The 141,919-nt window shown below is 52.8% G+C and overlaps 3 protein-coding genes across 3 annotated transcripts; 2 read left to right on the top strand and 1 right to left on the bottom strand.

The window, feature by feature from the left end:
- Positions 1–36,990: 36,990 nt before the first annotated feature.
- Positions 36,991–108,814, top strand: LOC147090571 (retinal guanylyl cyclase 2-like). Its single transcript, XM_085977313.1, has 17 exons — positions 36,991–37,855; positions 39,237–39,538; positions 48,588–48,942; positions 54,388–54,472; positions 57,893–57,989; positions 60,129–60,269; positions 65,427–65,507; positions 73,607–73,783; positions 77,462–77,618; positions 81,676–81,825; positions 86,660–86,808; positions 96,609–96,772; positions 101,011–101,203; positions 103,321–103,495; positions 103,617–103,715; positions 106,696–106,790; positions 108,344–108,814. The coding sequence occupies exons 1-17, from the start codon at positions 37,114–37,116 to the stop codon at positions 108,464–108,466; spliced, it is 3,285 nt and encodes a 1,094-aa protein (XP_085833439.1). The 5' UTR covers positions 36,991–37,113; the 3' UTR covers positions 108,467–108,814.
- A 7,238-nt stretch (positions 108,815–116,052) lies between these two features.
- Positions 116,053–118,897, bottom strand: LOC147090570 (zona pellucida sperm-binding protein 3-like). Its single transcript, XM_085977073.1, has 8 exons — positions 118,782–118,897; positions 118,591–118,694; positions 118,323–118,500; positions 118,117–118,243; positions 116,651–116,739; positions 116,444–116,565; positions 116,250–116,372; positions 116,053–116,171 (listed from the first exon to the last, which is right to left on the bottom strand). The coding sequence occupies exons 1-8, from the start codon at positions 118,895–118,897 to the stop codon at positions 116,053–116,055; spliced, it is 978 nt and encodes a 325-aa protein (XP_085833199.1).
- A 20,402-nt stretch (positions 118,898–139,299) lies between these two features.
- LOC147090569 (zona pellucida sperm-binding protein 3-like) lies at positions 139,300–140,120 on the top strand. Its single transcript, XM_085977133.1, has 4 exons — positions 139,300–139,473; positions 139,558–139,679; positions 139,751–139,885; positions 139,964–140,120. The coding sequence occupies exons 1-4, from the start codon at positions 139,436–139,438 to the stop codon at positions 140,086–140,088; spliced, it is 420 nt and encodes a 139-aa protein (XP_085833259.1). The 5' UTR covers positions 139,300–139,435; the 3' UTR covers positions 140,089–140,120.
- The last annotated feature ends 1,799 nt before the right edge of the window (positions 140,121–141,919 follow it).

The following is a 141,919-nucleotide window of genomic DNA, read 5'->3' as shown; positions in this document are numbered from 1 at the left end:
GCACCAGTGGGAATCCTGGTCTGAGAGTGCACTGGCACCAGTGGGAATCCTGGTCTGGGAGTCACTGGCACCAGTGGGAATCCTGGTCTGGGAGTGCACTGGCACCAGTGGGAATCCTGGTCTGGGAGTGCACTGGCTCCAGTGGGAATCCTGGTCTGGGAGTGCACTGGCACCAGTGGGAATCCTGGTCTGGGAGTGCACTGGCACCAGTGGGAATCCTGGTCTGGGAGTCCCTGGCACCAGTGGGAATACTGGTCTGGGAGAGCACTGGCACCAGTGGGAATCCTGGTCTGGGAGAGCACTGGCACCAGTGGGAATCCTGGTCTGAGAGTGCACTGGCACCAGTGGGAATCTTTGTATGGGAGAGCACTGGCACCAGTGGGAATCCTGGACTGGGAGTGCACTGGCACCAGTGGGAATCCTGGTCTGGGGGTGCACTGGCACCAGTGGGAATCCTGGTCTGGGAGTCACTGGCACCAGTGGGAATCCTGGTCTGGGAGTGCACTGGCACCAGTGGGAATCCTGGTTTGGGAGTGCACTGGCACCAGTGGGAATCCTGGTCTGATAGAGCACTGGCACCAGTGGGAATCCTGGTCTGGGAGTGCACTGGCACCAGTGGGAATCCTGGCCTGAGAGAGCACTGGCACCAGTGGGAATCCTGGTCTGGGAGTGCACTGGCACCAGTGGGAATCCTGGTCTGGGAGAGCACTGGCACCAGTGGGAATCCTGGTCTGGGAGTGCACTGGCACCAGTGGGAATCCTGGTCTGGGAGTCACTGGCACCAGTGGGAATCCTGGTCTGGGAGTCACTGGCACCAGTGGAAATCCTTGTCTGAGAGTGCACTGGCACCAGTGGGAATCCTGGTCTGGGGGTACACTGGCACCAGTGGGAATCCTGGTCTGGGAGAGCACTGGCACCAGTGGGAATCCTGGTCTGGGAGAGCACTGGCACCAGTGGGAATCCTAGTCTGGGAGTGCACTGGCACCAGTGGGAATCCTGGTCTGGGAGTGCACTGGCACCAGTGGGAATCCTGGTCTGGGAGTGCACTGGCACCAGTGGGAATCCTGGTCTGGGAGTGCACTTGCACCAGTGGGAACCCTGGTCTGGGAGAGCACTGGCACCAGTGGGAATCCTGGTCTGGGAGTGCACTGGCACCAGTGGGAATCCTGGTCTGGGAGAGCACTGGCACATGTGGGAATCCTGGTCTGGGAGTGCACAGGCACCAGTGGGAATCCTGGTCTGAGAGAGCACTGGCACCAGTGGGAATGCTGGTCTGGGAGTCACTGCCACCAGTGGGAATCCTGGTCTGGGAGTCACTGGCACCAGTGGGAATCCTGGTCTGGGAGTCACTGGCACCAGTGGGAATCCTGGTCTGGGAGTGCACTGGCACCAGTGGGAATCCTGGTCTGGGAGTCAATGGCACCAGTGGGAATCCTGGTCTGGGAGTGCACTGGAACCAGTGGGAATCCTGGTCTGAGAGTGCACTGGCACCAGTGGGAATACTGGTCTGAGAGTCACTGGCACCTGTGGGAATCCTGGTCTGGGAGTGCACTGGCACCAGTGGGAATCCTGGTCTGGGAGTCTCTGGCACCAGTGGGAATCCTTGTCTGGGAGAGCACTGGCACCAGTGGGAATCCTGGTCTGGGAGTGCACTGGCACCAGTGGGAATCCTGGTCTGGGAGTCACTGGCACCAGTGGGAATCCTGGTCTGGGAAAGCACTGGCACCAGTGGGAATCCTGGTCTGGGAGTCACTGGCACCAGTGGGAATCCTGGTCTGGGAGTCACTGGCACCAGTGGGATTCCTGGTCTGGGAGTCACTGGCACCAGTGGGAATCCTAGTCTGGGAGTGCACTGGCACCAGTGGGAATCCTGGTCTGGGAGTGCACTGGCACCAGTGAGAATCCTGGTCTGGGAGTGCACTGGCACCAGTGGGAATCCTGGTCTGGGAGTGCACTGGCACCAGTGGGAACCCTGGTCTGGGAGTGCACTGGTACCAGTGGGAATCCTGGTCTGAGAGTGCACTGGCACCAGTGGGAATCATGGTCTGGGTGTCACTGGCACCAGTGGGAATCCTGGTCTGGGAGTGCAGTGGCACCAGTGGGAATCCTGGTCTGAGAGTGCACTGGCACCAGTGGGAATCCTGGTCTGGGAGTGCACTGGCACCAGTGGGAATCCTGGTCTGGGAGAGCACTGGCACCAGTGGGAATCCTGGTCTGGGAGTGCACTGGCACCAGTGGGAATCCTGGTCTGGGAGTCCCTGGCACCAGTGGGAATACTGGTCTGGGAGAGCACTGGCACCAGTGGGAATCCTGGTCTGGGAGAGCACTGGCACCAGTGGGAATCCTGGTCTGAGAGTGCACTGGCACCAGTGGGAATCTTTGTATGGGAGAGCACTGGCACCAGTGGGAATCCTGGACTGGGAGTGCACTGGCACCAGTGGGAATCCTGGTCTGGGGGTGCACTGGCACCAGTGGGAATCCTGGTCTGGGAGTCACTGGCACCAGTGGGAATCCTGGTCTGGGAGTGCACTGGCACCAGTGGGAATCCTCGTTTGGGAGTGCACTGGCACCAGTGGGAATCCTGGTCTGATAGAGCACTGGCACCAGTGGGAATCCTGGTCTGGGAGTGCACTGGCACCAGTGGGAATCCTGGTCTGAGAGAGCACTGGCACCAGTGGGAATCCTGGTCTGGGAGTGCACTGGCACCAGTGGGAATCCTGGTCTGGGAGAGCACTGGCACCAGTGGGAATCCTGGTCTGGGAGTGCACTGGCACCAGTGGGAATCCTGGTTTGGGAGTCACTGGCACCAGTGGGAATCCTGGTCTGGGAGTCACTGGCACCAGTGGAAATCCTTGTCTGAGAGTGCACTGGCACCAGTGGGAAACCTGGTCTGGGGGTGCACTGGCACCAGTGGGAATCCTGGTCTGGGAGAGCACTGGCACCAGTGGGAATCCTGGTCTGGGAGAGCACTGGCACCAGTGGGAATCCTAGTCTGGGAGTGCACTGGCACCAGTGGGAATCCTGGTCTGGGAGTGCACTGGCACCAGTGGGAATCCTGGTCTGGGAGTGCACTGGCACCAGTGGGAATCCTGGTCTGGGAGTGCACTTGTACCAGTGGGAACCCTGGTCTGGGAGAGCACTGGCACCAGTGGGAATCCTGGTCTGGGAGTGCACTGGCACCAGTGGGAATCCTGGTCTGGGAGAGCACTGGCACATGTGGGAATCCTGGTCTGGGAGTGCACAGGCACCAGTGGGAATCCTAGTCTGAGAGATCACTGGCACCAGTGGGAATGCTGGTCTGGGAGTCACTGCCACCAGTGGGAATCCTGGTCTGGGAGTCACTGGCACCAGTGGGAATCCTGGACTGGGAGTCACTGGCACCAGTGGGAATCCTGGTCTGGGAGTGCACTGGCACCAGTGGGAATCCTGGTCTGGGAGTCAATGGCACCAGTGGGAATCCTGGTCTGGGAGTGCACTGGAACCAGTGGGAATCCTGGTCTGAGAGTGCACTGGCACCAGTGGGAATACTGGTCTGAGAGTCACTGGCACCAGTGGGAATCCTGGTCTGGGAGTGCACTGGCACCAGTGGGAATCCTGGTCTGGGAGTCTCTGGCACCAGTGGGAATCCTTGTCTGGGAGAGCACTGGCACCAGTGGGAATCCTGGTCTGGGAGTGCACTGGCACCAGTGGGAATCCTGGTCTGGGAGTCACTGGCACCAGTGGGAATCCTGGTCTGGGAAAGCACTGGCACCAGTGGGAATCCTGGTCTGGGAGTCACTGGCACCAGTGGGATTCCTGGTCTGGGAGTCACTGGCACCAGTGGGAATCCTAGTCTGGGAGTGCACTGGCACCAGTGGGAATCCTGGTCTGGGTGTCACTGGCACCAGTGGGAATCCTGGTCTGGGAGTGCAGTGGCACCAGTGGGAATACTGTTCTGAGAGTGCACTGGCACCAGTGGGAATCCTGGTCTGGGAGTCACTGGCACCAGTGGGAATCATGGTCTGGGAGTGCAGGGCACCAGTGGGAATCCTGGTCTGAGAGTGCACTGGCACCAGTGGGAATCCTGGTCTGGGAGTGCACTGGTACCAGTGGGAATCCTGGTCTGAGAGTGCACTGGCACCAGTGGGAATCCTGGTTTGGGATTGCAGGGCACCAGTGGGAATCCTGGTCTGGGAGAGCACTGGCACCAGTGGGAATCCGGGTCTGGGAGTGCACTGGCACCAGTGGGAACCCCGGTCTGGGAGTGCTCTGGCACCAGGGGGAATCCTGGTCTGAGAGTGAACTGGCACCAGTGGGAATCCTGGTCTGAGAGTGCACTGGCACCAGTGGGAATCCTGGTCTGGCAGTGCACTGGCACCAGTGGGAATCCCGGTCTGGAAGTGCAGGGTACCAGTGGGAATCCTGGTCTGGGAGTGCACTGGCGCCAGTGGCAATCCTGGTCTGGGAGTGCACTGGCACCAGTGGGAATCCTGTTCTGGGAGTCACTGGCACCAGTGGGAATTCTGGTCCGGGAGTGCAGGGTACCAGTGAGAATCCTGGTCTGGGAGTGCACTGGCACCAGTGGGAATCCTGGTCTGGGAGTCACTGGCACCAGTGGGAATCCTGGTCTGGGAGTGCAGGGTACCAGTGGGAATCCTGGTCTGGGATTGCACTGGCGCCAGTGGGAATCCTGGTCTGGGAGTGCACTGGCACCAGTGAGAATTCTGGTCTGGGAGTCACTGGCACCAGTGGGAATCCTGGTCTGGGAGTGCAGGGAACCAGTGAGAATCCTGGTCTGGGAGTGCACTGGCACCAGTGGGAATCCTGGTCTGGGAGTGCACTGGCACCAGTGGGAATCCTGGTCTGGGGGTGCACTGGCACCAGTGGGAATCCTGGTCTGGGAGTGCACTGGCACCAGTGGGAATCCTGGTCTGAGAGTGCACTGGCACCAGTGGGAATCCTGGTCTGGGATTCACTGGCAGCAGTGGGAATCCTGGTCTGGGAGAGCACTGGAACCAGTGGGAATCCTGGTCTGGGAGAGCACTGGCACCAGTGGGAATCCTGGTCTGGGAGTCACTGGCACCAGTGGGAATCCTAGTCTGGGAGTGCACTGGCATCAGTGGGAATCCTGGTCTGGGAGTGCACTGGCACCAGTGGGAATCCTGGTCTGAGAGTGCACTGGCACCAGTGGGAATCCTGGTTTGGGAGTGCACTGGCACAAGTCTGCGAGTGCACTGGCACCAGGGGGAATCCTGGTCTGGGAGTGCACTGGCACCAGTGGGAATCCTGGTCTGGGAGTGCACTGGCACCAGGGGGAATTCTGGTCAGGGAGTGCACTGGCACCAGTGGGAATCCTGGTCTGGGAGAGCACTGGCACCAGTGGGAATCCTGGTCTGGGAGTGCACTGGCACCAGTGGGAATCCTGGTCTGGGAGGGCACTGGAACCAGTGGGAATCCTGGTCTGGGAGTCACTGGCACCAGTGGGAATCCTGGTCTGGGAGTGCACTGGCACCAGTGGGTGTCCTGGTCTGGGAGAGCACTGGCACCAGTGGGAATCCTGGTCTGTGAGTCACTGGCACCAGTGGGAATCCTGGTCTGGGAGTCACTGGAACCAGTGGGAATCCTGGTCGGAGAGTGCACTGGCACCAGTGGGAATCCTGGTCTGAGAGTGCACTGGCACCAGTGGGAATCCTGGCCTGGGAGTGCACTGGCACCAGTGGGAATCCTGGTTTGGGAGTGCACTGGCACCAGTGGGAATCCTGGTCTGGGAGTCACTGGCACCAGTGGGAATCCTGGTCTGAGAGTCACTGGCACCAGTGGGAATCCTGGTCTGGGAGTGCACTGGCACCAGTGGAAATCCTGGTCTGGGAGAGCACTGGCACCAGTGGGAATCCTGGTCTGGGAGTGCACTGGCACCAGTGGGAATCCTGGTCTGGGAAAGCACTGGCACCAGTGGGAATCCTGGTCTGGGAGAGTACTGGCACCAGTGGGAATCCTGGTCTGGGAGAGCACTGGCACCAGTGGGAATCCTGGTCTGGGAAAGCACTGGCACCAGTGGGAATCCTGGTCTGAGAGTGCACTGGCAACAGTGGGAATCTTTGTATGGGAGAGCACTGGTACCAGTGGGAATCCTGGTCTGGGAGTGCACTGGCACCAGTGGGAATCCTGGTCTGGGGGTGCACTGGCACCAGTGGGAATCCTGGTCAGGGAGTCCCTGGCACCAGTGGGAATCCTGGTCTAGGAGTGCACTGGCACCAGTGGGAATCCTGGTCTGGGAGTCACTGGCACCAGTGGGAATCCTGGTCTGGGAGTGCACTGGCACCAGTGGGAATCCTGGTCTGGGAGTCAATGGCACCAGTGGGAATCCTGGTCTGGGAGTGCACTGGCACCAGTGGGAATCCTGGTCTGAGAGTGCACTGGCACCAGTGGGAATACTGGTCTGAGAGTCACTGGCACCAGTGGGAATCCTGGTCTGGGAGTGCACTGGCACCAGTGGGAATCCTGGTCTGGGAGTCTCTGGCACCAGTGGGAATCCTTGTCTGGGAGAGCACTGGCACCAGTGGGAATCCTGGTCTGGGAGTGCACTGGCACCAGTGGGAATCCTGGTCTGGGAGTCACTGGCACCAGTGGGAATCCTGGTCTGGGAAAGCACTGGCACCAGTGGGAATCCTGGTCTGGGAGTCACTGGCACCAGTGGGAATCCTGGTCTGGGAGTCACTGGCACCAGTGGGATTCCTGGTCTGGGAGTCACTGGCACCAGTGGGAATCCTAGTCTGGGAGTGCACTGGCACCAGTGGGAATCCTGGTCTGGGAGTGCACTGGCACCAGTGGGAATCCTGGTCTGGGAGTGCACTGGCACCAGTGGGAATCCTGGTCTGGGAGTGCACTGGCACCAGTGGGAACCCTGGTCTGGGAGTGCACTGGTACCAGTGGGAATCCTGGTCTGAGAGTGCACTGGCACCAGTGGGAATCATGGTCTGGGTGTGACTGGCACCAGTGGGAATCCTGGTCTGGGAATGCAGTGGCACCAGTGGGAATCCTGGTCTGAGTGTGCACTGGCACCAGTGGGAATCCTGGTCTGGGAGTCACTGGCACCAGTGGGAATCATGGTCTGGGAGTGCAGGGCACCAGTGGGAATCCTGGTCTGAGTGTGCACTGGCACCAGTGGGAATCCTGGTCTGGGAGTGCACTGGTACCAGTGGGAATCCTGGTCTGGGAGTGCACTGGCACCAGTGGGAATCCTGGTCTGGGAGTGCAGGGCACCAGTGGGAATCCTGGTCTGGGAGAGCACTGGCACCAGTGGGAATCCCGGTCTGGGAGTGCACTGGCACCAGTGGGAACCCTGGTCTGTGAGTGCACTGGCACCAGGGGGAATCCTGGTCTGAGAGTGCACTGGCACCAGTGGAAATCCTGGTCTGAGAGTGCACTGGCACCAGTGGGAATCCTGGTATGGCAGTGCACTGGCACCAGTGGGAATCCCGGTCTGGGAGTGCAGGGTACCAGTGGGAATCCTGGTCTGGGAGTGCACTGGTGCCAGTGGCAATCCTGGTCTGGGAGTGCACTGGCACCAGTGGGAATCCTGTTCTGGGAGTCACTGGCACCAGTGGGAATCCTGGTCCGGGAGTGCAGGGTACCAGTGGGATGCCTGGTCTGGGAGTGCACTGGCACCAGTGGGAATCCTGGTCTGGGAGTGCACTGGCACCAGTGAGAATCCTGGTCTGGGAGTCACTGGCACCAGTGGGAATCCTGGTCTGGGAGTGCAGGAAACCAGTGAGAATCCTGGTCTGGGAGTGCACTGGCACCAGTGGGAATCCTGGTCTGGGAGTGCAGGGTACCAGCGGGAATCCTGGTCTGGGAGTGCACTGGCACCAGTGGGAATCCTGGTCTGAGAGAGCACTGGCACCAGTGGGAATCCTGGTCTGGGGGTGCACTGGCACCAGTGGGAATCCTGGTCTGGCAGTGCACTGGCACCAGTGGGAATCCTGGTCTGAGACAGCACTGGCACCAGTGGAAATCCTGGTCTGGGAGTGCACTGGCACCAGTGGGAATCCTGGTCTGAGAGTGCACTGGCACCAGTCGGAATCCTGGTCTGAGAGTGCACTGGCACCAGTGGGAATCCTGGTCTGGGATTCACTGGCACCAGAGGGAATCCTGGTCTGGGAGAGCACTGGCACCAGTGGGAATCCTGGTCTGGGAGAGCACTGGCACCAGTGGGAATCCTGGTCTGGGAGTCACTGGCACCAGTGGGAATCCTAGTCTGGGAGTGCACTGGCATCAGTGGGAATCCTGGTCTGAGAGCGCACTGGGACCAGTGGGAATCCTGGTCTGAGAGTGCACTGGCACCAGTGGGAATCCTGGTCTGGGAGTGCACTGGCACCAGTCTGCGAGTGCACTGGAACCAGTGGGAATCCTGGTCTGGGAGTCACTGGCACCAGTGGGAATCCTGGTCTGAGAGTCACTGGCACCAGTGGGAATCCTGGTCTGGGAGAGCATTGGCACCAGTGGGAATCCTGGTCTGAGAGTCACTGGCACCAGTTGGAATCATGGTAAGGGAGAGCTCTGGCACCAGTGGGAATCCTGGTCCGGGAGTGCACTGGCACCAGTGGGTATGCTGGTCTGGGAGAGCACTGGCACCAGTGGGAATCCTGGTCTGAGAGTCACTGGCACCAGTGGGAATCCTGGTCTGGGAGTCACTGGAACCAATGGGAATCCTGGTCTGAGAGTGCACTGGCACCAGTGGGAATCCTGGTCTGAGAGTGCACTGGCACCAGTGGGAATCCTGGCCTGGGAGTGCACTGGTACCAGTGGGAATCCTGGTCTGGGAGAGCACTGGCACCAGTGGGAATCCTGGTCTGAGAGTGCACTGGCACCAGTGGGAATCTTTGTATGGGAGAGCACTGGCACCAGTGGGAATCCTGGTCTGGGAGTGCACTGGCACCAGTGGGAATCATGGTCTGGGGGTGCACTGGCACCAGTGGGAATCCTGGTCTGGGAGTCACTGGCACCAGTGTGAATCCTGGTCTGGGAGTGCACTGGCAACAGTGGGAATCTTGGTCTGGGAGTCACTGGCACCAGTGGGAATCCTCGTCTGGGAGAGCACTGGCACCAGTGGGAATCCTGGTCTGGGAGTCACTGACACCAGTGGGAATCCTGGTCTGAGAGTCACTGGCACCAATGGGAATCCTGGTCTGGGAGAGCATTGGCACCAGTGGGAATCCTGGTCTGGGAGAGCATTGGCACCAGTGGGAATCCTGGCCTGAGAGTCACTGGCACCAGTTGGAATCCTGGGAAGGGAGAGCTCTGGAACCAGTGGGAATCCTGGTCTGTGAGTGCACTGGCACCAGTGGGTATCCTGGTCTGGGAGAGCACTGGCACCAGTGGGAATCCTGGTCTGAGAGTCACTGGCACCAGTGGGAATCCTGGTCTGGGAGTCACTGGAACCAGTGGGAATCCTGGTCTGAGAGTGCACTGGCACCAGTGGGAATCCTGGTCTGAGAGTGCACTGGCACCAGTGGGAATCCTGGCCTGGGAGTGCACTGGCACCAGTGGGAATCCTGGTTTAGGAGTGCACTGGCACCAGTGGGAATCCTGGTCTGGGAGTCACTGGCACCAGTGGGAATCCTGGTCTGAGAGTCACTGGCACCAGTGGGAATCCTGGTCTCGGAGTGCACTGGCACCAGTGGGAATCCTGGTCTGGGAGTGCACTGGCACCAGTGGAAATCCTGGTCTGGGAGAGCACTGGCACCAGTGGAAATCCTGGTCTGGGAGTGCACTGGCACCAGTGGGAATCCTGGTCTGGGAGAGCACTGGCACCAGTGGGAATCCTGGTCTGGGAGTCACTGGCACCAGTGGGAATCCTGGTCTGGGAGTCACTGGCACCAGTGGGAATCCTGGTCTGGGATTGCACTGGCACCAGTGGGAATCCTGGTCTGGGAGAGCACTGGCACCAGTGGGAATCCTGGTCTGGGAGTCACTGGCACCAGTGGGAATCCTGGTCTGGGAGTGCACTGGCACCAGTGGAAATCCTGGTCTGGGAGAGCACTGGCACCAGTGGGAATCCTGGTCTGGGAGTGCACTGGCACCAGTGGGAATTCTGGTCTGGGAGAGCACTGGCACCAGTGGGAATCCTGGTCTGGGAGTGCACTGGCACCAGTGGGAATCCTAGTCTGGGAGTCACTGGCACCTGTGGGAATCCTGGTCTGGGAGTCACTGGCACCAGTTGGAATCCTAGTCTGGGAGTGCACTGGCACCAGTGGGAATCCTGGTCTGAGAGTGCACTGGCACCAGTGGGAATCCTGGTCTGAGAGTGCACTGGCACCGTTGGGAATCCTGGTCTGAGAGTGCACTGGCACCAGTGGGAATCCTGGTCTGGGAGTGCACTGGCACCAGTGGGAATCCTGGTCTGAGAGAGCACTGGCACCAGTGGGAATCCTGGTCTGGGAGTGCACTGGCACCAGTGGGAATCCTGCTCTGAGAGTGCACTGGCACCAGTGGGAATCCTGGTCTGGGAGTGCACTGGCACCAGTGGGAATCCTGGTCTGGGAGTGCACTGGCACCAGTCTGCGAGTGCACTGGCACCAGGGGGAATCCTGGTCTGGGAGTGCACTGGCACCAGTGGGAATCCTGCTCTGAGAGTGCACTGGCACCAGTGGGAATCCTGGTCTGAGAGTGCACTGGCACCAGTGGGAATCCTGGTCTGGGAGTCACTGGCACCAGTGGGAATCCTGGTCTGGGAGTGCACTGGCACCAGTGGGAATCCTGGTCTGGGAGTGCACTGGCACCAGTGGGAATCCTGGTCTGGGAGTGCACTGGCACCAGTGGGAATCCTGGTCTGGGCGTGCACTGGCACCAGTGGGAGTACTGGTCTGGGAGTCACTGGCACCAGTGGGAATCCTGGTCTGGGAGAGCACTGGCACCAGTGGGAATCCTGGTCTGGGAGAGCACTGGCACCAGTGGGAATCCTGGTCTGAGTGTGCACTGGCACCAGTGGGAATCTTTGTATGGGAGAGCACTGGCACCAGTGGGAATCCTGGTCTGGGATTGCACTGGCACCAGTGGGAATCCTGGTCTGGGGGTGCACTGGCACCAGTGGGAATCCTGGTCTGGGAGTCACTGGCACCAGTGGGAATCCTGGTCTGGGAGGGCACTGGCACCAGTGGGAATCCTGGTCTGAGAGAGCACTGGCACCAGTGGGATTCCTGGTCTGGGAGTGCACTGGCACCAGTGGGAATCCTGGTCTAGGAGAGCACTGGCACCAGTGGGAATCCTGGTCTTGGAGTGCACTGGCACCAGTGGGAATCCTGGTCTGGGAGTCACTGGCACCAGTGGGAATCCTGGTCTGGGAGTCACTGGCACCAGTGGGAATCCTGGTCTGGGAGTGCACTGGCACCAGTGGGAATCCTGGTCTGGGAGTGCACTGGCACCAGTGGGAATCCTGGTCTGGGAGTGCTCTGGCACCAGTTGGAATCCTGGTCTGGGAGTCACTGGCACCAGTGGGAATCCTGGTCTGGGAGTGCACTGGCACCAGTGGGAATCCTGGTCTGGGAGTCACTGGCACCAGTGGGTATCCTGGTCTGGGAGAGCACTGGCACCAGTGGGAATCCTGGTCTGGGAGTCACTGGCACCAGTGGGAATCCTGGTCTGGGAATGCACTGGCACCAGTGAGAATCCTGGTTTGGGAATGCACTGGCACCAGTGGGAGTCTTGGTCTGGGAGTCACTGGCACCAGTGGGAATCCTGGTCTGGGAGAGCACTGGCACCAGTGGGAATCCTGGTCTGGGAGTGCACTGGCACCAGTGGGAATCCTAGTCTGGGAGTCACTGGCACCTGTGGGAATCCTGGTCTGGGAGTGCAGGGTACCAGTGAGAATCCTGGTCTGGGAGTGCACTGGCACCAGTGGGAATCCTAGTGTGGGAGTGCACTGGCACCAGTGGGAATCCTGGTCTGGGAGTGCAGGGTACCAGCGGGAATCCTGGTCTGGGAGTGCACTGGCGCCAGTGGGAATCCTGGTCTGAGAGAGCACTGGCACCAGTGGGAATCCTGGTCTGGGGTGCACTGGCACCAGTGGGAATCCTGGTCTGGGAGTGCACTGGCACCAGTGGGAATCCTGGTCTGAGAGCACTGGCACCAGTGGGAATCCTGGTCTGGGAGTGCACTGGCACCAGTGGGAATCCTGGTCTGGGAGTGCACTGGCACCAGTGGGAATCCTGGTCTGAGAGAGCACTGGCACCAGTGGGAATCCTGGTCTGGGAGTGCACTGGCACCAGTGTGAATCCTGCTCTGAGAGTGCACTGGCACCAGTGGGCATCCTGGTCTGAGAGTGCACTGGCACCAGTGGGAATCCTGGTCTGGGAGTCACTGGCACCAGTGGGAATGCTGGTCGGGGAGAGCACTGGCACCAGTGGGAATCCTGGTCTGGGAGTGCACTGGCACCAGTGGGAATCCTGGTCTGGGAGTGCACTGGCACCAGTGGGAATCCTGGTCTGGGCGTGCACTGGCACCAGTGGGAGTCCTGGTCTGGGAGTCACTGGCACCAGTGGGAATCCTGGTCTGGGAGTGCACTGGCACCAGTGGGAATCCTGGTCTGGGAGAGCACTGGCACCAGTGGGAATCCTGGTCTGAGTGTGCACTGGCACCAGTGGGAATCTTTGTATGGGAGAGCACTGGCACCAGTGGGAATCCTGGTCTGGGATTGCACTGGCACCAGTGGGAATCCTGGTCTGGGGGTGCACTGGCACCAGTGGGAATCCTGGTCTGGGAGTCACTGGCACCAGTGGGAATCCTGGTCTGGGAGGGCACTGGCACCAGTGGGAATCCTGGTCTGAGAGAGCACTGGCACCAGTGGGATTCCTGGTCTGGGAGTGCACTGGCACCAGTGGGAATCATGGTCTGGGAGAGCACTGGCACCAGTGGGAATCCTGGTCTTGGAGTGCACTGGCACCAGTGGGAATCCTGGTCTGGGAGTCACTGGCACCAGTGGGAATCCTGGTCTGGGAGTCACTGGCACCAGTGGGAATCCTGGTCTGAGAGTGCACTGGCACCAGTGGGTATCCTGGTCTGGGAGTGCACTGGCACCAGTGGGAATCCTGGTCTGGGAGTGCACTGGCACCAGTTGGAATCCTGGTCTGGGAGTCACTGGCACCAGTGGGAATCCTGGTCAGGGAGTGCACTGGCACCAGTGGGAATCCTGGTCTGGGAGTCACTGGCACCAGTGGGTATCCTGGTCTGGGAGAGCACTGGCACCAGTGGGAATCCTGGTCTGGGAGAGCACTTGCACCAGTGGTAATCCTGGTCTGGGAGTCAATGGCACCAGTGGGAATCCTGGTCTGAGAGTCACTGGCACCAGTGGGAATCCTGGTCTGGGAGAGCATTGGCACCAGTGGGAATCCTGGTCTGAGAGTCACTGGCACCAGTGGGAATCCTGGTCTGGGAGTCACTGGAACCAGTGGGAATCCTGATCTGAGAGTGCACTGGCGCCAGTGGGAATCCTGGTCTGAGAGTGCACTGGCACCAGTGGGAATCCTGGTCTGAGAGTGCACTGGCACCAGTGGGAATCCTGGCCTGGGAGTGCACTGGCACCAGTGGGAATCCTGGTCAGGGAGTCACTGGCACCAGTGGGAATCCTGGTCTGGGAGTCACTGGCACCAGTGGGAATCCTGGTCTGAGAGTGCACTGGCACCAGTGGGAATCCTGGTCTGGGAGTGCACTGGCACCAGTGGGAATCCTGGTCTGGGAGTGCACTGGCACCAGTTGGAATCCTGGTCTGGGAGTCACTGGCACCAGTGGGAATCCTGGTCTGGGAGTGCACTGGCACCAGTGGGAAACCTGGTCTGGGAGTCACTGGCACCAGTGGGTATCCTGGTCTGGGAGAGCACTGGCACCAGTGGGAATCCTGGTCTGGGAGTCACTGGCACCAGTGGGAATCCTGGTCTGGGAATGCACTGGCACCAGTGGGAATCCTGGTTTGGGAATGCACTGGCACCAGTGGGAGTCTTGGTCTGGGAGTCACTGGCACCAGTGGGAATCCTGGTCTGGGAGAGCACTGGCACCAGTGGGAATCCTGGTCTGGGAGTGCACTGGCACCAGTGGGAATCCTAGTCTGGGAGTCACTGGCACCTGTGGGAATCCTGGTCTGGGAGTGCAGGGTACCAGTGAGAATCCTGGTCTGGGAGTGCACTGGCACCAGTGGGAATCCTAGTGTGGGAGTGCACTGGCACCAGTGGGAATCCTGGTCTGGGAGTGCAGGGTACCAGCGGGAATCCTGGTCTGGGAGTGCACTGGAACCAGTGGGAATCCTGGTCTGAGAGAGCACTGGCACCAGTGGGAATCCTGGTCTGGGGGTGCACTGGCACCAGTGGGAATCCTGGTCTGGGAGTGCACTGGCACCAGTGGGAATCCTGGTCTGAGAGAGCACTGGCACCAGTGGGAATCCTGGTCTGGGAGTGCACTGGCACCAGTGGGAATCCTGGTCTGAGAGTGCACTGGCACCAGTGGGAATCCTGGTCTGAGAGTGCACTGGCACCAGTGGGAATCCTGGTCTGGGATTCACTGGCGCCAGTGGGAATCCTGGTCTGGGAGAGCACTGGCACCAGTGGGAATCCTGGTCTGGGAGAGCACTGGCACCAGTGGGAATCCTGGTCTGGGAGAGCACTGGCACCAGTGGGAATCCTGGTCTGGGAGCCACTGGCACCAGTGGGAATCCTAGTCTGGGAGCGCACTGGCACCAGTGGGAATCCTGGTCTGGGAGTGCACTGGCACCAGTGGGAATCCTGGTCTGAGAGTGCACTGGCACCAGTGGGAATCCTGGTCTGGGAGTGCACTGGCACCAGTCTGCGAGTGCACTGGCACCAGGGGGAATCCTGGTCTGGGAGTGCACTGGCACCAGTGGGAATCCTGGTCTGGGAGTGCACTGGCACCAGGGGGAATCCTGGTCATGGAGTGCACTGGCACCAGTGGGAATCCTGGTCTGGGAGAGCACTGGCACCAGTGGGAATCCTGGTCTGCGAGTGCACTGGCACCAGTGGGAATCCTGGTCTGGGAGAGCACTTGCACCAGTGGTAATCCTGGTCTGGGAGTCACTGGCACCAGTGGGAATCCTGGTCTGAGAGTCACTGGCACCAGTGGGAATCCTGGTCTGGGAGAGCATTGGCACCAGTGGGAATCCTGGTCTGAGAGTCACTGGCACCAGTGGGAATCCTGGTAAGGGAGAGCTCTGGCACCAGTGGGAATCCTGGTCTGGGAGTGCACTGGCATCAGTGGGTATCTAGGTCTGGGAGAGCACTGGCACCAGTGGGAATCCTGGTCTGAGAGTCACTGGCACCAGTGGGAATCCTGGTCTGGGAGTCACTGGAACCAGTGGGAATCCTGGTCTGAGAGTGCACTGGCACCAGTGGGAATCCTGGCCTGGGAGTGCACTGGCACCAGTGGGAATCCTGGTCTGGGAGTCACTGGCACCAGTGGGAATCCTGGTCTGGGAGTGCACTGGCACCAGTGGGAATCATGGTCTGGGAGAGCCCTGGCACCAGTGGGAATCCTGGTCTGGGAGTCACTGGCACCAGTGGGAATCCTGGTCTGGGAGTGCACTGGCACCAGTGGAAATCCTGGTCTGGGAGAGCACTGGCACCAGTGGGAATCCTGGTCTGGGAGTGCACTGGCACCAGTGGGAATTCTGGTCTGGGTGAGCACTGGCACCAGTGGGAATCCTGGTCTGGGAGTGCACTGGCACCAGTGGGAATCCTAGTCTGGGAGTCACTGGCACCTGTGGGAATCCTGGTCTGGGAGTCACTGGCACCGGTTGGAATCCTAGTCTGGGAGTGCACTGGCACCAGTGGGAATCCTGGTCTGAGAGTGCACTGGCACCAGTGGGAATCCTGGTCTGAGAGTGCACTGGCACCGTTGGGAATCCTGGTCTGAGAATGCACTGGCACCAGTGGGAATCCTGGTCTGGGAGTGCACTGGCACCAGTGGGAATCCTGGTCTGAGGGAGCACTGGCACCAGTAGGAATCCTGGTCTGGGAGTGCTCTGGCACCAGTGGGAATCCTGCTCTGAGAGTGCACTGGCACCAGTGGGAATCCTGGTCTGAGAGTGCACTGGCACCAGTGGGAATCCTGGTCTGGGAGTCACTGGCACCAGTGGGAATCCTGGTCTGGGAGTGCACTGGCACCAGTGGGAATCCTGGTCTGGGAGTGCACTGGCACCAGTGGGAATCCTGGTCTGGGAGTGCACTGGCACCAGTGGGATTCCTGGTCTGGGAGAGCATTGGCACCAGTGGGAATCCTGGTCTGAGAGTCACTGGCACCAGTGGGAATCCTGGAAAGGGAGAGCTCTGGCACCAGTGGGAATCCTGGTCTGGGAGTGCACTGGCACCAGTGGGTATCCTGGTCTGGGAGAGCACTGGCACCAGTGGGAATCCTGGTCTGAGAGTCACTGGCACCAGTGGGAATCCTGGTCTGGGTCTCACTGGAACCAGTGGGAATCCTGGTCTGAGAGTGCACTGGCACCAGTGGGAAATTGGCCTGAGAATGCACTGGCACCAGTTGGAATCCTGGCCTGGGAGTTCACTGGCACCAGTGGGTGTCCTGGTTTGGGAGTGCACTGGCACCAGTGGGAATCCTGGTCTGGGTGTCACTGGCACCAGTGGGAATCCTGGTCTGAGAGTCACTGGCACCAGTGGGTATCCTGGTCTGGGAGTGCACTGGCACCAGTGGGAATCCTGGCCTGGGAGAGCACTGGCACCAGTGGGAATCCTGGTCTGGGAGTGCACTGGCACCAGTGGGAATCCTGGTCTGGGAGAGCACTGGCACCAGTGGGAATTCTGGTCTGGGAGAGCACTGGCACCAGTGGGATCCTGGTCTGAGAGTGCACTGGCACCAGTGGGAATCTTTGTATGGGAGAGCACTGGCACCAGTGGGAATCCTGGTCTGGGAGTGCACTGGCACCAGTGGGAATCCTGGTCTGGGGGTGCACTGGCACCAGTGGGAATCCAGGTCTGGGAGTCACTGGCACCAGTGGGAATCCTGGTCTGGGAGTGCACTGGCACCAGTGGGAATCCTGGTCTGGGAGAGCACTGGCACCAGTGGGAATCCTGGTCTGGGAGTGCACTGGCACCAGTGGGAATCCTGGTCTGATAGAGCACTGGCACCAGTGGGAATCCTGGTCTGGGAGTGCACTGGCAGCAGTGGGAATCCTGGTCTGAGAGAGCACTGGCACCAGTGGGAATCCTGGTCTGGGAGTGCACTGGCACCAGTGGGAATCCTGGTCTGGGAGAGCACTGGCACCAGTGGGAATCCTGGTCTGGGAGTGCACTGGCACCAGTGGGAATCCTGCTCTGGGAGTCACTGGCACCAGTGGGAATCCTGGTCTGGGAGTCACTGGCACCAGTGGAAATCCTGGTCTGAGAGTGCACTGGCACCAGTGGGAATCCTGGTCTGGGAGTGCACTGGCACCAGTGGGAATCCTGGTCTGAGAGTGCACTGGCACCAGTGGGAATCCTGGTCTGGGAGTGCACTGGCACCAGTGGGAATCCTGGTCTGGGAGTCACTGGCACCAGTGGGAATCCTGGTCTGGGAGTGCACTGGCACCAGTGGGAATCCTGGTCTGGGAGTCACTGGCACCAGTGGGTATCATGGTCTGGGAGAGCACTGGCACCAGTGGGATTCCTGGTCTGGGAGTCACTGGCACCAGTGGGAATCCTGGTCTGGGATTGCACTGGCACCAGTGGGAATCCTGGTTTGGGAGTGCACTGGCACCAGTGTGAATCTTGGTCTGGGAGTCACTGGCACCAGTTGGAATCCTGGTCTGGGAGAGCACTGGCACCAGTGGGAATCCTGGTCTGGGAGCCACTGGCAACAGTGGGAATCCTGGTCTGGGAGTGCACTCGCACCAGTGGGAATCCTGGTCTGGGAGAGCACTGGCACCAGTGGGAATCCTGGTCTGGGAGTCACTGGCACCAGTGGGAATCCTGGTCTGGGAGTGCACTGGCACCAGTGGAAATCCTGGTCTGGGAGAGCACTGGCACCAGTGGGAATCCTGGTCTGGGAGTGCACTGGCATCAGTGGGAATTCTGGTCTGGGAGAGCACTGGCACCAGTGGGAATCCTGGTCTGGGAGTGCACTGGCACCAGTGGGAATCCTAGTCTGGGAGTCACTGGCACCTGTGGGAATCCTGGTCTGGGAGTCACTGGCAGCAGTTGGAATCCTAGTCTGGGAGAGCACTGGCACCAGTGGGAATCCTGGTCTGAGAGTGCACTGGCACCAGTGGGAATCCTGGTCTGAGAGTGCACTGGCACCGTCGGGAATCCTGGTCTGAGAGTGCACTGGCACCAGTGGGAATCCTGGTCTGGGAGTGCACTGGCACCAGTGGGAATCCTGGTCTGAGAGAGCACTGGCACCAGTGGGAATCCTGGTCTGGGAGTGCACTGGCACCAGTGGGAATCCTGCTCTGAGAGTGCACTGGCACCAGTGGGAATCCTGGTCTGAGAGTGCACTGGCACCAGTGGGAATCCTGGTCTGGGAGTCACTGGCACCAGTGGGAATGCTGGTCTGGGAGTCACTGGCACCAGTGGGAATCCTGGTCTGGGAGAACACTGGCACCAGTGGGAATCCTGGTCTGGGAGAGCACTGGCACCAGTGGGAATCCTGGTCTGAGTGTGCACTGGCACCAGTGGGAATCTTTGTATGGGAGAGCACTGGCACCAGTGGGAATCCTGGTCTGGGATTGCACTGGCACCAGTGGGAATCCTGGTCTGGGGGTGCACTGGCACCAGTGGGAATCCTGGTCTGGGAGTCACTGGCACCAGTAGGAATCCTGGTCTGGGAGGGCACTGGCACCAGTGGGAATCCTGGTCTGAGAGAGCACTGGCACCAGTGGGATTCCTGGTCTGGGAGTGCACTGGCACCAGTGGGAATCCTGGTCTAGGAGAGCACTGGCACCAGTGGGAATCCTGGTCTTGGAGTGCACTGGCACCAGCGGGAATCCTGGTCTGGGAGTCACTGGCACCAGTGGGAATCCTGGTCTGGGAGTCACTGGCACCAGTGGGAATCCTGGTCTGGGAGTGCACTGGCACCAGTGGGAATCCTGGTCTGGGAGTGCACTGGCACCAGTGGGAATCCTGGTCTGGGAGTGCACTGGCACCAGTTGGAATCCTGGTCTGGGAGTCACTGGCACCAGTGGGAATCCTGGTCTGGGAGTGCACTGGCACCAGTGGGAATCCTGGTCTGGGAGTCACTGGCACCAGTGGGTATCCTGGTCTGGGAGAGCACTGGCACCAGTGGGAATCCTGGTCTGGGAGTCACTGGCACCAGTGGGAATCCTGGTCTGGGAATGCACTGGCACCAGTGGGAATCCTGGTTTGGGAATGCACTGGCACCAGTGGGAGTCTTGGTCTGGGAGTCACTGGCACCAGTGGGAATCCTGGTCTGGGAGAGCACTGGCACCAGTGGGAATCCTGGTCTGGGAGTGCACTGGCACAAGTGGGAATCCTAGTCTGGGAGTCACTGGCACCTGTGGGAATCCTGGTCTGGGAGTGCAGGGTACCAGTGAGAATCCTGGTCTGGGAGTGCACTGGCACCAGTGGGAATCCTAGTGTGGGAGTGCACTGGCACCAGTGGGAATCCTGGTCTGGGAGTGCAGGGTACCAGCGGGAATCCTGGTCTGGGAGTGCACTGGCGCCAGTGGGAATCCTGGTCTGAGAGAGCACTGGCACCAGTGGGAATCCTGGTCTGGGGGTGCACTGGCACCAGTGGGAATCCTGGTCTGGGAGTGCACTGGCACCAGTGGGAATCCTGGTCTGAGAGCACTGGCACCAGTGGGAATCCTGGTCTGGGAGTGCACTGGCACCAGTGGGAATCCTGGTCTGGGAGTGCACTGGCACCAGTGGGAATCCTGGTCTGAGAGAGCACTGGCACCAGTGGGAATCCTGGTCTGGGAGTGCACTGGCACCAGTGGGAATCCTGCTCTGAGAGTGCACTGGCACCAGTGGGAATGCTTGTCTGAGAGTGCACTGGCACCAGTGGGAATCCTGGTCTGGGAGTCACTGGCACCAGTGGGAATGCTGGTCTGGGAGTGCACTGGCACCAGTGGGAATCCTGGTCTGGGAGTGCACTGGCACCAGTGGGAATCCTGGTCTGGGAGTGCACTGGCACCAGTGGGAATCCTGGTCTGGGCGTGCACTGGCACCAGTGGGAGTCCTGGTCTGGGAGTCACTGGCACCAGTGGGAATCCTGGTCTGGGAGAGCACTGGCACCAGTGGGAATCCTGGTCTGGGAGAGCACTGGCACCAGTGGGAATCCTGGTCTGAGTGTGCACTGGCACCAGTGGGAATCTTTGTATGGGAGAGCACTGGCACCAGTGGGAATCCTGGTCTGGGAATTCACTGGCACCAGTGGGAAGCCTGGTCTGGGGGTGCACTGGCACCAGTGGGAATCCTGGTCTGGGAGTCACTGGCACCAGTGGGAATCCTGGTCTGGGGGTGCACTGGCACCAGTGGGAATCCTGGTCTGAGAGAGCACTGGCACCAGTGGGATTCCTGGTCTGGGAGTGCACTGGCACCAGTGGGAATCCTGGTCTGGGAGAGCACTGGCACCAGTGGGAATCCTGGTCTTGGAGTGCACTGGCACCAGTGGGAATCCTGGTCTGGGAGTCACTGGCACCAGTGGGAATCCTGGTCTGGGAGTCACTGGCACCAGTGGGAATCCTGGTCTGAGAGTGCACTGGCACCAGTGGGTATCCTGGTCTGGGAGTGCACTGGCACCAGTGGGAATCCTGGTCTGGGAGTGCACTGGCACCAGTTGGAATCCTGGTCTGGGAGTCACTGGCACCAGTGGGAATCCTGGTCTGGGAGTGCACTGGCACCAGTGGGAATCCTGGTCTGGGAGTCACTGGCACCAGTGGGTATCCTGGTCTGGGAGAGCACTGGCACCAGTGGGAATCCTGGTCTGGGAGAGCACTTGCACCAGTGGTAATCCTGGTCTGGGAGTCACTGGCACCAGTGGGAATCCTGGTCTGAGAGTCACTGGCACCAGTGGGAATCCTGGTCTGGGAGAGCATTGGCACCAGTGGGAATCCTGGTCTGAGAGTCACTGGCACCAATGGGAATCCTGGTAAGGGAGAGCTCTGGCACCAGTGGGAATCCTGGTCTGGGAGTGCACTGGCATCAGTGGGAATCTAGGTCTGGGAGAGCACTGGCACCAGTGGGAATCCTGGTCTGAGAGTCACTGGCACCAGTGGGAATCCTGGTCTGGGAGTCACTGGAACCAGTGGGAATCCTGATCTGAGAGTGCACTGGCGCCAGTGGGAATCCTGGTCTGAGAGTGCACTGGCACCAGTGGGAATCCTGGCCTGGGAGTGCACTGGCACCAGTGGGAATCCTGGTCTGGGAGTCACTGGCACCAGTGGGAATCCTGGTCTGGGAGTCACTGGCACCAGTGGGAATCCTGGTCTGAAAGTGCACTGGCACCAGTGGGAATCCTGGTCTGGGAGTGCACTGGCACCAGTGGGAATCCTGGTCTGGGAGTGCACTGGCTCCAGTTGGAATCCTGGTCTGGGAGTCACTGGCACCAGTGGGAATCCTGGTCAGGGAGTGCACTGGCACCAGTGGGAAACCTGGTCTGGGAGTCACTGGCACCAGTGGGTATCCTGGTCTGGGAGAGCACTGGCACCAGTGGGAATCCTGGTCTGGGAGTCACTGGCACCAGTGGGAATCCTGGTCTGGGAGAGCACTGGCACCAGTGGGAATCCTGGTCTGGGAGTGCACTGGCACAAGTGGGAATCCTAGTCTGGGAGTCACTGGCACCTGTGGGAATCCTGGTCTGGGAGTGCAGGGTACCAGTGAGAATCCTGGTCTGGGAGTGCACTGGCACCAGTGGGAATCCTAGTGTGGGAGTGCACTGGCACCAGTGGGAATCCTGGTCTGGGAGTGCAGGGTACCAGCGGGAATCCTGGTCTGGGAGTGCACTGGCGCCAGTGGGAATCCTGGTCTGACAGAGCACTGGCACCAGTGGGAATCCTGGTCTGGGGGTGCACTGGCACCAGTGGGAATCCTGGTCTGGGAGTGCACTGGCACCAGTGGGAATCCTGGTCTGAGAGCACTGGCACCAGTGGGAATCCTGGTCTGGGAGTGCACTGGCACCAGTGGGAATCCTGGTCTGGGAGTGCACTGGCACCAGTGGGAATCCTGGTCTGAGAGAGCACTGGCACCAGTGGGAATCCTGGTCTGGGAGTGCACTGGCACCAGTGGGAATCCTGCTCTGAGAGTGCACTGGCACCAGTGGGAATGCTTGTCTGAGAGTGCACTGGCACCAGTGGGAATCCTGGTCTGGGAGTCACTGGCACCAGTGGGAATGCTGGTCTGGGAGTGCACTGGCACCAGTGGGAATCCTGGTCTGGGAGTGCACTGGCACCAGTGGGAATCCTGGTCTGGGAGTGCACTGGCACCAGTGGGAATCCTGGTCTGGGCGTGCACTGGCACCAGTGGGAGTCCTGGTCTGGGAGTCACTGGCACCAGTGGGAATCCTGGTCTGGGAGAGCACTGGCACCAGTGGGAATCCTGGTCTGGGAGAGCACTGGCACCAGTGGGAATCCTGGTCTGAGTGTGCACTGGCACCAGTGGGGATCTTTGTATGGGAGAGCACTGGCACCAGTGGGAATCCTGGTCTGGGATTGCACTGGCACCAGTGGGAATCCTGGTCTGGGGGTGCACTGGCACCAGTGGGAATCCTGGTCTGGGAGTCACTGGCACCAGTGGGAATCCTGGTCTGGGGGTGCACTGGCACCAGTGGGAATCCTGGTCTGAGAGAGCACTGGCACCAGTGGGATTCCTGGTCTGGGAGTGCACTGGCACCAGTGGGAATCCTGGTCTGGGAGAGCACTGCACCAGTGGGAATCCTGGTCTTGGAGTGCACTGGCACCAGTGGGAATCCTGGTCTGGGAGTCACTGGCACCAGTGGGAATCCTGGTCTGGGAGTCACTGGCACCAGTGGGAATCCTGGTCTGAGAGTGCACTGGCACCAGTGGGTATCCTGGTCTGGGAGTGCACTGGCACCAGTGGGAATCCTGGTCTGGGAGTGCACTGGCACCAGTTGGAATCCTGGTCTGGGAGTCACTGGCACCAGTGGGAATCCTGGTCTGGGAGTGCACTGGCACCAGTGGGAATCCTGGTCTGGGAGTCACTGGCACCAGTGGGTATCCTGGTCTGGGAGAGCACTGGCACCAGTGGGAATCCTGGTCTGGGAGAGCACTTGCACCAGTGGTAATCCTGGTCTGGGAGTCACTGGCACCAGTGGGAATCCTGGTCTGAGAGTCACTGGCACCAGTGGGAATCCTGGTCTGGGAGAGCATTGGCACCAGTGGGAATCCTGGTCTGAGAGTCACTGGCACCAATGGGAATCCTGGTAAGGGAGAGCTCTGGCACCAGTGGGAATCCTGGTCTGGGAGTGCACTGGCATCAGTGGGAATCTAGGTCTGGGAGAGCACTGGCACCAGTGGGAATCCTGGTCTGAGAGTCACTGGCACCAGTGGGAATCCTGGTCTGGGAGTCACTGGAACCAGTGGGAATCCTGATCTGAGAGTGCACTGGCGCCAGTGGGAATCCTGGTCTGAGAGTGCACTGGCACCAGTGGGAATCCTGGCCTGGGAGTGCACTGGCACCAGTGGGAATCCTGGTCTGGGAGTCACTGGCACCAGTGGGAATCCTGGTCTGGGAGTCACTGGCACCAGTGGGAATCCTGGTCTGAGAGTGCACTGGCACCAGTGGGAATCCTGGTCTGGGAGAGCACTGGCACCAGTGGGAATCCTGGTCTGGGAGTGCACTGGCTCCAGTTGGAATCCTGGTCTGGGAGTCACTGGCACCAGTGGGAATCCTGGTCAGGGAGTGCACTGGCACCAGTGGGAAACCTGGTCTGGGAGTCACTGGCACCAGTGGGTATCCTGGTCTGGGAGAGCACTGGCACCAGTGGGAATCCTGGTCTGGGAGTCACTGGCACCAGTGGGAATCCTGGTCTGGGAATGCACTGGCACCAGTGGGAATCCTGGTTTGGGAATGCACTGGCACCAGTGGGAGTCTTGGTCTGGGAGTCACTGGCACCAGTGGGAATCCTGGTCTGGGAGAGCACTGGCACCAGTGGGAATCCTGGTCTGGGAGTGCACTGGCACCAGTGGGAATCCTAGTCTGGGAGTCACTGGCACCTGTGGGAATCCTGGTCTGGGAGTGCAGGGTACCAGTGAGAATCCTGGTCTGGGAGTGCACTGGCACCAGTGGGAATCCTAGTGTGGGAGTGCACTGGCACCAGTGGGAATCCTGGTCTGGGAGTGCAGGGTACCAGCGGGAATCCTGGTCTGGGAGTGCACTGGCACCAGTGGGAATCCTGGTCTGAGAGTGCACTGGCACCAGTGGGAATCCTGGTCTGAGAGTGCACTGGCACCAGTGGGAATCCTGGTCTGGGATTCACTGGCGCCAGTGGGAATCCTGGTCTGGGAGAGCACTGGCACCAGTGGGAATCCTGGTCTGGGAGAGCACTGGCACCAGTGGGAATCCTGGTCTGGGAGAGCACTGGCACCAGTGGGAATCCTGGTCTGGGAGCCACTGGCACCAGTGGGAATCCTAGTCTGGGAGTGCACTGGCACCAGTGGGAATCCTGGTCTGGGAGTGCACTGGCACCAGTGGGAATCCTGGTCTGAGAGTGCACTGGCACCAGTGGGAATCCTGGTCTGGGAGTGCACTGGCACCAGTCTGCGAGTGCACTGGCACCAGGGGGAATCCTGGTCTGGGAGTGCACTGGCACCAGTGGGAATCCTGGTCTGGGAGTGCACTGGCACCAGGGGGAATCCTGGTCATGGAGTGCACTGGCACCAGTGGGAATCCTGGTCTGGGAGAGCACTGGCACCAGTGGGAATCCTGGTCTGCGAGTGCACTGGCACCAGTGGGAATCCTGGTCTGGGAGAGCACTTGCAACAGTGGTAATTCTGGTCTGGGAGTCACTGGCACCAGTGGGAATTCTGGTCTGAGAGTCACTGGCACCAGTGGGAATCCTGGTCTGGGAGAGCATTGGCACCAGTGGGAATCCTGGTCTGAGAGTCACTGGCACCAGTGGGAATCCTGGTAAGGGAGAGCTCTGGCACCAGTGGGAATCCTGGTCTGGGAGTGCACTGGCATCAGTGGGTATCTAGGTCTGGGAGAGCACTGGCACCATTGGGAATCCTGGTCTGAGAGTCACTGGCACCAGTGGGAATCCTGGTCTGGGAGTCACTGGAACCAGTGGGAATCCTGGTCTGAGAGTGCACTGGCACCAGTGGGAATCCTGGCCTGGGAGTGCACTGGCACCAGTGGGAATCCTGGTCTGGGAGTCACTGGCACCAGTGGGAATCCTGGTCTGGGACTGCACTGGCACCAGTGGGAATCATGGTCTGGGAGAGCACTGGCACCAGTGGGAATCCTGGTCTGGGAGTCACTGGCACCAGTGGGAATCCTGGTCTGGGAGTGCACTGGCACCAGTGGAAATCCTGGTCTGGGAGAGCACTGGCACCAGTGGGAATCCTGGTCTGGGAGTGCACTGGCACCAGTGGGAATTCTGGTCTGGGTGAGCACTGGCACCAGTGGGAATCCTGGTCTGGGAGTGCACTGGCACCAGTGGGAATCCTAGTCTGGGAGTCACTGGCACCTGTGGGAAACCTGGTCTGGGAGTCACTGGCACCGGTTGGAATCCTAGTCTGGGAGTGCACTGGCACCGGTGGGAATGCTGGTCTGAGAGTGCAGTGGCACCAGTGGGAATCCTGGTCTGAGAGTGCACTGGCACCGTTGGGAATCCTGGTCTGAGAATGCACTGGCACCAGTGGGAATCCTGGTCTGGGAGTGCACTGGCACCAGTGGGAATCCTGGTCTGAGGGAGCACTGGCACCAGTGGGAATCCTGGTCTGGGAGTGCTCTGGCACCAGTGGGAATCCTGCTCTGAGAGTGCACTGGCACCAGTGGGAATCCTGGTCTGAGAGTGCACTGGCACCAGTGGGAATCCTGGTCTGGGAGTCACTGGCACCAGTGGGAATCCTGGTCTGGGAGTGCACTGGCACCAGTGGGAATCCTGGTCTGGGAATGCACTGGCACCAGTGGGAATCCTGGTCTGGGAGTGCACTGGCACCAGTGGGAATCCTGGTCTGGGAGAGCATTGGCACCAGTGGGAATCCTGGTCTGAGAGTCACTGGCACCAGTGGGAATCCTGGAAAGGGAGAGCTCTGGCACCAGTGGGAATCCTGGTCTGGGAGTGCACTGGCACCAGTGGGTATCCTGGTCTGGGAGAGCACTGGCACCAGTGGGAATCCTGGTCTGAGAGTCACTGGCACCAGTGGGAATCCTGGTCTGGGAGTCACTGGAACCAGTGGGAATCCTGGTCTGAGAGTGCACTGGCACCAGTGGGAATCCTGGCCTGAGAATGCACTGGCACCAGTTGGAATCCTGGCCTGGGAGTTCACTGGCACCAGTAGGAGTCCTGGTTTGGGAGTGCACTGGCACCAGTGGGAATCCTGGTCTGGGTGTCACTGGCACCAGTGGGAATCCTGGTCTGAGAGTCACTGGCACCAGTGGGAATCCTGGTCTGGGAGTGCACTGGCACCAGTGGGAATCCTGGCCTGGGAGAGCACTGGCACCAGTGGGAATCCTGGTCTGGGAGTGCACTGGCACCAGTGGGAATCCTGGTCTGGGAGAGCACTGGCACCAGTGGGAATTCTGGTCTGGGAGAGCACTGGCACCAGTGGGATCCTGGTCTGAGAGTGCACTGGCACCAGTGGGAATCTTTGTATGGGAGAGCACTGGCACCAGTGGGAACCCTGGTCTGGGAGTGCACTGGCACCAGTGGGAATCCTGGTCTGGGGGTGGACTGGCACCAGTGGGAATCCAGGTCTGGGAGTTACTGGCACCAGTGGGAATCCTGGTCTGGGAGTGCACTGGCACCAGTGGGAATCCTGGTCTGGGAGTGCACTGGCACCAGTGGGAATCCTGGTCTGATAGAGCACTGGCACCAGTGGGAATCCTGGTCTGGGAGTGCACTGGCAGCAGTGGGAATCCTGGTCTGAGAGAGCACTGGCACCAGTGGGAATCCTGGTCTGGGAGTGCACTGGCACCAGTGGGAATCCTGGTCTGGGAGAGCACTGGCACCAGTGGGAATCCTGGTCTGGGAGTGCACTGGCACCAGTGGGAATCCTGCTCTGGGAGTCACTGGCACCAGTGGGAATCCTGGTCTGGGAGTCACTGGCACCAGTGGAAATCCTGGTCTGAGAGTGCACTGGCACCAGTGGGAATCCTGGTCTGGGAGTGCACTGGCACCAGTGGGAATCCTGGTCTGAGAGTGCACTGGCACCAGTGGGAATCCTGGTCTGGGAGTGCACTGGCACCAGTGGGAATCCTGGTCTGGGAGTCACTGGCACCAGTGGGAATCCTGGTCTGGGAGTGCACTGGCACCAGTGGGAATCCTGGTCTGGGAGTCACTGGCACCAGTGGGTATCATGGTCTGGGAGAGCACTGGCACCAGTGGGAATCCTGGTCTGGGAGTCACTGGCACCAGTGGGAATCCTGGTCTGGGAGTCACTGGCACCAGTGGGAATCCTGGTTTGGGAGTGCACTGGCACCAGTGTGAATCTTGGTCTGGGAGTCACTGGCACCAGTTGGAATCCTGGTCTGGGAGAGCACTGGCACCAGTGGGAATCCTGGTCTGGGAGCCACTGGCAACAGTGGGAATCCTGTTCTGGGAGTGCACTCGCACCAGTGGGAATCCTGGTCTGGGAGAGCACTGGCACCAGTGGGAATCCTGGTCTGGGAGTCACTGGCACCAGTGGGAATCCTGGTCTGGGAGTGCACTGGCACCAGTGGAAATCCTGGTCTGGGAGAGCACTGGCACCAGTGGGAATCCTGGTCTGGGAGTGCACTGGCACCAGTGGGAATTCTGGTCTGGGAGAGCACTGGCACCAGTGGGAATCCTGGTCTGGGAGTGCATTGGCACCAGTGGGAATCCTAGTCTGGGAGTCACTGGCACCTGTGGGAATCCTGGTCTGGGAGTCACTGGCAGCAGTTGGAATCCTAGTCTGGGAGAGCACTGGCACCAGTGGGAATCCTGGTCTGAGAGTGCACTGGCACCAGTGGGAATCCTGGTCTGAGAGTGCACTGGCACCGTTGGGAATCCTGGTCTGAGAGTGCACTGGCACCAGTGGGAATCCTGGTCTGGGAGTGCACTGGCACCAGTGGGAATCCTGGTCTGAGAGAGCACTGGCACCAGTGGGAATCCTGATCTGGGAGTGCACTGGCACCAGTGGGAATCCTGCTCTGAGAGTGCACTGGCACCAGTGGGAATCCTGGTCTGAGAGTGCACTGGCACCAGTGGGAATCCTGGTCTGGGAGTCACTGGCACCAGTGGGAATCCTGGTCTGAGAGTGCACTGGCACCAGTGGGAATCCTGGTCTGGGAGTGCACTGGCACCAGTGGGAACCCTGGTCTGGGAGTGCACTGGCACCAGTGGGAATCCTGGTCTGGGAGTGCACTGGCACCAGTGGGAATCCTGGTCTGGGAGTCACTGGCACCAGTTGGAATCCTGGTCTGGGAGAGCACTGGCACCAGTGGGAATCCTGTTCTGGGAGAGCACTGGCACCAGTGGGAATCCTGGTTTGAGAGTGCACTGGCACCAGTGGGAATCTTTGTATGGGAGAGCACTGGCACCAGTGGGAATCCTGGTCTGGGAGTGCACTGGCACCAGTGGGAATCCTGGTCTGGGAGTGCACTGGCACCAGTGGGAATCCTGGTCTGGGAGTCACTGGCACCAGTGGGAATCCTGGTCTGGGAGTGCACTGGCACCAGTGGGAATCCTGGTCTGGGAGAGCACTGGCACCAGTGGGAATCCTGGTCTGGGAGTGCACTGGCACCAGTGGAATCCTGGTCTGATAGAGCACTGGCACCAGTGGGAATACTGGTCTGGGAGTGCACTGGCACCAGTGGGTATCCTGGTCTGAGAGAGCACTGGCACCAGTGGGAATCCTGGTCTGGGAGTGCACTGGCACCAGTGGGAATCCTGGTCTGGGAGTCACTGGCACCAGTGGGAATCCTGGTCTGGGAGTCACTGGCACCAGTGGAAATCCTGGTCTGAGAGTGCACTGGCACCAGTGGGAATCCTGGTCTGGGAGTGCACTGGCACCAGTGGGAATCCTGGTCTGAGAGTGCACTGGCACCAGTGGGAATCCTGGTCTGGGAGTGCACTGGCACCAGTGGAAATCCTGGTCTGGGAGTCACTGGCACCAGTGGGAATCCTGGTCTGGGAGTGCACTGGCACCAGTGGAAGTCCTGGTCTGGGAGAGCACTGGCACCAGTGGGAATCCTGTTCTGGGAGTGCACTGGCACCAGTGGGAATTCTGGTCTGGGAGAGCACTGGCACCAGTGGAAATCCTGGTCTGGGAGTGCACTGGCACCAGTGGGAATCCTAGTCTGGGAGTCACTGGCACCTGTGGGAATCCTGGTCTGGGAGTCACTGGCACCAGTTGGAATCCTAGCCTGGGAGAGCACTGGCACCAGTGGGAATCCTGCTCTGAGAGTGCACTGGCACCAGTGTGAATCCTGGTCTGAGAGTGCACTGGCAACAGTGGGAATCCTGGTCTGGGAGTCACTGGCACCAGTGGGAATCCTGGTCTGGGAGTGCACTGGCACCAGTGGGAATCCTGGTCTGGAAGTGCACTGGCACCAGTGGGAATCCTGGTCTGGGAGTGCACTGGCACCAGTGGGAATCCTGGTCTGGGAGTGCACTGGCACCAGTGGGAATCCTGGCCTGGGAGTCACTGGCACCAGTGGGAATCCTGGTCTGGGAGAGCACTGGCACCAGTGGGAATCCTGGTCTGGGAGAGCACTGGCACCAGTGGGAATCCAGGTTTGAGAGTGCACTGGCACCAGTGGGAATCTTTGTATGGGAGAGCACTGGCACCAGTGGGAATCCTGGTCTGGGAGTGCACTGGCACCAGTGGGAATCCTGGTCTGGGGGTGCACTGGCACCAGTGGGAATCCTGGTCTGGGAGTCACTGGCACCAGTGGGAATCCTGGTCTGGGAGTGCACTGGCACCAGTGGGAATCCTGGTCTGGGAGAGCACTGGCACCAGTGGGAATCCTGGTCTGGGAGTGCACTGGCACCAGTGGAATCCTGGTCTGATAGAGCACTGGCACCAGTGGGAATCCTGGTCTGGGAGTGCACTGGCACCAGTGGGAATCCTGGTCTGAGAGAGCACTGGCACCAGTGGGAATCCTGGTCTGGGAGTGCACTGGCACCAGTGGGAATCCTGGTCTGGGAGAGCACTGGCACCAGTGGGAATCCTGGTCTGAGAGTGCACTGGCACCAGTTGGAATCCTGGTCTGGGAGTCACTGGCACCAGTGGGAATCCTGGTCTGGGAGTCACTGGCACCAGTGGAAATCCTGGTCTGAGAGTGCACTGGCACCAGTGGGAATCCTGGTCTGGGAGTGCACTGGCACCAGTGGGAATCCTGGTCTGAGAGTGCACTGGCACCAGTGGGAATCCTGGTCTGGGAGTGCACTGGCACCAGTGGGAATCCTGGTCTGGGAGTCACTGGCACCAGTGGGAATCCTGGTCTGGGAGTGCACTGGCACCAGTGGGAATCCTGGTCTGGGAGTCACTGGCACCAGTGGGTATCCTGGTCTGGGAGAGCACTGGCACCAGTGGGAATCCTGGTCTGGGAGTCACTGGCACCAGTGGGAATCCTGGTCTGGGAGTCACTGGCACCAGTGGAAATCCTGGTCTGGGGGTCACTGGCACCAGTGGGAATCCTGGTCTGGGAGTCACTGGCACCAGTGGAAATCCTGGTCTGAGAGTGCACTGGCACCAGTGGGAATCCTGGTCTGGGAGTGCACTGGCACCAGTGGAAATCCTGGTCTGGGAGTCACTGGCACCAGTGGGAATCCTGGTCTGGGAGTGCACTGGCACCAGTGGAAATCCTGGTCTGGGAGAGCACTGGCACCAGTGGGAATCCTGGTGTGGGAGTGCACTGGCACCAGTGGGAATTCTGGTCTGGGAGAGCCCTGGCACCAGTGGAAATCCTGGTCTGGGAGTGCACTGGCACCAGTGGGAATCCTAGTCTGGGATTCACTGGCACCTGTGGGAATCCTGGTCTGGGAGTCACTGGCACCAGTTGGAATCCTAGTCTGGGAGAGCACTGGCACCAGTGGGAATCCTGCTCTGAGAGTGCACTGCCACCAGTGGGAATCCTGGTCTGAGAGTGCACTGGCACCAGTGGGAATCCTGGTCTGGGAGTCACTGGCACCAGTGGGAATCCTGGTCTGGGAGTGCACTGGCACCAGTGGGAATCCTGGTATGGGAGTGCACTGGCACCAGTGGGAATCCTGGTCTGGGAGTGCACTGGCACCAGTGGGAATCCTGGTCTGGGAGTGCACTGGCACCAGTGGGAATCCTGGTCTGGGAGTCACTGGCACCAGTGGGAATCCTGGTCTGGGAGAGCACTGGCACCAGTGGGAATCCTGGTCTGGGAGAGCACTGGCACCAGTGGGAATCCTGGTTTGAGAGTGCACTGGCACCAGTGGGAATCTTTGTATGGGAGAGCACTGGCACCAGTGGGAATCCTGGTCTGGGAGTGCACTGGCACCAGTGGGAATCCTGGTCTGGGGGTGCACTGGCACCAGTGGGAATCCTGGTCTGGGAGTCACTGGCACCAGTGGGAATCCTGGTCTGGGAGTGCACTGGCACCAGTGGGAATCCTGGTCTGGGAGAGCACTGGCACCAGTGGGAATGCTGGTCTGGGAGTGCACTGGCACCAGTGGAATCCTGGTCTGATAGAGCAGTGGCACCAGTGGGAATCCTGGTCTGGGAGTGCACTGGCACCAGTGGGAATCCTGGTCTGAGAGAGCACTGGCACCAGTGGGAATCCTGGTCTGGGAGTGCACTGGCACCAGTGGGAATCCTGGTCTGGGAGAGCACTGGCACCAGTGGGAATCCTGGTCTGGGAGTGCACTGGCACCAGTTGGAATCCTGGTCTGGGAGTCACTGGCACCAGTGGGAATCCTGGTCTGGGAGTCACTGGCACCAGTGGAAATCCTGGTCTGAGAGTGCACTGGCACCAGTGGGAATCCTGGTCTGGGAGTGCACTGGCACCAGTGGGAATCCTGGTCTGAGAGTGCACTGGCACCAGTGGGAAGCCTGGTCTGGGAGTGCACTGGCACCAGTGGGAATCCTGGTCTGGGAGTCACTGGCACCAGTGGGAATCCTGGTCTGGGAGTGCACTGGCACCAGTGGGAATCCTGGTCTGGGATTCACTGGCACCAGTGGGTATCCTGGTCTGGGAGAGCACTGGCACCAGTGGGAATCCTGGTCTGGGAGTCACTGGCACCAGTGGGAATCCTGGTCTGGGAGTGCACTGGCACCAGTGGGAATCCTGGTTTGGGAGTGCACTGGCACCAGTGGGAATCTTGGCCTGGGAGTCACTGGCACCAGTGGGAATCCTGGTCTGGGAGAGCACTGGCACCAGTGGGAATCCTGGTCTGGGAGTCACTGGCACCAGTGGGAATCCTGGTCTGAGAGTCACTGGCACCAGTGGGAATCCTGGTCTGGGAGAGCATTGGCACCAGTGGGAATCCTGGTCTGAGCGTCACTGGCACCAGTGGGAATCCTGGTAAGGGAGAGCTCTGGCACCAGTGGGAATCCTGGTCTGGGAGTGCACTGGCACCAGTGGGTATCCTGGTCTGGGAGAGCACTGGCACCAGTGGGAATCCTGGTCTGAGAGTCACTGGCACAAGTGGGAATCCTGGTCTGGGAGTGCACTGGCACCAGTGGGAACCCTGGTCTGGGAGAGCACTGGCACCAGTGGGAATCCTGGTCTGGGAGTGCACTGGCACCAGTGGGAATCCTGGTCTGGGAGAGCACTGGCACCAGTGGGAATCCTGGTCTGGGAGTGCACTGGCACCAGTGGGAATCCTGGTCTGAGAGATCACTGGCACCAGTGGGAATCCTGGTCTGGGAGTCACTGGCACCAGTGGGAATCCTGGTCTGGGAGTCACTGGCACCAGTGGGAATGCTGGTCTGGGAGTCACTGGCACCAGTGGGAATCCTGGTCTGGGAGTGCACTGGCACCAGTGGGAATCCTGGTCTGGGAGTCACTGGCACCAGTGGGAATCCTGGTCTGGGAGTGCAGGGCACCAGTGGGAATCCTCGTCTGGGAGTCCCTGGCACCTGTGGGAATCCTGGTCTGGGAGTCACTGGCACCAGTTGGAATCCTAGTCTGGGAGTGCACTGGCACCAGTGGGAATCCTGGTCTGAGAGTGCACTGGCACCAGTGGGAATCCTGGTCTGAGAGTGCACTGGCACCGTTGGGAATCCTGGTCTGAGAGTGCACTGGCACCAGTGGGAATCCTGGTCTGGGGGTGCAGTGGCACCAGTGGGAATCCTGGTCTGAGTGTGCACTGGCACCAGTGGGAATCCTGGTCTGAGAGTGCACTGGCACCAGTGGGAATCCTGGTCTGGGAGTCACTGGCACCAGTGGGAATCCTGGTCTGGGAGTGCACTGGCACCAGTGGGAATCCTGGTCTGGGAGTGCACTGGCACCAGTGGGAATCCTGGTCTGGGAGTGCACTGGCACCAGTGGGAATCCTGGTCTGGGAGTGCACTGGCACCAGTGGGAATCCTGTTCTGGGAGTCACTGGCACCAGTGGGAATCCTGGTCTGGGAGAGCACTGGCACCAGTGGGAATCCTGGTCTGGGAGAGCACTGGCACCTGTTTGAATCCTGGTCTGAGAGTGCACTGGCACCAGTGGGAATCTTTGTATGGGAGGGCACTGGCACCAGTGGGAATCCTGGTCTGGGAGTGCACTGGCACCAGTGGGAATCCTGGTCTGGGAGTGCACTGGCACCAGTGGGAATCCTGGTCTGGGAGAGCACTGGCACCAGTGGGAATCCTGGTCTGGGAGTGCACTGGCACCAGTGGGAATCCTGGTCTGATAGAGCACTGGCACCAGTGGGAATCCTGGTCTGGGAGTGCACTGGCACCAGTGGGAATCCTGGTCTGAGAGAGCACTGGCACCAGTGGGAATCCTGGTCTGGGAGAGCACTGGCACCAGTGGGAATCCTGGTCTGGGAGTGCACTGGCACCAGTGGGAATCCTGGTCTGGGAGTCACTGGCACCAGTGTGAATCCTGGTCTGGGAGTCACTGGCACCAGTGGAAATCCTGGTCTGAGAGTGCACTGGCACCAGTGGGAATCCTGGTCTGGGAGTGCACAGGCACCAGTGGGAATCTTGGTCTGAGAGTGCTCTGGCACCAGTGGGAATCCTGGTCTGGGAGTGCACTGGCGCCAGTGGGAATCCTGGTCTGGGAGTCACTGGCACCAGTGGGAATCCTGGTCTGGGAGTGCACTGGCACCAGTGGGAATCCTCGTCTGGGAGTCACTGGCACCAGTGGGTATCCTGGTCTGGGAGAGCACTGGCACCAGTGGGAATCCTGGTCTGGGAGTCACTGGCACCAGTGGGAGTCCTGGTCTGGGAGTGCACTGGCACCAGTGGGAATCCTGGTTTGGGAGTGCACTGGCACCAGTGGGAATCTTGGTCTGGGAGTCACTGGCACCAGTGGGAATCCTTGTCTGGGAGAGCACTGGCACCAGTGGGAATCCTGGTTTGGGAGTGCACTGGCACCAATGGGATTCCTGGTCTGGGAGAGCACTGGCACCAGTGGGAATGCTGGTTTGGGAGTGCAGGGCATCAGTGGGAATCAGTACTCTGGGAGCGCCCGCAGTAAGAGGAATCTCTGGGATTTTTTCATGGTCCCTCGATCTGTCTATATCAGTATTTAGTCACCTGTTTGCTAGCTTTCTCTGTGTTTCCAGTATTGCCTCCTCGAATCTTTGTTCCTCTGTCCCTCTCTCCATAAAAAGCAGTGGCTCTGCTAATCCATTGATCCTGTTTGCATACGGTTGGATTAGTCGAGTCAAAGGTCAGGCTCTGCCATTTCTAATACTGTAGCAGTCTAAAGCCATGGGAGTCTTAGAGTGGATTGAATGTCAAGGGTTTCAATCAAAGTAAGTGGGGAGTGCAAACTCGGATATTTCACTTCTAATACATACCAGCAAACATAAGAACTAGGAGCAGGAGCTGGCCATTCGGTCCCTCAAGCCTGCTCCGCCATTCAGTAAGATCATGGTTGATCTTCAACCTCAACTCTACTTTCCCGCCCGACCCCCGTATCCTTTGATTCCCCTAGAGTCCAAAAATCTATCGATCTCTGTCTTGAATATACTCAACAACTCAGCATTCACAACCCTCTGGGTGAAGAAATTTCTCCTCATCTCAGTCTTAAATGGCCGACCCCTTATCCTGAGACTGTGCCCCCTCGTTCTAGATTCTCCAGCCAGGGGAAACAACCTCTCAGCATCTACCCTGTCAATCCCCCCTCAGAATCTTGTATGTTTCAGTGAGATCACCTCTCATTCTTCTAAACTCCAGAGAGTAGAGGCCATTCTACACAATCTCTCATCCCAGGAATCAATCTAGTGAACCTTTGTTGCACCGCCTCCAAGGCAAGTATATCCTTCCTTAGATAAGGAGACCAAAACTGTGCCCAGTACTCCAGGTGTGGTCTCACCAAGGCCCTGTACAATTGTAGCAAGACTTCCTCACTCTTATACTCCAACCCCCTTGCAATAAAGGCCAACATGCCATTTGCCTTCCTAAGAAGCTTAGGATCCTACAGTGTGATGTGCCAAATAACTGCCCGAATCCGTGAAGTTAAAGCTTAAGACTGAAGCCTTTTATTAAATAAGAATCATGGCAGAGTTAACAGAGTTCATCATCGGCCGAGCCCTTGGTAGAACATACCAGAAGAGGGGCGGGGCCAGGGAGGAGCATTAGTGGTTCCCCCCGGTGGAACATTCCAGACATTACAAGTACAAGTACAAATATCAGAACACAGTTATTTCATCACACAGTGAAAGAAAGACTTGCATTTCTCCAGCGCCTTTCAATACCTCAGCATATCCCAAAGCACTTAACAGCCAATGAATAACTTTTTGAAGTGTAGTCACTGTTGTAATGTAGGAAACGCAGCAGCCAATTTGCGCACAGCAAGCTCCCACAAACAGTAATGTGATAATGACCAGATCATCTGTTTTAGTGATGTTGCTTGAGGGATGAAGTTTGGCCCGGACACTGGGGAGAACTCCCCTGCTCTTCTCCGAAATAGTGGCCATGGGATCTTTTACATCCACCTGAGAGAGCAGGCGGGGCCTCGGTTTAATGTCTCATCCGAAAGACTGCACCTCTGACAGTGCGGTGCTCCCTTAGTACTGCCCCTCTGACAGTGCAGCATTCCCTCAGTACTGCCACTCCGACAGTGCGGCGCTCCCTCAGTATTGCCCCTCCGACAGTGCGGCGCTCCCAGAGTACTGCCCCTCCGACAGTGTGGCGCTCCCACAGTACTGCCCCTCCGACAGTGCGGCACATCCCTCAGTACTGCCCCTCCGACAGTGCGGCGCTTCCTCAGTACTGTCCCTCCGACAGTGCGGCGCTCACTCAGTACTGCCCCTCCGACAGTGCGGCACATCCCTCAGTACTGCCCCTCCGACAGTGCGGCGCTTCCTCAGTACTGCCCCTCCGACAGTGCGGCGCTCACTCAGTACTGCCCCTCCGACAGTGCGGCGCTTCCTCAGTACTGCCCCTCCGACAATGCGACGCTTCCTCAGTACTGCCCCTCCGACAGTGCGGCGCTCCCTCAGTACTGCCCCTCCGACAGTGCGGCGCTCCCTCAGTACTGCATTGGAGCGGCAGGCTGGATTTTGGTGCTCAAGTCTCTGGAGTGGGACTTTGAACCCACAACCTTCTGACTCAGAAGCGAGGGTGCTACCCACTGAACCACAGCTGAAACTGGGTGACGGGAGGACTGAGGGAAGCAAAGTGGTCCACAGTTTTGAGGTCCTCCATTTTGAGTTCCCGTGCAGGGCATTTGCAATTGATTTAATCCTCACCAATTTTGTCTTTCAAGGTTCAACTGAAGGGCACCCCGGTGTTTTATGAAACTGCCGGCTCTTCGTCAGTATGTGAAGGAGCCGCCTGGCACTGGATGGAAGGCTTTTGAATAGAGAATCTGCAGACCGCGGCAATCTCCCGAGTGTGGACGATGCCAACCTTGCGCTTTGGCCTCTGGAGTTTTCTTCCCGGGTTGTCCAACCACCCCAGGTGGATCGGCGGAAGAGCCTGTACAACGGGCAGCCACTGGGATTACAAGGAGCTGCGGCTTGTGCTTTTGATTGGCCTCTGCCTGCCCCTCTGTGTCCAACCGGCAACCTTCAAAATAGGTCTTGTGGGTCCGTGGAGCTGTGACCCGTTCTTCGCCAAGGCGCTACCAGATGTTGCTGCGAGGTTAGCGACTGACAGGATAAATAAGGATCCGTCTTTGAGTCGAGGGTATTGGTACGATTATGTCCTGTTAAATGAGGACTGCCAGACTTCCAGAGGCCTGGCTGGCTTCGTCACGCTGGAGAAGTGCGCTTCTGGGTTCGTTGGCCCCCTCAACCCCGGCTACTGCACGGCCGCTGCTCTCCTTGGGAAGAATTGGAACAAGCCGGTCTTCTCCTGGGCTTGCCTCGACCCGGAGCTGGACGGAGGCCAGGGCTTCCCGACCTTTGCCCGGCCCGCCCCGCCGGCCGCCGCCGTCTTGTCCAGCGTCTTGAGGCACTTCCGCTGGGCGCGGGCGGCCGTCGTCACCTCGGGCCAGGATCTGTGGGCGGAGACGGGGCGGGAGCTGGCCAACGCGCTGCGGCACTACGGGCTGCCCGTGGCGCTGGTGGTCGCCATGGAGACAGACGCCGAGGGAGCGGCGCAGGCCCTGAGGCGCGTCAAGCAAGCAGACAAAGTAAGAGGTAGGAAAGAGTGTGTTTGGGTCCGGGAAGGTTCGGTGGCATCAAATAAAAACAATGAACAATGCCTCGGCAACAACTTGGCCCAGAAATTCGGGTCCCAACGCGTGAGTACGCACGGGGTACTCACGTGTAGGCCCAACGAAAGTGCCGGTTTCGTGTATACACTGCGCATGCGCGAGAAACCGGCACTTCCGTTCCCCTGAAAGAAGGGGTTCAGTGGTCGAACGCGTGCGCCGGCGAGGCAGCACGTGCGCATCGAACTTACCTTTTTTTTCCAGGTTTTCCCGGGAGGGTAAGTCTCCAGCAGTTAGACATGTAAAAAGCAGTCGCAAGGCCTGCTTTTAACAAGGTAAGTGGTGAATTAATTAAAATTAAAACATTTTTTCCACAGCTTTATTATTTTTAAATACTTTAAAGAAAGGTAAGTTTATTTTTAGCCCCGTTAGAAAATGTAATTAATTTTTTCAAAAATTTAAATTATTGTTTAAAATAGTTATTTCATGTAATTTATAGTTATTTTAAAAATGTGATGGTTTTTTAAAAATGTATTTGAAGATTTAGTGATGTTTTGGGGCTTATAGTATTTATAGGTTTGACAGCTCTTCCTGTCAAACTTATGAATAAAGCATTCTCTGCTACCATTGGCTCTCCATGGCCCACGTGATGCCAGGGGACGCTTCGAACTAACTACGCCCCTGGGATACGCAAGCACTGCGCGCCGGCAGTTGGAGGAGGCCCAGGATCGGAATCCCACACAGGCCCACAGCTCAACGGCCGGCGCGTTAGGTAAGTGCAGGTCAGGGGCTTGTACCCGCGGGAAGCCTCCGACCCGAATTTCTGGGCCCTTGTATTTATGGCAGTGCCTTTAACATAGTAAAATGTTCCAGGGCACTTCACAGGAGCGATTATCAGACAGAACGTGACACCGAACCACAGAAGGAGATAGTGGGACAGGTGACCAAAAGCTTGGTCAAAGAGGGAGGTTTTAAGGGGCGTCTTAAAGGAGGAGAGAGAGGCGGAGAGGTTTAGGGAGGGAATTCCAGAGCTTAGGGCCCAGGCGGCTGAAGGCACGGCCGCCAATGGTGGAGCGATGAAAATCGGGGGGATGCTCAAGAGGCCAGAATTGGAGGAGCGCAGAGATCTCGGAGGGTGTTACAGAGATAGGGAAGGGGTAGGGGGGGCGAGGCCGCAGGGGGGATTTGAACACAAGGATGAGAATTTTATTATCGCGGCGTTGCCGCATTGGGAGCATTGCGACAGCGACCACCCTTCGAGAGCACTTCGTGGCTGTAAAGCATTCCGTGACGCCCTGAGGCTGTGAAAGGCGCTATAGAAATGCAAGTTCCTTCTTTACAACCGTGCCCTTTATCGTTTGTTTCAGTGGTGGTGATGTGCATGCACTCGGTCCTCATTGGTGGGGAAGATCAGCAGATCCTCCTGGAGAAGGCGGATGAGATGGAGATGACAGGTGGGAGCTATGTGTTCATTCCTTACGACACCATCCACTACAGCCTCCCGTACAAGAACTCTGCCTACCCGGCGCTGGCCGGCAGCGGCGGGCTGCGGCGCGCCTACGATGCAGTGCTGACCATCACCATGGGCTCCAAGGAGAAGGACTTCTTTGAGGCCCTCGGCGAAGCGGTGAAAAGCGACGAGGTCCGCTCGCCCCTGCCGCCGACGCAGGTTGGTAACTGGGGTAAATTGGGGAAACACTGCGCCGGCTCCTGTGGCTAGTTCGATTCCGGACTCGTAAGCCGCGCTGTCTCGCGGGACCGCTGGTAGCGAAGTCGCGGTCGTGGTTCCTTGTCAGTTGTGATTTCCTGCACAGGTCGTTAAAGAAAAGGGTCCAGATCTCCGAGCGTGCTTCTGGCGGAACACCGCTGCTGATTGATTGATTGCGGATTGCGACCAGGCCTCCGAACGGGCGGCAGCTTGCTGGTTGTTTTTGTTGTCCTGTTCATCCATTGCTCCAACCTCAACAGCAACTTGTATTTGTATAGCGCCTCGAACATAGTAAAACGTCCCAAACACAGCAAGTGATCGGGAAGGCAAATGAAATGTTGGCCTTTGTTGCAAGGGGGTTGGAGTGTGGAAGTAGGGAAGTCCTGCTACAACTGTACAGGGTGTTGGCGAGACCACACCTGGAGTACTGCGTACAGTTTTGGTCACCTTATTTAAGGAGAGATATACTTGCATTGGAGGCTGTTCAGAGACGATTCACTAGGTTGGTTCCTGAGTTGAAGGGGCTGACTTATGAGGAAAGGTTGAGCAGGTTGGGCCTATACTCATTGGAGTTTAGAAGAATGAGAGGTGATCTTATTGAAACATATAAGATTCTGAGGGGGCTTGACAGGGTAGATGCTGAGGATGTTTCCCCTCATGGGGAAATCTAGAACTAGGGGGCACAGTTTCAGGATAAGGGGTCGCCCATTTGGGACTGAGATGAGGAGGAATTTCTTCTCTCGGAGGGTTGTAAATCTGGAATTCTCTGCCTCAGAGAGCTGTGGAGGCGGAGTCAGTGAATATATTTAAGGTGGAGATAGACAGATTTTTGAACAATAAGGGAGTGAAGGGTTATAGGGAGTGTAATGATATCAGCAAATAGAGATGGTATTTGCCTGTTCGATTATCATGCCTTAACAGCATGTTTGTATGTATTGATTGCTTGTGCCTGACCAGCAGAGGTCATGTGACCGAGACAAGCAAGGCAGTTTAGTTTAGTTTCAGTTTCGTTCTAGATGCATCACAAGCTTGATGTCTCCTGTAAAAGCTGTATAAAAGAGTTGAACAGACTTTAGATTAAAAGACATTCTCTTTCATAAATGTCTCATCATTGAACCCACAAAGAAATCAATACATGGTGTCAGAAGTGACTGAAAGAGATGAAGAGAAAAAATCCGAAGTTAAATCAGCTCTCCACAAATTAGCAAGCCAAAAGAGAACATCGTTGCTTACCATTGGAGAATAGCTAACGAAGTGAAAAAATGGAAGGTTTACACCCACCGGCGACGCTTCAGTTGACAGGTAATGTGGCTGAAAATTGGAGGAGATTCAAACAACGTGTGGGGTTGTATTTAGCGGCAATCGGAGCTGACGAGAAAAGTAATAAAAAGAAATCGTCACTGTTCTTGCATGTCGTGGGTGATGAAGCGCTGGATGTGTATAATAACTTCACATTCGCTGCTAATGGAGACAAAATGAAGCTAGATAAAATAATGGAACAGTTTGAGGCCTACTGCATACCTAAACGTAACGTGACGTTTGAGAGGCACAGATTTTTCACACGTGTTCAGAAAACGGGTGAGACTATTAATCAGTATGTGACTGAACTGAGAAACAGAAGCAAATCATGTGAATTTGGGGGACTGACAGACTCGCTGATAAAAGACAGACTGGTGTGTGGTATTCCAGATAATGGTCTAAGGGAAAGACTGCTAAGAGAGCAAGATCTAGACCTGGGAAAAGCCATAGCACTGTGTAGGGCTACAGAGACTGTGAAGTTGCAGGCAAAGGAGCTGTTCAGTGACAGTAGCTGCAACGTGGATGCAGTGAGTAAGAACGGACACAAACCGTTTAACAAAAAGAGCGCCAATGTGAAAAAAGAGGCGTGGCCAGCGAACAAAAATGAAAGGGACAATCGAAAGTCATGTAGTCGATGCGGTACACAGCATACACCAAGAAAGTGTCCAGCATATGGTAAAACATGCAATAGATGCAACAAAAACAACCATTATGCCCGTTGCTGCAAGAACCAAGCGCAACAAAGCAAGGTCCATGCAGTAGATGAAAGCGACATAGAGGAGTTCAATGTAGATGTTGTGTCTGAAAACAAAAAAGAAGAAAGAGACTGGATGTTAACACTAAAAGTGAATGACATACACATTCCATTTAAATTGGATACTGGAGCACAAGTTAATGTGATATCAGAGACTGATTTTAAGAAAATTAGACCCAAACCAAAGATACATGGAATAAAAGTGAAAGTGACAGGATACTCAGGTACTGATACACCAGTGAAAGGAAGATGCATTGTCAAAGTAACACACAAGGACAGAGAGCACACGCTAGCATTAATCGTGGTGCCAAAGAATGTGCAAGCCATACTAGGTTTAAAAGCCTGTGAGAGACTGAACCTGGTAAAGAGAGTTCTCGTTGTGGAAAGCGAAGGAGAGACAGACTATGATGAACTGAATGTTGCGTACACACCGGGTAAGCTGATGTATACAGCAGACACGTTGTCCAGAGCTGTTGACCCAGGAGAGCCCGCAAACACAGTGAAAAGACTGATGTACAAGGCAAAAGACAGTGGAACTGACTTCTACCAGAGCATGCTTATATACCGCACAATGCTGCTCGAGTGTGGTATGTCACCAGCCCAACTCCTTATGGGACGTCGGCTAAGGTCAAACCTACCCATCCCGGAGAACCTCCTGAAAACAAAAGAGGGGGAGAAAGTGAGGAAGTTCAAAGAGCAACAGAAAGAAAAGCAAAAGTACTACTATGACAGAGGAACACAAAACCTACCCGAACTCCACACTGGTGACCAAGTGAGGTTCAAAGACAAAACAAACACATGGACTCAGAAGGGAACTGTCCTGAGTGAAGTTCAACCAAGATCATACACCATTCAGACAGATGAGGGTGCTGTTCTGAGAAGAAATCGTCGAGATCTTCTCATGGGACCAGCCACAGCAGGTCAAGAGACTGATACTGTTGAACAACCTGATCACACAGCTGAGAACCAATCATCTGAGGCAACAACTCAGATTCAAGGACAATCAATCAGAAAATCCTCAAGACACGTGAAGCCTCCTGAGAGACTCATTGAGCAAATTTAAGGACTATTGTTATAGAAGGAAGTAATGTTATCTTATTCTTTCTTCAAGTTCTAGTGTATTTACATATTTCATGTGAACACACAAAGCAAGGTTAAAAAACCTTGATCATGATAATGATAATGTAAGTTCATTAAGTGTTACAGTTAAAATGCAGATTAATACAAAGAAAACATGTTGTTAGTTAAAAGTAAAATACTTTTGTTTTAAGAAAAGGAGATGTAATGATATCAGCAAATAGAGATGGTATTTGCCTGTTCGATTATCATGCCTTAACAGCATGTTTGTATGTATTGATTGCTTGTGTCTGACCAGCAGAGGTCATGTGACCGAGACAAGCAAGGCAGTTTAGTTTAGTTTCATTCTAGATGCATCACAAGCTTGATGTCTCCTGTAAAAGCTGTATAAAAGAGTTGAACAGACTTTAGATTAAAAGACATTCTCTTTCATAAATGTCTCATCATTGAACCCACAAAGAAATCAATACAGGGAGTGGGCGGGGAAATGGAGCTGAGCCCAAGATCAGATCAGCCATGATCTGTTTAAATGGTGGAGCAGGCTCGAGGGGCCAAATGGCCTACTCCTGGCTCCTATTTCTTATGTTCTTAAGGCGCTTCACAGGAGTATTTTAAGACAAAGAATTTGACACCGAGCCACATAAGGATACACTAGGGCAGGTGACCAAAAGCTTGGTCAAAGAGTTAGGTTTTAAGGAGCGTCTTAAAGGAGGAGAGAGAGGTAGCGAAGCGGAGAGGTTTAGGCAGGGAATTCCAGAGCTTAGGGCCCAGGCAACAGAAGGCATGGCCACCAAAGATTGATCGATAACAATCTGGGATGCTCAAGAGGGCAGAATTAGAGGTGTGCAGATATCTCGGGGGGGTTGTGGGGCTGAAGGAGATTACAGAGATAGGGAGATGGTGAGGGCCATGGAGGGATTTGAAAATGAGGATGAGAATTTTAAAATCGAGGCGCTGCTTAACCGGGAGCCAATGTAGGCCAGCGAGTACAGGGGTGATGGGCGAACGGGACTTAGAGTCCTAGTCATAGAGTCATACGGCACAGGAGGAGGCCATTTGGCCCATCGAAGTCTGTGCCGGCTCTCTGTAGAGCAATCCAGTCAGTCCCATTCCCCTGCTCTATCCCCGTAGCCCTGCAAGTTTATTTCCCTCAAGTGCCTATCCAGTCTCCCCTTGAAAACATTGATAGTCTCCGCTTCCACCACTTCCGTCGGCAGCGAGTTCCAGGTCCTCACCACTCGCTGCGTGAAAAAGTTTTTCCTCGCTTCCCTCCCACCCTGTATCTCTTGCCCAAAACCTTAAATCTGTGTCCCCTAGTCCTTGTACCATCAACTAGTGGGAACAGCCGTTCCCCGTCTAGCCTATCCAAACCCATCATAATCTTGTGCACCTCGATCAAATCACCACTCAACCTCCTTTGCTCTACAAATCCAGCTTCTCCAACCTGTCCTTGCAGCGAAGATCCCCCATCCCCGGAACCATTCTGGTAAATCTCCTCTGCACCCTCTCAAGGGCCTTCAAGTGCGGGTTAGGACACGGGGCAGTCGAGTTATGGATGACCTCAAGTTTACGTAGGGTGGAATGTGGGAGGCCAGCCAGGACTCCTTGGCTCAACGATCTCCCGCTGCGGCCAAGGAAACAAGTCACAAATCTGACATAAAAACAGAAAATGCTGGAAATGCTCAGCAGGTCAGGCAGCGTCCGTGGGGAGAGAAACAGAGTTAATGTTTCCGGTCGATGTCCTGTCGTTATATTTTGATTGTTCCGCTGGTTGCTCGTTTTTGCAGCACAGAGCCATGGGTGCGCACTGACCTCTGGCACCTTACTGGATTGACCATCGTTCCTGCTCGAGCCTTGACAGTGAGTGCGCAGCGAGAGTCCAACCACCGCCCCGCGACATTCAAAGGCATTACCATCGCCGAATCCCCCACCATCAACATCTTGGGGGTCACCATTGACCAGAAACTTAACTGGACCAGCCACATAAATACTGTAGCTACAAGAGCAGGTCAGAGGCTGGGTATTCTGTGGCAAGTGTCTCACTTCCTGACTCCCCAAAGTCTTTCCACCATCTACAAGGCACAAGTCAGGAGTGTGATGGAATACTCTCCACTTGCCTGGATGGGTGCAGCCCTAACAACACTCAAGAAGTTCGACACCATCCAGGACAAAGCAGCCCGCTTGATTGGCACCCCATCCACCACCTTAAACATTCACTCCCTCCACCACTGGCGCACCGTGGCTGCAGTGTGTACCATCCACAAGGTGCACTGCAGCAACTCGCCAAGGCTTCTTCGGCAGCACCTCCCAAACCCACAACCTCTCCCGCCTAGAAGGACAAGGGCAGCAGGCGCATGGGAACACCACCACCTCCAAGTTCCCCTCCAAGTCACACACCATCCTGACTTGGAAGTATATTGGCCGCTCCTTCATCGTCACTGGGTCAAAATCCTGGAACTCCCTCCCTAACAGCATTGTGGGAGTACCCTCACCACACGGACTGCAGTGGGTCAAGAAGGCGGCTCACCACCACCTTCTCAAGGGCAATTAGGGATGGGCAATAAATGCTGGCCCTGCCAGCGACGCCCACATCCCATAAATGAATTTTTAAAAAAGCGACATTCAGCCCAGGAGGGCCCAGTAACAGAGCTGAGGCCCTGAGGTCAGCAAGCAGCCATGTCTCTGTGCTGCAAAAAACGAGCCAGTGGTTCAGGAGAGAGCGAGAAGGCAGCAAACAGTGGAGCAACCAAAATACGACGACAGGCCATCGACCGGAAACGTTGACTCTGTTTCTCTCTCTCTCCGCACAGTCGCTGCCTGACCGGCTGAGCGTTTCCAGCATTTTCTGTTTTCTATTTCAGATTTCCGGTATTTATTTATTTTTGACAGAAAAGGGTTGTGTAAAAGTGACCCCATTTAACAGGCTTTCACCTGGATAACCTCAGCTTTGGCTGGCTTGACTATTTCAGGGCCGCGCTCATTCCCGTTGAATCAAATCTACTTGGCGGCGAATTAAACCAAGGCGTTTATATGCAGTAATCCTATTACATAGGAGATTGTCACTTCGCAATCCTCTTCAGCTCACACAGCGTGACTCAGGCAGATTAAGCGAGGCATCGACCTGACTCTCTCCACATCCAACGCGGGCACATAACTGCATCGTCTTTTCCACATTACCTTGTACTTTTTACCCAGCGAGTTGTGGCGATCTGGAATGCGCTGCCACGGTGGAGGCAGATTCAATCGTGACTTTCAAAAGGGGAATTGGATAAATAATTGAAGAGGAAAGATTTGCAGGGCTACGGGGAAAGAGCAGGGGGGGAGTGGGATCAATTGGAGAGCTCTTGCAAAGAGCTGGCACAGGCACGATGGGCCGAATGGCCTCCTCCTGTGCCATATCATTCTATGATTCTGTAAGTTTATTGTTCATGATATAGTACATATTAGGTAGTCTGCTATATATAATAAAATATATTTTATATTGAATAGAAAGAAAGACTTGCATTTCTCTAGCGCCTTTCACCACCTCAGGACGTCCCAAAGCTCTTTACAACCAATGAAGTACTTTTTGAAGTGTGGTCACTGTTGTAATGTGGGAAACGCGGCAGCCAATTTGCGCACAGCAAGCTCCCACAAACAGCAATGTGATAACGACCGCATATCCGCAGCGTAACAAAGACCGCCTATTTCCACCTCCGTAACATCGCCCGTCTCCGCCCCTTGCCTCAGCTCATCCGCTGCTGAAACCCTCATCCGGGCCTTTGTTACCTCTAGACTTGACTATTCCAACGCACTCCTGGCTGGCCTCCCACATTCCACCCTACGTAAACTCGAGGTCATCCAAATCTCGGCTGCCCCGTGTCCTAACCCGCACCAAGTCCCGTTCGCCCATCACCCCTGTGCTCGCTGACCTACAATGGTTCCCGGTTAAGCAGCGCCTCGATTTCAACATTCTCATCCTTGTTTTCAAATCCCTCCGTGGCCCTCGCCACCTCCCTATCTCTGTAATCTCCTTCAGCCCTACAACCCCCCGAGATACCTGCGCTCCTCTAATTCTGCCCTCTTGAGCATCCCTGATTATAATCGCTCCACCATTGGTGGCCGTGCCTTCTGTTGCCTGGGCCCTAAGCTCTGGAATTCCCTCCCTGAACCTCTCCACCTCGCTACCTCTCTCTCCTCCTTTAAGACGCTCCTTAAAACCTTCCTCTTTGACCAAGTTTTTGGTCACCTGCCCTTATATCTCCTTGAGTGGCTCGGTGTCAAATTTTTTGTCTTAAAATACTCATGTGAAGCGCCTTGGGACGTTTTACTACGTTAAAGGCGCTATATAAATACAAGTTGTTGTTAATCAGTTTTTAGTGATGTTGATTGAGGGATTGGCCCCAAGACACCGGGGAGAACTCCCCTGCTCTTCTTTGAATGCTAGCCATGAGATCTTTTACGTCCACCTGAGAGGGCAGACGGGGGTCTCGGTTTAACGTCTCATCCGAAAGACGGCACCTCCGACAGTGCTGCGCTCCCTCAGTACTGCCCCTCCGACAGTGCGGTGCTCCCTCAGTACTGACCCTCTGACAGTGCTGCGCTCCCTCAGTACTGCCCCTCCGACAGTGCAGCACTCCCTCGGTACCGTCCCTCCGACAGTGCGGCGCTCCCTCAGTACTACCCCTCCGACAGTGCGGCGCTCCCGCAGTACTGCCCCTCCGACAGTGCGGCGCTCCCGCAGTACTGCCCCTCCGACAGTGCGGCGCTCCCGCAGTACTGCCCCTCCGACAGTGTGGCGCTCCCTCAGTACTGCCCCTCCGACAGTGCGGCGCTCCCTCAGTACTGCCCCTCCGACAGTGCGGCGCTCCCTCAGTACTGCCCCTCCGACAGTGCGGCGCTCCCTCAGTCTGTAGCTCCATCGCAGGTATCCGGTATCCTACGCATAAACCACCCAAACTCCTCGATTCCATTCAAGCCTGCAAGTCACTCCAGGGTATCCATTCTGGAACATGAGGAATGGGAGCATCCTCACCGCATCCACCCGATCAAGCCCCCTCACAATCTTATATGTTTCGATAAGATCGCCTCTCATTCTTCTGAATTCCAATGAGTAGAGGCCCAACCTACTCAACCTTTCCTCATAAGCCAACCCCCTCATCTCCGGAATCAACCGAGTGAACCTTCTCTGAACTGCCTCGAGAGCAAGTATATCTTTTCTTAAATATGGAAACCAAAACTGTACGCAGTATTCCAGGTGTGGCCTCACCAGTACCCTGTATAACTGAAGCAAGACTTCCCTGCTTTTATACTCCATCCCCCTTGCAATAAAAGCCAAGATTCCATTGGCCTTCCTGATCACCTGCTGCACCTGCATACTAACCTTCTGTGTTTCATGCACCAGGACCCCCAGATCCCTTTGTACTGCAGCACTTTGCAGTTTCTCTCCATTTAGATAATAACTTGCTCTTTGATTTTTTCTGCCAAAGTGCATAACCTCACACTTTCCAACATTATATTCCATCTGCCAAATTTCTGCCCACTCACTTAGCCTGTCTATGTCAATAACCAGAGGTCATCGATTCAAAATCATTGGCAAAGGATCTAGAGGGGGGACGAGGAGAAATGTTTTCACTCAGAGCTGTGGGGGTCGGGAACACTCGAGGTGGTGGAAGCGGCTTCCAGCGATAATTTTAAACGGGAAGTCGGAGACAGGTCCTTGAGGATGAAGAACTTCCAGTGTTACGGACAAAAAGCGGGGGGGAGGATGTCGGACTGAGCACAGCCGCTCTTCCACAGAGCCGGCACAGGCCCCAGGGGCCGAACGGCCTCCTCCTGTGCTGTAAGTCTCTGATTTTACGTGCCGAGCATGCAGTGTTTAACGCGTGCTCTTTTTAACAGGTCTCTCCCTTGTTCGGCACCATTTACAACTCGATATACTTCATGGCCAAAGCGACAGAAAATGCCTATCGGAAAACCCGATGGGTAACTGGCACAACTATTGCCCGGCACACCAGTGAGATGGAGTTTGATGGATTTGACCAAGTGCTGAGGACGAACGTAGACGGGGTAGTCGTCGCCGACTATGTGGTGCTAGATACGGATGGACTTGGGGACCAGCTCAAAGCCACCCACTCAGTCAACATGGCCACGGGCACCGTGAAGCAGCTCGACAATGCCATCCATTTCCCACAGGGCTCCCCACCTGGCACAGATGACGACTGCTGGTTTGACTCCGAGGACGTCTGCACAGGAGGTAAGAGTTTGTTTTTTAAAAGTCCCGTCAGACTTCTCTTCTTTATTCAGTGTCCTTTTACCTCGTCACCAAATGTGATAAATCCATGTAGTGAAACAAGGAACTCGAAGAGGCGAGATATTAGAATTAGTCCGTGTACTTTATTAAACAACTGCATAACAAACATACAGGCCTGCATCCTCTCATTCCTGCTCCGCTGACCTTAACTGGTAGCAGCACCAGCTACAGCACCACCTGGTGGATAACCTTAATCATAACATCCCAGATTACTATAAAATCCCTCCATGGTCCTCGCCCCACCTCCCAATCTCTGCCACCTCCTCCCAGATCTCTGCGCTCCTCCAATTCTGGCCTCTTGAGCATCCCCGGTTTCCCCTCACTCCACCATTGGCGGCCGTGCCTTCAGCTACATAAGAACATAAGAAATAGGAGCAGGAGTCGGCCGTTCGGCCCTTCGAGTGTGCTCCGCCATTCAATGAGATCATGGCTGATCTTCTGCCGCAACTCCATTCACCGGCCCTATCGCCATATCCCTTGATGCCCTTACTAGTCAGAAATCTATCGACTTCTGTTTTGAATATACCCAATGACTGAGCCTCCACAGCCCTCTGGGGTAGAGAATTCCACAGGTTCACCACCCTCTGTGTGAAGAAATTTCTCCTCATCTCAGTCTTGAGGCTGTGGCCCCTGGTTCTAGACTCCCCAGCCAAGGGAAACATTCTCCCAGCATCCATCCTATCAAGATAGTGGGAGAACGGTGCGATAGTCTTGATTTGAATAGTTGGGGCTGTAGAGATAAGGAAGACTGAGTAGGATGGAGTATCAGAACCTGGGTGGAAAAAATGAGAAATCTTCAGCAGAGCACTGATCACTGAGAAAGGCGTAAATCAATGCAACTCTTACTTGTCTTTGTTGCACATGTTTGTTCTTGTTCAAGTCTCACTTCAGAGACTTGAGCACATAATCCAGGTACTGAGGAAGCACCGCACTGTCGGAGGGGCAGTACTGAGGGAGCGCCGCACTGTCGGAGGGGCAGTACTGAGGGAGCGCCGCACTGTCGGAGGGGCAGTACTGAGGGAGCGCCACACTGTCGGAGGGGCAGTACTGAGGGAGCGCCGCACTGTCGGAGGGGCAGTACTGAGGGAGCGCCGCACTGTCGGAGGGGCAGTACTGAGGGAGCGCCGCACTGTCGGAGGGGCAGTACTGAGGGAGCGCCGCACTGTCGGAGGGGCAGTACTGAGGGAGCGCCGCACTGTCGGAGGGGCAGTACTGAGGGAGCGCCGCACTGTCGGAGGGGCAGTACTGAGGGAACGGCGCACTATTGGAGGGGCAGTACTGAGGGAACGGCGCACTGTTGGAGGGGCTGTACTGAGGGAGCGCCGCACTGTCAGAGGTGCCGTCTTTCGGATGAGACGTTAAACCGAGACCCCCGTCTGCCCTCTCAGGTGGACGTAAAAGATCACACGGCCAGCATTCAAAGAAGAGCAGGGGAGTTCTCCCCGGTGTCTTGGGGCCAATATTTATTCCTCAACTAACATCATTACAAACAGATTATCTGGCCATTATCACTTTGCTGTTTGTGGGAGCTTGCTGTGCGCAAATTTGCTGCCGCGTTTCCTACATTACAACAGCGATGACAAAAAAATGCCTCATTGGCTGTAAGGCGCTTTGGGACGTTCTGCTAACATGAAAGGTGCTGGAGAAATTCTACTTTATCACTTTGTTGCCCTTTCCCGACTCTTTAACTGTCTTCAATCGATCCACGTACTCTTACAGTTACAGCTCTGTTATTTCTGTTGAGATAACACAGTGAAAGGCCAAGGCGGGAAGAGGTAGATAGATCAGGAAGCAGTGCCTAGGTGAGGGGTGAGCTTGTTTGCTTGAGGACTGAGGGAGGCTAAAGGGTTAGCGACTGCAGTACCTTTCGATTTCAGCAGATGGCAACACGTTTGAAGTTTACAAAGAACGAGAGAGGAATACCGAGGGTAAGAAATGGTGTGACTGAGTGAGAGGTGAGAGAGGGACGGAAAGCTTTCACTGTACGTTCTACCCTACTCCAGCTCATCCGAACCTCGGCTGCCCGTGTCCCAACTCGCACCAAGTCCTGTCCACCCATCACCCCCTGTGCTCGCTGACCTACATTGGCTCCCGGTTAAGCAGCGCCTCGATTTCAACATTCTCATCCTTGTTTTCAAATCCCTCCATGGCCCTCGCCCCCTCCCTATCTCTGTAATCTCCTTCAGCCCCACAACCCCCTGAGATATCTGCGCTCCTCTAATTCTGCCCTCTTGAATGGCAATAGATTGGGAGAAGGGGAAGTGCAAAGAGACCTGGGTGTCCTTGTGCACCAGTCGCTGAAGGTAAGCATGCAGGTGCAGCAGGCGGTTAAGAAGGCAAATGGTATGTTGGCCTTTGTAGCGAGAGGGTTTGAGCACAGGAACAAGGATGTCTTGCTGCAGTTGTACAGGGCCTTGGTGAGACCACACCTTGAGTATTGTGTGCAGTTTTGGTCGCCTTATCTGAGGAAGGATGTTCTTGCCATGGAGGGAGCTCAGCGAAGATTCACCAGGCTGATACCTGGGATGGCAGGAATGACGTGTAAGGAGAGATTGGGTCGATTGGGCTTATACTCGCTGGAGTTTAGAAGAATGAGAGGGGATCTCATTGAAACTTATAAAATTCTGACAGGACTGGACAGACTAGGTGCAGGAAGGATGTTCCCGATGGTCGGGGAGTCCAGAACCAGGGGTCACAGTCTAAGAATAAGGGGTAAGCCATTTAGGACAGAGATGAGGAGGAATTTCTTCACCCAGAGAGTGGTGAACCTGTGGAATTCTCTACCACAGAAGGCAGTAGAGGCCAATTCATTAAATATATTCAAGAAGGAGTTGGATATATTTCTTAAGGCTAAAGGGATCAAGGGATATGGGGAGAAAGCAGGGACCGGGTACTGAATTTGGATGATCAGCCATGATCGCATTGAATGGCGGAGCAGGCTCGAGGGGCCAAATGGCCTACTCCTGCTCCTATCTTCTATGTTTCTATGTTGAACATCCCTGATTATAATCGCTCCACCATTGGCGGCCGTGCCTTCAGCTGCCTGGGCCCTAAGCTCTGGAATTCCCTCCCTAAACCGCTCGACTTCTCTTTCTTCCTTTAAGACGCCATTTAAAACCGACCTCTTTGACCAAGCTTTTGATCACCTGTCCGAATATCTCCTTATGTGGCTCGGTGTCAAATTTTGTTTGATAATCGCTCCTGTGAAGCGCCATGGGGGCGTTTTACTATATTAAAGGCGCTGTGTAAATACAAGTTGTTGTTGTATCCTACCCAGGAATGCAAGAGAATCATAGAATCTCACGGCACAGAAGGAGGCCATTCGGCCCATCGTGCCTGTGCCGGCTCTTTGAAAGAGCTCTCCGATTAGTCCCACTGCCCTGCTCTTTCCCCGTAGCCCTGCAAGTTTTCCCCCTGCAAGTATTTATCCAATTCCTCTTTGAACATAGGAATGGGAGGAGGCCATTTAGAAGAATGAGAGGTGATCTTATTGAAACATATAAGATACTGAGGGGGCTCGACAGGGTAGATGCAGAGAGGATGATTCCCCTCGTGGGGAAATCTAAAACTAGGGGGCATAGTTTCAGAATAAAGGGTCGCCCTTTTAGAACTGAGATGAGGAGGAATTTCTTCTCTCAGAGGGTCGTAAATCTGTGGCATTCTCTGCCCCAGAGCGCCGTGGAGGTGGAGTCAGTGAATATATTTAAGGTGGAGGTAGACAGATTTTTACAAGATAAGGGAGTGAAGGGTTATGGGGAGCGGGCAGGGAAGTGGCTTTGAGCACAAGATCAGCCATGATCTTATTGAATGGCGGAGCAGGCTCGAGGGGCCAAGGGGCCTATTCCTGCTCCTGTTTCTTATGTTCTTATCAAGCCCCTTGAGCCTGTTCCACCATTCAATGAGATTGTGGCTGATCTGTGACCTAACTCCATCTACCCGCCTTTGGCCCATATCCCTTAATACCTTGGGTTAACAAAAATCTATCAATCTCAGATTTAAAATTACAGGAAACTCTTTGGTATCCGGCACCGACGGGACCAGCATGTTGCCGGTTGATCAAAAATTCCGGATGATGGAGAGGGTTATCTACCGAGGCTATTTTTAACAAAGAAACATTAAAAAAATCAAGAAATGTGCAGTATACAGTAGTTGGGTACTCACCTAGAGAATGTTGTGTTAAATGGATGGTGGAAGATGCTTGATTAAGTACAGTACTGCCAGTTGAGGGTAATGCAATGCAGTGACTACCAGCAGCGTGGGAGAGTCAGACTCCTGTTACAGGGGGATTGAGGTGTTCCGACTTCCGACAGCGCCAAGAAGCTGAGTAGTGGCAGTTTGGAGAACTACCCCCACTGACTAACTTGGCCACTGCGGGACACTCGGACTCGGCAACATTGCCGGTTATTGAGGTGTTGTTTTTGGAATGAGAATTTTGCCGGTTAATAGAGAATTCCGGATATTTAGGTGACGGTTAAATGAGTGTCCTGTAACACTTAACCCAGCATCAATTGCCGTTTGCGGAAGAGAGTTCCAAACTTCTACCACCCTTTGTGTGTAGAAGTGTTTCCTAACTTCACTCCTGAAAGGTCTGGCTCTACTTTTTAGATTATGCCCCCTAGTCCTAGACTCCCCACCAGCGGAAATAGTTACTTTCCATCTACCATATCAGTTGCCTTTAATATCTTGAAAACTTCAATCAGATCACCCCTTAACCTTCTAAATTCTAGGGAGTACCAACCCTAATTTGTGTGTAATCTCGCCTCGTAACTTAACCCATGGAGTCCAGGTATCAGTCTGGTAAACCTACGCTGCACTCCCACTCCAGGAGCCATCCAATTCGTCCCAGTCCCCACCCCCTACTTGTTATATCCGAGTGGTAAGGTCCAATAACTGATATAAGTGAGACTTCAGGAACCCAAAACTTAACTTTTTAATTACACAGTTTAGGAGAGAACAGAGCTCTTACAGCTACAGGCATGCACTTCTAATTCTTACTGCACGATGCAAAAATGGAGGATCCTATGAGTCATTCTACCCATAATGCAATGTTACCTTAAAACACTGGTAAATGAACCCTTAACATTTGTCTCCCTCTGGTGGATAACTTAAGCATTACATCCGAGATTACTATACTACTCTTTCTCCATAGCCCTGCAAATCTTCTGCCCTTAAAGTATTTACCCAATCCCCTGTTGAAAGAGACCCTGCTTCCACCACTCTTTCAGGCAGTGCATTCCAGCTTACAAGGCACTGATAATCAGACGCTGTAATGCTCCCAGGAGTGGCCGGAAGTTTGCGACTCATGAATGGACTTGAAGTTTTATTGATCATTAATTGAAGCTGAGCGGAAAAAGTACCCATGGATGATTGACTGTGTCTCTTGCCTAGGAGTGGACCTCATGTTCGTGCTGCTGATATTCGCCCTGGTGGCTGGTTTGATTCTGGCCGGTGCAGCCTTGGCCTACTTCCTCAGGTTTGTCCTCTTCTCATGTTCTTACTGTTTTCTTTCACTTTCGCTTGCTGATTTTTTTCTCACCCCCCCCCCCCTTCCTATACAGAAGGCATAGGATCACAGAGACTCGCGGGACAGGAGGAGGGCATTCGGCCCGTCGGGCCTGTGCCGGCTCTGTGAAAAAGCAGCCGTGCTAGTTTCAAATCCCCGGCTTTGTGTCCATAAGTTCTTCATCCTCCAGTGCCTGTCCGACACCCGTTTAAAATTATCGCTGGAATCCGCTTCCACCGCCTTTCCAGATGAGCGTTCCTGACCCCACAACTCTCTGAGTGAAAACATTTCTCCTCGTCTCCCCTCTAGATCCATTTCCAATGATTTTGAATCGATGGCCTGGTTATTGACCCACTCGCCCGAGGGAATAGTTTTTCTCTCTTTACTCTATTAAAACCTCTCAATGATTCTTATTGGGGCTGTCTCTCAATGGAGCCTTTCCACCATCTACAAGGTGCAAGTCAGGAGTGTGATGGAATACTCTCCACTTGCCTGGATGAGTGCAGCTCCAACAACACTTGAGAAACTCAACACCATCCAGGACAAAGCAGCCCGCTTGATTGGCACCCCATCCACCACCTTAAACATCCACGCCCTCCACCACCAGCGCACCGTGGCTGCAGTGTGTACCATCTACAAGATGCACTGCAGCAACTCGCCAAGGCTTCTTTGGCAGCACCTCCCAAACCCGCGACCTCTTCCACCTAGAAGGACAAGGGCAGCAGGCGCATGGGAGCACCACCACCTCCAAGTTCCCCTCCAAGTCACACACGCCATCCTGACTTGGAAATATATCGGCCGATCCTTCATCGTCGCTGGGTCAAAATCCTGGAATCCCTCCCTAACAGCACTGTGGGAGTACCTTCACCACACGGACTGCAGCAGCTCAAGAAGGTGGCTCACCACCACCTTCTCAAGGGCAATTAGGGATGCGCAATAAATGCTGGCCTTGCCAGCGACGCCCACATCCCGTAAGCAAATAAAAAAAAAAAGGATCCCGAACCCAAACCCTAAACTGGATCCATGGATGCCTAGTGGTGGAATCATTGAGCAGATGGTCACATGTGGATGCTTTGGTAGTTAACCTGATTTGGGTTGTTTCAAGCAGTTTGGGGGGTATTACCCTCTACTTATTACATACTTCTTTTTCCAACAGTCGTCAGTGTGGACCATGTGGCCCACGGGTGCATTGTGCCACAGAGAGTTTCACAACATGAGTTTGATCACACCAGCAATCTTGGGTAGTTATCCCTGGATCAGAGATAAGCTGTGGTGTTCACCGTGGCTCAGTGGGCAGCACACTCGGAGTCTGTCGGAGGGGCAGTACCGAGGGAGCGCTGCACTGTCAGAGGGGCAGTACTGAGGGAGCGCCGCACTGTTGGAGGGGCAGTACTGAGGGAGCGCCGCACTGTCGGAGGGGCAATACTGAGGGAGTGCCGCACTGTCGGAGGGGCAGTACTGAGGGAGCGCCGCATTTTCGGAGGGGCAGTACTGAGGGAGCGCTGCACTGTCAGAGGGGCAGTACTGAGGGAGTGCCGCACTGTCGGAGGGGCAGTACTGAGGGAGCGCCGCACTGTCGGAGGGGCAGTACTGCGGGAGCGCCGCACTGTCGGAGGGGCAGTACCGAGGGAGCGCCGCACTGTCGGAGGGGCAGTACTGAGGGAGCGCTGCACTGTCAGAGGGGCAGTACTGAGGGAGCGCCGCATTGTCGGAGGGGCAGTACTGAGGGAGCGCCGCACTGTCGGAGGGCCAGTACCGAGGGAGCGCCACACTGTCGGAGGGGCAGTACAGAGGGAGCGCCGCACTGTCGGAGGGGCAGTACTGAGGGAGCACCGCACTGTCGGAGGGGCCGTACTGAGGGAGCGCCGCACTGTCGGAGGAGCAGTACAGAGGGAGCGCTGCACTGTCGGAGGGGCAGTACTGAGGGAGCGCCACACTGTCGGAGGGGCAGTACAGAGGGAGCACTGCACTGTCGGAGGGGCCGTAGTGAGGGAGCGCCGCACTGTCGGAGGGGCAGTACTGAGGGAGTGTGCACTGTCGGAGGGACAGTACTGAGGGAGGGCCGCACTGTCGGAGGGGCACTACTGAGGGAGTGTGCACTGTCGTAGGTGCAGCATTGAGAGAGCGCCGCACTGTCGGAGGGGCAGTACTGAGGGAGCGCCGCACTGTCGGAGGGGCAGTACTGAGGGAGCACTGCACTATAGGAGGGGCAGTACTGAGGGAGTGTGCACTGTCGTAGGTGCCTTCCTTCGGATGAGACATTTTATCAGGGACGGTAGCATTGTGGTAATGTTACTGGGCTAGTAATCCAGAGGCCTGGGCTAATGATCCAGCAACGTGAGTTCAACTCCCACCCTGGCAGCTGGGGAATTTCAATTCAATTAAATAAATCTGGAATAAAAAGTTAGTATCAGTAACGGTGACCGTGACACTACCGGATTGTCATAAAAACCCATCTGATTCACTAATGTCCTTTAGGGAAGGAAATCTACCGTCCTTACCTGGTCTAGCCGATATGTGACTCCAGACCCAAAGCAATGTGGTTGACTCTTAACTGTCCTCTGAAAGCCACTCTAGTTGTATTCAAGATTGCGGCTCACCACCACCTGCTCGAGGGCAATTAGGATGGGCAATAAATGCTGGCGTCGCCAGCGACGCCAACATCCTGTGAACGAATAAAAAAAAATATTGGAAGAAGAACAGGGGAGTTCTCCCCGATGTCCTTGCCAACATATATCCCTCAACCCACATCACCAAATCAGATGATCTGGCCGTTGTCTCATTGCTGTGTGTGGGAGCTTGCTGTGCGCAAATTGGCTGCCACGTTTCCTACATTGCAACAGTGACCGCACTTCAAAACGCACTTAAGTGGCTGTAAAGCGCTTTGGGAATGACCCGAGGTCATGAAGCAGCAAGTTCTTTCTTTCTTCGAAGATAGGAGCAGGAGTAGGCCATTCGGCCCCTCGAGCCTGCTCCGCCATTCAATGAGATCATGGCTGATCATCCAAATTCAGTACCCGGTCCCTGCTTTCTCCCCATATCCCTTGATCCCTTTAGCCTTAAGAAATATATCCAACTCCTTCTTGAATATATTTAATGTATTGGCCTCTACTGCCTTCTGTGGTAGAGGCCAATCTTGAAGCTGGTCCCCACACAGGGAGGGTCGGTCAATCAGCAAGCGAGCCATGCCAGTTTCAGAATGGCATTGGGAAGAAGGCTGGTACCAGACTGTCTGCTCACCCACATAGTCAGCACGACATGCTCAGCAAGGTGGGGGGGTGGAGCCGTGAAGGAGGTGAGAATAAAATTACCTGGGGAGAGAGGAATGACTTGAGAACATTGCCAACAATTGCGGGAGATCTGCCCAATCTTTTCGTTCATGTCCCGTAGGGATCGCATCCAGAAAGTTCAGCTGTTGAGAGGACCGAACAAGCTCGTTCTCGGCATGGACGACCTGGTGTTTATCAACATACGGCTCAGTCGGAAGGTAGGGAAGTCTGCAGTCTTGGTCTTCAGCTTAGCAGGTGCACACCTTGACCTCATCCAAAACTCTGCCGCCCCCGTCTCCTAACTCCCACTGACTGCGCTCGCTGGCCTACATTGGCTCCCGGGCCCCGATCGCCTCCATTTTAAAACACTCATCCTCGTGTTGGACTGGTAATCCAGAGGCCTGCACTGATGATCCAGCAGACGTGAGTTCAAATCCCACCACGGCAGCTGGGGAATTTAAATTCAGTTAATTAAATAAATCTGGAATAAAAAGCTAGCGTCAGTAATGGTGACCATGAAACTACCGGATTGTCATAAAGACCCACCTGGTTCACTAATGTTCTTTAGGGAAGGAAATCTGCCGTCCTTGCCCGGTCTGGCCGATATGTGACTCCAGACCCACAGCAATGTGTTTGACTCTTAACTGCCCTCTGAAAAGATCCCTCAGTTGTAACAAGCCACTACAACAAAGTCAGCACTCTGGGTGTACCTTCATCACACGGACTGCAGCGGTTCAAGAAGGCGGCTCACCACCACCAACTTCTCGAGGGGCAATTTGGGACGGGCAATAAATGCCGGCCTGGCCAGCGATGCCCACATCCCGTGAACGAATATAAAAAAAACCTCAAATCCCTCCATAGATTCTATACAATGGCAGTGAGTGGGAATGGGTTTTGGTGCGCTAGGATTCTATACTGTGAGAGCCCATGGGAGATGCTTGGCTCCCATGTAACTATGGGAGCAAGTGTGAAAACAATGAGGAATTTGGTGGGATTGAACAACAAGCACTTTGATCAATTGCAATTCTAGACTCGGATCAGGTTTTATGGTAACTGGACTAAGCTGTGATCAGTTTGTGGCCATTGACCAGAAACTTAACTGGACCAGCCACGTAAATACTGTGGCTACAAGAGCAGGTCAGAGGCTAGGTATCCTGCGGTGAGTAACTCACCTAACTCCCCAAAGCCTTCCCACCATCTACAAGGCACAAGTCAGGAGTGTGATGGAATACTCTCCACTTGCCTGGATGAGTGCAGCTCCAACAACACTCACGAAGCTCGACACCATCCAGGACAAAGCAGCCCGCTTGATTGGCACCCCATCTACCACCCTAAACATTCACTCCCTCCACCACCGGTGCACCGTGGCTGCAGTGTGTACCATCTACAAGATGCGCTGCAGCAACTCGCCAAGGCTTCTTCGGCAGCACCTCCCAAACCCACGACCTTTACCACCTAGAAGAACAAGGGCAGCAGGCGCATGGGAATACCACCACCTCCAAGTTCCACTCCAAGTCACACACCATCCTGCCTTAGAAACATAGAAAAATAGGAGCAGGAGTAGGCCATTCGGCCCTTCGAGCCTGCTCTGCCATTCAATATGATCTTGGCTGATCCTCTATCTCAATACCATATTCCCACTCTCTCCCCATACCCCTTGATGCTTTTTGTGTCTAGAAATCTATCGATCGCCTTCTTGAATTGTTTTCCACAGCCTTCTGTGGTAGAGAATTCCACAGGTTCACCATCCTCTGAGTGAAGAAATTCCTCCTCATCTCAGTCCTAAATGTCCTACCCTGTATCCTGAGACTGTGACCCCTCATTCTAGACCCCCCACTTGGAAATATATCGCCGTTCCTTCATCATCGCTGGGTCAAAATCCTGGAACTCCCTCCCTAACAGCACTGTGGGAGCATCTTCACCACACGGACTGCAGCGGTTCAAGAAGGCGGCTCACCACCACCTTCTCAAGGGAAATTAGGAATGGGCAATAAATGCTGGACTTGGCAGCGACGCCCACATCCCATGAATGAATAAGAAAAAAAATACCGGTCAAATTGTTCAAATACTACGGGACAGGTTTACAAAGGAGGAGGTTAGGACTTAGTAGGGAGGTCAGGCAGGAACTTTCTCAACTAAATAGGAATAGAGTGGTGGAGTAAGTTACACGGGAAGACTGGACGTGGCCAGGAACAACAGCTCACTCGGATAGTTCGATCAATCTCTGGAGCGACGAGGATCAGGTGGATTGGTGAGAAGATGGGCTGGTGGGATCGGTCCATCATGAAGGTGAGGCTTGTTGGGCCGAGGGGCCTCGTGCTGTTCCTAAAAAAAATTCCTCCATTTTTATGTTCCAGAGACTGACCGGTGAGAATGAAGCCAGCGTCGTGGGGAAAAGCGTCTCGGACTTCAAAAGCATCAAAACCCCCAAACATTCCATCTCGGGAAAAAGTCTCCCGGCGGCGACCCCAGAAACCAGCAACGTGGCCATCTATGAGGTAAAATTCTTGCGCTCTCTCGGGCCTGCAATGCGGCCGATGGCGGTGTTTTTACGACGAGTCAAATACTTGACAAGAACCTTTATTTATTTGCCAATTTAGTAGTTCTCCACCGCGCCCCCCCCCGCCCCAATTATTGGTTTTTGCTACATTACAACAGTGACTACAAAAAGGACTTCCTTGGCTGTCAAACTCTCAGGGACATGCTGAGGTTGTGAAAGGCGCTATATAAATGCAGGTTCTTCCTTTCCTTCCACCTCTTTTACTGGCACTCGGGAGGATCTCTCCATGCACAGCGCCAACGCCCACCTGCTCCTGTGTATCCACCAGTTTTGTTCGGTAGAGTTCTTGGGAGCGGAGAACGCAGTCTGAGTTGACTCAGCGTCCAATTTCCCCCTCCATGAAAGCCCCCGCCTCCACTTCGTTCTGGCGCCCAACCTTTACAGTCTGGCTGAGTTCGGGAGAACTTATCTGAGGAAGGATGTTCTTGCCTTGGAGAGAGTGCAACGGAGATTCACTAGATTGATTCCTGGGATGAGAGGGCTGCCCTATGATGAGAGATTGAGTAGAATGGGCCTATACTCTCTGGAGTTTAGCAGAATGAGAGGTGATCTCATTGGAACATATGAGATTCTGAGGGGGGATTGACAGGGTTGATGCTAAGAGGATGTTTCCCCTGGCTGGAGAGTCTAGAACCAGGGGCCATAGTCTCAGAATAAGGGGTCGGCCATTTAGGACTGAGATGAGGAGGAATTTCTTCATTCAGAGGGTTGTGAATCTTTAGAATTCTCTACCACAGTCATTGAGTATATTCAAGACTGATATCGATAGCTGGGTGGGAATGTAAGTTGTGAAGAGGATACAAGGAGGCTTCAAGGGGATATAGACAGGCTAAGTGAGTGGGCAAGAACATGGCAAATGGAATATAATGTGGAGAAATGTGAAGTTATCCACTTTGATAGGAAAAATAGAAAAGCAGAGTATTTTTTAAATGGTGAGAGATCGGGAAATGTTGGTGTTCAGGGGGACCTGGGTGTCCTTGTACACCCATCACTGAAAGTTAACATACAGGTACAGCAAGCAATTAGGAAAGCAAATGGTATGTTGGCCTTTATTACAAGAGGATTTGAGTATAAAAGTAAAGGCGTCTTCCTGCAATTATAATGGGCCCTGGTGAGACCACATCTGGAGTATTGTGTACAGTTTTGGTCGACTTACCTAAGGAAGGATATACCTGCCATAGAGGGAGTGCAACGAAGGTTCACCAGACTGGTTCCTGGGATGGGGGGATTGTCCTATGAGGAGAGATTGAGTAGACTAGGCCTATATTCCCTGGAGTTTAGAAGAATGAGAGGTGACCTCATTGAAACATACAAAATTCTTACAGGGATTGACAGGGTAGATGCAGGGAGGACGTTTCCCCTGGCTGGGGAGTCTAGAACCAGGGGTCACAGTCTCAGGATAAGGGGTCGGCCATTTAGGACTGAGATGAGGAGAAATTTCTTCACTCAAGAGGGTGGCGAATCTTTGGAATTCTCGACCCCAGGGGGCAGTGAAGGCTCCGTCATTGAGTATATTCAAGACAGGGATCGATAGATTTTTGAATATTAAGGGAATCAAGGGATATGGGGATAGTGCAGGAAAGGGGAGATGAGGTAGAAGATGATCTTATTGAATGGTGGAGCAGGCTCGAGGGGCCATATGGCCTACTCTTGCTCCTATTTCTTCTGTTCTTAAGTAGCTGGGACAAAAATGGACGTTTATCTTTGGTTTTACTCATAGCTTAAAAGGTCCATTGCATCTCTGTATTTTTCATAATGGCCACCGCTCTCTGTCTCAACTGGCAACTGACTGTCTTGGCTGTGGGGGCAGCGCTGCATAGGAACACACTACACTTGGTAAACTCGCATTTAGGTAATTCCGCCAAAGACTGCAACTCCTCCACCTTTTCGCTGTTGAGAAGGACGTCATAGAGATTCATATAGCAATAACAGCACAGGAGGAGGTCATTCGGCCCATCGAGTCCATGCCGGCTCGCTTTAGAGCAATCCAGTCAGTCCCGCTCCCCCGTAGCCCTGCAAGTTTATTTCCCTCAAGTGCCTATCCAGTCTCCCCTTGAAAACATTGAGTGTCTCCGCTTCCACCACTTCCGTCAGCAGCAAATTCCAGGTCCTCACCACTCGCTGCGTAAAAAAATGTTTCCTCACGTCCCCCCTGTATCTCTTGCCCAAAACCTTAAATCTAGTCTAGTCCTTATACCATCAACTAGTGGGAACAACCTTTCCCCGTCTAGCTTATCCAAACCCGTCATAATCTTGTACACCTCTATCAAATCACCCCTCAACCTCCTTTGCTCTAATGAAAACAAATCCAGCTTCTCCAACCTATCCTTGTTGCTAAGATCCCCCATCCCCAGAACCATTCCGTTAAATCTCCTCTGCACCCTCTCAAGGGCCTTCACATCCTTCCTAAAGTGTGGTGACCAGAACTGGACGCAATACTCCAGTTTTGACCTAACCAGCGCTTTATAAAGGTTCAGCCTAACTTCTCTACTTTTGTACTCAATACCTCTATTTATGAAGCCCAAGATCCCGTATGCTTTGCTAACCGCTCTCTCAATATGTCCCGCCACCTTCAGGGACCTATGCACATTAACTCCCAGGTCCCTCTGTCCCTGCACACTCTTTAAAACTGTGCCATTAAGTGTATATTGCCTCTCCCTGTTCCTTCTGCCAAAATGCATCACCTCACACTTCTCTGTATTAAATTCCATCTGCCGCTTGTCTGCCCATTCTGCTAGCCTTTCTCTGTCCTTAGTTTAAGCAGAATACAAAGAGATGCGATGGACTGATTTATTAGGTAACCCCTTGAAGGCTTCTAATACTGTACAGTTCTGTTTAATACCATGCGTGTGTTGTTTGCTTCTGTTAGTAATTATATTTGTAAATAAATCCGGGTAGAAAATTAGCCTGTTACAAAAAAGTTTTCTTTTTTCTTTAAGAGTGATATATTTTCAGTCCTACATACGATCCAGTACCAATTTTGCCGCAAAAGGGTGAATAGTTAACCCTGAGTCATGCTACTCATTCCCAAGCATACTCTAAAGTTGTAGGCTATGCTTGTAGGGATCGTGGGTTTGCCTACGCAAATTACAAATTTGCGCGACTGCGATAAAGAGAATTAAGAAAAGAAAGACTTGCATTTATATAGCGTCTTTCACGACCACCGGACGTCTCAAAGCGCTTTACAGTCAATGAAGTACATTTGAAGTGGAGTCACTGCTGTAATGTGGGAAACGCGGCAGCCAATTTGCACACAGCAAGATCCCACACACAGCAATGTGATAATGACCAGGTAATCTTCGATTTTGTTATGTTGATTGAGGGATAAATATTGGCTGGGACACCAGGGATAACTCCCCTGCTCTTCTTTGAAATAGTGCCATGGGATCTTTTACGTGCACCCGAGAGAGCAGACGGGGCCTCGGTTTAACGTCTCATTCGAAAGACACACCTCTGACAGTACGGCGCTCCCTCAGCATTGCACTGGAGTGTCAGCCTAGATTTTATGTGCTCAAGTCCCTGGTGTGGGACTCGAGCCCACAACCTTCTGAACTCAGAGGCGCGTGTGCTGCCCACTGAGTCACAGCTGACAATTAAGAGAATTAAGAGAGGGTTCAAATGGGAGGAGTGAGCACGTGGGCAATTTCAGTCATGGACATGGGCCCCCATCTCTGTGTTCGGCATCAACAGGCATGGCTAATTGGAACAAAAAGGCAGACCTGCATTTCTATAGCACCATTCACGACCACCGGACGTCCCAAAGCACTTGATGAAGCTCCCATCCATTTTGTATATATGTAACTGCATGTAAACTGTCGAAGTTATGCTGAGCCTTTATAAGTGTCAGCTGTGGCTCAGTGGGTAGCACCCTTGCCTCTGAGTCAGAAGGTTGTGGGTTCAAGTCCCACTCCAGGGGACATAAAGCTAGGCTGACACTCCAATGCAGTGCTGAGGGAGTGCTGCACTGTCGGAGGTGCTGTTTCCTTATCTGAGGAAGGGTGTTCTTGCCATGGAAGGAGTGCAGCGAAGATTCACCAGGCTGATACCTGGGATGGCAGGAATGACGTACGAGGAGAGATTGGGTCGATTGGGCTTATACTCACTGGAATTTAGAAGATTGAGAGGGGATCTCATCAAAACCTATAAAATTCTGTCAGACCTGGACAGACTAGATGCAGGAAGGATGTTTCTGATGGCCGGGGAGTCCAGAACCAGGGGCCATAGTCTAAGGATAAGGGGGAAGCCATTTAGGACTGAAATGAGGAGGAATTTCTTCACCCAGAGAGTGGTGAACCTGTGGAATTCTCTGCCACAGAGGGCGGTGGAGGCCAGTTCATTAAATATATTCAAGGAGGAGTTGGATATATTTCTTAAGGCTAAAGGGATCGAGGGATATGGGGAGAAGGCAGGGACAGGGTACTGAATTTGGATGATCAGCCATGATCTCATTGAATGGCGGAGCAGGCTCGAGGGGCCGAATGGCCTACTCCTGCTCCTATCTTCTATGTTTCTATGTAAATCACGGGTTAGGCCACAGCTAGAATATTGTGTCCACTTCTGGGCCCCGCACTTTAGGAAGGATGTGAAGGCTTTGGAGTGGGGATTTACTAGAATGGTACCAGGGATGAGGGACTTCAGTTACGTGGAGAGACGGGAAGAGCTGGGGTTGTTCTCCTTAGAGCAGAGAAGGATAAGGGGAGATTTAATGGAGGCGTTTAAAATTATGAGGGAATAGGGAGAAGGAGTTTCCACTGGCAGGAGGGTCAGTAACCAGAGGACACAGATTGAAGACCATTGGCCAAAGAACCAGAGGGGGAGATGAGGAGACATTTTTCTTACGCAGCGAGTTGTTGTGATCTGGAACGCGCTGCCTGAAAGGGCGGTGGAAGCAGATTCAATAGTAACTTTCAAAAGGGGAATTGGATAAATATTGGAAGGGGTAAAGATTTGCAGGGCTCTAGGGAAAGAGCAGGGGGGAGTGGGACTGATGGGATGGCGCTATCAAAGAGCCGGCACAGGAATGAAGGGATGAACGGCCTCCTGCCGTACTCTAAGTTTCTATTGGTTGGTAGAATCTGTGATCTGTTTCCCACAGGGAGACTGGGTTTGGCTGAAGAAGATCATCGATGGAAAATTTACTGAGATTAAGCGATCAACTAAAACGGTTTTCTCCAAGGTGAGATATTGTCACCCTTTTTAAAAATTCTTGATTTTAATTCCTGAGCAAAATCAAACCTGCTTAAGAACCAGGAGCGGGAAGATTCCACTTGCTGATGAGCCTAAAGTGTGTTTTTGGCCAATGTTAATTGCCTCAATATAATTAACATCAGTGTCTCTCCTCCATCTCCAATCCCTCAGTCTCTCCCTCCATCTCCAGTCCCTCAGTGTCTCTCTCCCTCCATCTCCAGTCCCTCAGTGTCTCTCTCCCTCCATCTCCAGTCCCTCAGTGTCTCTCTCCCTCCATCTCCAGTCCCTCAGTGTCTCTCCCTCCATCTCCAATCCCTCAGTCTCACTCCCTCCATCTCCAATCCCTCAGTGTCTCTCCCTCCATCTCCAATCCCTCAGTCTCTCTCTCCCTCCATCTCCAGTCCCTCAGTGTCTCTCCCTCTATCTCCAATCCCTCAGTGTCTCTCCCTCCATCTCCAATCCCTCAGTCTCACTCCCTCCATCTCCAATCCCTCAGTCTCTCTCCCTCCATCTCCAATCCCTCAGTGTCTCTCCTCCATCTCCAATCCCTCAGTGTCTCTCCCTCTATCTCCAATCCCTCAGTCTCTCTCCCTCCATCTCCAATCCCTCAGTGTCTCTCCCTCCATCTCCAATCCCTCAGTGTCTCACTCCCTCCATCTCCAATCCCTCAGTGTCTCTCCCTCTATCTCCAATCCCTCAGTCTCTCTCCCTCCATCTCCAATCCCTCAGTCTCTCTCTCCCTCCATCTCCAATCCCTCAGTGTCTCTCCCTCCATCTCCAATCCCTCAGTCTCTCTCTCCCTCCATCTCCAATCCCTCAGTCTCTCTCCCTCCATCTCCAATCCCTCAGTCTCTCTCCCTCCATCTCCAATCCCTCAGTCTCTCTCCCTCTATCTCCAATCCCTCAGTCTCTCTCTCCCTCCATCTCCAATCCCTCAGTCTCTCTCTCCCTCCATCTCCAATCCCTCAGTGTCTCTCCCTCCACCTCCAATCCCTCAGTCTCTCTCTCCCTCCATCTCCAATCCCTCAGTCTCTCCCTCTATCTCCAGTCCCTCATTGTCTCTCCCTTCATCTCCAGTCCCTCAGTGTCTCTCCCTCCATCTCCAATCCCTCAGTCTCTCTCCCTCCATCCCCAGTCCCTCAGTGTCTCTCCCTCCATCTCCAATCCCTCAGTGTCTCTCCCTCCATCTCCAAACCCTCAGTCTCTCTCCCTCCATCCCCAGTCCCTCAGTGTCTCTCCCTCCATCTCCAATCCCTCAGTGTCTCTCCCCCATCTCCAATCCCTCAGTGTCTCTCTCCCTCTATCTCCAATCCCTCAGTGTCTCTCCCTCCATCTCCAATCCCTCAGTGTCTCTCCCTCCATCTCCATTCCCTCAGTGTCTCTCCCTCCATCTCCAATCCCTCAGTGTCTCTCCCTCCATCTCCAATCCCTCAGTGTCTCTCCCTCCATCTCCAATCCCTCAGTGTCTCTCCCTCCATCTCCAATCCCTCAGTCTCTCTCCCTCCATCTCCAATCCCTCAGTCTCTCTCCCTCCATCTCCAATCCATCAGTCTCTCTCCCTCCATCTCAAATCCCTCAGTCTCTCTCCCTCCATCTCCAATCCCTCAGTGTCTCTCCCTTTATCTCCAATCCCTCAGTCTCTCTCCCTCCATCTCCAATCCCTCAGTGTCTCTCCCTCCATCTCCAATCCCTCAGTGTCTCTCCCTCCATCTCCAATCCCTCAGTCTCTCTCCCTCCATCTCCAATCCCTCAGTGTCTCTCCCTCCATCTCCAATTCCTCAGTGTCTCTCCCTCTATCTCCAATCCCTCAGTTTCTCTCCCTCCATCTCCAATCCCTCAGTGTCTCTCCCTTCATCTCCAATCCCTCAGTGACTCTCCCTCCATCTCCAATCCCTCAGTGTCTCTCCTTCCATCTCCAATCCCTCAGTATCTCTCCCCCATCTCCAATCCCACAGTGTCTCTCCCTCCATCTCCAATCCCTCAGTCTCTCTCTCCCTCCATCTCCAATCCCTCAGTCTCTCTCCCTCCATCTCCAATCCCTCAGTGACTCTCCCTCCATCTCCAATCCCTCAGTGTCTCTCCCTCCATCTCCAATCCCTCAGTGTCTCTCCCCCATCTCCAATCACGCAGTGTCTCTCCCTCCATCTCCAATCCCTCAGTGTCTCTCTCCCTCTATCTCCAATCCCTCAGTGTCTCTCCCTCCATCTCCAATCCCTGAGTGTCTAACTTCCTCCATCTCCAATCCCGCAGTGTCCCTCCCTCCATCTCCAATCCCTCAGTTTCTCCCTCCATCTCCAATCCCTCAGTCTCTCTCCCTCCATCTCCAATCCCTCAGTCTCTCTCTCCCTCCATCTCCAATCCCTCAGTGTCTCTCCCTCCATCTCCAATCCCTCAGTGTCTCTCCCTCCATCTACAATCACTCAGTGTCTCTCCCTCCATCTCCCAATCCCTCAGTGTCTCTCCCTCCATCTCCAATCCCTCAGTCTCTCCCTCCATCTCCAATCCCTCAGTCTCTCTCCCTCCATCTCCAATCCCTCAGTCTCTCTCTCCCTCCATCTCCAATCCCTCAGTGTCTCTCCCTCCATCTCCAATCCCTCAGTGTCTCTCCCTCCATCTCCAATCCCTCAGTCTCTCTCCCTCCATCTCCAATCCCTCAGTCTCTCTCCTCCATCTCCAATCCCTCAGTGTCTCTCCCTCTATCTCCAATCCCTCAGTCTCTCGCCCTCCATCTCCAATCCCTCAGTCTCTCTCCTCCATCTCCAATCCCTCAGTGTCTCTCCCTCCATCTCCAATCCCTCAGTCTCTCTCTCCCTCCATCTCCAATCCCTCAGTCTCTCTCCCTCCATCTCCAATCCCTCAGTGTCTCTCCCTCCATCTCCAATCCCTCAGTCTCTCTCCCTCCATCTCCAATCCCTCAGTGTCTCTCCCTCCATCTCCAATCCCTCAGTATCTCTCCCTCCATCTCCAATCCCTCAGTCTCTCTCTCCCTCCATCTCCAATCCCTCAGTCTCTCTCCCTCCATCTCCATTCCCTCAGTCTCTCTCCCTCCATCTCCAATCCCTCAGTCTCTCTCCCTCCATCTCCAATCCCTCAGTCACTCTCCCTCCATCTCCAATCCCTCAGTCTCTCCCTCCATCTCCAATCCCTCAGTCTCTCTCCCTCCATCTCCAATCCCTCAGTGTCTCTCCCTCCATCTCCAATCCCTCAGTGTCTCTCCCTCTATCTCCAATCCCTCAGTGTCTCTCCCTCCATCTCCAATCCCTCAGTCTCTCTCCCTCCACCTCCAATCCCTCAGTCTCTCTCCCTCCATCTCCAATCCCTCAGTCTCTCTCCCTCCATCTCCAATCCCTCAGTCTCTCTCCCTCCATCTCCAATCCCTCAGTGTCTCTCCCTCCATCTCCAATCCCTCAGTCTCTCTCCCTCCATCTCCAATCCCTCAGTCTCTCTCCCTCCATCTCCAGTCCCTCAGTGTCTCTCCCTCCATCTCCAATCCCTCAGTCTCTCTCCCTCCATCTCCAATCCCTCAGTCTCTCTCTGCCTCCATCTCCAATCCCTCAGTCTCTCTCTCCCTCCATCTCCAATCCCTCAGTGTCTCTTCCTCCATCTCCAATCCCTCAGTGTCTCTCTCCCTCTATCTCCAATCCTTCAGTCTCTCTCCCTCCATCTCCAATCCCTCAGTCTCTCTCCCTCCATCTCCAATCCCTCAGTCTCTCTCCCTCCATCTCCAATCCCTCAGTCTCTCTCTCCCTCCATCTCCAATCCCTCAGTGTCTCTTCCTCCATCTCCAATCCCTCAGTCACTCTCTCCCTCCATCTCCAATCCCTCAGTCTCTCTCCCTCCATCTCCAATCACTCAGTGTCTCTCCCTCCATCTCCAATCCCTCAGTCTCTCTCCCTCTATCTCCAATCCCTCAGTCTCTCTCCCTCCATCTCCAATCCCTCAGTCTCTCTCTCCCTCCATCTCCTATCCCTCAGTGTCTCTCCCTCCATCTCCAATCCCTCAGTCTCTCTCCCTCCATCTCCAATCCCTCAGTCTCTCTCTCCCTCCATCTCCAATCCCTCAGTTTCTCTCTCCCTCCATCTCCAATCCCTCAGTGTCTCTCTCTCCCTGCATCTCCAATCCCTCAGTCTCTCTCCCTCCATCTCCAATCCCTCAGTCTCTCTCCCTCCATCTCCAATCCCTCAGTCTCTCTCCCTCCATCTCAAATCCCTCAGTCTCTCTCCCTCCATCTCCAATCCCTCAGTGTCTCTCCCTTTATCTCCAATCCCTCAGTCTCTCTCGCTCCATCTCCAATCCCTCAGTGTCTCTCCCTCCATCTCCAATCCCTCAGTGTCTCTCCCTCCATCTCCAATCCCTCAGTCTCTCTCCCTCCATCTCCAATCCCTCAGTGTCTCTCCCTCCATCTCCAATTCCTCAGTGTCTCTCCCTCTATCTCCAATCCCTCAGTTTCTCTCCCTCCATCTCCAATCCCTCAGTGTCTCTCCCTTCATCTCCAATCCCTCAGTGACTCTCCCTCCATCTCCAATCCCTCAGTGTCTCTCCCTCCATCTCCAATCCCTCAGTATCTCTCCCCCATCTCCAATCCCACAGTGTGTCTCCCTCCATCTCCAATCCCTCAGTCTCTCTCTCCCTCCATCTCCAATCCCTCAGTCTCTCTCCCTCCATCTCCAATCCCTCAGTGACTCTCCCTCCATCTCCAATCCCTCAGTGTCTCTCCCTCCATCTCCAATCCCTCAGTGTCTCTCCCCCATCTCCAATCACGCAGTGTCTCTCCCTCCATCTCCAATCCCTCAGTGTCTCTCTCCCTCTATCTCCAATCCCTCAGTGTCTCTCCCTCCATCTCCAATCCCTGAGTGTCTAACTTCCTCCATCTCCAATCCCGCAGTGTCCCTCCCTCCATCTCCAATCCCTCAGTCTCTCCCTCCATCTCCAATCCCTCAGTCTCTCTCCCTCCATCTCCAATCCCTCAGTCTCTCTCTCCCTCCATCTCCAATCCCTCAGTGTCTCTCCCTCCATCTCCAATCCCTCAGTGTCTCTCCCTCCATCTCCAATCCCTCAGTGTCTCTCCCTCCATCTCCAATCCCTCAGTGTCTCTCCCTCCATCTCCAATCCCTCAGTCTCTCTCCCTCCATCTCCAATCCCTCAGTCTCTCTCCTCCATCTCCAATCCCTCAGTGTCTCTCCCTCTATCTCCAATCCCTCAGTCTCTCGCCCTCCATCTCCAATCCCTCAGTCTCTCTCCTCCATCTCCAATCCCTCAGAGTCTCTCCCTCCATCTCCAATCCCTCAGTCTCTCTCTCCCTCCATCTCCAATCCCTCAGTCTCTCTCCCTCCATCTCCAATCCCTCAGTGTCTCTCCCTCCATCTCCAATCCCTCAGTCTCTCTCCCTCCATCTCCAATCCCTCAGTGTCTCTCCCTCCATCTCCAATCCCTCAGTATCTCTCCCTCCATCTCCAATCCCTCAGTCTCTCTCTCCCTCCATCTCCAATCCCTCAGTCTCTCTCCCTCCATCTCCATTCCCTCAGTCTCTCTCCCTCCATCTCCAATCCCTCAGTCTCTCTCCCTCCATCTCCAATCCCTCAGTCACTCTCCCTCCATCTCCAATCCCTCAGTCTCTCCCTCCATCTCCAATCCCTCAGTCTCTCTCCCTCCATCTCCAATCCCTCAGTGTCTCTCCCTCCATCTCCAATCCCTCAGTGTCTCTCCCTCTATCTCCAATCCCTCAGTGTCTCTCCCTCCATCTCCAATCCCTCAGTCTCTCTCCCTCCACCTCCAATCCCTCAGTCTCTCTCCCTCCATCTCCAATCCCTCAGTCTCTCTCCCTCCATCTCCAATCCCTCAGTCTCTCTCCCTCCATCTCCAATCCCTCAGTGTCTCTCCCTCCATCTCCAATCCCTCAGTCTCTCTCCCTCCATCTCCAATCCCTCAGTCTCTCTCCCTCCATCTCCAGTCCCTCAGTGTCTCTCCCTCCATCTCCAATCCCTCAGTCTCTCTCCCTCCATCTCCAATCCCTCAGTCTCTCTCTGCCTCCATCTCCAATCCCTCAGTCTCTCTCTCCCTCCATCTCCAATCCCTCAGTGTCTCTTCCTCCATCTCCAATCCCTCAGTGTCTCTCTCCCTCTATCTCCAATCCTTCAGTCTCTCTCCCTCCATCTCCAATCCCTCAGTCTCTCTCCCTCCATCTCCAATCCCTCAGTCTCTCTCCCTCCATCTCCAATCCCTCAGTCTCTCTCTCCCTCCATCTCCAATCCCTCAGTGTCTCTTCCTCCATCTCCAATCCCTCAGTCACTCTCTCCCTCCATCTCCAATCCCTCAGTCTCTCTCCCTCCATCTCCAATCCCTCAGTGTCTCTCCCTCCATCTCCAATCCCTCAGTCTCTCTCCCTCTATCTCCAATCCCTCAGTCTCTCTCCCTCCATCTCCAATCCCTCAGTCTCTCTCTCCCTCCATCTCCTATCCCTCAGTGTCTCTCCCTCCATCTCCAATCCCTCAGTCTCTCTCCCTCCATCTCCAATCCCTCAGTCTCTCTCCCTCCATCTCCAATCCCTCAGTCTCTCTCTCCCTCCATCTCCAATCCCTCAGTCTCTCTCTCCCTCCATCTCCAATCCCTCAGTGTCTCTCTCTCCCTGCATCTCCAATCCCTCAGTGTCTCTCCCTCCACCTCCAATCCCTCAGTCTCTCTCTCTCTCCCTCCATCTCCAATCCCTCAGTGTCTCTCCCTCCACCTCCAATCCCTCACTCTCTCTCCCTCCATCTCCAATCCCTCAGTACTGCCCCTCCGACAGTGCGGCGCTCCCTCAGTACTGCCCCTCCGACAGTGCGGCGCTCCCTCAGTACTGCCCCTCCGACAGTGCGGCACTCCCTCAGTACTGCCCCTCCGACAGTGAAGTGCTTCCTCAGTACTGCCCCTCCGACAGTGCGGCGCTCCCTCAGTACCGCCCCTCCGACAGTGCGGCGCTCCCTCAGTACCGCCCCTCAGACAGTGCGGCGCTCCCTCAGTACCGCCCCTCCGACAGTACGACGCTCCCTCATTACCGCCCCTCCGACAGTGCGGCGCTCCCTCAGTACTGCCCCTCCGACAGTGCGGCGCTCCCTCAGTACTGCCCCTCCGACAGTGCGGCACTCCCTCAGCACTGCCCCTCCGACTGTGCGGCGCTCCCTCAGTACTGCCCCTCCGACAGTGCGGCGCTCCCTCAGTATTGCTCCTCCGACAGTGTGGCGCTCCCTCAGTACTGCCCCCCGACAGTGCGGCGCTCCCTCAGTACTGCCCCTCCGACAGTGCGGTGCTCCCTCAGTACTGCCCCTCCGACAGTGCAGTGCTCCCTCAGTACTGCCCCTCCGACAGTGTGGCGCTCCCTAAGTCCTGCCCCTCCAACAGTGTGGCGCTCCCTCAGCACTGCCCCTCCGACAGTGTGGCGCTCCCTCAGTACTGGCCCTCCGACAGTGCTGTGCTCCCTCAGTACTGCCCCTCCGACAGTGCGGCGCTCCCTCAGTACTGCCCCTCCGACAGTGCTGTGCTCCCTCAGTACTGCCCCTCCGACAGTGCGGCGCTCCCTCAGTACTGGCCCTCCGACAGTGCTGTGCTCCCTCAGTACTGGCCCCTCCGACATTGTGGTGCTCCCTCAGTACTGCCCCTCCGACAGTGCTGTGCTCCCTCAGTACTGCCCCTCCGACAGTGCTGTGCTCCCTCAGTACTGCCCCTCCGACAGTGCGGCGCTCCCTCAGTACTGCCCCTCCGACAGTGCTGTGCTCCCTCAGTACTGCCCCTCCGACAGTGCTGTGCTCCCTCAGTACTGCCCCTCCGACAGTGCTGTGCTCCCTCAGTACTGGCCCCTCCGACATTGTGGTGCTCCCTCAGCGCTGCACTGGGAGTGTCCGCCTTGCTTTATGTACTGAAGTCCCTGGAGTGGGACTTGAACCGACAACTTCCTGACTCGGAGGCGAGTGTGCTACCCACTGAGCCACTGCTGACCGAGGGGTGGGAGGAGGCTTGTGCGGGGCACACACGCCGGCACGGACCAGTTGGGCTGAATGGCCTGTTTCTGTGGTGGAAATACTGTGTAACAAGAGATATAAATGGTCCTTCCAGATCCAGGAAATGAGGCATGAGAATGTGAATCCGTTCCTGGGCCTTTTCCATGACTGTGGCCTCCTTGCTGTTGTCACCGAGCATTGCTCCAGGGGGAGTCTGGAAGACCTCATCGCAAACGAAGACATGAAGCTTGACTGGATGTTCAAGTCCTCCCTCCTGCTCGACCTGATCAAGGTAAAAGACCACCGCTCGATCAAAGGGTTTGTCCGTTGATTGACAGATCCCTTTAGAGGGATGCTCATTTCTGGCTATGTACGGACAGAGCGAAATAGAAATGTTAGCGGGCGAAATGCAATTACGCTATCCCCGGGCAGGAAGTGAACTGAGTTCAGGAGTTCTGGGAGATGAAATAGCCCGGGCACGAGTCCAGCTCGCCAACTGCCCGCCCTAATCCCGCACGGAGTTCGAATCAGGGCCATTGTTTCAGATTAACCTTTTCTAGTATTTTAAATATCTCAATAAGCCTCCCACCATCTCTCACCTCCTGTCACAGTTGAAGTATCTCTCTACCCCTTCCTCAGAACTCGGACCTTTTAATAAAGACAGAGATTGCTGGAAATGCTCAGCAGGTCAGGCAGCATCTGTGGAGAGAGAGAAACCGAGTTAACGTTTCGGGTCTATTTCAGATTTCCAGCATCCGCAGTATTTTACGTCTTGTATTAGGATCTTTCAATCTCTGCTTCCTGCGCTCTCTGTAAACTGGCTTTAAGCTGTTGCTTAATTACATCAGGCATTCTGCGGCGAGTGTCCCATAACTAGCACAAAGGAAGATGGTTGTGGTGATTGAAGGTCAATCATCACAGCCCCTGGGCATCGCTGCAGGAGTTCCTCAGGGCAGTGTCCTCGGCCCAACCATCTTCAGCTGCTTCATCAATGACTTTCCCTCCAACATAAGGTCAGAAATGGGGATGTTCGCTGATAACTGCACAGTGTTCAGCGCCATTCACAACTCCTCAGATAATGAAGCAGTCCATGCCCGCATGCAACAAGACCTGGACGGCGTTCAGGCTCGGGCTGATAAGTGGCAGGTAACAATCGCGCCACAGAAGTGCCAGGCAATGACTATCTCTAACAAGAGAGAGTCTAACCACCTCCCCTTGACATTCAAGGGCATTACCATCGCCGAATCCCCCACCATCAACATCCTGGGGGTCACCATTGACCAGAAACTTAACTGGACCAGCCACATAAATACTGTGGCAACAAGAGCAGGTCAGAGGCTGGGTATTCTGCGGCGAGTGTCTCACCTCCTGACTCTCCAAAGCCTTTCCACCATCTACAAAGCTCAAGTAAGGAGTGTGATGGAATACTCTCCACTTACCTGGATGAGTGCAGCTCCAACAACACTCAAGAAGCTCGACACCATCCAGGACAAAGCAGCCCGTTTGATTGGCACCCCATCCATCACCTTAAACATTCACTCCCTCCACCACCGGCGCACCGTGGCTGCAGTGTGTACCATCTACAAGATGCACTGCAGCAACTCGCCAAGGCTTCTTCGGCAGCACCTCCCAAACCCGCGACCTCTACCACCTAGAAGGACAAGGGCAGCAGGTGCATGGGAACACCACCACCTCCAAGTTCCCCTCCAAGTCACACACCATCCTGACTTAGAAATATATCGGCCGATCCTTCATCGTCGCTGGGTCAAAATCCTGGAACTCCCTCCCTAACAGCACTGTGGGAGCACCTTCACCACACGGACTGCAGCGGTTCAAGAAGGCGGCTCACCACCACCTTCTCGAGGGCAATTAGGGATGGGCAATAAATGCTGGCCTTGCCAGCGATGCCAACATCCCAGGAGCAAATAAAAAAAGCTATCAGTCGCACACTTGCCCTTTAGGGGTATGGTCTGGTCTTGGATGCTACCAAAGACTTCTTTGAACCCCTCCCACTGTTCACCCATAGTCTTATCCGTTAGGAGTTCTGCCCAGTCTGCTGTGGTCCATTCCGTCTCATTCCTCCAATGCCCGCCTTGCCTAAATTTAAAACTTCAGTTCGTGACTCCCCCTTCTCCCCCCTCAAACCTAATATCGAATTCAATCATATTATTAGAACAGAAGAAATAGGAGCAGGAGTAGGACCTTCGACCCCTTCGCGCCTGCTCCGCCATTCAGTAAGATCATGGCTGATCATCGATCTCAACTCCACTTTCCTGCACTATCTCCATATCCCTCGATTCCCTTAATATTCAAAAATCTATCGATCTCTGTCTTGAATACACTCAACAACTGAGCCTCCACAGCCCTCTGGGGCAGAGAATTCCAAAGATTCACCACCCTCTGAGTGAAGAAATTTCTCCTCATCTCAGTCCTAAATGGCCGACCCCTTATTCTGAGACTGTGACCCCTGGTTCTAGACTCCCCAGCCAGGGGAAACATCCTCCCTGCATCTACCCTGTCAAACCCTGTAAGAATTTTGTATGTTTCAATGAGATCACCTCTCATTCTTCTAAACTCTAGAGAATATAGGCCTAGTCTACTCAATCTCTCCGCATAGGACGATTCCCCCCATCCCAGGAATCAGTCTGGTGAACCTTCGTTGCACTTCCTCTATGGCAAGTATATCCTTCCTTAGGTAAGGAGACCAAAACTGTACACAATGCTCCAGGAGTGGTCTCACCAGGGCCCTATATAATTGCAGTAAGACATCTTGGGGGAGAAATTCGGGATCACCCCGTTTGGGGTGCAATTATTGGCCGGGCGCAAAGTTTAGCGCCTGGCGCTAATTATCGCCTCTGACTGCAAATTTGGCTTCTATCGCCCCTGGAGGTGATTGGAGCGCTAAACCAGGCACTACACACCTCTCTTAAGGTGCTAACGCCGAGAAACTCCTGTGATGTCAGTTAGCAATGGAACACAGACACACTGGCGCCGGCCAGTTCTTAAAGGGGAGGGTCGATCTTGCTCTCCATCCACATCCTGCTCATTGCAGCCTTGAATCTCGGCCTGGAGAGACCTGTACATCAAATCTGCTGGAAAGAACAATGGAGAGGCCCAGGGAAAGAGCTCAGAGTGCAGCCCCCACAGTCTCTTCTAAATCGATGCAAGGAAGATCAAATCAAAATAAACCTGCAAAGTGCTGCTCAGTACCCAAAACTCCTTCACACAGCGTTGAATCTCTGCAGAAGTCTCTCACTCTCTCTCTCTCTCTCTCTCTCTCAGAATGCGTGGTGCAAAAATGTCGCCGGCAAAAGAAGGCAGGAAGCGGCCGCCTTTAAATAGCGCTCCCCCAGTCCCTTCCCGACAGCAAAACGCTCCCCTCAACCTGTCGTTGCTAGCGGCAGGCGGTAAGGCAGGGGGCACCACTCAATATCCGGTCCGGGGCGCAACCGGGGCATTGCACGCTCGACTGACGTCACGATCTGCAGGCGCAGGAGATCGTGGCGGCAGTGTTTAGCGCCGCCGCAAAATGTCTGGTCAATTTCGCGAGCAGCACAAACATCGCCGTGCCTGGGCGCTAGTTGCTTTGCGCCCCATTAGCGCCCTCTTAGCGCTAACGGGAGGCGCAAAGCAACCGAGTTTTCCCCCCCTTTACTCTTATACTCAAATCCTCTTGTAATAAAGGCCGACATACCATTTGCTTTCCTAATTGCTTGCTGTACCTGCATGAAGTAGGGTTGGGAGGAGGCTGGTGTGGAGCATATACACCAGCACGGAGCAGTTGGGCCGAATGACCTGTTTCTGTGCTGTACATTCGATGGAATTCTATTCTCTCTGTGGGTTTAGGCATTAAATGTAGATGACATGGGTTACCTATGTAGCAGTTTGGCTGGATGTAATGATCCCAGAACATTTGTAAAGCAGCGGCCATGATACTTTGGGATTTACGATGGTCCACTCCATTTCACAGGGCATGAAGTTCCTGCATCATCGAGACCTGGTCCACGGGCGTTTGAAATCCAGGAACTGTGTGGTCGATGGAAGATTTGTCCTAAAGCTCACAGATTATGGCTACAATGAGTTACTGGAGGTTCAGAAGGTTATGTGGATTGAGCCTAACCCAGAAGGTGACAAAACAAAATGCCGTCGGCCCTGTTCGTGTGTAGCCAGTGACCTGCCTCATTCTACAAGAGGGAGACTTATCTGTTCAATTTTCTCGCTTCCTCTCTTGACTGCCCTGGCACCTTGCTGGAGAAGCCATCCATGGGTGGCAGCCGCCCTTGCCCTAGTGGACGTTCTTCGTGAACAGTGACTATTGTGCAGGACGTGGTTTGGCCACGGCGAGCATCACAACTGAGCCCCATTCAGCCCTCGCCTGTCGTCCAGTGGAGGTCACTGGGTGATGGTCAGGAGCAGAAACCCTGGCTTGTTAATTCCCCTTTCCCCCCCGGATACTGAGGTTAACTGCAGTTAACTTAGCATGGGCCAAGAATCAAACCAGGGGTCACAGTCTCAGAATAAGGGGTCGGCCATTTAGGACTGAGATGGGGAGAAATTATTTCAATCAGAGGGTGGTGAATCTTTGGAATTCTCTACGCCAGAGGGCTGTGGAGGCTCAGTCGTTGAGTTTATTCAAGGCTGAGATCGATAGATTTTTGGATATTAAGGGAATCAAGGGATATGGGGATAGTGTGGGAAGGTGGAGTTGAGGTCAAAGATCAGTACTACCCCTCCGTCAGTGCAGCGCTCCCTCAGTACTGCCCCTCCGACAGTGCGGCGCTCCCTCAGTACTGCCCCTCTGACAGTGCGGTGCTCCCTCAGTACTGCCCCTCTGACAGTGCGGTGCTCCCTCAGTACTGCCCCTCCGACAGTGTGGCGCTCCCTCAGCATCCTCTAGGGAAGAGTGATCATAGCATGATTGAATTTCAAATTCAGTTTGAGGGTGAGAAACTTGTGTCTGAACCAATTTCCTAAACTTAAATAAAGGCAATTACAAAGGTATGAAGACAGAGTTGGCCAAAGTGGACTGGGAAAATAGATTAAAGGGTAAGATGGTAGATAAGCAGTGGCAGACATTTAAGGAGATATTTCATAACTCTCAGCAAAGGTTTATTCCAGTGAGAAAGAAAGACTCTAAGAGAAGGATGAACCATCTATGGCTAACTAAGGAAGTTAAGGATGGTATCAAATTGAAAAGAAAAGGCGTACAATGTTGCAAAGATTAGTGGTAGGCCAGAGGATTGGGAAATGTTTTAGAAACCAGCAAAGGATGACTAAAAAAATAATAGAGGGAGAAGCTAGATTATGAGAGTAAACTAGCTAAAAATATAAAAACAGACAGTAAGAGCTTCTACAGGTATATAAAAAGGAAGAGAGTAGCTAAAGTAAATGTTGGTCCCTTAGCGTATGAGACTGGGGAATTAATAATGGGAAACAGGGAAATGGCAGAGACTTTGAACAAATATTTTGTATCAGTCTTCATGGTAGAAGACACTAAAAGCATCCCAATAATAATTGATAATCAAGGGGCTATAGGGAAGGACGAACTTAAAACAATGACTATCACTAGAGATAAAGTACTAGACAAACTAATGGGACTAAAGGCCGACAAGTCCCCTGGACCTGATGGCCTGCATCCTAGGGTCTTAAAAGAGGTGGCTGCAGAGATAGTGGATGCATTGGTTGTAATCTTCCAAAATTCCTTGGATTCTGGAGCGGTCCCAGCGGATTTGAAAACCGCAAATGTAACTCCCCTATTCAAGAAAGGAGGGAAGCAGAAAGCAGGAAACTATAGGTCAGTTAGCCTAACATCTGTCATTGGGAAAATGCTGGAATCCATTATTAAGGGAGTAATAGCAGGACATTTAGAAAATCATAATACAATCAATCAGTCAACATGGTTTTATGAAAGGGTAATCGTGTTTTGGCAAATTTACTAGAGTTCTTTGAGGATGTAATGAGCAGGGTGGATAAAGGGGAACCAGTAGATGTAGTGTATTTGGATTTCCAGAAGGCATTCGACAAGGTGCCACATAAAAGGTTACTGCACAAGATAAGAGCTCACAGTGTTGGGGGTAATTTATTAGCGTAGATAGAGGATTGGCTAACTAACAGAAAACAGAGAGTTGGAATAAATGGGTAATTTTCAGGTTGGCAAACTGTAACTAGTGGGATGCCACAGGGATCAGTGCTGGGGCCTCAACTATTTACAATCTATATTAATGGCTTGGATGAAGGGACCGAGTTGCCAAATTTGCTGATGATACAAAGATTGGTGGGAAAGCAAGTTGTGAAGAGGACACAAAGCGTCTGCAAATAGGTTAAGTGAGTGGGCAAAAATTTGGCAGATGGAGTACAATGTGGGAAAATGTGAGGTTATCCACTTTGATAGGAAGAATAAAAAAGCAAAATATTATTTAAATGGAGAGAGACTACAGAACGCTGCGGTACAGAGGGACCTGGGGGTCCTCGTACATGAAACACAAAATGTTAGCATGCAGTTACAGCAAGTAATTAGGAAGGCAAATGGGATATTGGCCTTTATTGCAAGGGGGATGGAGTACAAAAGTGGGGAAGTCTTTCTACAACTGTACAGGGCATTGGTGAGACCACACCTGGAGTACTGCGTACAGTTTTGGTCTCCTTATTTAAGGAAGGATATACTTGCATTGGAGGCAGTTCAGAGAAGGTTCACGAGGTTGATTCCGGAGATGAAAGGGTTGTCTTATGAGGAAAGGTTGAGCAGGTTGGGCCTATACTCATAGGAGTTTAGAAGAATGAGAGGTGATCTTATTGAAATATAAGATTCTGAGGGGGCTTGACAGGGTAGATGCTGAGAGGATGCTTCCCCTCATGGGGCAATCTAGAACTAGGGGGCATAGTTTCAGGATTTGGGGTCGCCCATTTAAGATGGAGATGAGGAGGAATTTCTTCTCTCAGAGGGTCGAGAGTCTTTGGCATTCTCTACCCCAGAGAGCTGTGGAGGCTGGGTCATTGAATGTATTTAAGGTGGAGATTGACAGATTTTTGAAAAGTAAGGGAGTCAAGGGTTATGGGGAGCGGGCAGGGAAGTGGAGTTGAGGCCAAGATCAGATCAGCCATGATCTTATTGAATGGTGGAGCAGGCTCGAGGGGCCAAATGGCCGACTCCTGCTCCTACGTCTTATGTTCTTATGTCAGGCTAGTTTTTGTGCTCAAGTATCTGGAGTGGGATTTGAACCCATGACTTTTTGACTCGGAGGCCAGAGTGAGGCCCACTGAGCCACGGCTGACGCAGTCTTAATATTGGCCCAGAAATTTGGGTCGGGGGCTTCCCGCGGGTGCAAGCCCCCAACCTGCACTTAGCTAGCGCGCCGGCCGTTGAGCTGTGGGCCCGCGTGGGATTCCGATCCGGGGCCTGGTCTAGCTGCCGGCGCGCAGTGCTTGTGTATCCCAGGGGCGCAGTTAGTTCGATGCATCCCCTGGGATCACGTGGGCCATGGGGAGCCAATTGGAGCAGGGAATGCTCCATTCATAAGGAAGAGCTGTCAAGACTTATAAATACTACGGCCCCAAAATAGCAGTAAACCTCCAAATAAATTTTTTTTTTAATCAAATTTTTAAAATAAATTATAAATTACATTAAATAACTATTTTAAACAATAATTTAAATTTTTGGAAAAAATAATTTTATATTCTAACGGGGCTAAAAATAAACTTACCTTGCTTTAAAGTATTTAAAAATAATAAACCTGTGGAAAAATGTTTTAATTTTAATTAATTCACCACTTACCTTGTTAAAAGCAGGCCTTGCGACTGCTTTTTATATGTCTAACTTCTGGAGACTTACCCTCCCGGAGAAACCTGAAAAAAAAAACGAAGTTTGATGCGCACGCGCAGCCTCCCCCGCGCACGCGTTCGACCTCTGAACCCCTGCTTTCAGGGGAACGGAAGTGCCGGTTTCCCGTGCATGCGCAGTGCATGCAGGAAACCGGCACTTCCATTGGGCCTACGGGTGAGTACCCCGTGCGTACTCACCCGTGGAGACTCGAGTTTCTGGGCCACTGTGTTCTTCTGTTTGTACACAGGTGCAACACATTTAAAAATATACAGGCCTGTGTAGAATTGAGCGCTCGGCGAAAGGTACATTGTGATCCGATGATAATTTCCCCCTCTGTTCTATTTCCTGCTTTTTTGTTCCTTTAGACCAGCTTTGGACGGCACCGGAACTCCTCCGAGATTCGATCCTGGAGCAGAAGGGGTCCTTCCGTGGAGACGTCTACAGCTTCTCCATCATCATGCAGGAGCTGATCCTGCGGGCACCGCCATACTCCATGATGGAGCTGACTGCAAACGGTAGATAACGAGCTGGCAGGAGAAACTTGTGACCTTAATCTGGGCAAAAACACAGGCCGGCAGGATAGATACAGATGGGGAAGGCGGTTTGGCCTTAATTCGTACATATAACGTCTCACCTGAAAGACAGCACCTCCGACAGTGCGGCGCTCCCTCAGTACCGCCCCTCCGACAGTGCGGCGCTCCCTCAGTACCGCCCCGCCGACAGTGCAGCGCTCCCTCAGTACTGCCCCTCCGACAGTGTGGCACTCCCTCAGTACTGCCGCTCCGACAGTGCGGCACTCCCTCAGTACTGCCCCACCTACAGTGCGGCACTCCCTCAGTACCGCCCCGCCGACAGTGCAGCGCTCCCTCAGTACTGCTCCTCCGACAGTGCGGCGCTCCCTCAGTACTGCTCCTCCGACAGTGCGGCGCTCCCTCAGTACCGCCCCTCCGACAGTGCGGCGCTCCCTCAGTACTGCTCCTCCGACAGTGCGGCACTCCCTCAGTACTGCTCCTCCGACAGTGCGGCACTCCCTCAGTACTGCTCCTCCGACAGTGCGGCACTCCCTCAGTACTGCTCCTCCGACAGTGCGGCGTTCCCTCAGTACTGCCCCTCTGACAGTGCGGCACTCCCTCAGGACTGCCCCACCGACAGTGCGGCACTCCCTCAGTACTGCTCCTCCGACAGTGCGGCGCTCCCTCAGTACTGCTCCTCCGACAGTGCGGCGCTCCCTCAGTACCGCCCCTCCGACAGTGCGGTGTTCCCTCAGTACTGCTCCTCCGACAGTGCGGCACTCCCTCAGTACTGCTCCTCCGACAGTGCGGCGCTCCCTCAGTACTGCTCCTCCGACAGTGCGGTGTTCCCTCAGTACCGCCCCTCTGACAGTGCGGCACTCCCTCAGTACTGCCCCTCTGACAGTGCGGCACTCCCTCAGTACTGCCCCTCTGACAGTGCGGCACTCCCTCAGGACTGCCCCACCGACAGTGCGGCGTTCCCTCAGTACTGCCCCTCCGACAATGCGGTGTTCTCTCAGTACTGCACCCCTGACAGGGCGGCGCTCCCTCAGTACTGCCCCTCCGACAGGGCGGCACTCCCTCAGTACTGCCCCTCCGACAGTGCGGCACTCCCTCAGTACTGCACTGAGCGTGTCAGCCTGGATTTTGTGCTCGTGTCTCGAGTCTGACTTGAACCCACGACCTTCTGACTCAGCAGCGAGAGTGCTACACAACTATACATTGGGAAGTTATTTTTTTGCTTTTCCTCAAAGGGTTGGGATCCTCTGCATTCACTTATGATCGTTCCTCCTGGGGGAGCAGTTTTTCTTTACTCCACACCCTGAGCCATCTTAACCCTGGTGGTCAAATAGGTTTCTACAACCTATGTTGTTGGTTGTCACCTCTAGACTTGACTATTCCAACGCACTACCAGCTGGCCTCCCACATTCCATCCTCCATAAACTTGAGGTCATCCAAAACTCGGATGCCTCTGTCCTAACTCGCACCAAGTCCCATTCACCCATTACCCCCTGTGCTTGCTGACCTACATTGGCTCCCGGTTAAGCAACGCCTCGATTTCAAAATACTCGTCCTTGTTTTCAAATCCCTCCACAGCCCTCGCCATCTCCCTATCTCTGTAACCTCCTCCTGCCCTATAATTCCCCTGGACCTCTGCGCTCCGCCTTTTGACCATCCCCGGTTTTAATCGCTCCACCATTGGTGGCCGTGCCTTCAGCAGCCCAGGCCCTAAGCTTTGGAATTCCCTCCCTAAACCTCTCCGCCTCTCTCTCCTCCTTTAAGACGCTCCTTAAAACCGACCTCTTCGACCAAGCTTTTGATCACCTGTCCTAATATCTCCTTTTGTGGCTTGGTGTCAATTTTTTTTTCTGATAACGCTCCTGTGAAGCGCCTTGGGATGTTTTATTATGTTAAAGGCGCTATATAAATACAAGTTTCTTGATACATCGAGTGGTTGTCTTGTTTGGGTAGCAACACTGTGAAAGGTTACTATCCACTGCATTTGGTTTCCCACTGAAGTTGCATTATGTGCACTATTCCCACAAACTATATCTGATGTGAATGGGATCTCTTTTGGGCTTGGGTTGACTCTGAGGGGCGATGGAGATTGGGAACCAAATACAAAATTGGTCGTCAATAGTCCCATATCTAAACATAAGAACATAAGAAATAGGAGCAGGAGTCGGCCATTTGGCCCCTCGAGCCTGCTTCGCCATTTAATAAGATCATGGCTGATCTTCTACCTCATCTCCACTTTCCTGCACTATCCCCATATCTCTTGATTCCCTAAATATTCAAAAATCTATCAATCTCTGTCTTGAATATACTCAATGACGGAGCCTCCACAGCCCTCTGGGGTAGAGAATTCCAAAGATTCACCACCCTCTGAGTGAAGAAATTCCTCCTCACCTCAGTCCTAAATGGCCGACCCCTTATTCTGAGTCTGTGACCCCTGGTTCTCGACTCCCCAGCCAGGGGGACACATCCTGCCTGCATCTACACTGCTCAAGCCCTGTAAGAATTGTGTATGTTTCAATGAGATCACCTTTCATTCTTCTAAACTCGAGAGAATCTAGGCTTAAACCAGGCAGGTCCATGGCACTCCTGATAATTGGCCATCCAAGCTTGCTTATCAATGGGACCTGAAGGGGTAGAACTGTTGCCGTTGGTATAGAGGTGGTCACGGCCATGGAAGGAGCGTTCACGTCACGACCTGTCAGACTGTTAATCAGCCTGCCAACTGCTTTACACTGTTCTCCAAGGGGGCGAGCGTGAAGATACAAAAAACAACAGATGCAGTATAACGTGGATAACTGTGAAGTTATCCACTTCAGTAGGAAAAACAGAAAGGTAGAGTATTATTTAAATGGTGATAGATTGGGAAATGTTGATGTACAGAGGGACCTGGGTGTCCTTGTACACCAGTCACTGAAAGCAAACATGCAGGTGCAGCAAGCAGTTAGGAAGCCAAATGGTATGTTGGCCTTCATTGCAAGAGGATTTGAGTACAGGAGCAAGGATGTCTTACTACAGTTATACAGGGCCTTGGTGAGACCACACCTGGAGTACTGTGTGCAGTTTTGGTCTCCTTACTTAAGAAAGGATATACTTACCATAGAGGAAGTGCAGCGAAGGTTCACCAGACTGATTCCTGGGATGGCAGGACTGTCGTATGAGGAGAGAGTGGGTCGACGAGGCCTGTATTCACGAGTTTAGAAGAATGAGAGGGGATCTCATTGAAACGTATAAAATTCTGACAGGGCTAGACAGACTGGATGCAGGGAGGATGTTTCCCCTGGCTCTGGGGGGTTCTAGAACGAGGGGTCACAGTCTTAGGATACGGGGTGGGACATTTAGGACTGAGATGAGGAGAAATTTCTTCACTGAGAGGGTGGAACCTGTGGAATTCTCTACCACAGAAGGCTGTGGAGGCCAAGTCACTGAATATATGTAAGAAGGAGATAGATAGATTTCTAGACACAAAAGGCATCAAGGAGAGAGCGGGAATATGGTATTGAGATAGAGGATCAGCCATGATCGTGTTGAATGGCGGAGCAGGCTCGAAGGGCCGAATGGCCGACTCCTGCTCCTATTTTTCTGTGTTTCTATGTTTCTAACAAATACGCCACCCGGCCAGACTTTTAATCAGCCCTACACGTACTTCCATTCCATCCAAGGAAGAGTGTGGAGATACTAAAACAGCAACCACAAACCAGATTAACTCTCAGATCGGGCAATATTGTCCCATATTTGCTGAGAGTATGTATGTAAGCGGGAAAAATTCAGTAGTTTGCGCCTCCCGTTAGCGCCTTAAGAGGGCGCCAATTGGGGCGCAAAGCAACGAGAGGCCGGGCGCGGCGATGTTTGGGCCGCTCGCGAAATTGACCAGACATTTTGCAGCGGCGCTAAACACAACCGCCACGATCTCCTGCGCCGGCAGATTGTGACGTCAGTCGAGTGCGCAACGCCCCGGTAGCGCCCCGGACCGGATATTGAGTGGCACCCCCTGCCTTACTGCCTGCCGCTAGCAATGACAGGTTGAGGGGAGCGCTTTGCTGTCAGAAAGGGTCTAGGGGAGCGCAATTTAAAGGTGACTGCTTCCTGCCTTTTTTTGTCGGTGACATTTTTGCACCACGCATTCTGAGCGAGAGAGAGAGACTTCTGGAGAGATTCAACGCTGTGTGAAGGAGTTTTGAGTACTGAGCAGCACTTTGCAGGTTCATTTTGATTTGCCCTTCCTTGCTTCGCCAGCGCTCTGAGGTAGCGCCTCGCTCCTCGGCCTTTGCGCCTTAAGACAGATGTGAAGAGCCTGATTTAGCGCTCCAATCACCTCCAGGGGCGATAAAAGCCAAGTTTGCCGTCGCAGGTGATAATTAGCGCCAGGCGCTAAACTTTGCGCACGGCCGATAACGGCGCCCCAAAGGGGGCGATACTGAATTTTTCCCCCTAACTATCAGTTTGACCATTTTTTATAAAATATAATGTTGTTGAAATTCGAATTTTACCCAATTGCCTCGTAATTCTAACCATTGCGCGCTCACGGATATTTCTCGGTCAATATTTCCCTGTTCCATCATTTAGAACTACTCACCATTTTCTCTCACTCCCCCATCTGCTATGAGGCACTATCCCGTAGTTAAGGTGCGTTATTAAGATTTTATTGTGGGGCCGATAAGATAATCAGCCCCGCCAATCATCGGTAGGGCCTCCTCCACGTCGTGAGATGTGTCTGATTGACGGCCAGGGTTTCACGTTGACCCTTTCTAAAAAAAAAAAGAAAAAGATTTTGGCTGTCGATGGGCTCTTTTCCCCCTCATTCTTTCCCATCTCGTTGCAGATATCATCAAGAAAGTGCAGAAGCCTCCGCCCTTGTGTCGGCCTTCGGTGTCCGTGGATCAGGCGCCCATGGAGTGCGTCCAGATCATGAAACAGTGCTGGAGCGAGCAGCCCGACAGAAGGCCAAACTTTGATCAGATCTTTGACCAGGTCAGCACTCCACCCTTTGCTCGGGAGCCTCTTTCGTAGAATCAGAGAAAATTTACGGCACAGGAGGAGGCCATTTGGCCCATCGTGTCCGTGCTGGCCCACAAAGAGCTCTCCAGCCTAATCCCACTTTCCCGCTCTTGGTCCGTAGCCCTGCAGGTTACGGCACTTCAAGCGCACATCCAAGTACCTTTTAAATGCGATGAGGGTTTCTGCCTCGACCACCCTTTCAGGCAGTGAGTTCCAGACCCCCACCACCCTCTGGGTGAAAACATTTCTCCACAAATCCCCTCTAATCCTTCTACCGATTACTTTAAATCTCTGCCCCCCTGGTTATTGACCTCTCTGCTGAGGGAAATAGGTCCTTCCTATCCACTCTATCCGGGCCCCTCATCATTTTATATGTAGCCAAGTGGGAAAATGCAGTGAATATTTAAGTCCACTAGATGGCGCGGTTCATTTTCCCCTTTAGAATTTGAAAAAAGGAGAAAAGTGTTATGGGTAGGGCCATGTGATGCCAAAGGAACCTCCCCTTTCTTCACAGCCTCCATTTTCTAGATCCAGCGTGAGGGATGTGCTCTGAGGAGAGTTGGGCAAGCCACTGCCGTATTTTATCGACTGTGTTTTATGTATTTACAATTTCATCCTAAACCTAGACCCAAGTTATTAATACAGAATAAAAAAACCCCAAAAACGAAAGTTCGTGTCCTGTGCTGCTCCATTTTGCCAGGCTACACATTTTGGTACCAGGAGTGGGGTCTGTTAGCTTGGAGTTTCTCAGGCTTGGGAAAGTTACATAAAATACGGCAGTGGGGGAAGAGCGGTGTGGTGCCAAGTGGACCTGGAGACGGACGGAGAGTGCTGCCTGGGGTTGCTAAGGAGGACCAGACCAGACAGACGGGATCCAGAGGGCGCCAGGACCAATCTGGGAGAGGACCCATCAAGGCACCGAGGAGGGACACCATTGGAGAAGAATCGCCGCAGCGGCCATCCCATTCAGTGACTGTCAGGGACTTGTGAACTGAGTCAAAATGTTAGACCCTCCTGATGAGGCGGGTGGAGCTCACAATTCGGATGGTGAGGACAATACCTCGAGTGTGGGTGAGGGCAACCAGATAGATCAACTCAAGGCACAGATTTCAGAGTTGTAAAAGAACCATGACCAAGCAATGGCAATTATTGCCACTCTAGGTAATGGGGCAACCAAGTCATATGTGTATGTACCCAGAGAGCGTCAGATCCAACCATTCAGTGGTGAGGTATCTAAAGATAGTCGTTCAGTTGATGAGTTCATTGAAGAGGTTGAAAGTGTACTACGAGCTAGAGATCAGACTCCTGCAGAGCAGGTAGATTTCATTCGATCTTTGTTGAGGGGGGCAGCCCTACAGGAAATTAGGTTACGGTTGGGTGGAGAGTCTAAGCAGCCCAGTGACCTGTTCAGTTACCTAAGGGGGGCTTTCACCGAAAAACGCAGTGAGTCCCAGCTGTTAGAAACTTTCTATGGACGCAAGCAAGAAGAGGGTGAAGATTTCCGAGAATACTCACATGCACTCTCTCAGATTATTAGAACTTTGGTAAAGCAATCACCTGATGCTGTGCCGGACACAAAACGGGTTGTCAGAAACAGATTTGTTGATGGTGTTAGAGATCCCTCACTCCGGAGAGAGTTGCGCAAGTTTGTACGAGACAACCCCCAGTCTACCCTGTTCGATGTACGTGAGGAAGCTGTCTTATGGTCCTTAGAAGACCAGCCCTGTAGCACTAAAGTTGCAAAGAGCAAGAATGTAGTGTGTGACAGTACGGGGAGGGATCTTCAGTGTTCTGCCATTGGGGTACCAGGCAGCCAGGCTGTCACTTTACAGGATGTTCTTAAAGTGGTGGCGGAACAGGGTAAAGCTATCGGGGAACTAACAGAGGCAGTACGGGGTCTTGCTCTACAGAAGGAAAACACGGGTAATGACAAGGTTGGGAAACCTAGAGCCAAGCCAAAGTTCACTGATGAAGGTCAGCCTATTTGCTTTAAGTGTAACGGGGCGGGGCACATTGCCAAACAGTGTCCTCAGAAGCACGAGGTAGCAAACACATCCACCAATGCTGGCTGGGGTGCAGGAAAACTAACTCCCTCGATTGCCATGAGCCGGGCAATGCGAGGAAAACCTGCAGGCTCTCAGAACAGCACTGGTATTCGTGACAGATTTCTTGACCGTGCAGTAGGTAAATGTCCAGTAGTAGATCTCAAGATTGGGGGGGTTACTGCTAACTGTTTACTGGATACCGGGAGCCAAGTCAGCACTATTACTGAAGTTTTTTTCAGAGAGCACTTACTTGGGAGGGATGAGGATATGCTGCCTACAACCGGGTGGCTTAAGATCACTGCCGCCAACGGGTTGGACATTCCCTACTTGGGCTACCTTGAGTTAGACGTTGAAACTATGGGCATAACCTTACCCGAATGTGGTTTCCTGGTAGTCAAAGAGCATCAGCAGTCACAGCCTGCAGCACCAGGTCTTATTGGTATGAACATCATCAGCCGATGCAGACAACTAGTTCATGCTGAGTTTGACACTACTCTAGGGGGAAAGTTGGATTCAGATTGGAGGGAAGCATTTCAGCAAGTACAACAGTGTAACATCACTCCAAAGTCATCTTCTGTCCGTGTAGCTGGTAGGGGTGCTGTACATGTGCCTGCGTCTTCCATAGCTACAGTCTATGTAAAGGGACTTAAAACTCAGTCAGGTGGCAGCACTAAAATGCTGTTGGAGCCAGGTAACACACCATTGCCAGGTGGCCTGGTAGTTGTCCCCACTCTAGTTGAATCAAAGGGACATTTATTTCCAGTGCAGGTGGTAAATTTCTCTGAGGAGGATGTGTGGTTAAGCCCCAGGACCAGGCTTGGTATTCCGACTCAGGCAGAGTGTGTAGACAAGGACTCCTGTGAGGTGCGATTTCAACGCATCTCCGCTGACACAGAGGAAGTAACTGTTGGCAGAAAAGAAGGACAGATGACAGACCAAGACATTCAGTTGCTTTTGGACAAACTACACATAGGTGGCACACAGGGCCAACAAGCAGAGTTAGGTGCACTTTTAGCCAGGTATTCGGAAGTATTTGCTTTTAAGGATGAGGACCTAGGCTACACTGATAAAGTTGAGCATGAGATTAACTTGGTAGATGACGCACCAGTTACAGAGCCACACCGTCGTATCCCACCTACACTGTACAAAGAGGTGAGGGACCACATCACTAAGCTTTTAAGAAAGCGTGTCATCCAGGAGAGCAATAGTTCATACGCTTCACCCATAGTGGTAGTTCGTAAGACTGATGGAGACATACGACTATGTGTTGACTTTAGGAAACTAAACTCAAAAACCAGACATGACGCATTTCCTTTGCCCCGCATTGACGAGAGTTTTGATGCCCTTCATGGTGCAAAGTTCTACTCGACCATTGATCTTGCAAGTGGGTACCACCAGGTTGCTGTTCGTGAAAGTGACAGGCCTAAGACTGCTTTTACAACTCCTTTTGGCCTTTTTGAGTACCTCAGAATGCCTTTTGGTGTCTGTAATGGACCTGCGACTTTTCAACGACTTATGCAAGCGACTATGAGCGACTTAGTGTTCCACATCCTATTAGTGTATTTAGATGACATCCTTGTGTTCTCTCAGACCTTCCCGGACCATTTAGAGAGGCTTGAGACAGCTCTAAGACGACTGAAAGAGACAGGTTTGAAAGTAAAGCTTGAAAAGTGTCACTTCCTGCAGCAGGAAGTCAGGTTCCTTGGGCATCAAATTTCAGGGGAGGGTATAGGGACAGATCCAGAGAAAATTGCCGCCGTAAAGATGTGGCCGGTCCCCAGTACAGTCAAAGATCTGAGGTCATTTCTTGGTTTCTGTAGTTATTACAGGAGGTTCATTGAGGATTTTTCTAAACGAGCTGGCCCTCTCCATGACGTAGTCAATGCATGCCTTAGGGAAGACAGCCCAGCAAAAGCAAAACGGTTGTTTGAAGGTTCATGGACAGCTGCGTGCCAAGCTGCTTTCGAACAGCTGAAAGAAAAGCTGATCAGTGCTCCAGTGTTAGGTTACGCAGATTTCACTCAGCCTTTTATTGTAGAGACGGATGCCAGTAACCTAGGATTAGGTGCCATCCTCCACCAGCAGCAGGGAGATAGGAAGAGAGTGATAGCATATGCCAGTAGGAGGCTCCGTAATGCTGAAAGAAATGACAGAAACTACAGCAGTATGAAACTAGAGCTCCTCGCCCTCAAATGGGCTGTTTCAGAGAAATTTCGAGGTTACCTTCTAGGTTCCAAGTTCACTGTCATAACAGATAACAACCCCCTGTGTCACCTTTCTACAGCTAAGTTAGGTGCTGTTGAGCAAAGATGGGTGGCTCAGTTAGCTGTTTTTGACTTTGACGTCAAGTACCGCCCAGGCCGCTGTAATGCAGCAGCAGATGCCCTCTCTAGGCAGCCGTTAGCAGGGGAGCCCGAGTCAGACAGTGGGGATGCAGACTATGATGGTTGTGTGGCCATATGTAATGTCACTCACAAGGGAACAGCTCTAGGACCAGACTTAGTGACAGCAGGAGTCAAGTGCTGTAAAGTCAGACAGATCCGTGGTTCGGACGCAGAAGAAAGTACTGAGCGTAGTGAGTTGCAGGGTAACACACCAACACTTCCCGGTTACTCTAAAGAGGAACTACGTAAGTTTCAGGACACAGACCCCACCCTCAGCGTGTTTAGGAAGTTTTGGGGTGAGCAGCGAAGGCCAACTTACAAGGAGAGGTCGCAGTTATCCAAGCTAGTATTATCCACGTTAAAGCAGTGGCCCCGTATTTGTGAGCAAGATGGTTTGTTGTACTGTGTAGTCGAGGATGTCCATGTTGGTGAATGTCACCAGCTACTACTGCCCTCTTGTTTGAAAGAAGTCGTGCTTGAAGGTGTGCATGATCGTATGGGCCATCAGGGAATAGAGCGCACACAGAACCTTTTGAGACAGAGATGTTTTTGGGTTGGGATGTATGAGGATGTGGAACAGTGGGTCAAGAAATGCGAGAGGTGTGTTTTGACAAAAATGCCCCACCCCAAGATACATGCCCCTATGAAATCATTTCTAGCCTCCCGGCCCCTTGAAGTAGTTGCTGTAGATTTCACCATGCTGGAACCGGCCTCCGATGGTCGTGAGAATGTGTTAGTAGTGACTGATGTTTTCACTAAATTCACACAAGCCTTCCCTACTCGGGACCAAAAGGCTGATACCACGGCAAAAGTCCTTCTCAAAGAGTGGTTCATGAAGTATGGGGTCCCAGAAAGATTGCATTCAGACAGAGGTCGAAATTTTGAGAGTGAAATCATTGCCGAGCTGTGTAAGCTTTATGGTGTAAAGAAAACCCGCACTACCCCACACCACCCAGAAGGAAATGCTCAATGTGAGAGATTCAACAGATTTTTACATGATCTTTTGCGTACACTGCCTCCAGAAAAGAAGCGCCGCTGGCCTGAGCACTTATCTGAGTTGGTGTATGCCTACAATGTAACACCCCATGCTACGACTGGCTACTCACCGTACTATCTGCTTTTCGGGGTTCATCCACACCTTCCTGTAGATGCTTTATTAGGTCAGGAGCAAGTGTTAGACAAGAAACATGAGTGGTTGGTTGTCCACCAAGAGCGTTTGAAGGAGGCACATGCAAGGGCAAGAGAGTACACTAAAAAGAAATCAGCTCAAAGAATTGAACTTAACAAAGACAAAGTGTACTGTCCAACCATTGAGGTGGGTCAGTTGGTATACTTACGACACAGGCCTTTGGGTAGGAACAAAATTCAGGATGCTTGGGGTCCTACTGTGTACAGAGTGGTGGAGGTACAGGGTACTACACATGCAGTTGAGCCTGTAGAGGGCGGTCCTTTAAAAAGGGTCCATAGAGTTAATCTTAGGCCATGTGTTACCCCTGTCCCTGAGCCTAGGCGGACGAGAACCAAGTCCCCTGTCACCGTACCCCCGTCACTCTTTTGACAGAATCGTTGCCAGAGCCCTCTGATACTGAGTTTGTTGTGGTAGAGGAAGTCACCTATCCAGAGTTAACTCAGGAGGAAAAAGTAAACAATGATCCTGTTGGTAACGCCCAAGATGTACAGGAATCAGAGGCTGTTTCTGAGCCAGAGCATTCAGATCCTTCTGAGTGTGGGACTGAGGTTGAGGTACCCATTCCGGCTCCTCGCAGAACTAAAAGAGCCAATGCTGGGGTAAACCCTAACCCATACCATTTGCCTCAGTCAGCCTGTAATGCAGTCTCACTCAGTCCTGAGGTGTTCTCTCATGTTTTATCGAGTCTGGGTACTGCATTTTTTCGAGAAGCTGTAAAAGAAGTGAAAAACGGGTGCTAAGTCACCGAGGACGTTGACTTTAAAGCAGGGGAGAATGTAGCCAAGTGGGAAAATGCAGTGAATATTTAAGTCCACTAGATGGCGCGGTTCATTTTCCCCTTTAGAATTTGAAAAAAGGAGAAAAGTGTTATGGGTAGGGCCATGTGATGCCAAAGGAACCTCCCCTTTCTTCACAGCCTCCATTTTCTAGATCCAGCGTGAGGGATGTGCTCTGAGGAGAGTTGGGCAAGCCACTGCCGTATTTTATCGACTGTGTTTTATGTATTTACAATTTCATCCTAAACCTAGACCCAAGTTATTAATACAGAATAAAAAAACCCCAAAAACGAAAGTTCGTGTCCTGTGCTGCTCCATTTTGCCAGGCTACATATACACCTCAATTAAATCTCCCCTCAGCCTCCTCTGTTCCAAAGAAAACAACCCCAGCCTATCCAATCTTTCCTCATAGCTAAAATTCCCCAGCCCAGGCAACATCCTCGTAAATCTCCTCTGTACCCTCTCTAGTGCAATCACATCTTTCCTGTAATGTGGTGACCAGAACTGCACGCAGTATTCTAGCTGAGGCCTAACTAGTGTTTTATACAGTTCAAGCATAACCTCCCTCCTCTTATATTCTATGCCTTGGCTAATAAAGGCAAGTATCCCATATGCCTTCTCAATCTGGGGTCAGTGCTGGGACCCCAACTCTTTACAATCTATATTAATGATTTGGAGGAAGGGACCAAGTGCAACATATCCAAGTTTGCCGACGATACAAAGATGGGAGGGAAAGCAGTGAGTGAGGCGGACATAAAAAACCTGCAAAAGAACATAGACAGGCTAAGTGAGTGGGCAGAGATTTGGCAGATGCAATATAATGTTGGAAAGTGTGAGGTTATGCACTTTGGCAGAAAAAATCAAAGAGCAAGTTATTATCTAAATGGAGAGAAACTGCAAAGTGCTACAGTACAAAGGGATCTGGGGGTCCTGGTGCATGAAACACAAAAAGTTAGTATGCAGGTGCAGCAGGTGATCAGGAAGGCCAATGGAATCTTGGCTTTTATTGCAAGGGGGATGGAGTATAAAAGCAGGGAAGTCTTGCTGCAGTTATACAGGGTATTGGTGAGGCCACACCTGGAATACTGCGTGCAGTTTTGGTTTCCATATTTAAGAAAATATATACTTGCTCTCGAGGCGGTTCAGAGAAGGTTCACTCGGTTGATTCCGTAGATGAGGGGGTTGACGTATGAGGAAAGGTCGAGTAGGTTGGGACTCTACTCATTGGAGTTCAGAAGAATGAGAGGCGATCTTATCGAAACATATAAGATTGTGAGGGGGCTTGATCGGGTGGATGCGGTGAGGGTGTTTCCACTGATGGGTGAGACTAGAACTAGGGGGCATAATCTAAGAATAAGGGGCTGCCGTTTCAAAACTGAGACGAGAAGAAACTTCTTCACTCAGAGGATAGTAAATCTATGGAATTTGCTACCTCAGAGAGCTGTGGAAGCTGCGACATTAAATAAATTTAAAATGGAGATAGACAGTTTCCTAGCAGATAAGGGAATTAGGGGTTACGGGGAGAGGGCAGGGAAGTGGACGTGAGTCTAGGTTTGGATCAGCCATGATCCTATTGAATGGCGGAGCAGGCCCGAGGGGCCGTATGGCCTACTCCTGCTCCTACTTCTTATGTTCTTATGTACCTTCAGGGATCTGTGGACGTGCACTCCAAGGTCCCCCTGATCTTCTGCACTTCTCGGTCCTACTATTTATTGTGTATTCCCTTTCCTTGTTAGCCCTCCCCCAATGCACTACCTCACATTTCTCCGGATTGAATTCCATTTGCCACTGTTCCGCCCACCTGACCAATCCATCGATATCTTCCTGCAGTCCGTCTCATTGCATTTTGATCTTTGACCATGTGAAAATACAGATGTGTGGTGTTTGTTTTAACTCTTTTGTGTAATCGGACATGAGAATTAACCAAGGTTTCATTACATTTCCAACTATCGGTTTTATTAACATTAAAATGCCACAAGTTTAACAGATAGAGATTCTTACAACCTTAATTAGAAGTGCAGCTCGAAACTCGGAAGGGTGAATTCTTCTGCTTCGGGAGACTGAGAGGGTAATAATCCATCGCTCCATCGACATCCCGCATGGTGTTCTTCTGGTCTGTCTTTGGACTCTCTCCGGTCTGGCACTGGGAGTGTCAGCCTAGATTATGGGCTCAAGCCTCTGGAACTTAAGAACATAGGAAATAGGAGCAGGAGTCGGCCATTTGGTCCCTCGAGCCTGCTCCACCATTCAATAAGATCGTGGCTGATCTGATCTTGGCCTCAAGTCCACTTTCCTGCCCGCTCCCCATAACCCTTGACTCCCTCTGGAGCTGAAATGTCTGTCTGTCTCCGCCTTGAATATATTCAATGGCTCCGCCTCCACAGCTCTCTGGGGTAGAGAATTCCAAAGATTGATGAGCGGGACTTGAACCCACGACCTTCTGACTCCTCCGAGACAGGAGAGCTGCCCACCGAGCCAGGGCCGACGCCAGTAGGTGCACCAGTACTTGCAGGTACGGTTGCTGGCATCTGGGCAGGTGAAGTCAAGCACCGGGCACGCCTTATTTCAAGCAGTGCTACTGAAAGCAGAACATACTGGGATCGGAAAGCTTCCAAAAGATCCGCCCAGCATGACTTCTGTGGCATGAGGTCCGCTGTCACTACCTACTTTGGGAATTGGAGCTTTCGCGTTCTATTGAGCCTGGCCTTGCCACGGCCAGTGGGTGCAAGGATTTAGGTGGACCTCCCATTAATGCTCCCAGTTCTTGACCAGGAACACCAATTCTTCCCCAGCTCATGACCCTCTTGTTGACACCCGTTGAGCGGGTCACAGGTCAGGGAGCAACAATATCTGGATGAGTGCAGCTCCAACAACACTCGAAGCTCGACACCATCCAGGACAAGGCAGCCCCACTTGATTGACACCCCATCCACCACCTTAAACATTCACTCCCTCCACCACCAGCGCACCGTGGCTGCAGTGTGTACCATCTACAAGATGCACTGCAGCAACTCGCCAAGGCTTCTTCGGCAGCACCTCCCAAACCCGCAACCTCTTCCACCTAGAAGGACAAGGGCAGCAGGCGCATGGGAACACCACCGCCTCCAAGTTCCCCTCCAAGTCACACACCATCCTGACTTGGAAGTATATCGGCCGTTCCTTCATCGTCGCTGGGTCAAAATCCTGGAACTCCCTCCCTAACAGCACTGTGACTGCAGCGGTTCAAGAAGGCGGCTCACCACCACCTTCTCAAGGGCAATTGGGGATGGGCAATTAATGCCGGGCCTCGCCACCTCCCAGGAACGAATAAAAAAAAAACATCTTCACAAGGCCGAATGAGCTGATCCTCCTTGTTGTTTTTTTCCCCTTCTGTCGGTAGTTTAAAAACACCAACAAGGGGAAGAAGACCAACATCATTGACTCGATGCTGCGGATGCTGGAACAGTACTCCAGCAACCTGGAGGATCTGATCCGAGAGAGGACGGAGGAGCTGGAGATGGAGAAGCAGAAGACCGATCAACTGCTCACGCAGATGCTGCCAGCGTGAGTAACATAGAAACAAAGAAGCTAGGAGCAGAAGTAGGGGAATTATACATATACATAGATACATAGAAGATAGGAGCAGGAATAGGCCATTCGGCCCTTCGTGCCTGCTCCGCCATTCGATGAGATCATGGCTGATCCTTTAATTCAGTATCCCGTCCCCGCCTTCTCTCCGTAACCCTTAACCCCTTTTGCCCGTAGAAATATATCTAATTCCCTCTTAAATATATTTAATGAGCTGGCGTACACTGCCCTCTGTGGCAATGAGTTCCACAGGTTCACCACTCTCTGAGTGAAGAAATTCCCCCTCATCTCTGTCCTAAATGGTTTAGCCCTTATCCTTAAATTATGTCCTCTAGTTCTGTTCTCACCCGCCAAGGGAAACATTCCTTCTGCATCCAGTCTGTCTAGACCTGTCAGAATTTTATACACTTCTATGAGGTCCCCTCTCAATCTTCTAAACTCCAGTGTGTACATCCCTAAACTACATAGTCTCTCCTCATAGGTCATTCCCGCCATTCCTGGTATCAGCCTGGTGAATCGCCGCTGCACCCCCTCCATGGCAAGAACATCCTTCCTCAGATGAGGCGACCAAAACTGTACACAGTACTCGAGGTGTGGTCTCACCAGTGCCCTGTACAGCTGCAGCAAGGTGTCCCTGTTCCTGTATTCTAACCCTTTTGCTATGAAGGCCAGCATACCGTTTGCCTTCTTGACCGCCTGTTGCACCTGCATGCTCGCCTTCAGTGACTGGTGTACAAGAACACCCAGGTCTCTCTGTACTTCCCCCTCTCCCAATCTATTGCCATTTAAATAATAATTTGCCCTCCCGTTCCTGCACCCAAGGTGGATAACTTCGCACTTGTCCACATTATAGTGCATCTGCCATTTATCCGCCCAATCGCCCAGTCTGTCCAAATCGCTCTGGAGCTTCCTGGTCTCTTCCTCTGAGCCCACCCCCCCTCCTAGTTTAGTGTCGTCTGCAAATTTGGAAATGCTGCATCCGACTCCCTGATCCAGGTCATTAATGTAAATTGTGAACAGCTGGGGGCCCAGGACAGATCCCTGTGGTACCCCACTTGTTACTGCCTGCCATTCAGAAAATGAGCCGTTTATTCCAACTCTCTGTTTTCTATCTGACAGCCAGTTCCCTATCCACGCCAAAACTTTCCCCTTTATCCCATGAGCCTCAATTTTCCATGCTAATCTTTTATGTGGGACCTTATCGAAGGCCTTTTGGAAGTCCAGGTACACCACATCTACTGGCTCTCCCCCATCTATTCTACCAGTTACTCCCTCAAAAAATTCCAATAGATTAGTCAAGCACGATTTACCCTTTGTAAATCCATGTTGACTCTGTCCTATCCTGTCCCCATTTGCTAAGTGCTCCGCTATTTCATCCTTAATGATGGACTCCAGCATTTTGCCCACAACTGATGTAAGGCTTACAGGTCTGTAATTACCTGCTTTTTCCCTACCCCCCTTTTTGAATAGTGGGGTAACGTTAGCTACCCTCCAATCCATCGGCACTGTTCCCGAGTCTAATGAATTCTGAAAAATCATCCTTAGTGCATCCGCTATCTCTAGGGCCACCTCCTTCAGTACCCTAGGATGCATGTTATCAGGCCCTGGGGATTTGTCCACCTTCAATCCCTTTAGCTTCCTTAACACCATATCCTTAGAGATATTGATTTGCGTCAGTTCCTCCTTTGCCAATGTCCCTATTTTTCCCGATATCCCAGGGAGGTTTTTTGTGTCTTCCTTCGTAAAGACTGACCCAAAGTATGCATTTAGTTGATCTGCCATTTCCTTATTTCCCATTATATATTCCCCCGTATCTGACTGCAATGGACCAACTTTGGTTTTCACCAGTCTTTTCCTTTTGATATATTTATAAAAGCTTTTGGAGTTAGTTTTTATATTTTCCGCCAGCTTGTTTTCGTAAGCTATTTTGCCCCTCTTGATCATGCCCTTTGCCCTCCTTTGCTCTATCTTAAACTGTTCCCAATCTTCCGCTCTGGCGCTTTTTTTGGCTATTTTATACGCCCTATCTTTGGATTTTATGCTGTCTCTAATTTCCCCTGTTATCCACGGTTGAGTCACCTTTTTAGATTTCCTTTTATGCCAGATTGGTATAAACAATTTTTGCAATTTTGTCATTCTATCTTTAAATGTTTGCCATTGTTTATCTACCTCCAGTCCTCCCAGGAACGTTGTCCAATCAGACCTACTCAGTTCCCGTCTCATGGCATCATAATTCCCCTTGTTTAAATTCAGGACCTTAGTCTCTGAGTCAATTTCTTCGCTCTCCATTATAGACCGGTAAGCCTGACATCGGTAGTGGGGAAAATGCTAGAGTCCATTATAAAAGATGTAATAGCAGAGCACTTGGAAGACAGTGATATGATCGGACAAAGTCAACATGGATTTACAAAAGGTAAATCGTGCTTGACTAATCTACTGGAATTTTTTGAGGATGTAACTGGTAGAATAGATAAGGGAGAACCAGTGGATGTGGTGTATTTGGACTTTCAGAAGGCTTTCAATAAGGTCCCGCATAAGAGATTAGCGTGTAAAGTTAAGGCACATGGGATTGGGGGCAAGGTACTGACTTGGATAAAGAACTGGTTGGCAGGCAGGAAGCAAAGAGTTGGAATAAACGGCTCTTTTTCCGAGTGGCAGGCAGTGACTAGTGGGGTACCGCAGGGATCGGTCCTAGGACCCCAGCTATTCACAATATATATAAATGATCTAGACGAGGGAACTAGATGTAATATCTCCAAGTTTGCAGATGACACAAAGCTGGGTGGGCATGTGTGCTGTGAGGAGGATGCCGAGAAACTCCAGTATGATTTGGACAGGTTGGGTGATGGGGCAGAAGCATGGCAGATGCAGTATAATGTGGATAAATGTGAGGTTATCCACTTTGGTGGCAAAAACAGGAAGGCAGATTATTATCTGAACAGCAATAGATAGGGAGAAGAGGAAGTGCAACAAGACTTGGGTGTCCTTGTGCACCAGTCGCTGAAGGTAAGCATGCAGGTGCAGCAGGCAGTTAAGAAGGCAAATGGTATGTTGGCCTTCGTAGCGAGAGGGTTCGAGTACAAGAACAAGGATGTCTTGCTTCAGTTGTACAGGGCCTTGGTGAGACCACACCTTGAGTATTGTGTGCAGTTTTGGCCGCCTTATCTGAGGAAGGATGTTATTGCCATGGAGGGAGTGCAGCGAAGATTCACCAGACTGATACCTGGGATGGCAGGAATGACGTATGAGGAGAGATTGGGTCGATTGGGCTTGTACTCGCTGGAGTTTAGAAGAATGAGAGGGGATCTCATTGAAACTTATAAAATTCTAACAGGAATGGACAGACTGGATGCAGGAAGGATGTTCCCGATGGCTGGGGAGTCCAGAACCAGGGGTCACAGTCTAAGGATAAGGGGTAAGCCATTTAGGACTGAGATGAGGAGGAATTTCTTCACCCAGAGAGTGATGAACCTATGGGATTCTCTACCACAGAAGGCAGTGGAGGCCAATTCATTAAATATATTCAAGAAGGAGTTGGATATATTTCTTAAGGCTAAAGGGATCAAGGGATATGGGGAGAAGGCAGGGACAGGGTACTGAATTTGGATGATCAGCCGTGATCTCATTGAATGGCGGAGCAGGCTCGAGGGGCCGAATGGCCTACTCCTGCTCCTATCTTCTGTGTTTCTATTCGGCCCCTCGAGCCTGCTCATACAAAAAGAAAATACTGCAGATGCCGGAAATCTGAACTATAAACAGAAAATGCTGGAGAAACTCAGTAGGTCAGGCAGCATCTGTGAAGAGAGAAACAGAGTTAACATTTCAGGTCGATGACCTTTCGTCAGAACTGGAAAAAAGCAGGTAATTGAACAGATTTTTAAGCAAGTGTAGGGCCTGGGAAAGGGGGGGAGGGAATGAAAGAACAAAAGGGAAGGTCTGTGATAGGATAGAAGGTGGGAGAGGTTTAGAGACATTGAGAGATATTCAAGGCGAGAGGAGGTGGTAAAGGGGCAGGTTAAGAACCAAAGGATGGCTCTAGATGAAGTGTAAATTGCACTGGCAGAATGGAAGACAGCTGCCACGTGGGAGAGAAGAAAAGACACAGACAACAGGTGTGGATGAAAAATATATATAGGATAGGGGCCGAGGTTCTGATCTGAAAGTGTTGAACTCTTTGCTGAGTCCTGAAGCCTGTTCTTCCCCTTTGTCGCCAGCTCTGTCACTCAGGCACTGAAGACGGGCGTCCCAGTGGAGCCGGAGCATTTCGAGCAGGTGACCATCTACTTCAGCGACATTGTTGGTTTTACAACAATCTCCGCCATGAGCGATCCCATCGAGGTGGTCGACCTTCTCAACGACCTCTACACTTTGTTTGACGCCGTCATCGGTTCCCACGACGTGTACAAGGTAATCAGCTCACCAGTGACAGAGAGACAGAGAGACAGACAGAGAGAGGTCATGCCGGATAATGTTTGAACAAGTCAGGCTGCCATATTGAGGAGGTGCAGCTGTGTGTAAGAGGCACACTAAGTCATAACTTTATAAAGGATTTGGATTGTACATAATTACCGAGATTTCACAGCTCGGAAACAGGCAATTCGGCCCAATGGGTCCATGCCAGTGTTTATGCTCCACACTTCGTCCCACCCCATCAACCTATCCTTGTATTCCTTTTTTCCCTCATGTTTATCTAGCTTCCCCTTAAATACAACGTTGCTATTTCCGCTCAACCACTCCCTGTGAGAGCGAGTCCCATGTTCTAACCACACTCTGGGTAAAGAAACATAGAAACATAGAAGATAGGAGCAGGAGTAGGCCATTTGGCCCCTCGAGCCTGCACCGCCATTCAATGAGATCATGGCTGATCATCCAAATTCAGTACCCTGTCCCTGCCTTCTCCCCATATCCCTTGATCCCTTTAGCCTTAAGAAATATATCCAACTCCTTCTTGAATATATTTAATGAACTGGCCTTCACCGCCCTCTGTGGTAGACAATTCCACAGGTTCACCACTCTCTGGGTGAAGAAATTCCTCCTCATCTCAGTCCTAAATGGCTTACCCCTTATCCTTAGACTATGACCCCTGGTTCTGGACTCCCCGGCCATCGGGAACATCCTTCCTGCATCTAGCCTGTCCAGGCCTGACAGAATGTTATAGGTTTCGATGAGATCCCCTCTCAATCTTCTAAACTCCAGTGAGTATAAGCCCAATCGACACAATCTCTCCTCATACGTCATTCCTGCCATCCCAGGTATCAGCCTGGTGAATCTTCGCTGCACTCCTTCCATGGCAAGAACATCCTTCCTCAGATAAGGCGACCAAAACTGCACACAATACTGAAGGTGCGGTCTCACCAAGGCCCTGTACAACTGCAGCAAGACATCCTTGTTCCTGTACTCGAACCCTCTCGCTATGAAGGCCAACATACCATTTGCCTTCTTAACTGCCTGCTGCACCTGCATGCTTACCTTCAGCGACTGGTGCACAAGAACACCCAGGTCTCTTTGCACTTCCCCTTCTCCCAATCTATTGCCATTCAGATAATAATCTGCCTTCCTGTTTTTGACACCAAAGTGGATAACCTCACATTTATCCACATTATAGTGCATTTGCCATGTTTCTGCCCAATGACCCAACCTGTCCAAATCGCATTGGAGTTTCACAACAGCCTCCTCACAGCACACACGCCCACCCAGCTTTGTGTCGTCTGCAAATTTGGAGATACTACATCAGAAGTGATTTGTGTATCTGTACCCTTAGATCCCTTTGCTCCTGTACCCCATTTAGACTCTTATTGTCCAAGGAGTGTGTGGCCTCCTTAGTGCTCCTACCAAAATGTACCAGTCGATGAACAGTCATTGGCTGGATTGAAAAGTTCGTTCAACTTCTAATTATTAGCGAAGGCGTTGTAGGTACAGAATAGTCACCAGTTTTCTCATGTTGGGAACTCCTCTTGTTCCTTGCTCTATTGCACCAGGTAAAAGACTGGCCACTTCGGCCAATGGGATTCAACCTTGATTGATTTACTTTCCCATCTCCAGCAGGTACCAGGAGATGAGGGACTTCAATTAGGTGGAGAGACTGGAGAAGCTGGGGTTGTTCTCCTCAGAGCGGAGCAGGTTAAGAGGAGATTTAATAGAGGCGTTCAAAATCATGAAGGGTTTCGATAGAGTAAATAAGGAGAAAGTGTTTCCAGTGGCAGGAGGGTCGGTAACCAGAGGACACAGATTTAGATAATTGGCAAAAGAACCAGAAGGGGCGATGAGGAGAATTTTTCTTTCACGCGGCGAGTTGTTGTGATCTGGAATGTGATGCCTGAAAGGGCGGTGGAAGCAGATTCAATAGTAACTTTCAAAAAGTGAATCGGATAAATACTTGAAGGGGGAGATATTTGCAGGGCTATGGGGAGAGAGCGAGGCGAAGTGAGACTAATTGGAGGGCTCTTTTCAAAGAGCCAACAACGGTACAATGGGCCGAATGGCCTCCCCCTGCTCTGTATCATTCTGTGGTTCTATGGTTCTAGGTGGAAACGATAGGAGACGCGTACATGGTGGCCTCTGGCCTTCCGACTCGGAATGGGAAACGTCACGCAGCGGAGATCTCCAACATGTCCCTGGACATCCTCAGCAGCATCGGAACATTCAAAATGAGGCACATGCCCGAGGTCCCAGTGCGGATCCGAATGGGATTGCACTCAGGTATCTTTTCCCCACCGGTCTTTGGAAGTTGGCTGTTAAGTCAGGGAGAAGTTGGACAGAAAGTTTGGGGGCGAGGCGATGTGGTGAAACAATGTTTAGATGGCCGTTTCTTTTTTTGAAGGTCCCTGTGTGGCAGGTGTGGTGGGACTGACCATGCCCAGGTATTGCCTCTTCGGCGACACAGTCAACACGGCCTCGCGCATGGAGTCCACTGGTTTACGTGAGTAGACAACAAGATAGGGAGGGGCTTCGGTGACCAGACAGGGCAGTGGTGAAGAGGAATTATTTTAGACAGCCAGGTGTCTGAGGCATGACTCGTCCCATAACCATCGTCGCTCCACCAAACTACTGAGGAATTCACGTTAGTCGGGTTTCTGCTTACCTGACAGAGAGTTCCCAATCTCGCCCCTCCCCCTTCCGTGTAGGCATTCCAGGGCAGAGAAAGAGAATTCATTAATTAATCAATTAATTAATTTATATATCCTCTTTCACAACCTCAGCACGTCCCAAAGCGCTTTACAGCCAATGAAGTACTTTTTCGAAGTGTAGTCATAGTTGTAGGAAACACGGCCGCCAATTTGCGCACAGCAAGCTCCCACACACAATGTGATAATGGCCAGTTGTCTGGTTGTTTTTGTGATGTTGATTGAAGGATAAATATTGGTCAGGGTGCCAGGGAGAGCTCCCCTGCTCTTCTTTGACACGGGATCATTCACGTCCACCTGAGAGCAGACGGGGCTGTGCTCATCCAAAAGACGGCACCTCAGAAAGTGCAGCACTCCCTCAGTACTGCCTCTCCAACGGTGTGGCGCTCCCTCAGTACTGTCCCTCCAACTGTGCAGCGCTCCCTCAGTACTGCCCCTCCGACAGTGCAGTACTCCCTCAGTACTGCCCCTCTGACAGTGCGGCACTCCCTCAGTACTGCCCCTCTGACAGTGCAGCACTCCCTCAGTACCGCATCTCTGACAGTGCGGCGCTCCCTCAGTACTGCCCCTCCGACAGTGCGGTGCTCCCTCAGTACTGCCCCTCCGACAGTGCGGCGCTCCCTCAGTACTGCCCCTCCGACAGTGCAGTGCTTCTTCATGTACTGCCCCTCCGATAGTGTGGCGCTCCCTCAGTACTGCCCCTCTGACAGTGCAGCACTCCCTCAGTACTTCCTATCTGACAGTGCGGCACTCCCTCAGTACTGGCCCTTCGACAGTGCGGCACTCCCTCAGTACTGCCTCTCCGACAGTGCGGCGCTCCCTCAGTACTGCCCCTCCGACAGTGCGGCGCTCCCTCCGAACTGACCCTTCGACAGTGCGGCGCTCCCTCAGTACTGCCTCTGCGACAGGGCGGCACTCCCTCAGTACTGTCCCTCCAACAGTGCGGCGCTCCCTCAGTACTGCCCCCCTGACAGTGCGGCACTCGCTCAATACTGCCCCAATGACAGTGCAGCACTCCCTCAATACCGCCCCTCCGACAGTGCGGCGCTCCATCAGTACTACCCCTCCGACAATGCAGCGCTCCTTCATGTACTGCCCCTCTGACAGTGCAGCACTCCCTCAGTACTGCCTCTCCGACAGTGCGGCGCTACCTCAGTACTGGCCCTTTGACAGTGCGGCACTCCCTCAGTACTGCCTCTCCGACAGTGCGGCGCTCCCTCAGTACTGCCCCTCCGACAGTGCGGCGCTCCCTCAGAACTGACCCTTCGACGGTGCGGTGCTCCCTCAGTACTGCCTCTGTGACAGGGCGGCACTCCCTCAGTACTGTCCCTCCAACAGTGCGGCGCTCCCTCAGTACTGCCCCCCCGACAGTGCGGCACTCCCTCAATACTGCCCCTCTGACACTGCAGCACTCCTTCAGTACCGCCCCTCCGACAGTGCGGCGCTCCCTCAGTACCGCCCCTCCGACAGTGTGGCGCTCCCTCAGTACTACCCTTCCGACAGTGCAGCGCTCCTTCATGTACTGCCCCTCCGATTGTGCGGCGCTCCCTCAGTACTGCCCCTCTGACAGTGCAGAACTCCCTCAGTACTGCCTCTCAGACAGTGCGGCGCTCCCTCAGTACTGGCCCTTTGACAGTGCAGCGCTCCCTCAGTACTGCCCCTCCGACAGTGCGGCGCTCCCTCAGAACTGACCCTTCGACAGTGCGGTGCTCCCTCAGTACTGTCTCTGCGACAGGGCGGCACTCCCTCAGTACCGCCCCTCCGACAGTGCAGACTGGGCCAGGGTTTAAAGTCTTGTCATTATCCCGAGAATGAATTAAAAAAAACAACTTACGAACCACCCGAATCCTTCAATTAGATTCCAGCCTGTAACTCACTCCTGGTTATCTGTTATTCTATATATAAACCCCCCAAACCCCTCGATTAGATTCCAGCCTGTAACTCACTCCTGGGTATCTGTTATTCTATATATAAAACCCTCGATTAGATTCCAGCCTGTAACTCACTCCCGGGTATCTGTTAGTCTATATATAACCCCCCCCAAACCCCTCGATTAGATTCCAGCCTGTAACTCACTCCCGGGTATCTGTTTTTCTATATATAAACCCCCCCGAACCCCCCGATTAGATTCCAGCCTGTAACTCACTCCCGGGTATCTGTTATTCTATATATAAACCCCCTGAATCCCTCGATTAGATTCCAGCCTGTAACTCACTCCCGGGTATCTGTTATTCTATATATAAACCCCCCGAACCCCTCGATTAGATTCCAGCCTGTAACTCACTCCCAGGTATCTGTTTTTCTATATATAAACCCCCCGAACCCCTCGATTAAATTACAGCCTGTAACTCACTCCCAGGTATCTGTTATTCTATATATAAACCCCCCGAACCCCTCGATTAAATTACAGCCCGTAACTCACTCCCGGGTATCTGTTATTCTATATATAAACCCCCCGAACCCCTCGATTAAATTACAGCCTGTAACTCACTCCCGGGTATCTGTTATTCTATATATAAACCCCCCGAAACCCTCGATTAGATTCCAGCCTGTAACTCACTCCCAGGTATCTGTTATTCTATATATAAACCCCCCGAACCCCTCGATTAGATTCCAGCCTGTAACTCACTCCTGGGTATCTGTTATTCTATATATAAACCCCCCGAATCCCTCGATTAGATTCCAGCCTGTAACTCAGTCCCGGGTATCCGCGATTCTCCGAATAATTGTCCAGCTCTTTGGTGCAGGTGTAATTGGGAATGTCTCTGTTTGTAGCCTATAGGATCCACTTGAGTCAAAACACAGTGAACATCCTGATGAATCTCAACCTAGGCTACAAAATCGACTTAAGAGGCAAGACGGAATTAAAGGTGCAGACGCTGATATAATCACAGATCGAGGGTGTTTTTGCACAAATCTTCGACGGTGGCAGAACAGGTTCATAAAGCTTATGGGATCCTGGGCTTCATAAATAGAGGCATAGAGTACAAAAGCAAGGAAGTTATGATGAACCTTTACAAACCGCTGGTTCGGCCCCAACTGGAGTATTGTGTCCAATTCTGGGCCCCGCACTTTAGGAAGGATGTGAAGGCCTTAGAGAGGGTGCAGAAAAGATTTACAAGAATGGTTCCAGGGATGAGGGACTTCAGTTACGTGGATAGACTGGAGAAGCTGGGGTTGTTCTCCTTAGAGCAGAGAAGGTTGAGAGGAGATTTAATAGAGGTGTTCAAAATCATGAAGGGGTTAGACAGAGTAGATAGAAACTGTTCCCATTGGCGGAAGGGTCGAGAACCAGAGGACACAGATTTAAGGAGATTGGCAAAAGATCCAAAAGCGTCGTAAGAAAAAACATGTTTTATCACTTTGGTAAGACAAATAAAAAAGCAAATTATTATTTAAATGGAGAGATATTACAAAATGCTGCGGTTCAGAGGGACTTGGGAGTCCTTGTACATGAAACACAAAAAGTTAGCATTCAGGTACAGCAAGTAATGAGGAAGGCAAATGGAGTGTTGGCCTTTATTGCAAAGGGAATGGAGTATAAAAGTAGGGAAGTCCTGCTGCAGCTCTACAGGGTATTGGTGAGACCACACCTGGAGTACTGCATACAGTTTTGGTCTCCTTATTTAAGGAGGGCTACACTTGCATTGGAGGCAGTTCAGAGACGATTCACTGGGTTAATTCCAGAGATGAGGGGTTGACTTATGATGAAAGGTTGAGCAGGTTGGGCTTATACTCATTGGAATGTAGAGGAATGAGAGGTGACCTTATTGAAACATATAAGATACTGAGGGGGCTCGACAGGGTGGATGCAGAGAAGATGTTTCCCCTCGTGGGGAAATCTAGAACTAGGGGGCATAGTTTCAGAATAAGGGATCACCCATTTAAAACTGAGATGAGGAGGAATTTCTTCTCTCGGAGGGTTGTGGTCGTTAAGACCGGCGAAAAACAACGCCTAGTCATCGACTACAGCCAAACAATAAACCGCTACACCCTGCTGGACGCCTACCCACTCCCCCGCATAGCCCACTCCTGCTCCTGTTTATATGTTCTTATATGAGTGGTTAGGATCTGGAATGCACTGCCTGAAAGGGTGGGTGGAGGCAGACTGGATCGTGGCTTTCAAAAGGGAATTGGATAAGTACCTGAAGGAGAAAAAATAGCAGGGCTCCGGGGAAAGAGCAGGGGGAGTGGGACTGGCTCGATTGCTTTTTGAACCAGCCGGCACAGACTGGACGGGCCGAGTGGGCTCCTCCTGTGCTGTACAGTTCGGTGATATTTGTGAATGAAGGGGGGAGCGGGGGGTTGTAAATGACTGTGATCATATTATCAGACGATGCTTCGATGATTAGTAGTGAGGAAAATGATTGATTAAATATCTGGAATGCCCATTGTTTTGAGTTAACTGTGCTTGTTTTCAAAGGGCAAAGGCATTGAAGATACCTTTTGGCTTGTAGGACGAGAGGGCTTTAACAAACCATTACCAACGCCACCTGACCTCTTACCCGGGTATGTGTCTCCCATTGGTCCTCTGTTCCTGGGATAGGGACAGGGTCAGTGGCAAGGCTTGGAAGCTAAGCAGAGCCAGGCCTGGTTAGTACCTGGAGGGGTGACCATCAGGGAAGACCAGGTGCAGAAGGTCACGGAAGGAACCCCGGGAGGGGCGGCTGGTGAGCAGGCCCGGGTGTTGGGCTGAAGATTGTTGGACAGGAGGAATGGTGGAAATGGAATGGCGGCGCGCACAGACGCAGCGGCTTTGCTTCTCCCAGGACGGTGCTATTTACGTTTAATGTTAATGTTATTTGTACTGGACTCATGGGAGCTTGCAAGATCACATTTGGTTGTTCATGTACTTGTGCATTGTACAATGACAATAAAGTTGAATTATTATGAATGATTATTTCAGTGATGGCCAACCTATTCACAACTACAGGGATGCACTCTTTCCAAGAGCTGTTTAAGATGATCAAAGGAGTTGATCGGGTAGATGGAGATCAACTATTTCATCTGGTTTGCAGGGTCCAGAACAAGGGGGCCTAACCTTAAAATTAGAGCCAGGCCGTTCAGGGGTGATGTCGGGAAGCACTTCGTCACACAAAGGGTGGTGGAAATCTGGAACGCTCTCCCCCCAAAAAGCTGGGGACACTTGGAGCTTTCCAGACTGAGATGGATAGATTTTGGTTGGGTAAGGCTATCCAGGGGTATGGAGCTAAGGCGGGTAAATGGAGTTGAGGTCACAGATCAGCCATGAACCAATTGAATGGGGGAGCAGGCTCGAGGGGCTGAATGGCCTCCTCCTGTTTCTATGTTCTGTCACTCTCCCCCTGGAAACCGTGGAGTGGGAGATTGCAAATTGGGGCTGGATAAAAAGCAAGAGACCGACCACAAACACAATTACCAGTACACTGGCTCCACTTTATCCAACTGTGATAATAATAATAACGTGATAATTTAGTAATGTTGGTTTAGCGGTAAATATTGGCCAGGTCACCAGGGATAACTCCCCTGCTCTTCTTCGAAATAGTGGCCATGGGACCTTTTATGTCCACCCGAGAGAGCAGACGGGGGCCTCGGTTTAACATCTCATCCAAAAGACAGCACCTCCGACAGTGCCACGCTCCCTCAGTACTGCCCCTCCGACAGTGCCGCGCTCCCTCAGTACTGCCCCACCGACAGTGCAGCACTCCCTCAGTACTGCCCCTCCGACAGTGCAGCGCTCCCTCAGTACTGCCCCTCCGACAGTGCGGCGCTCCCTCAGTACTGCCCCTCCGACAGTGCGGCGCTCCCTCAGTACTGCCCCTCCGACAGTGCGGCGCTCCCTCAGTACTGCACCCATGACAGGGCAGCACTCCCTCAGTACTGCACCCATGACAGGGCGGCACTCCCTCAGTACTGCCCCTCCCGACAGTGCAGCGGCTCCCTCAGTACTGCCCCTCCGACAGTGCGGCGCTCCCTCAGTACTGCCCCACCGACAGTGCGGCGCTCCCCCAGTACTGCCCTTCCGACAGTGCGGCGCTCCCACAGTACTGCCCCTCCGACAGTGCGGCACTCCCTCAGTACTGCCCCTCCGACAGTGTGGCGCTCCCTCAGTACTGCCCCTCCGGCAGTGCGGCGCTCCCTCAGTACTGCCCCTCCGGTAGTGCGGTGCTCCCTCAGTACTGCCCCTCCGACAGTGCGGCACTCCCTCAGTACTACCCCTCCGACAGTGCGGCGCTCCCTCAGTACTGCCCCTCCGACAGTGCGGCGCTCCCTCAGTACTGCCCCTCCGACATTGCGGAGCTCCCTCAGTACTGCCTCTCCGACAGTGCAGCGCTCCCTCAATACCGCCCCTCCGACAGTGCGGCTCTCCCTCAGTATTGCACTGGGAGTGTCAGCTAGATTTTGGGCTTGACCCCACGACCTTCAGGCTCAGAGGCCAGAGAGAGTGCGACCCATTGAGCCATGGATGACTCTTACAATCTGCAGGTTATTTGAAACCCAAGCTGGTGTTGGTGTTGATGCTTCCTGACGTACCTTGCCTTCTCAACTACTCTATCAAATTTGGTTATGTCCTGCTGAGGCCCCTCGGCATTATTTGGGCTGTAAGTTCAGACCTGTTGCCCGTGGAGATTCTCGATGCCCTCCGCTGCCTCGTCCCTCTGTGGGGATCAGGTGGGGAATCAGGTCATTGGGCCCAACAGATCTATTCCGGTCTTCATTCTTCACACGAGCCTCCTCCCACCATCTTCCTCTCACCCCATCAGCATATCCTTCTATTCCTTTATCCCTCTTGTACTTATCTAGCTACCCCTCGAATGCATTCGTTCCTGGGATGTGGGCGTCGCTGGCAAGGGCAGCATTTATTGCCCATCCCTAATTGCCCCTCGAGATGGTGGTGGTGAGCCGGCTTCTTGAACCGCTGCAGTCCGTGTGGTGAAGGTACTCCCACAGTGCTGTTAGGGAGGGAGTTCCAGGATTTTAACCCAGCGACGATGAAGGATCGGCCAATATATTTCCAAGTCGGGATGGTGTGTGACTTGGAGGGGAACTTGGAGTTGGTGGTGTTCCCATGCGCCTGCTGCCCTTGTCCTTCTAGGTGGAAGAGGTCGTGGGTTTGGGAGGTGCTGCCGAAGAAGCCTTGGTGAGTTGCTGCAGTGCATCTTGTAGATGGTACACACTGCAGCCACGGTGCGCTGGTGGTGGATGGAGTGAATGTTTAAGGTGGTGGATGGGGTGCCAATCAAGTGGGCTGCTTTGTCTTGGATAGTGTCGAGCTTCTTGAGTGTTGTTGGAGCTGCACTCATCCAGGCAAGTGGAGAGTATTCCATCACACTCCTGACTTGTGTCTTGTAGATGGTGGAAAGGCTTTGGGGAGTCAGGAGGTGAGACACTCACCGCAGAATACCCAGCCTCTGACCTGCTCTTGTAGCCACAGTGTTTATGTGGTCCAGAATACCTAGACTCTGATGGTAGCGAGTTCCACATTTTCACCACTCTCTGGGTGAAGAAGTTTCTCCTGAATTCCCGATTGGATTTATTAGTGACTATCTTATATTCAAGGCCCCGAGTTCTGGTCTCCCCCACAAGTGGAAACATCTCCTCTATGTCCACCCTATCAAACCTGTTGTGTATTTTGAATGTGTATTAGAATTGTCCCACATGGGATACCGTAGTGGTGATTTGCAATGCACTATGGGAAATGTAGTGCATTGAGTGAAGAAGCACATTGTAAATAAAATGGCCGTTAACTAAACTCTCCACCCCGAAGTCCTTCTTAATTGTTATATAGGTAAGGGTATAAAACCCCTTGAGACACAACAAAACTGGTGACGAGGATGACGGACTTGCGCATCACTTTGCACTGGAATCGGCGATGTTTAAAGTAAGAAGTTCCTGTCTTTTCTTAATGGCGCGCCCGCAGTTTAGTGCTGATGCAATCGCCTCGTAAAGGTGGCGGTTCGTGTGTTACATAAATAAGAAGGGGGAGAGTAACGATACAGTGAAACGAAGTGGAGGAAAAGGACTGTAAAAATAAATTAAAAAGTGGAGGAAAAGGACTGTAAAGATTAAAAAAAAATAACAAAATGGCTATGCTAACCGGAGCGTTTGGACCATTTGATGAAACGGCAGAGCAATGGAGTGCTTATACAGAGCGTTTCGGATTTTTCGTGACTGCAAATGGCATTAAAGATGACGTGAAAGTGGCAACGTTCCTCAGTGTGATCGGAGCAAAAACATTTGGCTTGTTACGGAGTTTGATGCACCCGGATAAGCCCGGCGCTAAGACATATGATCAGATTGTGGAAGTTTTGGAAACACATTTCGCACCCAAGCCGCTGCTGATTGCCAAGAGGTTCAGGTTTCACAAACGAAACCAAGGGGAGGGTGAGTCCATAGCCGAATATGTTGCAGTGCTAAAGAAGCTAACTGAGCATTGTGAGTTTGGTGAAACTCTAAATGACACTGTCCGTGATAGGTTTGTGTGTGGATTAAGATGTGAAGCAACACAGAAGCGCTTGCTCACGACTGACAAACTGACGCTTAAATCAGCAGTGGAGCTCGCTGTGTCTATGGAGTTAGCAGCTAAAGATGCACAGCTGTTGGGGGCTGCAACAAGAGTGCACAGGGTAGCAGCTACACCGGAGAAGCATGCAAGGGGCGCCAGAGAGTGTTACAGATGTGGAAGGTCAGGTCATCAGCCATCTGACTGCTGGTGTAAAGACCTGACCTGTCGGAAATGTGAAAAGAAAGGACACATTGAACGTGTATGTAAAGGGCAAAGCAAACAATCCTACACAGAGACACACAAAAACAAACAAGGAAACACATCCAACTGGCGTTCTAAAAAGAAAAACCTACACATGGTGAAACAAGAGCAGGAAGACAGTGACACAGACTCTGATGGGGAGCTGAATCTCCATGTGTTAATGGTGAATGGAGGCTCATCAGGCTATGGAGTCACTCCACTACTAGAGGGAATACCGGTCAAAATGGAGCTGGATACGGGGGCCGCTGTCTCCTTGATTTCAGAGAAGCTATTCAAAGAAAAACTGAACCACCTATCACTGACGCTGGCCAAGCTCATCTTAAAGACCTACAGTGGGGAATCAGTCCCAATGCTGGGTAAGACGGAGGTCAAGGTGGAGCAATACTGTGACAATGATGGGATCTGCACTCACCTTGCACGCCGACATCTGAAGCCCGGGCCTGCTTGCATTTCCTTTCACAGGCCCGGTTCAGCTGTCGGCGCGCTGTGCTAACCTGATTCAGCGGCGTAGTTAGTGCGATGTGCTGGCTGGGATCAGGTGAGCACTGTGCAGCCAATCAGGGGAGGGGAAACTCATTCATGAGTTTGACAGTAAGAGCTGTCAAACTCATGAAAAGTATGGGCTGCCAAAACACTACTTTAACTTTAAATAAAATTTAAAAAAAACATCCCACTGATTATAATAACTATAAATAAGTTTTAAAAAAATTTAAACAATTAATCAATTTTTTGAAAAAAAAAAAAAAAATAGGGTCTAAAACTAAACTTACCATCCTGTAAATTCTTTAAAAATAACAAACTTGTGTAAAAAAAATTTCTACATTGTACTAAAAGCCCACTTACCTGAAAAACTAAATACTTACGTCTTGTTTTTCCACGCGTAAAGACCGGATGCCTTTACACGCGCGCAACTTTGAAAAAAAAACAAAAGAGGAATTTTACTGCGCACGCGCTGCCTGTGCAGTCGCGCGCGTTCTGCCTCCGAACCCCTTCGTTCAGAGGGCAGGAAATGCCGGTTTTCCCCGCATGCACGGTGCATGCTGAAAACTGGCATTTCCTCCGGCCAGACGCGCGAGTACCCCAACCGTACTCACGCGTTGGGACAGGAATTACTGGCCCATTACTCTCACTGCAGCATAGGTCACAGAATTGGCCCTGTAATTTGAAGTCTCCACCCCTGCCTCAGCCCATCTGCTGCTGAAACCCTTATCCATGCTTTTTTTGCCTCTGGATTTGACTTTTCCAATGCTCTCCTGGTCAGCCTTCCACCTTCTACCGTTTCAGTTCATCCTAAACTTTTCTGTCTGTTTCCCAACTCTCACCAAGTCGTACTCCTGATCACCTACATTGGCTTCTCAATTCTAAACAGTTTTGTTCCGTGCGTGTAGAGCGCTCTGCTTTTTGACATTAGTGTAAATTTATTGCAGTAAGGTTTTAGTTCCCCAGGAAAGATGAACCTGGGTTCAGCTTTATTAGACCCAGAAAATTGTGACGATTTCTTCCCTCCCTCCCTTTCCGCACCAGATTTTAAGAGGTTTCCATCCCTTCCTGGAGAAGTTATTTTTGGCTTGTAAAGTAGAAGGACAGTAAACAAACTGGAACACAGAGCATCGAGTAAAGTTCCAGGTACCTGTAGAAAAAAACCCTCCACGATTCAGCTCGGAAAAAATAGAAAAGCAGGGTATTTTTTAAGGGTGAGAGACTGGGAAATGTTGGTGTTCAGAGGGACCTGGGTGCCCTTGTACACAAATCACTGAAAGTTAACATGCAGGTACAGGAAGCAATTAGGAAAGCAAATGGTATGTTGGCCTTTACTACAAGAGGATTTGGGTGTGAGAGTAAAGACGTCTTACTGCAATTCTATAGGGCCCTGGTGAGACCCCACCTGGAGTATTGTGGACAGTTTTGGTCTCCTTATCTGTGGAAGAATATACTTGCCATAGAATGAGTGCAACAAAGGTTCACTAGACTGGTTCCTGGGATGGGGGGAATTGTCTTATGAGGATTGATTGAGTAGACTAGACCTATATTCTCTAGAGTTTAGAAGAATGAAAGGTGCTCTCATTGAGACGTGTAAAATTTGTACAAGGCTTGACAGGGTAGATGTTGCCCCTGGCTGTGGAATCTAAAACCAGGGGTCACTTTCTCAGAATAAAGGGGTTGGTCATTTAGGACTGAGATGATGTGAAATTTCTTCAGAGGGTGGTGAATCTTTAGAATTCTCTACCCCAGGTGGCGGTGTAGGCTCAGTCATTTGAGTATATTCAAGACAGATATCGATAGATCTTTGAACATTAAGGGATATGGGGGAATAGTGCAGGAAAGTGGAGATGAGGTAAAAGATCTGCTGCCATGATCTTATTGAATGGTGGCGCAAGCTCAAAAGACCAAATGGCTGACTGCTGCCCCTATTTATGTCATTGAGGTTCCCCTCCCAGTGAACCTGCTGCTCAAGTTAGAAGAAGCCCATGTTTCACTGCCTGGTCACTAACCCTTTGTCTTCCTACCTGGGGCAGGGGACTATATTCAGGGCTCTCATCTGCGAGATTTCTTGTGGAAGTCACCCTTCAGCTTCTTGCTACTGTTCCATGTTGAGTGACTTATTTGGGAGCACTGAAGACCCAATGGGGACCACTGACACTGGAGGCGACATTTTAAAAGCCCACTGTGAGCTCATTCCAAATCGAGAGAGGAGCAGAAGGTTTAGAAAAAGCTCACTGCAGGAGATGGTCGCCTCCCCAGTTCAAGGTGGGGCTGGGTAAGGAAAGGTTGAGAATTGCCACTTAGAAGCCCCTTCTCCTTTCCCTTCAGCGAGAGAAGATACCAACTTAATCAAAACCCGACCCTCTGCCAACTTGTTCAATAATCTAATCTCTGCCATCATTTGGTTCCCAGCAAAGGGGAGGTCCTACCCTTCACCCAGTGGAAGAAACAGCCAATGAATGAGCTGTATATTAGGGCTCTGAACATTGCCAGCTCCCAGTCACCCCATTCACACCACAGGGCAAGTTAAGTAAACGTTAACTACAGCAACATGAAAAGCCAGATACTGGAGCCAGTGGAACAGAGACATGATCGCACCATGCAAAGTGTGTCGGTGCCTCTACTGGAGAAAGCTGCCAGAACAAAGGAGCCAATGAGATGCTTGAGCCCATCAACCAGCATGCACCAATACCTCCGTCCATTCAGAGATTGTTGACCTGCACAGTTGCTGTACCATCAACAACCATCCAAATTCTATGCCTGGATAAGCCATTATAACCACTAGCAACATTGTCCAATTAAAACGCATCTCATTGTTCTGTGGGCTTGGGGACAGATATTGTGACAAATGAGCAACCAGACATAAGATACAAGTAATAACTGCTTTATTGATCATTCAATAACTAGTTCCACTGGGTTTGCTTGTGCTTCCTGTACAGGAACAAGGCTATCAAAGAAGCAGAGATCAGAGAGACAGCGGTCACAGTCAGGGCCACCATTAGCATCATGTCAGACTCAGCACCTAAACAGCAATGAGAAACCAATGGTTACTGAAGGAAATACTGAGGGGGAAATGGAATCTAGCAGTCGGCCAACTCACCACCTGGAGACCTCTCCTCCATCCGTTGCTCTACCTCAGTGGCCAGGTCCATCACATCAGTGTCCAGAATGACCAGGGGTCCAAGTGAGGCCTCACCCTCCCACTTCAATTCAGCATCGCTCCCTGCAATATCAAACATTACAGTTAGAGAGGGTAAAGGGCAACCTCCAACATCTAGAGGATCAATGTCCTACCATCTTCAGGTACAAGATCCCTCCTTCCTCTGGAATCAAATCCAAACTCCCTTGTGGCACTGCAGTTGCCCAAGTGACAACAGGCACAAATGTCATTGTTGGATACTTCCAATGGAGCCCAGCTAAACAAGAGAATCAGTTTCACAATCAGGTTGGGCATCACTTCCCCACACAACACATCCCTGAGGGCGAGAGGGGGGCACTTACACATTCTGCATCTTCTGGAAAGTACAAGCTTTGCTCATGGAATCTCTCCGATCCACTGCAGCAACCTTCAGGTGACAGGAGATGAAAATCTGAGGGACACAGTCAACACAAGTGGTTATATAGTGACTCCCTCCCAACATGGGAACTCAATGACCACGTGGAGTCAGGGGACAAGTAACAGGATGGATCACAAGCTGGTTATAAAACAGAACAGTGAGTGACAGTTAGAGGTAGTATCTCAGATTGGCAAATGGCGGGAAGTGGGGTTCCAGTGATCTGTGCTGGGACCACTGTTGTTCACCATTTACTCAAACAATTTAGACACTGGAATCCAAAGTACAATTTGAAAATTTGCAAACACGACCAAATTGGTGGGGGGTGCGCGGCGGGTGTAGTTAATAGAGTAGGACTGCAACAAAAATACAGCTGGACATCAATAAACCTGCAGTCTGGGCTTGTAATTGGCAAATAAACTTCCAGTATAGGCAAGTGAGGTCATATTTTGGTAGGACGCTTAAGGTGGCCACAAACTGCTTGGAAAATAAGTGTCTACATAGGGGAGAGAAACAGAGGAATCGGGGGGGGAGGGGGGTACAAATCCGTAGACCAGCAAAAGCAGCGATACAGGTTACGGCGGCCATAAATAAAACAAAGCACTGGGTTCATTTTATTATGCCCGTGTATAATTGAGACACGGACTGCAGGAGTTGATTATAACAAGTCTTTACTGAATGGAGACAACCTGGAAACTGAAACTACAGAAGCCTGCTAGGGCCTTTTATACAGGGGTGGTCACTGCCAGTACTGCAGTCTGAGACCAGTTATTCCCTTAAAGGTACATACACAACACATTTCTCGAGGGATAGAACTGAAAATCAGAAGTTCTGTTAAACTTGTATAGAACCCTGGTTAGGTCACAGAGTATGGCGAACAGTTCTGGTCTACTTATTAGAAGGGTAGAGAGGGTGGAGAAAGTGCAAAAGTGCTTTACTGGAATGAGAGCAAATCCAAGAGGTTATACCCATCAGGAAAGATTGAACAGGCTGGGGGCTCTTCTCCAGAGAAGGAAAAAACCCAAGGGGAGTGATCTGATAGATGCCTTAAAGATTAGGAAAGTGTTTAATAGGGTAGACAGAGAAGAGGTTTCCACTTGCGGGCGAGACTAGAACTAGGGGCCATCAATACAAGGTCGTAACTAGCGAACCCAATAGGGAATTCAGGAGAAACTTCGTTACCCAGAGAGTGGTGAGAATGTGGAGCTCGCTGCAACAGGGAGTGGTGGAGGTGAATAGTATAGATGCGTTTGAGCTGAAACTAGATAAGCACGTGAGGGAGAAAGGAATACAAGGATATGTTAATAGGTTAGAAGAAGAGGGATGAGAGGACACTGGTGGGGGGCATAAACGAGTAATGCAGAATGGCCTGTTTCTGCTGTAAATAGCTTGCAATGGTCAGCTTCCTCTTACCAAGGAACGGTCATCGCCAAAGAAGCGGAAGGCATCCAGGTCAAAGTGGAGCTTGTCCAGCTCACGCTCGTCTCTGGACAACACGAAGGTTGAGAAGGAGTCCTCAGCTTTGCTGTCCAGGAGGCAACTGAAGAAAGATTTTTAAAAAGGACATGAAGTGAATCCATTGAGACAGGATCAGCTGGAGAAAGCAGAGTGCTCCTTACCCATTGTAGTCAATGATGCTGTATCTCGGGGTGGAGTCCTTGTCTGGGCTCAAGGTAGCGACACAGCGGTCAATGTAGAGCTTCAGGGGCATGTGGTTGGTCATTGAAACAGAGGCCTCAATGTGAATGAGGTCACCCAGGTAGTAGACAGTCGAGGTGCGCTCTGTGAGCCAGTCATCTGAAGTACAAGAGGGACAAGGGTTGGAGACTGGGTACAACTGCCAGTGGGTGACTACAGGAAATCACACCCCATCCACCCATCACATACCATTCATTAGGCGCAGAGAGAATGACAGAACTCCTTCTCCAGACTTGGTGGAGCTGAACGGGATCCAGGTGGGCTTGATCGGGTTACTGCTCACATTGCCCTTCCTGGAAAGACAATGGAGCCATTTTAGGACAACGTCAGAGAACTACACCAGCCGTAGACGTTATTCACGACAGTGTAAATAATCTTACCTAAAATAGTGGCACTCAATGGGAACGACAGCTCCATTAGTTCTCACAATGACAGATCCATGGGCCTTGGGGGTGTGGTTCAGGTGGGTGGCGTAGACCAGGAAATCTCCAGACATCTGAAAGACATCAGGTTCAGAAATGGACAACAGTCTACTCAGTGGCTGGACGTTGTGCAACCTCAGCAGCTAATGCAAGGAGGGGGATTGCAAGCACAAGACAATTAAACAGAATAAAGACTCAATGAAGGGACAGCTTCACTTCAATAAAGGAGCCACAGGTTGATCATTTGGAGCCATGAATAGAACAGCAGATTTAAGCCTCATTTAATTCAGGCTCCCCTGTATTCTGATACAGGGAGAGTGGGAAATAAGACTGAATATTGTAAATAACTGAACCATTAAACTGAATCCCCAGTGACCTGAAAATCCACAAGACAGGATGTATGGAAAGAAAAGTTTGGAAGAACCAAGTGAAGGCTCAAGGCCAATAGGGCCGAGATCATGAGGTTGGAAAGACTTGGGAAGACCAGTTAAAGCAAAGGGTAATGCATAATTCAACGCAAGTCTGAGGATTTAAAAGCAGGAGACAAGAATCTCCTCATCAATGACATTTCACCAAGGGTAGGAATAGAGTTGGGTCTAATCCAGGCACCAAGCTTAGAGCAAGAGTTGAGGAATCACATTACCTTCACTGCGCTGCCACACTCATGGAGCTGGAGCTGCCCAGGTGAAGCCTCTACTTACTTCGAGAAGACCTGGTGTGGGGCTGAGCCTGGGCTTTCTCCAGCCTACCCAGGTGAAGGCATCTTCTCCCCCTGCCCAAAGATCATCTGCATTGACTTTGTTTTCCATCGGGGAGTGCACCCCTGCCGACACCCACGCACCAAATACCACCTTGAGTGGAGACCCTGCCTTTTGCGGCCCCCCTCCTTCCCACCCCGCCCTCTCTCTCACTTTGTCCCTCTCTTTGTCTCTTAAAAAGGCACATCTTTGTTATTTTACATCTATTAATTGCCACTTGAGCAGAGGGGAGGAGGCCCCTCTCCCAATTAATTCCATCAAGGGGAGAGGCGGGCATTAACTTTAAACGCCCTCTGCTCAAGGGAAGACCTTTATTTTACCGAGGCCATTAACATCGTAGGGCCTGTGACTTGGGGTGTGTGTAGCTTTTTTAAGAACCACCCCATTATGGCTTCTACATCTTCGGCGGTGGCGGGGCCAGCAATGACCTATGCAGCAGTGACAGCCAAAGCCACGGCTGCTCCCGCTTCTTCTGCTGCCCCGTCGCCGTTCAGACTTATAACCAAGAAGCTTGGGGTGAAGAGCTACACCCACCCCAACATGACAATCGAGGCGTGTGTGAAGGCCATGGCTGGGGTTGTCGGCCCTTCAGCCATCCTCGCCGCCTCGAAAATGTACGGGAAGGCTGTGTTCTTCCTGGGGTCAGAGCGGGCGGTGTCCCTGGCCATCAACGAGGGGCTCACCGTGGGCGGGACCTTCCTGCCGGTGGACCCTCTTGAGGCCACCGCGCAGAGGGTCGTAATATCGACCCCCCCCAAACAACCGAGGCGCGGTCGTCGTCGGAGGTCGTTGCCATCCAGGCCTCCGGCGGGGGGGAGGGAGTGCGTCCGGCCGGGAAGAGGGCGTTGGAGAAAAACAAGCACCATAGGGTGGGTCCCCCCGGGGAGGGCGTGCCCCTGAACCTGGATCCCCTGACACCCGAGCGCATCGCCGAGTTGGTTGGGGAGGGCGAGAGTGGGAGGGGCCTCGTGCCCGAGCCTGTGGCCGCGACCGCCAAGGCGGAAGTGTTAAAACCTGCGGCCGGGCTCGGGCCCGGGGGACCCGACGAGCCTGCTCCACCGGAGGGAGCAGGGGAGGCCCCTGCAGACATGGAGGTCTCCCTCTATCCCTCCGCACTAAAAAGAAGGCGCGGCCCCCAGGAGGAGGAGGAGGACCAGGAGGAGGAAGGTCCCTCCGGACAGGGGGAGTCGTCGCCCGCCGCGGGTGTTGCGCCCCCCCCCCACCGCTGTCACCATCATGGGCGATCGGCAGGGGTCGCCTGTCCCTAGGGAGGCTGAGGCAGAGGTGTCTGTCCAGCTCGTGCCTCCCGGGGATGGGGACGAGACCCTGCCCGTGGGGGGGGGGTTGCGGAACAACCCGCGGCTGAGGCTGAAATTAATCCTCTTTTTGTGCCATTACCCCTCGACGGGTCGGGCGGCCTGGAGTCTGGGTCGGGCGGGTTCGCGAAAATTGAGCTCGCCCAAAGCGACCCGGACATTCCCCAGGAGCTGCTCGACCTCGTCGAAGATTTAACCGAGAATACCCCATCTGCTGGGTCGAAGGCCGGTGGCGGGGAAGAGGAAGGCCCTCTGTCTGTGTCGCCGGCGCTGGACGACTTGGAGAAGTTCGATTTTGTATATTCTCCGATCTCTCCGGTCGTTCCGGCACCTGAGGCGGAGGGGGGCTCTGAACCTCCGCCGTCTTCTGGCCCGGCGCCCCTAGAGGAGCCCAGGGAGGAATCCTCTGCCACCGATCCTGGGGGTGGGATCCGGGCGGAGGCGGGGCCGGCCGTCGCAGCCGAGCCGTTCACTGCGCACTGCATGACAGACGGGTCGGCCGCCGGTGGCGACCCCCCGGAGGAGGACGGGGACTCGGTGGTGGGGGCAGAGGACGAGTGGGATTCCATCGCCGATGAGGCGATGGATGACCTCGCACCCCTCGCTGGGAACCCCCTCATTTCCGTCAGGGAACTCCGGGACTTTGTGGCCACGTGCCAGGGTTGTCACATGACCCGGCTGGCCCTCGACAGATGGCCGGGGCTGGCACTGCTCATCGGGTCGGCCCGCGTCGCCTTCAAGGCCATGGGCGCGGACGCGGGCATGAACCCGCTCGAGCTGCGTCACTTCTGGTCGTTCCTCACTGGGCTGCTAAGGGAGTGGCGGTTGACTAGTGGCCGCGCTCCCTTCCCCCGGTAGTTATAAGTAGAGGTTGAACTATGCTTCTGAGATGAAGATAACCATAGCCAGCCTCAACATCAACGGCAGCAGGGAAGCTAGCCGCAGATTTAATAACTTTTCGGTCCTTCGGGACGGGAAGTATGCGGTGTGTGTAGTGTATGTAACCGTTCCACCTTTAAGAGAACTATTTTAAGGGTTGCACTACTTTATCTTGGCTGCTGTATACTGTAATACCGGTGGTGACCACACCGGTATATAAGTGCTGTGTAATGATTTATTGGGCAGTTGAGCCCGGACCTTCGTATAGTAAAGACCTGTTAAAATTTACTCTTGTGGTCTGTGTAGTAATTCCCATTATAACACACAGTCTTAACAGTGGCGACGAGTACGATCTTACCCTGCGGCAGAGATACATCCAAGGCAGTTTGACGGACGTTGAGAGGAGGCATCCGCCCTCATCATCCTGCTGAGAAAAGACTCGGGTCTGCAGAGCAAAGGAAGAATTCTGACACGAAGCCTTCCATCAGCAACAGGCAGTGATCATCCCTTCTATCACGGTGGTGGGTAAGCCGATCAGCGACGAGCAGCAAGTCGGCCACGTTGGCGTGAAGTGGGGGAGGGAAAAACGGAGGATATAAGGGCAGAGAACTCGACCACGGCCGGGGAAAAGAGCCGGACAGAAGTCGGGGCCAGAGGCGCTGAGACTGGGGCAGCGTAAGGCACGGGAGCCGCGGTGAATGCAAACGCAGCCGGTGTAAAAGATCGGGCTGCAAGCGGGCTGGGAGACGCAACAGCGTCGAGAGAGAGCTCGACCGCGACCGGTGAAAAAGGCCGGGCAGCTACCGAGGCCGCGAGGCGCAGCGACCGGGTCAGCGTAAGGCGCGGGAGAAAATAAAAAAAACCGCGGAGAACTCAGCCGCAGCCGGGGGAAAGGACTGGACTGCAAGAGGGGCTGGGAGGCACGATTTGAAAACCGCTGGGGGAGGGCGAACGCAGCAATACGGCAATCGCCATTACAGCCAGCGGGGGAGAAAGGCAAACGCGGGAAGCCGCCATTTTCGGAGGCGGGGGAAGAAGACAAGCGCGGGAAACCGCCATTTTGAAAAAAAATAAAAGAAAAATTTCTTTTTTGTTTCTCAAGAAGATTGCGAGGATGCCTAAGCGTGGTAACATCAACAATTTTGATCCCGATGTTGAAGATTGGGCCACGTATGTAGAACGCATAGAGATATATTGTAAGGCAAATAAAATATCAGATGAAGATAAAGCACTAACCTTACTAAACTCAATGGGTGCGAAGACATACGGGCTATTGAAGCATCTTCTATCACCAGCTAAACTGGCGGATCAGACTTTTGCTAATATTGTTGCTGTCCTGAAGAATCATTTGAACCCCACACCGCTGATGTTAGCGGAACGATTTAAATTTTATGCGAGAACGCAACTGAAAGAGGAAAGCAACACGGAGTATTTAATTGAACTGCGTAAGCTAGCGAAATACTGTCAGTTTGGGGAAAGCCTGACAGAGGCACTGAGAGACAAATTCGTGTGTGGATTGTCGAAAGAAGGAACACAAAAGCGGCTACTTGAAGAGAATGATCTTACACTTGATAAGGCTGTCACTATTGCAGCATCGCACGAAGCCGCAGCGAGAGGCACTGCGGAAATGCAGCTGAAGGCAGCGGTACTCAGCGTAGATCAAATGGCTTTGGGTACAATGAAATGTTATCGTTGTGGAAATACAACACACGAGCAGAACCAATGCTGGTTTAAAAACCAGGAATGTAGAAAATGTGGCAAGCTTGGTCACATAGCTAAAGTATGCCGGTCAGGAAAGAAGACCAGCAACAAAAAGTCACCACAGGAAAAGTGCAGAAAGGTACATAAGGTGGCTGAGAAGAGTTCGGATGAACAGAATTCGGATTCAGACTCCAACAGCAAGGAACTGGGTAGTCTGAGAATTCACAATGTGAGTAAGGAAGCTGACCGACAAACTATCTGGGTCACACTGCAGATAGCAGGAGTCCAAGTGAAGATGGAATTGGACACCGGATCGGCGTTGACGGTCATGAATAAGCAAGATTACAAAAGGTTATTCACACATATTCCCCTACGGGATACGGAGATAGTATTGCAGACATACACGGGGCAAAAAGTATACCCCATCGGAAAGATAAAAGTCAAGGTGATACACAAGGGCGAAGAACACCAAGGAATGGACTTATATGTACTACCTGAGGGAGGTCCACCACTTCTGGGACGGGAGTGGATCAGGAAAATAAATATGGACTGGCACTCCCTAAAAGCAATGACGGTAGATTCCAGAAAAAGAAATGTCAAACCTGAACGATTGTCCAGAATATTGGATGAGGCTAAAGAGGTGTTCCAACAGGGACTGGGAACACTAAGAGGAATTAAGGCAAAAATCAAGATTGCAGAACATGCAAACCCAAAATTTTTCAAAGCCAGACCGGTACCTTATGCGATATGACCTGCTGTGGAAGCTGAGCTGGAAGGGCTAGAACATTCAGGAGTACTGTCTAAGGTGGGCTGGAGTGAGTGGGCCACGCCCATTGTTCCCGTCATGAAGCGTTCATCGAGTAACAAGCCAGGGGAACCGGGGAAGGTCCGCATCTGTGGAGACTTCAAGATCACAGTTAATCCGATGCTTCACACGGTGCAATATCCGCTTCTGCGGATTGAGGATATCTTTGCTTCATTGTCTGGCGGGAAACACTTCACCAAGATAGACCTGGCACAAGCATACTTACAGATGGAAGTTGAGGAAGAGTCGCGCCAGTATCTCACAATCAACACGCACAGAGGCTTGTATCGATATAATAGACTGGTTTTTGGAGTGGCTTCGGCTCCAGCAATTTGGCAGAGGGCCATGGAGCAGGTATTACAGGGAATTCCAAACACTCAATGTTACTTGGACGATATCCTGATTACGGGAGAGGACGATGAGGAACACCTTGCAAATTTGACACTGGTGCTCACCAGGTTGAAGGAATATGGCCTTCGAGTTAATCGCCAGAAATGTGAGTTCTTTCAGAAACGGATCTCGTACTGTTGTCATGTCATTGACCAGGAGGGGCTGCACAAGTCACCTGACAAGATTGAAGCTGTTGTGAAGGCTCCCGCTCCGGAAAATGTATCCCAGTTGAGGTCGTTCCTAGGGTTGATTAACTATTACCATAAGTTTCTGCCAAATCTATCCACGGTGCTGCACCCGCTGAATGCTCTTTTGCAGAAAGAAGTACCATGGAAGTGGAGCGAGGACTGTAAGAAGGCCTTTCGCAAAAGCAAGGCATTGATCACCTCAGAGGAAGTGTTGGCTCACTTCAACCCAACGCTACCTATTCGTTTAGCTTGTGATGCTTCTCCTTATGGTATTGGAGCAGTACTCTCACACAAGTTGCCAAATGGCTCGGAAAGGCCAGTCGCATTTGCATCCAGATCATTGACCTCCGCTGAGCGCAACTATGCTCAGATAGATAGGGAGGCTCTCAGCCTTGTGTGGGGAGTAAAGAAGTTCAATCATTACCTGCAGGGCAAGAAGTTTACACTGCTGACAGACCACCAGCCGTTGGTATCCATGTTCAACCCCAAAAAGGGCGTTTCCATTATGACAGCGCAAAGGTTACAGAGGTGGTCCCTTTTCCTAGGGGCACACCAATATGACATAGAATACAAAGGATCAAAACAGCATGGGAATGCTGACGGTTTATCGCGCCTACCGTTGCCAACGGTAGAAGAGGCGCCTACAGTGGACCCAGTGGAGATGTTCCACTCAACCATAGTGGAATGTCTACCAGTAACAAATTTTACCATTGAAAATGAAACGAGAAATGACCCGACTCTCTCACGAGTCTACGATTTAACGGTGAAGGGATGGCCAGCACATGGCGAACCACTGTTGCCAGCATTCTCGCAAAGAAGAGAACAGCTGTCAGTGTGCCGAGGAACCTTGATGTGTGGATCCAGAGTGGTGATTCCACCCAAACTCCAGAGTAAAGTGCTAAAGGAGCTTCACGAGGGGCATCTGGGTGGAGTGAAAATGAAGAATCTAGCCAGAGCGTTTGTGTGGTGGCCAGGTATCGATGGAGACATCGAAGAAATGACCAAGAGCTGTCTAGGATGCCAGAAGGTCCAAAACGCCCCACCACAAGCCCCTGTACATCCATGGGAGTGGCCCTCATCTCCATGGCAAAGGGTACATATCGACTTTGCTGGTCCATTTATGGACTCAATGTTCTTAATCGCAGTGGATGCACACTCCAAGTGGCCGGAGGTAATAAAGATGTCCTCCACCACCACGGAAAAAACCATCACAGTATTAAGGACCATATTTGCCAGGAATGGGCTGCCGGAACAGATCTGTTCTGATAATGGACCGCAATTTGTGTCCGAAAAATTCAGGAAGTTCTTAAAAAACAATGGGGTTAAGCACTACACGTCCGCCCCATACCATCCCGCCACCAATGGATTAGCTGAAAGGTTTGTCCAGACCTTCAAGAAGGCCATCAAGGCCATGGGTAATGAAGACATAAATCTACAACATAAGGTAGATAGTTTCTTGTTGGCGTACAGGAATGCAACACATGCGGTCACAAACCAAACTCCCGCCATGATGTTTTTCAATAGAAGACTAAGATGCCGGCTGGATTTGATCAAGCCAAACATCAGAAGGGACGTAGAGAACCGGCAATTTCAAGGCATGAATGAAAGGCCAACTAGAAACTTCCAGATAGGTCAACAAGTGTTGGCCCGGGACTACCGTACCCAGAAATGGCAGCCTGGAACTATTTGCACATGACTAGGACCGCTGATGTATACCGTGGACATTGGCGAAAGCATAATAAGGCGCCATGCTGACCAGATCATAGCGTCATCCGAAAAGGGACAACCTACACCACAACTCTATACGCCTAATGATGAAGCAGAGATACCCATAGTATTTACCTCCGATCCGATGATACTGGAACCAGATGAACCCGACACTGGCATTCAAGCCGAATCGACCTTGCCAAAAGAACCTACTACACCACCGAAAACTACTACACCACCAAGGCGGTATCCGGACCGAGTCAGGATGCCTCCAGAGAGACTGAATCTGTGAATTGTTTTTACATGAAGTTGTGTATATATGTTATGATGTTATGTTTAATGGGGAATATATACTGTTAAGCTAAAAAGGGAGGATTGTAGTGTATGTGACCGTTCCACCTTTAAGTAAACTATTTTAAGGGTTGCACTACTTTATCTTGGCTGCTGTATACTGTAATACCGGTGGTGACCACACCGGTATATAAATGCTGTGTAATGATTTATTGGGCAGTTCAGCCCGGACCTTCGTATAGTAAAGACCTGTTAAAATTTACTCTTGTGGCCTGTGTAGTAATTCCCATTATAACACACAGACTTAACAGTGTGCTTCCTGCAAGAAACCCACACCGTTCCGGGAGACGAGGCCACGTGGCTCCTGGAGTGGCAAGGAGGGGTCAGCATGAGTCACCTCTCCAGTGCTTCCAGTGGGGTGGCTATCTTGCTGGCCCCGCATTTTCAGCCGGAGATCTTGGGGGTCAAGGAGCTCGTGCCGGGCCGCTTGCTCCAGGTCACTGTTCGCCTGGGGGTCGTGCCGCTCCATCTGGTGAACGTGTACGCCCCTGGGGCCGGTGCGCAGCAAGCGCGCTTCTTTGAAGAAGTGTCCACTCTTCTGGGCTCCATCGACGCGGGTGAGTGCGTTATCCTCGGGGGGGATTTTAATTGCACCCTCAAGGCAAGGGACCGCACGGGCACCCTGCCAAGGCCGGCGGCGATGGAGAAGTTGAGGGACCTGGTCGGGTCCCTCGACTTGGTGGACGTCTGGCGAAATCTCCATCCCGACTCCAGCGCCTTCACTTGCGTGAGGTCTGGGAGAGGAGCGTCCAGAATCGACCGCCTCTATATTTCCCGGGCATATGTCTCCTGCGTTCCGGCGGCTTCCATGCGGCCGGTGCCGTGCACGGACCACCACCTGGTGTGGGCGGAGCTCGTTCCGCTGCGCGCGCGGGGGGGGTCCGCGTATTGGCATTTTAACAACCTGCTGCTGGAGGACGCACGGTTCCGGGATTCGTTTAGTCGGTTCTGGGCCGGCTGGAGAAGGAAGCAGGGGGGCTTCCCCTCCTTGAGGCTATGGTGGGACGTGGGCAAGGCTCACGTCCGTCTCTTCTGTCAGGAGTATGCGAGGGGGTCGACCAAGAGGCAGGAGGCCCGGGTCGGGCGGTTGGAGAAGGAGGTGCTCGATCTGGAGTCCCGTCTCGGTCAAGTCGTCGAGGACCCGGCCATGCGGTTGGTGTACGAAGAGAAGATGGGCGTGCTGAAGGACCTGCAGCTCGTCGGGTCCCGAGGCGCGTACGTGAGGTCGCGGATCCAGTTCCTGCGGGACCTGGACCGCGGCTCCCCCTTCTTCTACTCGCTGGAAAAAAGACGGGGGGTCCGTAAGCAGCTCTTGGAGCTGCTGGCCGACGACGGATCTCTGGTCTCGGATCCGGAGGGAATCCGCACGGAGACCCGCGGCTATTACGGGGCTCTGTTCTCTCCGGATCCGTCCAGCGAGGATGCGCGCAGAGTTTTGTGGGAGGACCTGCCGAAGGTCGGCCTGGAGGGCGCCGAAAAATTGGACGCTCCTCTGAGTCTGGAGGAGCTGACCGGCGCCCTCCGCCAGCTCTCTAGGGGGAAGTCCCCGGGGCTGGACGGGCTGACCGTGGAGTTCCACAGGGCGTTCTGGGATGTCTTGGGGGGTGACTAGGCACGGGTCCTGGGGGAAAGTTTGGCGACTGGGGAGATGCCCCTCTCTTGGCGCAGGGCGGTGATTGTCCTGCTGCCTAAGAAGGGCGATCTCCGCCTCCTTAAGAACTGGCGCCCGGTCTCCCTCCTCAGCATGGATTACAAAATTTTTGCCAGGGCCATGTCTGTTCGCCTTGGCGCCGTGCTGGCCCACATGATCCACCCCGACCAGTCCTATACGGTCCCGGGCCGGTCTATCCATGATAACATCCATCTGGTCCGGGACCTGGTCCATCATTCCCAGAGGGCTGGTCTGTCGGTCGCCTTCCTTTCCCTGGATCAGGAGAAGGCGTTCGACAGGGTGGATCACGAGTATCTTTTCGGGACTCTGCGCGCATTCGGGTTCGGGACGCATTTTGTCGCCCGGATCCGACTTCTGTACGCTGCCGCAGAGTGTCTGATTAAAGTTAACAGGTCCTTGACGGCGCCCCTTCGCTTCGGGAGGGGGGTGCGTCAGGGATGCCTCATGTCCGGCCAGTTATATGCCATTTGCGTGGAGCCTTTCCTGCGCCTCTTGCGGAAGAGGTTGGCGGGACTGGCTCTGCAAGGGCCGGGCTTGGAGGTGGTCCTCTCAGCTTACGCCGATGACGTGCTCCTCACGGTCACGGATCCCGTTGACTTGCGGAGGATGCGGGAATGCCAGCAGATTTACTCGGACGCATCCTCCGCCAGGATCAACTGGGAGAAATGTTCTGGACTCCTGGTGGGTCAGTGGCGGGTGGACTCCCTGCCGGAGGAGTTCAGGCCCTTCGCCTGGAGCACTACGCACCTCCTCTACTTGGGAGTCTACCTCAGCCCGGCCGAGGACGCCTGGCCGGCGAACTGGCACGAGTTGGAGGCCAAAGTCACCACTCGCTTAGGACGCTGGACAGGATTGCTCCGAGTGTTGTCCTACAGGGGTCGGGCGTTGGTCATAAACCAACTGGTGGCCGCCATGTTGTGGTACCGGTTGGTTACTCTGATCCCTCCCCCTGCGTTTGTCGCCAAGATACAGAAGAAGCTCGTCGACTTCTTCTGGAACAACAGGATGCACTGGGTCTCTGCCGCGGTTCTGAGTCTCTTGCTTAGGGAGGGCGGTCAGGCGCTGGTGTGCCTTCGCACCCAGGCTGCGACTTTCCGTCTTCAGACGCTGCAGAGATACCTGTACGTTGAGAATCCTCCAAGATGGTGTGCGATGGCGACGTATTTTTTCCGCCAGCTGCGCGGCCTCAATTATGACACGCAGCTCCTGTTTGTGAAAGTGGGTGGCACGCGTGCCAGCCTGCGAGAGCTGCCTGTCTTCTACCAGGAACTGCTATGGGTTTGGAACCAAGTCGCTTCCAGGCGGAGCTCTCCCTCGACAGGAATGGTGGCTGTCCTTCGGGAGCCACTGTTCAGGAATCCGCACCTCCACGTCCGCAGGTTCGGGTGGCTGGCGGAGCGCAGAGCTGTGTCTGGCAAGGTGACTCGAGTCGGGGACCTGCTCGATGGCGGAGGAGCGGGCTGGATGGCGCCGGAGGAGTTGGCGAGGCGCATGCCTTGGGTCAACGTCCAGTTCGCGGCCGATGCCATCGAGTCGATAAAGGCGAAAGTGCGCCCCGGCACCACTAGGCGTATCGAGGCGGCTCAAGCGTGTGGGGCGATCCCGTCTGAGCTTTCCCCCGTTCGGACGGAATTCCTTGTCGGCGCCCAGCCCCGAACCCCCCCTCGGGAACCGGCGCCTCACAACTTGAGCCGTCTCGAGGAAATACCCTCCATGCCTTTTCATTCCGCACGGAGGGGTTTCCTGTACGGGCTGCTCCTGCACACCTTCCACTTTGCCATCTTCGCCTGCCGTCCGGACACGCCGTGGTGTGCCGTTTTACCTTCCGACGGAGGCGGAGGTCCCCAATGGGGGGCTCTCTATGCGGGAGTCCTCCCTTGTTCTATTGGGGACTTGGCCTGGAGGGTGTTGCACAGGGCAGTCCCGTGCAATCGGTTCTTAAGTAGGTTCACGGACTCCCAGACCGCCTGTTTGTTCTGCGGTCTGGAGGAGTCCGTATTTCATCTATATATCGATTGTGAGAGGTTGCAGCCCCTCTTCCATTATTTGAAGGGCTGCTCCTCAAGTTTTGGTTGCACTTCAGTCTCACGCTCTTGATCTACGGTCACCCGGTGCGGAGGGGAGCGGGCGGGTTGGAGGACCTCCTCGTGGGTCTGCTCCTGGGCCTGGCTAAGAAAGTCATTAATTGGTCCAGGCAGCGGGCGGTCGAGGGGGTCGTCCGGCCGGATTGCCTCCCTCTCTTCCGCGGCCATGTTCGCGCCCGGGTGGCCCTGGAGATGGAGCACGCTGTGTCCGCCGGCGCGCTCGATCACTTCCGTGACCGGTGGGCGCCGCGGGAACTGGAGTGCATAATTGGGCTGGAAAACCAAATTTTAATTTGATTCTTAAGGTTTATTTGAAGTTTTAATGGTTTATTTACAGTTTTATTTGTCTAATTTATTTGTTCTCAAAGAAAAGAGGATGGATTTATTTCCAGGAGGTCCAATTTAAATTGGACCAATAGCAGTGACTCTTTTGATTGGGTGATTTAAATAAATCAACTGTCATTCTCTGCCTTGCTCTGTGTGCTGCTGGTTGTCTCTGCCTTGCTCTGTGTGCTGAGAAGGAGAGACCCCAGACTGCCACTAGCACCAACTAGAACAGACACAACTGAGGTGCCTGGAGGGAGAGGAGGAGAGGGAGAAGGAGGCCAGTATCCACCAGGGAGAGAGGGAAGAGGAACACCACTCATTCAACCACCTGGAAGGAGGGAAGGAGCTGCAGCTTTATACCAACTTCTGCAGGTGGGTGTCTTTTTGGTGCATTCCCCAAAAGACTTGGGCGGGGGGAGGATAGAAGACCGGTCGGAAAGCCTGGCCTGGGTTGGCTGGAGCTGCCCAGGTGAAGCCTTCGCTTACATCGAGAAGACCTGGTGTGGGGCTGAGCCTGGGCTTTCTCCAGCCTACCCAGGTGAAGACATCTTCTCCCCCTGCCCGAAGATCATCTGCATAGACTTTGTTTTCCATCAGGGAGTGCACCCCTGCCGACACCCACCCGCCCACCAAATACCACCTTGAGTGGTGACCCTGCCTTTGCGGCCCCCCCTCCTTCCCACCCCCCCTCTCTCTCTCTCTTTGTCCCTCTCTTTGTCTCTTTAAAAAGGCACCTCTTTCTTTTTACATCTATTAATTGCCACTTGAGCAGAGGGGAGGAGGCCCCTCTCCCAATTAATTCCATCAAGGGGAGAGGCGGGCCATTAACTTTAAACTCCCTCTGCTCAAGGGAAGACCCTTTCTTACCGAGGCCATTAACATCATAGGGCCTGTGACTTGGGGTGTGTGTAGCTTTTTTAAGAACCACCCCATTATGGCTTCTGCATCTTCGGCGGTGGCAGGGCCAGCAATGACCTATGCGGCAGTGACAGCCAAAGCCACGGCTGCTCCCGCTTCTTCTGCTGCCCCGTCGCCGTTCAGACTTATAACCAAGAAGCTTGGGGTGAAGAGCTACACCCACCCCAACATGACAATCGAGGCGTGTGTGAAGGCCATGGCTGGGGTTGTCGGCCCTTCAGCCATCCTCGCCGCCTCGAAAATGTACGGGAAGGCTGTGTTCTTCCTGGGGTCAGAACGGGCGGTGTCCCTGGCCATCAACGAGGGGCTCACCGTGGGCGGGACCTTCCTGCCGGTGGACCCTCTTGAGGCCACCGCGCAGAGGGTCGTAATATCGAAAGTCCCGCCCTTTATCTCTAGTGAGCTCCTCTTCCCCCACTTGCGCCAACTTGGGGAGATGAGGTCGGGGATCACACCTATCCCGCTTGGCTTCCGGGAAGCCAGCCTTCGTCACGTCTTCTCCTTCCGGCGCCAGGCATTCGTTCAGCTGGCGTGGGAGGAGGATACCGACGGGGATTTTTCGGTCCTCCACGAGGGGACCCTTCACCGCGTCTTTTGGATGACGGACGGTGTGCGGTGCCACGCCTGCAAGGAGGTGGGGCATATTCGAAAAAACTGCCCCGCCTCCAAGGCCGCCAGATCGTCTGGCGTGGCCGAGGCTGGCGCCGCCGCCGCTCCTCCCCCCGGGTCTGGCCGTGCCCCCCCCCCAAACAACCGAGGCGCGGTCATCGTTGGAGGTCATTGCCATCCAGGCCTCCGGCGGGGGGGAGGGAGTGCGTCCGGCCAGGAAGGAGGCGCGGGAGAAAAACAAGCACCGTAGGGTGGGTCCCCCCGGGGAGGGCGTGCCCCTGAACCTGGATCCCCTGACACCCGAGCGCATCGCCGAGTTGGTCGGGGAGGGCGAGAGTGGGAGGGGCCTCGTGCCCGAGCCTGTGGCCGCGACCGCCGAGGCGGGAGTGTTAAAACCTGCGGCCGGGCTCGGGCCCGGGGGACCTGACGAGCCTGCTCCACCGGAGGGAGCAGGGGAGGCCCCTGCAGACATGGAGGTCTCCCTCTATCCCTCCGCACTAAAAAGAAGGCGCGGCCCCCAGGAGGAGGAGGAGGACCAGGAGGAGGAAGGTCCCTCCGGACAGGGGGAGTCGTCGCCCGCCGCGGGTGTTGCGCCCCCCCCCACCGTTGTCACCATCATGGGCGATCGGCAGGGGTCGCCTGTCCCTAGGGAGGCTGAGGCAGAGGTGTCTGTCCAGCTCGTGCCTCCCGGGGATGGGGACGAGACCCTGCCCGTGGGGGGGGTCACGGAACAACCCGCGGCTGAGGCTGAAATTAATCCTCTTTTTGTGCCATTACCCCTCGACGGGTCGGGCGGCCTGGAGTCTGGGTCGGGCGGGTTCGCGAAAATTGAACTCGCCCAAAGCGACCCGGACATTCCCCAGGAGCTGCTCGACCTCGTCGAAGATTTAACCGAGAATACCCCATCTGCTGGGTCGAAGGCCGGTGGCGGGGAAGAGGAAGGCCCTCTGTCTGTGTCTCCGGCGCCGGACGACTTGGAGAAGTTCGTTTTTGTATATTCTCCGATCTCTCCGGTCGTTCCGGCACCTGAGGCAGAGGGGGGCTCCGAACCTCCGCCGTCTTCTGGCCTGGCGCCCCTAGAGGAGCCCAGGGAGGAATCCTCTGCCACCGATCCTGGGGGTGGGATCCGGGCGGAGGTGGGGCCGGCCGTCGCGGCCGAGCCGTTCACTGTGCACTGCGTCACGGACAGGTCCTCCCACCCCTTTTCATCTAACTCCAACATATCCTTCTATTCCTTTCTCCCTCATGTGTTTATCTAGCTTCCCCTTAAATGCATCTACATTATTCACCTCAACCACTCCATGGTAGCGAGTTCCACATTCTCCCCACTCTGGGTAAAGAAGTTTCTCCTGAATTCCCTCTGTGCTGTATATCCGGTGTAATCCTATGAATAACTAACATTAACCACTTTTCTCTGTTTCTAGCCAGCTTGCTATCCATTCTGCTACTTGTCCCCTGAATCCACCTGTTCATTGAGTTCCCAATTTGGGAGGGAGCCACTATATAATGACTTGTGTTGACTGTTGTAGTGTATGTACCCGTCTACCTTTAAGGGAACGATTGAGTGTAACCGTTCACCTTTAAGAGAACTACTTTAGGTGTGGCACTATTTGATTGGCTTCTGTATACGGTAATACCGACAGTGACCACACCAGTATATAAGTGATGTTACAGGATAACTAGGGCAGATTCGCCCTGACCTCTGAATAGTAAAGACCTGTTTGTTTGTACTTCAAAAGTCTGTGTATTTATTTACTGCACAACCCACAGACTTTACAGTGGCGACGAGTCCGATCGTACCCTGCGGCAAGAATAGCAAAGTAACAAAGAGCGTCGAAGAGAGGCAACCGCCCTCGTCGTGCTACCAAAAGAAAACACGAGGCTACAACAACAGAAAGTGTGGTACTTTACAGAAGCTGGAAGACTAGCAACAAAAGCTTCATCAGCAACAGGCACTGATTACCCTGCTACCACGGTGTGGAGTGAGCCGACCAGCAAGAAACAAGGCGGCCGAAGAGACTGTGAGTTGGGGAAGGGGTAGAAGTATCCGGAGGAGAAGGGCAGAGCACTCGACCTCGGTCGAGGGGGAGCTGTACCGGCCAAAAGTCGGGTCCAACGGCGTCGGGTGACAGCCGGACCGCGATCGGCGGGAAAAATCCGGGCAGCGACCGCAGCCACGAAGCGCTGAGCCTGCGAGTAGGCGCAGGAGGAGAAACCCAGCCGCAGCCGGGGAGGGAAACACCGGTCTGCGAGAGGGCTGGGGAGGCGAACGGGAACCGTGCGGGTGAGAGCCGGGTGTGGAGTGAGAGACTGCGAGGAGCCAGTCCAGCGGCTGAGCTGTTCTCCACCAACGGGGTACTCAGAGCCGGCAAAACCGAACGTGCGGGAGTGGGAGAGCGAACAGGAGCCGAGAACGGGGAGAGAGACTGCGCGAGGGCCAGTCCAGCGGCTGAACTGTCCTCTGTTAACGGGGTGTACCCAGAGCCGGTAGAACCGAACGTGCGGGAGAGGGAGAGACAGAGCCGAGCACGGGGAGAGAGAGACTGCGCGAGAGCCAGTCCAGCGGCTGAACTGTCCTCCGTTAACGGGGTGTACTCAGCGCCGGTAGAGCCGTGCGGGCGGGAGGAAAAGACAGAGCCGAGTAAGGGGAGCTGTGCGAGAGCCAGCCCAGCGGCTGAACCTGTCCGCTGTGGGGAAAGCGTACCCCTTACACCAGGGAGAAACGCGGAAAGCCGCCATTAGGCGGAGAAGACGACAGAGGCGGGAAACCGCCATTGAAGTGGGCGGGGAGAGAAAGGAAGAGCGGGAAACCGCCATTTTCGCGGGAAAAGAACCGCCATCTTAACTGCCATTGAAGTGGGCAGAGAGAGAGAGAGAGAGAAGGGAAGAGCGGGAAACCGCCATTTTCGCAGGAAAACCGCCATTTTAGAAAAAAAAGAAGATAATAAATAATACTTAAAGAAATACTGGTGCTGCTCCCAAGGGAAGAAAAATGCCTAAGCGAGGGAATATTAACGACTTTAATTCTGAAATAGAAGACTGGGCCACGTACGTGGAACGCATCGAGATCTATTGTGAAGCCAACAAAATAGAGGAAGACGACAAGGCGATAACATTGTTAAACTCGATGGGCGCAAAGACATACGGGCTCTTGAAGGATTTACTAGCACCAGCTAAACCGGCGGATCAGTCTTTCGAAGAGATTGTGGTTGTTCTGAAGGACCACTTGAACCCCACACCGTTGATGTTGGCTGAACGATTCAAATTCTATGCAAGAACGCAACGGAAAGACGAAAACAACGCAGAATACTTGGTCGAACTGCGTAGGCTAGCGAAATACTGCCAGTTCGGAGGGAATCTGACAGAGGCACTGCGAGACAAGTTCGTAGGTGGATTGTCCAAGGAAGGGACGCAAAAGCGCCTACTAGAAGAGAATGACCTTACACTTGACAGGGCTGTCCTTATAGCCGCATCACACGAAGCCGCAGCGAAAGGAACGGCGGAAATGCAACTAAAGGCGGCGGCGCTCGGGGTGGACCAAATTACCTCGAGTACAACAAAATGCTATCGTTGTGGGAAGACAACACACGACCAGAATCAATGCTGGTTTAAGAACCAAGAATGTAGGAAATGTGGCAAACTGGGTCACATCGCTAAGGTATGCCGGTCAGGGAAGAAGACCAACAACCAAAGGAAACCATCACAAGAAAAGTACAACAAGGTATACAAGGGGGCTGAGAAGAGTTCAGACGAACAGAATCCAGACTCAGATCCAAATGGCCAGGAGCTGGGTAGTCTGAGTATCCACCATGTGAGTAAGGAAGCTGACCTACAAACTATCTGGGTCATGCTAAAAATAGCTGGAGTCCAAGTGAAAATGGAGTTGGACACTGGATCAGCTGTATCAGTCATAAATCGAGGGGATTACCACCGGCTATTCTCACACATACCCTTAAGAGATACCAAGTTCGTATTGCAGACATACACGGGGCATAAAGTATACCCCATGGGAAAAATAAGAGTCAAGGTGAGAGATAGGGGTAAAAAACACCCAAGAATGAACTTGTATGTACTACATGAGGGAGGACCACCACTTCTAGGACGGGAGTGGATCAAGAAAATAGACATGGAATGGCACTACCTACAAGCAATGATGAGTGAGGACTCGGTGCAGACAAGCAGCTCAGACTCTGAGCCGGAAGACGATAAGTCCAGCCCACGTATGAAAAACAAGGTTAACATGAACTCACTGACTAAGGTTGGAAAAACGATGGCGTGCATAAAGACAGAGAATTCTGAGTCTGTTCAAGTCACAGACATATGCATTACGGAGGAACACTGAGCTCGAACTCAACGTTATTTCAAAGTACGACAACAATTCGAACAATTAAGTTACCGTCTCGTACAAGAGATGAAAACAATGAAAAAGTTCTATGACACCGAATGGGAGAGTCTGGAAAGACAACAGAACCTGTTGGCTCAAGCAGAGAGCGAACATAGAGCCATCGTGACCAATTACCGATCACACCTCCCTTATGATGTTCAGGAGTTAGAATATTTGCATGATCTAGAGATACAGCATAAAGGCAAACCACGCTACACTGAGGATTTTGTTCTGCAATTGGAGACGGAGCTAGTGCAGGCAAGGTTAAGAGAAGCTGAATCGCAGTGTGCACTTAAAGAGATGCAGAAAAAAATCTTGGACATGGAAAAGAGAAACGCTTCTTTACCTGATGTGAATAATGTGGCCATGTTGCAAGAGAAGCTTATCACTCAGTTAAATGAAAATAAAGGGAAAATGACTGAGATAGACTGCAAGAATAAAGAAGATTTGATGGCAGTGAGACTTCAAGAGGCAGATAGCATAGCAGCCTTGGCTGAACTCCAACAGGAAATTGCGAAAGAAGCAAATGAAGAGGAATCTTCAGGAAGCCGGGATTTTATTCCAGTTCTTCTCTACAACTCCTTACAAGCAGAGTGTGAGAAGTGGAAAGAACAGTATGAACAGGCCCAGGCTACAATTCTGGAGGGGATTAACTCGGCAACCTCCGAAAAGCTAGTTTTAGTGAAAGCATATGAACAACTAAAGTTTGAACATGAGCGAGAATTACAAAGGCTGCAGGAAATGTTTGACGAGCTCCAGGCCAAGACAGACTCATCGGTAGAGATTCCATCCGTAGATGGAAAATTAGAGGTGGAAGACATAGCAGAACGTGAAATTCAAGATGTCCAAGAACTCGTTAAATTATTGAAGGAAACCCAAGACAAATATGAGGCGGCAATGGCAGAGGTCCAACAACTTGAAGAACATATTCAACTAGGAATCCGGGCAGTGGAAGGAAAGGCCAATGGAAGGAACACAGAGACTGTAGGAATGGCCCCTGATCAGGAGTTAGAGAACACCAAGGCGCAATTTCTTCGAGCGCTTAAAACCAAAGGACCGGAGGAAAGGAAGGTGAAAACATTGGAGGGAAAGGTGGATGAAATGGAGAAGGCGCTAATCCACAGTGTCCCCGTAGAAGAGTTAACGGCCAGCCAACTCTTATACATGCTGAGGGACAAGACTCCAAAATGGGAACACGAGTTTCAGGTTTCAAAGGGAAAGAATTCGGAGCTTCCAAAAGTCACGGAGAGAGCTGAGGGGGCAACACAGCTTGCACATGGATGTCAAAAGTATGCTGAATTACGTCAAGAGGAACAGAAGAATGCGGAAACAGCTACTTCAGTAGAAGGATTAAATAGCCTGATAACGGAATCCCCGATGGAAGGGAACGTATTGAACTCACAAATGAGGCCAGGCGTGAAGGAATGGCAGACATCCCAGGAAGAGCGGGATGAATATGAATGCTTGAAGAAGTCTTTTCAAGAAAGATGGTCAGAGAAGGAACCACCATCGGCTAACGTCCAGTTGGATAAGAAGGAAGTAGAAGGGCCCCTCACTGGCCTAACTCAGGACGACCCCGAATACTATCCTGACCTATTGAGTGACACTGAATATTACGAGGATCTGGTCTGCCCAGTTTGTGATGAACTCCCAAAGTACAGAAATCCGCATGAAGCACTTAAGGTCTAATGAACATAGAGAGTTGGTGGCGCTACAGATGGCCGCAGAGAAAGGAGCTCCGAGAGTTTCAAAAAGGCAGAAAAGAAAAAGAAGAAGCAGGAGATAATAACTGTCTAAAATACTATCATCTCAGGCGGGACACCATGAAAGGAGCTAAATTAGTTGAAAACCCGAAAATTATCAAGACAGCCAGTTGGTTGTAAAAGTCCGCACTGCTGGTTCAACAAGACGGAAGGTCAAGCTGTTACGTTAAGAAAAAGGCTATGGAGGAGTCACGCTAGCCATGTGAACCGGCTACACCAAAGAGATGCTGTTCGGAATGAGTCAAGATCAGAGACTGAACCTGTGAACCGATCCCACCGAAAGTATATCTGTAAACTGTTTTATATGACGTTGACTCCACCGGAATTATCTCTGTAAATTGTTTGTTCTCCACCGAGAGTATATCTGTAAATTGTTATGTGAAGTTGAAGATATGTATGTTTAACGGGGACCCTGTAAGTAATAAGCTAAAAAGGGAGGATTGTAGTGTATGTACCCGTCTACCTTTAAGGGAACGATTGAGTGTAACCGTTCACCTTTAAGAGAACTACTTTAGGTGTGGCACTATTTGATTGGCTTCTGTATACGGTAATACCGACAGTGACCACACCAGTATATAAGTGATGTTACAGGATAACTAGGGCAGATTCGCCCTGACCTCTGAATAGTAAAGACCTGTTTGTTTGTACTTCAAAAGTCTGTGTATTTATTTACTGCACAACCCACAGACTTTACAACTGTGTCCCTCAGATTTTCATCTCCTGTCACCTGAAGGTTGCTGCAGTGGATCGGAGAGATTCCATGAGCAAAGCTTGTACTTTCCAGAAGATGCAGAATGTGTAAGTGCCCCCTCTCTCCCTCAGGGATGTGTTGTGTGGGGAAGTGATGCCCAACCTGATTGTGAAACTGATTCTCTTGTTTAGCTGGGCTCCATTGGAAGTATCCAACAATGACGTTTGTGCCTGTTGTCACTTGGGCAACTGCAGTGCCACAAGGGAGTTTGGATTTGATTCCAGAGGAAGGAGGGATCTTGTACCTGAAGCTGGTAGGACATTGATCCTCTAGATGTTGGAGGTTGCCCTTTACCCTCTCTAACTGGAATGTTTGATATTGCAGGGAGTGATGCTGAATTGAAGTGGGAGGGTGAGGCCTCACTTGGACCCCTGGTCATTCTGGACACTGATGTGACAGACCTGGCAACTGAGTCCCTTAATGAGGTTGAGCAACGGATGCAGGAGAGGTCTCCAGGTGGTGAGTTGGCCGACTGCTAGTTTCCATTTCCCCCTCAGTATTTCCTTCACTCACTGTTGGTTTCTCATTGCTGTTTAGGTGCGGAGTCTGAGGTGGTCCTGATGGTGGCCCTGACTGTGACTGCTGTCTCTCTGATCTCTGCTTCTTTGATTGCCTTGTTCCTGTACAGGAAACACAAGCAAACCCTGCGCAACAACTTGTGATTAATAAAGTGGTGAAATTAGCAAATCTGTAATGGTTATTGCTTACATTTGGTCATTGATCAAGGCTGGGGATTTGCATTCTGAATATGGGAAGTTTTCCATATTTATTTACTTCCATTAATGATTCTTGACCCAGTGGCATGCCTGCTGAGTGTATTTAATCTTTTCACCAGATATCGGGCTACTGGGGTATGTGCCCCATTTCACTAGTTTATTAACAGCAACTTGGAAGTGTTTGCCTGGAGCGAGTTATCTTGGCCTGCTGTTTGTCCCTTGTTAAGGAGGTTTGTGGGGCTCTTGTGGCGTGAGGTTAGTGGGACTGATTATTGAACCCCATGAAATTGCAACGTTCCTGGAAATTTTAATGCTGGGATTAGTTTATTACTAGAAGTGGAGGTTGTTTAGTCCTCTATAACTGACTGGGATAATGAGTCTAAATGGGGTAGATGTCCATATTATAAAAATCAAAACATTTACTAGGATGATGCCAGAACTGAGATTCGACTTACTAGGAAAGATTGACCTGTTTGGGTTGCCTTCTCTAGGAAAGAGAAGGCTGCGGGTGTTTAAAATTATGACTTGGTTCGACAGGTTAGATATCGAGATGTTTCCACTTGTGGGCAAGACCAGGACTAGGGGCCTGTAACTACAAGGTAGTAACTAACTAATGACTCCAATGGTGAATTCAGGAGAAACTTCTTTACCCAGAGAGTGGTGAGAATGTGGCTGTCGCTATCACGGAGTGGTTGAGGCGAATGGTGTAGCTGCATTTAAGGGGGAGCTCGAAGCATGAGGGAGGAAGGATATGCTGTTTGGGTGAGATGAAGGGTGGGAGGAGGCTCGTGTGGAGCATAAACACTGGCGTGGACAATTGGGCTGAATAGCCTGTTTCTGTGCTGTCGATGGCTTGTTAACCTGCAGGATTAGTCACCTGAGGAATTGCATCTCTGAAGGCCCCTTAAATGGCTTTCGGTGTTGGCCGTGGCTCAGTGGGCAGCACTCTAGCCTGAGTCGGAAGGTCGTAGGTTCAAATCCCACTATAGAAACCTTGAGTACAAAAGCCAGGCTGACGCCCCCAGTGCTGCACTGTCGGAGGTGCCATCTTTTCGGATGAGAAGTTAAACCGAGGCCACTTCTGGCCCCTCGGGTGAATGTAAAAGATCCTGTGGCACTTTTGGAAGAAGAGCAGGGGAGTTCTTCCCTCTGACCAATTATTATCCATCAGCCAACATCATATGATCTGGCCATTATCACATTGTTTGTAGGCTCTTGATGGGCTGCCATGTTTCTGACAATAGTGACTACATTTCAAAAGTAATTCATTGGTTATGAAATGCATTTTTTAATTTGTTCATGGAGTGTGGGTGTCACTGGCAAGGCCTGCATTTATTGCCCATCCCTAGTTAGCCTTGAGAATGTGGTGGTGAGCTGCCTTCTAGTCCAGTTGGTCAGTGTGCTGTTGGGGAGTTCCAGGATTTTGACCCATTGACGATATACTTGCAAGTCAGGATGGTGTGTGACTTGGAGGGGAACTTGGAGGTGGTGGTGTTCCCATATGCCTGCTGCCCTTGTCCTTCTAGGTGGTAGAGGTCACGGGTTTGGGCGGTGCTGCCGAAGAAGCCTTGGCGAGATGCTGCAGTGCGCCAGTGCTGGAGGGAGTGAATGTTTAATGTGTTGGTGTGACATCCTGAATCTGGGTATGGTGCTGTATAAATAAGATTGTTCTTTCTAAACATCTGACGTGAGTTTGGGACCTACAGTAAAATATAATTATCCCTAACCAACATACTAGGTCCCCAATTGGGATTCAGTTGCCGTACTGGATCTCCAA

Source organism: Somniosus microcephalus, unplaced genomic scaffold, assembly GCF_052327205.1.
Source record: "Somniosus microcephalus isolate GS21.2 unplaced genomic scaffold, FLI_Smic_1.0 unresolved_chr4, whole genome shotgun sequence".
Lineage (NCBI taxonomy): Eukaryota > Metazoa > Chordata > Chondrichthyes > Squaliformes > Somniosidae > Somniosus > Somniosus microcephalus.
This window is presented reverse-complemented; position numbering and strand designations above follow the sequence as displayed.

What these genes read in the sequence shown, in the direction of transcription:
- LOC147090571 (XM_085977313.1), top strand. Translation starts at nt 37,114, where the DNA reads ATGCCAACCTTGCGCTTTGGCCTCTGGAGTTTTCTTCCCGGGTTGTCC. An exon ending in TTGATCAGATCTTTGACCAG is followed by an intron (nt 86,809 to 96,608) that starts GTCAGCACTCCA and finishes TTCTGTCGGTAG; the next exon opens with TTTAAAAACACCAACAAGGG. An exon ending in GTTCCCACGACGTGTACAAG is followed by an intron (nt 101,204 to 103,320) that starts GTAATCAGCTCA and finishes CTATGGTTCTAG; the next exon opens with GTGGAAACGATAGGAGACGC.
- LOC147090570 (XM_085977073.1), bottom strand. Translation starts at nt 118,897, where the DNA reads ATGTCTGGAGATTTCCTGGTCTACGCCACCCACCTGAACCACACCCCC. An exon ending in AGCATCATTGACTACAATGG is followed by an intron (nt 118,244 to 118,322) that starts GTAAGGAGCACT and finishes ATCTTTCTTCAG; the next exon opens with TTGCCTCCTGGACAGCAAAG. An exon ending in TTCCAGAAGATGCAGAATGT is followed by an intron (nt 116,566 to 116,650) that starts GTAAGTGCCCCC and finishes TCTCTTGTTTAG; the next exon opens with CTGGGCTCCATTGGAAGTAT.
- LOC147090569 (XM_085977133.1), top strand. Translation starts at nt 139,436, where the DNA reads ATGAGCAAAGCTTGTACTTTCCAGAAGATGCAGAATGT. An exon ending in TTCCAGAAGATGCAGAATGT is followed by an intron (nt 139,474 to 139,557) that starts GTAAGTGCCCCC and finishes TCTCTTGTTTAG; the next exon opens with CTGGGCTCCATTGGAAGTAT. An exon ending in GCAGGAGAGGTCTCCAGGTG is followed by an intron (nt 139,886 to 139,963) that starts GTGAGTTGGCCG and finishes ATTGCTGTTTAG; the next exon opens with GTGCGGAGTCTGAGGTGGTC.